The sequence below is a fragment of the Pistacia vera genome, unplaced genomic scaffold (genome assembly GCF_008641045.1).
Source record: "Pistacia vera cultivar Batoury unplaced genomic scaffold, PisVer_v2 Contig341, whole genome shotgun sequence".
NCBI lineage: Eukaryota > Viridiplantae > Streptophyta > Magnoliopsida > Sapindales > Anacardiaceae > Pistacia > Pistacia vera.
In genome coordinates this window covers 1-114559 of record NW_022196159.1, presented here as the reverse complement: position 1 = coordinate 114559, position 114559 = coordinate 1, and the positions used below count along the sequence as shown (strand labels likewise).

The 114559-nt window shown below is 37.3% G+C and overlaps 9 protein-coding genes, 1 long non-coding RNA gene and 3 pseudogenes across 10 annotated transcripts; 9 read left to right on the top strand and 4 right to left on the bottom strand.

Annotated features, from left to right (window-relative positions):
* Nucleotides 1-7449: 7449 nt before the first annotated feature.
* LOC116138462 (G-type lectin S-receptor-like serine/threonine-protein kinase At4g27290) lies at nt 7450-10875 on the top strand. The gene is made up of 7 exons (XM_031424176.1): nt 7450-8671; nt 8860-8976; nt 9220-9371; nt 9468-9678; nt 9800-10037; nt 10107-10257; nt 10345-10875. Exons 1-7 carry the CDS (start codon nt 7450-7452, stop codon nt 10648-10650), a joined length of 2397 nt encoding a protein of 798 aa, XP_031280036.1. The 3' UTR covers nt 10651-10875.
* A 4422-nt stretch (nt 10876-15297) lies between these two features.
* On the top strand, nt 15298-21342 carry LOC116138461 (G-type lectin S-receptor-like serine/threonine-protein kinase At4g27290). The gene is given in 8 exon segments (XM_031424175.1): nt 15298-15607; nt 18111-19436; nt 19908-20059; nt 20151-20361; nt 20478-20715; nt 20785-20935; nt 21025-21231; nt 21233-21342. Coding segments are annotated over 8 exon segments (2694 nt in total). The 3' UTR covers nt 21332-21342.
* A 6682-nt stretch (nt 21343-28024) lies between these two features.
* LOC116138460 (G-type lectin S-receptor-like serine/threonine-protein kinase At4g27290) lies at nt 28025-29386 on the top strand. The gene is made up of 2 exons (XM_031424174.1): nt 28025-28820; nt 29316-29386. Exons 1-2 carry the CDS (start codon nt 28025-28027, stop codon nt 29384-29386), a joined length of 867 nt encoding a protein of 288 aa, XP_031280034.1.
* Nucleotides 29387-29833: 447 nt separating this feature from the next.
* On the top strand, nt 29834-37785 carry LOC116138458 (G-type lectin S-receptor-like serine/threonine-protein kinase SD1-1). The gene is given in 10 exon segments (XM_031424172.1): nt 29834-30264; nt 30381-30591; nt 30730-30936; nt 30939-30963; nt 31033-31183; nt 31276-31572; nt 35690-35774; nt 36184-36251; nt 36478-36597; nt 37321-37785. Coding segments are annotated over 10 exon segments (1698 nt in total). The 5' UTR covers nt 29834-30195.
* Nucleotides 37786-45315: 7530 nt separating this feature from the next.
* LOC116138457 (G-type lectin S-receptor-like serine/threonine-protein kinase At4g27290) lies at nt 45316-48873 on the top strand. Its single transcript, XM_031424171.1, has 7 exons — nt 45316-46705; nt 46899-47015; nt 47204-47355; nt 47444-47654; nt 47788-48025; nt 48101-48251; nt 48347-48873. Exons 1-7 carry the CDS (start codon nt 45430-45432, stop codon nt 48650-48652), a joined length of 2451 nt encoding a protein of 816 aa, XP_031280031.1. The 5' UTR covers nt 45316-45429; the 3' UTR covers nt 48653-48873.
* Nucleotides 48874-52464: 3591 nt separating this feature from the next.
* Nucleotides 52465-54079, top strand: LOC116138456 (annotated as a pseudogene).
* A 4991-nt stretch (nt 54080-59070) lies between these two features.
* Nucleotides 59071-68814, bottom strand: LOC116138455 (annotated as a pseudogene).
* Nucleotides 68815-79338: 10524 nt separating this feature from the next.
* Nucleotides 79339-82143, bottom strand: LOC116138454 (annotated as a pseudogene).
* A 6984-nt stretch (nt 82144-89127) lies between these two features.
* LOC116138517 lies at nt 89128-90024 on the top strand. The gene is made up of 3 exons (XR_004129304.1): nt 89128-89150; nt 89245-89337; nt 89979-90024. It is a non-coding gene; the product is annotated as an uncharacterized LOC116138517 (long non-coding RNA).
* Nucleotides 90025-90725: 701 nt separating this feature from the next.
* Nucleotides 90726-94378, top strand: LOC116138516 (NAD-dependent protein deacetylase SRT1-like). The gene is made up of 9 exons (XM_031424228.1): nt 90726-90736; nt 91082-91161; nt 91346-91424; nt 91815-91868; nt 92025-92121; nt 92598-92680; nt 92965-93032; nt 93542-93644; nt 93784-94378. Exons 2-9 carry the CDS (start codon nt 91103-91105, stop codon nt 94063-94065), a joined length of 825 nt encoding a protein of 274 aa, XP_031280088.1. The 5' UTR covers nt 90726-90736; nt 91082-91102; the 3' UTR covers nt 94066-94378.
* A 4262-nt stretch (nt 94379-98640) lies between these two features.
* On the top strand, nt 98641-100470 carry LOC116138453 (nuclear transcription factor Y subunit B-3-like). The gene is made up of 2 exons (XM_031424170.1): nt 98641-98701; nt 99768-100470. The coding sequence occupies exons 1-2, from the start codon at nt 98641-98643 to the stop codon at nt 100442-100444; spliced, it is 738 nt and encodes a 245-aa protein (XP_031280030.1). The 3' UTR covers nt 100445-100470.
* A 4228-nt stretch (nt 100471-104698) lies between these two features.
* LOC116138518 (probable L-type lectin-domain containing receptor kinase S.7) lies at nt 104699-107287 on the bottom strand. Its single transcript, XM_031424229.1, has one exon. The coding sequence runs from the start codon at nt 106974-106976 to the stop codon at nt 104976-104978; it is 2001 nt and encodes a 666-aa protein (XP_031280089.1). The 5' UTR covers nt 106977-107287; the 3' UTR covers nt 104699-104975.
* A 3935-nt stretch (nt 107288-111222) lies between these two features.
* Nucleotides 111223-114308, bottom strand: LOC116138439 (the record flags this gene model as incomplete). Its single annotated transcript, XM_031424152.1, has 7 exons — nt 111223-111341; nt 111423-111514; nt 111597-111757; nt 111847-111990; nt 112079-112425; nt 112651-114007; nt 114093-114308. Coding segments are annotated over 7 exons (2355 nt in total), but the record flags the coding sequence as incomplete, so codon positions are not given.
* Between the last annotated feature and the right edge of the window lie 251 nt (nt 114309-114559).

Sequence of the window (114559 nt, the reverse complement as noted above, 5' to 3'; positions counted from 1 at the left end):
GACCAATGATTGCCCTTTTTTCTATCTTTGTAGTTCTCCTAGATTTTTAGCTTTTTGTAACTCCTTTTTTATTTCTTATACATACTTTTTTAATATATAAAAGGAACTCTTGGTCACTAACGATAACACTTTTATAATTTAAACACTTCGCAAGACAAATATGACTTATCTAACCATTGAACTTACAAAATGTTATAAAGAACAAAATTATTAACAAAAGACTTAAGATCATGACACAAGTTTTTCTTTGAGAAGAAAAAGAACAATCTTATTCATAATACTTACAAGAAGGAAAATTTTACAAGTTTAAAGAAATAATCAAAGCTGTAAGTGAGTTAAGAATTACTGATACTAGGGGCGAAGATGTTCAACATTCTAAACTAGCGACACTTCGGAACTGTTGATACTTTTAAGGTGATACATACCAGGTTGTATTATCTTTGCAATACGGTATGGATCTTCCTAGATGGGTCCCAATACACCTACACTCGGTTCCCTTGTACTAAGAAGGACTTCTTTCAGAACCAAGTCGCCAACTTGAAAGTCCCTTCTCTTGACTTTGGAGTTAAAGAATCTTTTTGCCCACTACTAGTAGGAAGTTATCCTTAACCGAGCTTTGTCGCGATATTCTTCAGCCAAGTCCAGATTCGCACGCAAGAGTGCTTCATTATCTGCCTCGTTAAAAAATTCTTTCCAAAGTGAACCATTTCTACTTCCACTGGGATCATCGTCTCACAACCATACACTAGCGAGAAGGATGTTTCTTAAGTAAAGGTTATCAAAGTTGTCCTATATGCCCATAGGACTTCTGGGAGGTCGTCAACCTAATTGCCCTTGGTTGCGCCAAGTTTGGCCATCAATGTATGCTTAATAGTCTTGTTGATAGCTTCAACCTGACCATTGGCTTGTGGTCTTGCTATTAAGGCAAACTTTTTATGAATCTCAACTCGTCGCAAAACTGCTTGAATCCCTCATTGTCGACCTGTTTCCCATATCAGAGATGAGTGTATGAGGAATCCCATAGCGGCATACTATATTTTTGAAAACAAAGTCTTTGAGCTTTTTGGTAGTGATCGCGGCCAAAGGCTCAGCTTTGACCCATTTAGTGAAATAATCCACTATGACCACTGCATACTTGACGTCCCCTTTACCGATTTGTATGGGCTCAATGAGATCAATTCCTCACATAGAGAATGGCTAGGGACTGGTCATTGTCATTAGCTAGTGGGAAAGAGCTCGTAGAACATTCGCGAACTTCTGACACTTATCATACTTCTTTACAAAGTTGAAGGTGTCCTCGTGAAGTAGGGGTCAATAATATCCCTAATGGATAATCTTATTGGCGAGATTGGATGAGGGGAGTGCTAAACCCTCGCTTGTACAGCTAATTCCTAATAAGTGTGTAAAGAGCAGCTCTTGTTCACAGGATTCTTGTCTCAGTTTTATCGTTAGGCAGAGTCCTATCTTGGAGATATTAAATAATTGGAGTCATCTAGGAAGTAGACTCGGTCGTAGTTATGGCTTGCTCAAAGGAGCTAATGCTGGGAACCTCAATGTATCGAACAAGAATGTTGTTTGGGACATCGGAGTCTAGCAATGAGGTTTTTTTAGCCAAAGCATTCGTGACAAAGTTACTCTCTTTCAAAATTTGACTGATCATATAATGCTTGAAAGGCTTAAACGCGGCCTTAGCTTTCCTCAGATAGTTAATCATATTCTCTTCTTTGACTTTCTCCCGGGATCTGATTAACAACCAGTTGGGAGTCACTATAGATGTCAATTATTTTCGACCACATTTCTCTTGTTAGTCGTAGACTAGTAAATAACACTTCATATTCGACCTGATTATTCATAGCTTTGAATATGAACCTAAGAATTCCATGGATCCGAGTCCCTTCAAGACTAAGGAGTAGAAGACCAGCTCCGGCTCTTCTTCTATTCGAAGACCCATTTACATAGAGGATCCAAGTTGGTAAGTTCTGAACAGTTTCCTAGACAACTTCGCTGGCTGTCTGTTCGGGTTCTTGATCTGGCTAATAACAGAACTCGAAAATAAAATCAGCAACAGCCTGCCCTTTGACTACTATCTTCGGTTTGTAATACAGATTGAATTGGCTTAATTTCATAGCCCATTTAAGCAACTTACCCCAAGCCTCCAGCTCTTGAAGAACTTGTCTAATGGGTAGTTAGTCAGAATATGGATGGTATTGGCATGAAAGTAAAGTTGTAACTTCCTAGAAGTAATCAGTAGGGCATAGGCTAATAGTTCCATATCTGGATATCGTGTCTCGACATCCAGCAGCCGCTTGCCCATATAATACATTGGCCACTAAACTTTGCCCTCTTCTCAGATGAGAGTTGTACTGACCGCATACTAGGAGACGGACAGGTAGATAAATAAGTTCTCCTTGGGAAGAGGCTTGGATAGAAGAGGCAACTTTCCAAGATATTCCTTTATGCTTTGGAAGGCTCACTCACATTCCGGAGTCCATTCGAACTTCTTGTTAGCCTTGAGTATATTAAAGAACGGCAAGCAATGATCTGTTGCTCTCTATATGAAACGACTGAGAGCCATTATCTTCCCATTCAAGCTCTAAACTTGCTTTTGATTTACGGGACTTGTCATATCTAAAAGAGCTCGGATATTTTCGAGGTTGATTTCAATCCCTCGATGGTTGACCATATACCCTGAGAATTCCAAAGGATACTTTGAACGAACACTTACCTTCGAAGTAGGACGAACATTTCAACAAGATGTGTTATGTGATTTGAAGCGACATGCGACTTAACCAGCATGTCATCGATATAGACTTCCATTGATTTTCCAATCTACTTGGAAAACATACAGTTAACCAAACGCTGGTAGGTTGCCCAAGCGTTCTTTAGACCAAAGGACATGACCTTATAATAGTACAGTCTTTGATCTATGATGAACGAGGTATACTCCTTATCATGCTCATACATTGGGATCTGATTTTACCTCAAATAGGTGTCCATGAAGCTCAACAATTCGTGCCCAAAGGTGGCATTGATGAGCTTATCGATCCTGGGCAAAGGGAAACTATCCTTCGGATAGGATCTGTTGAGGTTAGAGAAATCAACGCAAGTTCGCAACTTGTCTTTGGGTTTCTTCACCAAAACCAGATTGGCGACCTAACTCAAGTAATGAGCTTCCCGAATGAACCCGTTTGAGAGGAGCTTTTCCACCTCAACTTTAAGGGCAACATAGCGCTCCGAGTCCATGGCTTTTCTCTTCTGGCGAACTAGCTTGACTGCGCTGTTGATGTTAAGTACATGACATATTATTTTTGAACTGATCCCGACCATATCAGCATGAGTCTATGCAAAAACATCGATATTTTGTCTGAGCAAGCTTGTTAAATCTGTAGTAAGCTGCGGGCTAAGATTACTCCTGATTCTCAATGCTCGCGTTGACTCATTCTGTTGATAGATACGTTTGAAAGAGACTCAACCGACCCACTATGGGAATACTCCTCTTGAACTTGAGGATCTATGCAATCTTCCACTAGACTGAGTTGTGGCTCGATCTACTGATCGCCATTGCTTACTTGGGAATGCCCATCGGCATCCCTTTCCCTTTGCATGCCATCTGCACTGCCTTTACATAATAGTCGCGAGATTCGCTCTAAGACCCTTTCATTTCCCCACACCCCGTCGGAGTGGGAAACTTCATCTTCAGATGATAAATAGAGGTGATGGCCTTAAAACTTCATAGTACTACTAAAAACTCCATCATCTTGATCACTTCGTTGGTCTCATCCAAAGTGACGAGAAGTGCGATTGTTCCTTGGGGAATTAGATGATACCTCGTAAAACCATAGAGAGGAATAGAGGCAGGCTTTATATCTACCTCGTCTAACTGCATCTCCTTAAAAGCTCGCTGAAATAGATATTCACAACGCTACCATTGTCCACCAACATCTTGTGAACTTCATACCGACCTACTTCAGGCACGATGACAAGTGCATCCTCATGGGGATGATGCAGTCGCATCACATCTTTCTCTAAGAAGGTAATCTTTTCTTCTCTGTGAACCTTAACAGGCCACATATGTCATGCTCATCACACTCACGAGGTCATGGCGAGCTTTCCGAGTGTACCTTTCCTCGGCACCTCGAGAATTCCCTTCGAGATGCGGTCCTTCAAATATAATCTCACAAAGTAAAGACCCTTGCAACCATGACATTTCTTCCCCAGTTTCTCTTGATCCTTCTCCCGAATGGGTCCGCTCTTGATCCTTCTCCCGAATGGGAGTCGGACCGTTAACATACTCCTTGAAGTGCCTCTGCTTGATGAGGTCTTCAATTGCTAGCTTGAGAGTCCGACACTCATCGGTGTGGTGCCTATTATCTCGATGATAACAGCAATATTCCTTTCTGTTTCTTGCTAAAGAAGGATTGTTCATCAACGCTAGCTCACCAAGCAGGCCGACCTCTTTTGACTTGTATAGAATAGCCGATACTAACATGTTCAGAGAAGTATACTAATTCTTGTCGCTATTGCGATAAGGAACCTGGGCATAGGATTTATTAGGCTTAAACAACTGCTTTTCTCCCTTCTGCTGATCGTCATTGGCCCACTTGCAATCAGCTCTTCTACTACCCTCCCACTGGTTAGGAGCATTGGTCAAAGTATTGGGGTCATGGCAATTGAGAGCGGCCATGGAATTCTCTATTCGGAGATAATTCTCTGTAAGGTCGTGGAAATGGGTGAGGGAAATGTCATCTTTGGATTACAGCTTTTTCCACAGGTTGGTCTACGGGTGGACTTCTACAATAATAAGAGTCCGAACAGATTCTTCAGATGTGTTAGCCACCTTGTGCAACTCCCTGTGGAACCTGTCAATGTAGGACTAGAGGGATTCATTCTTTTCCTGCCATATGTTGCTTAGATATCTCAACGGCATTGAGAACTTCCTGTTCACCTGGAAGTGTCTCAAGAATAATGAGCTCATCTGCTGCCAGGAGTTAATAGATCTTGGTGGAAGTGATCTAAACCAGCTCTTGGCATGGGCAGTCAGGATCACTGCGAAACAGTGCCATTTAGCCAAGTTGGAAACTTGTTGAAGCTCCATGAGGTCGTTAAACTCATAGAGGTGGTCTTGCAGATTAGAATTCCCATCGAATTCTTGCATGTCAAGCATTCTAAACCTCAATAGGAGAAGAGCAGCTAACACTACTAGAGAAGAGGGAGACGCCTTAGCGACCTCCTCGTGCTCATTTTGTTGAGCTCTAAGCTGATCTAGAGCTCATTGTAACTCTTTAATCTGAGGCAACACGACTGTCTAGTGATATTTTTCGCAACATGGGTTCGACCCTCATGATTACGGTTGAGAAAAGACCACATATCGGACTCTTCCTCTCCTCGGTCAGAGGCTCTGACATATCTTGACACACGTTGAGTGAAGCCATGTGAAGGCAATGAAAGGTTAGAGGAGTTAACCCAACCTCCTCAGTGGTCAGAACCGACCCACAGTTGCTAGGGGTTCCCTTGCCTTGCACTCTTGTAAGGGTGGCCATGCAATATGGCGTAGGACGGTTCATGATGCAACATGTAGCCAAGTCGTAAAGCCATAGGTATTCTACATGTTTCATGGCCGGTAATCGCTGGTCCTTTGGATTCCTTCGGCCAATTATCTGCCACCTATTTTCCCTTTCCTTTTCACGTTGCAGTGTGCGTGACATGGGCTATCGCCCGTTTTCGTGCTTTAGCGTGACCTAGAGGCGTTTTTGGTGGTAGCATCGCCTTGTTAGACTCAGGTGGTACAATTTGATCAAAATGGTCTAACCTTCAGTTAAACGTTTGAAGAGTATTGTTGAACCTCTCTAAGTAATCCATCACAACTGGGTTGAGCTATGAGCTCGAAGGAATGTCCGTTGTGGTACTATACTGAATCAGGGGCACTTTGGGAGAAATGTTATCCTGTACCCTAGGGACCTCCTCGTTGCTGGGGCTAGCTTGCTTGGTTTCGAAACCACGGGCCATTTGCTAAGGAACAGACTCGATTGATCAGAGATTCCTGATGAAGAGTATATACTAAATCAGGCCCTCCTTCTAGTGCTAAATTGTTGATGCTGGATTTTGACACCAACTATTCGCACATGCAAAGTGCTAAGCGAACTTAGAAATTGCACATGAACTGGGAAATAAAACAAATAAAAGGGAGACGATTTTTAAAGTGGTTCAGATCCTCAAAGCAAATTCTACGTCCACTATCTTTTTATTTATGAAAGAATACAATCAGGTCGTATGCAGTGATCTAAGAGAACAGAAACACAGAAAGGGAGAGAGAGTGTTTTTTGTTATCAAAACTACAATCCCGAAAAATAGAGAGGAGCCCTTTATTTATAGTAAGACGTTTTTAGGTAATGATTATGGGTCTACCAGCAGGCAATGCCATGCAGTTCCTACCCTGCTTCCCATTGGCTGATTGCATGGAAGATAACCTTAAATCATGTAGGGCTTGGGCAAGTGGGTGACTCCCAATCGTTCACTCGCCAGGCCTTTACCTACCAAGCTGATGACAGCCTTACTCCTTCTATCCTTAGGCGACATGGCAGTGTCTAGATGGCACAATGCCTTCCTGAATTCTAATTGGTCCTCGCTGACGTAAGCCTACATCAGCCCTAATTTTTTAGGCATAACACATATGAACATGTTTAGGTGACATAATCAACCTGTAGAATTTTCCAGAAAGAACTGAAATCACTGATCGAACCGTACAGATTCTTTAGTCCTATGAATGCAATTTGCAATTGTTAAATGAAGCTCAAAACGGTGGTGTTTGAGGAAGTGGGAGTTTTAATCTTGGCCATTGCTTGTTAAAGAGATCAAATGGCTACCATTTGTCCAAGAAAGTCAAAGCCATAAAAGAGGCAAAAATTCTAGATTTGCATCTTTCTCCAGCTCTCTCTTTACAATCAACATAGTGCTCTGCAAGGGTTTCCAATTGAGTCCAAAGTTCTTGTAATCAGTCTTAGATTTATGTAAATCTTGGGTTGAAGTTCGAGCTTCCTTCAATGGTAGAGAATCTATGTTCTGGTTTCTTTTGTGATTAAAGGTTACAGTTAGGATTTGGGGATTGATTGTGTAAAGATTTGGAGTTGATTTGCTCTTGTAATCTATAAACTTCTAATATCTTAGTGCAGTGAGCCCCAAAAGTCCATGGAGCTTAACGTGGATGTAGCTTATTCCCAATTTTGGAATAAGTGAACCACGGTAAAATCTTCGGTGTTCTTGATTGTGTGTTCTTGCTTCTTTGGTGTGTGATTTAGATTCTTTGGAATGTGTTTGATGTTTGTTCTGGCAGATTGAGTTCTAATTTTAGCATAACAGCAATTTTATCTTATTTTGTTTTTTCTGTCAGCAAGAAGAATGGAGTACCTTCCATTCTTCACTACCCTTTGTTCTTTGATCTTGCTATTGAGCATGGAGTTGTCATCTGCAGCTGATATGATAACTCCCAGACAATTTATCAGGGATGGTGACAAATTAATTTCCTCTTCCCAAAGCTTTGAGCTAGGCTTCTTTTCTCCAGGAAACTCAAACTACAGTTATGTGGGGATCTGGTACAAGATTAGTCCTGAGATAGTTGTGTGGGTTGCAAACAGAAAAGATCCAATTCCAGATCGTCAAGGAGCTTTAACCATCAGCAACAACGGACGTCTCGTACTTATCAACCAAAAGAAGAGCATTATCTTGTCTTCAAACTCATCCAAGGAGCCTGAAAATCCAGTGGTACAACTCCTAGATTCTGGAAACCTTGTTCTCAAGGACAGTAATGACAGGAGTCCTGAAAGCTACATGTGGCAGAGTTTCGATTATCCATCAGATACATTGTTAGAAGGCATGAAGTTGGGATGGAACTTAAAAACTGGTTTTGAGCGACAATTGACCCCATGGAAAAGTGAAGATGATCCAGCCCCTGGAGAATCTACCCTCAGACTTGACATTGGTGGGGTGCCTCAATTAGTCATTGGTATGCCATCTAGGAAATCGGTTCGTAGTGGACCATGGAATGGTCTCCAGTTTGGTGGCATTCCCATGATGCACAACAAGGTCTTCAAACCAATGTTGGTACACAAAGAAGACGAGTTGTATTACGCATATGAGCCTTTTGACAATACAGTAATCACAAGATTAATGGTGGACCCAACAGGTCATATGCAGCGTCTTGAATGGAATGAAAAGTTTAGGGAATGGCGTATTGTGTACTCTTGGCCATATGACATGTGTGATAATTATGCACAGTGTGGTGCTAATGCTTACTGCAGAATTAGCAAGACACCTAATTGTATATGTTTGAAGGGGTTTGAAACCCAATCAGAAGATGAATGGGACACACCAAACACCATGAAATGTGTAAAGAAATCACCAACAGAATCAGATTGCAGAAATGGAGAAGGGTTTCAAAAGCTTGCACGAATGAAATTGCCCGATATTATGTGGTCAAACCAAAGTATGAATATTAAGGAATGTTCTGCAGAGTGCTTGAAGAACTGCTCGTGTAGGGCTTATGCAGACTTAAATGAGGGTGGAGGAAGTAGTGGCTGCTTGATGTGGTTTACTGACCTGATTGATATGAAAGAATGCTCAGAACGATTCACTTGGGGACAGGATATCTTTATACGAGTACCCGCTTCAGAACTAGGTAAGGGTGTCATTTTATTTACAGTTGAACAAGGCAATGCAAAAGAACTGCTGCATTCCTAATGGCGCGGCTTTGGTCCACCTACGTTAGGAAAAACAATCTGTTCTCTTTGTACATTTTATTAATCTGAAAAAGAATAAGTTTCAACAAATCTATTAAGTTTTTCATGTTGTCTACTCTAAAATCAGTTAATGATTCGAGTAAGAAGAAAAGAATAAAGATCATTGCATCGGTCTCGACTGCTTCTGGCATCCTTATATTGGGACTTGTGTTCTGGAAAGTTTGGAAGAAAAGAAAGAACAAAGGTAATACATTCATCTCATCTTGCTTATTTTTTGTTGGATTTCATGAAGTTCATTTGGCAATATCTTAAATTTAGTTTAAAATATAATGAAACTCAATCAGTTTCCAAAATATATTAAAACAAATCATACACCTCTGAAATTTATTAGTAACCGTTCTGAGGGGAAAACTAGAACCAGATTAATTTGTATGCTAATGAAATCTCAGTGGAGGTCACTAACATTCACTCTATTTAAAATGAACAGGTGACGAAGAGGTTCAAACTTTAATCGCCCTGCAGAGCAAGACGGAAGACACGGAAGTACCTTTATTTCCTTTAGCAACGGTAGCTACTGCAACTAACAATTTCTCTAAAGCCAACATGATTGGTGAGGGTGGATTTGGTCCTGTTTACAAGGTAAAAAGGTCATATGTTATGAAACACTCACCAGAAGTCGCCTTAAAACTCTTCATAGCAAATGATAAACTTTCTTATCTGTTTGACAATGCACAGGGAAATCTTTCAGATGGACAGGAAATTGCAGTGAAGAGGCTTTCGAAACAGTCAGGACAGGGTCTTGAAGAATTCAAGAACGAGGTCGCTATAATTGGCAAGCTTCAACACAGGAATCTTGTTGCTCTTATTGGAAGCTGCACTGAAGGAGATGAAAGGATACTGATCTATGAGTATATGCCCAATAAAAGCTTGGATTGTTTTATTTTCGGTAGCATTTCTGAACCCTATATCCATCTAATTATTAGTTACTCAAGTTTGATTTTACATTCAAAATAGAAAATTCTAGGACAAGTTTAATTTCAATTACTGAAGTTGGCAATGATGTGCAGATCGTGAAAGAAGGAAACTCTTGTCCTGGAAAAAGCGCTTTGAAATTGTTATTGGGATTGCAAGAGGACTTCTCTACCTCCACCAAGATTCTAAACTGCAAATAGTTCACAGGGATCTGAAGGCCAGTAATATCTTGTTAGACAATGACCTGAATCCTAAAATTTCAGATTTTGGGTTGGCAAGAATTTTCAAAAATGATGCAAAAGATGTGAACACAAAGAGAGTTGTTGGAACACAGTAAGTTCTACTACTGTAATTACATGTATTTTCAGTTTTAAAGTACTTATAAATGACACTTTGATGCAGTGGCTACATGTCTCCTGAGTATATCACTGATGGCACATTTTCTTTGAAATCCGATGTATTTAGCTTGGGTGTGCTTCTGTTAGAGATAATAAGTGGAAGAAGGAATAGAGGATTCCATCACCTCGATCACCATCATAACCTTATTGGACATGTAAGCAGAAAAATCATATAATGCTTCCTTTTCCACACACTATCCATTTTTGTGAATACATAAAGTACATGTGTTGAGATATTTCAGGCCTGGCTGTTGTGGAACGATGGAAGGGCCCTTGAACTAATGGATAAGTCTTTAGAAGATTCTTTCGTGGAATCTCAAGTTCGAAGATGTATTCAAGTGGGTTTATTATGTGCTCAAAAATTCCCAGAAAACAGGCCGGAAATCTCATCTGTAGTTTTCATGTTAGCAAATGAAGACGTGATTCTTCCTCGACCTAGAGAGCCAGGTTTCTTCACAGAAAGAGGTTTCAGCACAGATACATCATCAAGTAAAGATAGATCTCTTACAAGAAATGCTTTGAGTGTAACCATGGAGGAAGGCAGGTAGAATTTCATGCCCCAGTTTACGAGTTTTTTTTTTTCCATTGGGGCATGCTGTTATTATGCGGATGCTTTTTCCTTCATTGATGGCCTAAACTTTGATGTCTTTCTACAATGGTTAATGTGTTTGTAAAGTAGCCAGAAATTAACATATTCAGTAAATTGATGCTTAAGCGTAAACTAGCTTAAGAATCTATGTATTTTAATTTCTGAATAAGTGGAAGTAATTTAATGGTTGGAACATTAAATTGCAGTTTGACATACTACCTAGGTCCCTAAGGTAATTACTGATTCTTGACGAAAGATGCTATTTCTGCTCCTAGCATGAATGGTTTCACCAAACATTTGGATCACGGGAGTACTAGTTTAACCAGGCCTTTTAAAATTGCCATAATATTTTTGGTGATTATGTCGAATGACAGATTTCCAAGTAAGGCCATGAAACAGGAAAGAATACTATTCCTACAAAAAGCGACATTTCTACATGTCCTCTTCTTAATGACACGGAAATCTTCAATAGTTGCTAGCAATATTATGACTCCTTTCTCTATTTGTTCTCATGTAAAATTGTATGTCTTTAAGAAACTATTTATTAAACAATACAATTATAAATATAAATAGATTTTAAGAGTTCTACTAAGAATTGAAATATGAATTCTATTAGAAATAGAATATCCCATATACTACCTATAAATATAGGGATGATAACCAATTTAAAGTTATGAGAGAATGTGAGAACACAAGGTATTTAATGTAAGTGTTATTAAACACCATGGGGAGAGTGTCTTAGAAACTGGGATAGTTTCCACTCTAGGTATTGGGTTGAGTATGGTTAGAAACTAAGATGTTTCTGCTCTGTTTTATGTACCGAGTTTATGGTGTTGTGTATTCTTGTATATTGTGTTCATGAAACTATAGTGAATTTCTTTCATTCGTGGATGTAGACCGGTTATGTCGAACCACATAAATATTATGTCTCTTTGTGTGGTATGATTTTATTCATATGTTATTTATCTCGAATGTATGTTTTCTGTTGTACGATCTCCTAACAAGTGGTATCAAAGCTCCAAGTTGCAACCTAGGTGATGAGTTCTTTCGAGATGGTAGATGCATATAAGAGACGAATTACAACAAGTTTAAGTTGTATGTGGAGTGGTTCAAATCTTGGTAGCAAAATTTGGCATGGTTACTGTGTGATCTGGATGCTAGCATAATTTGACATGGTTACTTTGTTACTTGGATGCCGTGATATTGGACGTTATCTTCATCATGTTTATCGTTGTGATGGAAAACTCTCACGTTCATTAGTGTGATTGAAAACTTGCCAAGGTGGAGAGTCTTGAGATATTGTGGTTTGCTTTCTTATTTGTTCCCATATGAAATTGTATGTCTTTGGAAAAACTATTTAATAAAGAATATAATTGTAAATATGAATAGATTTCAGGAGTCCTATTAGGATTGAAATATAAATCATATTAAAAATAAAATATCTTATATACTACCTATAAATATAGAGGTGAGAACCAATTCAAGGTTATAAGAGAATGTGAGGACACATGATATTTGATGTAAGGGTTATTAAACACCATGCAGAGAGTGTCTTAGAAACTGAGATTGTTTCCACTATAGATACTCGGTTGAGCATGGTTAGAAACTAGGATGTTTCTGTTCTGTTTTATGTACTAAGTTTATGGTGTTGTGTACTGTTATATGTCGTATTCATAAAACTATAATAGATTTTTTCATCCATGGATGTATACGGATTATACTGAATCACGTAAATATCATGTCTCTTTTTGTGGTGTGACTTTATTCTTATATTATTAATCTCAAAGGTATATTTTCTGCTAGGCAATCTCCCAACATCATTGACTCGTCAGTGCATTAAGACTTACAGGCGTCATGTATGCTTTAATTTGGGAATTGTCAAGGTTCTAAAAATTCTCTGCCATCAAAGTTTTCTTCTCAATGAGATAAAAGTCTTTTGATTTCGATGCTGTGGAATGATGGAAGGGCCCTGGAACTAATGGGTAGGTGTTGTTGGAAATGAGATGGATAACAATTAAAATCTTAGACTATAAAAGATGAAAACTTGTGTGGTGAAGAAAGAAACAAATTTTATTCAATGAAACATATTGATACATTCTCCACAATTCATAAAACTCTAACTCCCTTTTTATACGTTTATAAAGGGATTAGATTACATAACCATCTTAATTGTTNTGTATGTTTTCTGTTGTGCGATCTCCTAACAAGTGGTATCGAAGCTCCAAGTTGCAACCTAGGTGATGAGTTCTTTCGAGATAGTAGATGCATATAAGAGACGAATTACAACAAGTTTAAGTTGTATGTGGAGTGGTTCAAATCTTGGTAGCAAAATTTGGCATGGTTATTGTGTGATCTGGATGCTAGCATAATTTGACATGGTTACTTTGTTACTTGGATGCCGTGATATTGGACGTTATCTTCATCATGTTTATCGTTGTGATGGAAAACTCTCATGTTCATTAGTGTGATTGAAAACTTGCCAAGGTGGAGAGTATTGAGATATTGTGGTTTGCTTTCTTAGTTGTTCCCATATGAAATTGTATGTCTTTGAGAAAACTATTTAATAAAGAATATAATTGTAAATAGGAATTGATTTTAGGAGTCCTATTAGGATTGAAATATAAATCATATTAAAAATAAAATATCTTATATACTACCTATAAATATAGGGGTGAGAACCAATTCAAGGTTATAAGAGAATGTGAGGACACATGATATTTGATGTAAGGGTTATTAAACACCATGCAGAGAGTGTCTTAGAAATTGAGATTGTTTCCACTATAGATACTGGGTTGAGCATGGTTAGAAACTATGATGTTTCTGCTCTGTTTTATGTACTGAGTTTATGGTGTTGTGTACTCTTATATGTCGTGTTCATAAAACTATAATATATTTTTTTCATCCATGGATGTATACGGGTTATACTGAATCACGTAAATATTATGTTTCTTTTTGTGGTGTGACTTTATTCTTATATTATTAATCTCGAATATATATTTTCTGCTACAAGATCTCCTAACATCATTGACTCGTCAGTGCATTAAGACTTACAGGCGTCATGTATGCTTTAATTTGGGAATTGTCAAGGTTCTAAAAATTCTCTGCCATCAAAGTTTTCTTCTCAATGAGATAAAAGTCTTTTGATTTAGATGCTGTGGAATGATGGAAGGGCCCTGGAACTAATGGATAGGTGTTGTTGGAAATGAGAGGGATAACAATTAAAATCTTAGACTATAAAAGATGAAAACTTGTGTGGTGAAGAAAGAAACAAATTTTATTCAATGAAACATATTGATACATTCTCCACAATTCATAAAACTCTAACTCCCTTTTTATACGTTTATAAAGGGATTAGATTACATAACCATCTTAATTGTTCATACAGCAGTAAAGAAAATTTTAAACACATAATTAAAAATAACTGCAAATTGATTCAATCTAAAACTGAAAATAACAGAATTTGAAAAGAACTAAATAACTGCAATTTACAAGTCATGCCGTGGCATCCATTTTTGTGTGCCGCGGCATTGAGCATTCTGGATTCTTTCGGTCTTCTGTTTTTGCATTTCTGCCGCGGCATACATTGTTCCCTGCCACGGCATGTCTTCTTCTACCAAAAAGGGTCATCTTCAACAGGTGTTTAGATGATTCTTTCATCGAATGTCAAGTTCAAAGATGTATTAAAGTGGGTTTATTATGTGTTCAAAAGTTCCCACAAAATAGCCTAGAAATGTCATCTGTAGTTTTCTAGTTCGCAACTGAAGAAGTTGTGCTACCTGAGCCTAGACAACCAGGTTTCTTTACAGAAAGAGGTTTCAGCTCTGATACAAGATGAAGCAAAGAAAAATCTCATAAAGAATAACGCATTGAGTATAACCATTCAGGAAGGCAGATAGAATTTCATGCTGCTGTTTAGTCATCCTTATTCAACAATGGATGTTGCTCAATATTTTCATGGTCAATGTTTGCAAACACCATGTTATCCCTGAGAAAATAGTCAGTCACATGGGTCCTGTCTAGTAAATTTTGGCTACAGCGGTTTAGAATCCTAGCCGATGGGCAATTTGAAATCGTTAATGAGCGTCTTAGCTGTACTTGTAAAGCATGATGAGAGACTAACCATGTCTCTGCAACTTGTAAGAAGAGTCCTTAGGAGGATTTCTACTATCTTTCTGTTTATACAAACTGGGAATATCTTTTCGAATCACATTTTTGTGTTAGGGAAATATTTATTGGGAAATACTAGATGTACAAAGACTCTTAACAAAGTGAAGTGACAGTTGCCACACCACCAGTTTGTAAAAAAAAAAAAAAAATTGATGTAAAACTGATGGTATGACAGTTACCACATCACTTTGTATAGAGTCTTTGTACATTTAACATTTCTCTATTGTATATTGTAGTATTTAAGTTGTTAAGTCAGTTGTTTACAGCTGCATAACTATGGTAAATGTAAACCATAATTAAAGTAAACCATAGTTAAAGTAACATCAGGATAAAAGTTGTATATGTCAAAAACTTCAAGTATATTGAATATACAGAGAAAAGTTTTCTTCCATTTCTTTGATTCTCTAAATCTAATCAGGTGCAATCACAGCAATCACAAATGTCAGAATCATCATCAAAGAGTATGAAGAGTGCAACCAGTTCGGAAAATGTATTGTCAGTAGAACAATATAGCCAATTGTTGCAATTACTGGGTAAAGAAAATATCACAGCTCTATCAGCAAATTTGGCAGGTAAACTCGCATCTTTATACTTCAGTATTGATCGTGATAATTGGATATTAGACTCAGGGGCCAATGATCATATGACTTATGACTTTCATAATCTGGAATCTCCAATTGCTGTTAATTCATCCATGAGAACACTTGTAGGTCTTCCCAATGGCACTAAAACACCAATTGAACACATAGGTTCTGTTACACTGGAAAATGATGTGTCTAAAAAAAATTTTCCATTTACCAAATTTTAAATACAACCTTTTATCAGTATCAAAATTAACTTCATCGGGTAATTATTCCATTACCTTTTAAGCTGATTTATGTCTAATTCAAGATCTTTGGAGTGGCAAGGTGAAGGGGATTGGTAAGCATATATAGCCTAGGATTATACTATCTTTTACCTTTATCAAAAATAAATTCGAAAATTTCAGACTTAGGAAGTAAAAATAAAACTGTTTGTAATTCATCTTGTGGTATTCATGATGTATCTGTTACTTCAATAAAAAAGAAACATTGTTTTTCCTCAGTCTTCTACATGTTCTATGAATAATAAAGCTGCACTTTGGCATAATAAATTAGGACATGTAGCTTATTCTATTCTGAGAATGATGCACAATGGTTTAAATGGAATGGGTACACCTCATTGTCCTATTTGTCCCTTAGCCAAACAAACTAGGATACCTTTTACACTAAGAACTACAAACACTCATCATATTTTTGAACTTTTGCATTTGGATGTTTAGAGACCATATAGAACACCAACACAGGGAAATGTTAGGTACTTTCTTACCATAGTAGATGACTATTCTATGACCACTTGGTTATTTCTCATGCAATATAAGTTTGATGTTTTTCAAAATCTTAAAAATTTCCTTTTTGGTTCCGTCACTAGAACCTAAAACACAAGTTTTGGTTCCAAGTTTTTTGGAACCGTAATCGTCGGTTCTGATTCTAGTTCCATTTCCAAATCAAAGAAACCGGCTAGTTCCCGTTCCCGTTTCTGTTCCTTAAAAAAAAGGCGGGTACCTAGAACTGTCCACTCCTAAGTCCTAATAGTAGTTAAATTGTTAAGTCAGTTGTTTACAACTATATAACTATTGTAAATGTAAACCATAGTTAAAGTAACATCAGAATCAAAGTTATATATGTTAAACTTCAAGTATAATGAATATACAGAGAAAAGTTTTCTTCCATTTCTTTGATTCTCTAAATCTATTAACATTATCTTCACAAATGGGTTATCGTTAAATGGGAACTGAGCTGCATGATTAAGAATTTGATGAAACGTGATTTTGACTCTGTTGATAGGAAGCAGGACCCAGGTGTAAAATTGATATTTCACAGATGGAAAATACTGCTTCAGAGAATTGGCTTATATTAAATTATTATATAAATGTGAATGACATGAGATTCTGTTAAAATAAAAAGAAGAATAAAATGAGAGAAGGCCAAGAGAAAGTTAAAGAAAAGCTTTTACTTAAATGAGAAAATACAATAAAAAATCTTTGTGAGAATAATGCGAATTTCATCTCAATCACATCAGCTATTTAAGGAACTGTTCCACTAAGCCACTTTCCACAAATCTCTCCGATCACTCACATCACCACTCCTAAAATCCTATCTAAATAAAAACAAAACAACCCAAGCCACTTGTTTCTATGAACAACCTCACGTGATAGCTATTTGACTTGTACGTTAAGTTCCACTAATTTTTGACACTGTAGACCTTAAATTCCAAATTATAAGTTTCCAAAAGAAGATGATTGTCATGAGTTTGCACAATTTTGAGTCATTCAAGTATTGCTCCACAAATTGTTTGTGTATATAAAAATTCCAGGGGTCACAGAGAAATGTCTCATTTCTATACGTATAATTGATACAATCCACCTTGGATTACCTGAATCGAGGACGGTTGCAGAGACCCTTAAAGCATGAATTTTATAAGACTTGCAACATTCAGAAGACTTGAGTCATTGACTTTATGGATTTAAAATTATAAGCTCTTTCTGACCCCAGTAAAGACTTAAACCCTAAAAAGCATGAATTTTATAATACTTCCAACATTCAGAAGACTTGAGTCATTGACTTTATAGCGAGTATGATTTTGGGTCCCCAGATGGGAATTGGAAGACTACCGTGTTTCAGAATCTTCACGGGATGGTGACAAATCTGATGCTGAAAATTTGCCAATAATAACTGTATTTTGTACATGGCCCCCAGACAAGTGACAATGAAAGTCTAAAATCCTTGACAAAATTGGTTTCTTATGTCCTTTAAAATCCTTTAAAATTATATAAGCTCTTTCTGACCCCAGTAAAGACTTAAACGTATAGCTGGGGATGCTTAAGGAGGCCCATAACCAACTTCTAACATTTTCCAGCAAGGACTGAATCCACTCAGTTGAATCCTACCATGTCTTGGTGCAACTCTACTTTGTTGCCATTGGTTTCTTTCATAGTTATTTACTCCTATGTGTAATAAACTTTAATTAAAAATATGATACTGAGATTTTCTGACTCTTAATAATATTCCTTTCATTTTCCTTCTAACTATTGAGTTCTCAATGAAGACTACGTGTAAGAAAAATACTTGTCCATATAGTCAACTATGGGAAAACTTATCAAAAGGGGTTGATTAAAAGGTTAAAATTTTTCAACATGGAGGCAACTGGCAATTTTGTTCTTTTTTTTGTCAGGAATAAGAATGGAGTACCTTCCGTTCTTCACCATCTTTTGCTCTTTGATCTTGTTATTGAACACAGAGTTGTCATTTGCAGCTGATATGATAACTCCAACACAAATTATCAGAGATGGGGAGACATTAATTTCCTCATCCCAAAGCTTCGAGCTAGGCTTCTTTTCTCCAGGAAACTCAAACAGCAGGTACGTGGGGATCTGGTACAAGATTAGTCCTAAAACAGTTGTGTAGGTTGCAAACAGAAAAGATCCGATTCCAGATCGTCAAGGAGCTTTAACCATTGACGACAATGGAATTCTTGTACTTATCAACCAAAATAAGAGCATTATCTTGTCTTCCAACTCATCCAGGGTGCCAGAAAATCCAGTGGTACAACTCCTAGATTCTGGAAATCTTGTTCTAAGGGACAGTCATGACATGAGTTCTGAAAGTTATATGTGGCAGAGTTTTGATTACCCATCAGACACATTGTTACCAGGCATGAAGTTGGGTTGGAACTTAAAACCTCTTTTTGAGCGACAATTGACCCCATGGAAAAGTGCAGATGATCCATACCCTGGAGACTTTACTTTCAGACTCGACATTAATGTGGTGCCTCAATTATTCATTACTGCTGCACCATCAAGAAAAGTGGTCCGCAGTGGACCATGGGATGGTCTCACCTTTGGTGGCGTTCCCATGATGCACAACAAGGTCTTCAAACCAAGGTTTGTACACACAGGAGATGAGTTGTACTATGCGTATGAGCCTTTTTACGACACAGTTATCACACAAATATTAGTGAATCCATCAGGTCAGGTGCAGCGTCGTGTATGGAATGAGAGGATTAGGGGATGGAGAATTATGTTCTCTTGGCCGTTTGACATTTGTGATAATTATGCAGAGTGTGGTGCTAGTGCTTACTGCAGAACTAGCAAGACACCTAATTGTGTCTGTTTGAAGGGGTTTGAATCAAAATCACAAGATGAATGGGACACACCTGAGACTAGGAAATGTGTAAAGAAATCGCCAACAGAATCAGATTGTCGAAATGGAGAAGGATTTCAAATGCTTAAACGAATGAAATTGCCTGATGTTAATTGGTTCAACCAAAGTATGAATATTGAGGAATGCCATGTAGAGTGCTTGAAGAACTGTTCCTGTAGGGCTTATGCAAACTTAGATGAGGTTGGAGGAAGTAGCGGCTGCTTGATGTGGTTTAGTGACTTGATTGATATGAAACAATGCTCTAACCCATTAACTGCAGGACAGGATATCTTTATACGAGTTCCGGCATCAGAACTTGGTAAGAGTGTTATTTTACTTACAGTTGAACAAGGAAAATGTAAGAGCACTGCGGCTTCCCTGATGGTTTTGGCTTTCGTCTGCCTGTGCCAAAAAACCAATTTCATTTTATTTGTATATTCTTTTTTTAGTAATTTTCTCTCTGAAATAGAATTTGTTTTTCAATGAATTGATTAAGTTTCTTCATGTTGTCTATTCTAAAATCAGCTAATGATTTCAATAAGAAGAAAAGAATAAAGATCATCTCGTCGGTCTCAACCATTTTTGGCAGCTTTACATTGGGACTTGTACTCTGGAAAGCTTGGAAGAAAACAAAGAACAAGGGTAATAAATTCATCGGATCTTGATGACTTGTTTTAGGATAAAATTTCATTTTGAGACCTCGTAACCTTGGTTAAAATATAAATAGACTCAATTAGTTTCAAAATTTCTTAAACAGAACTAAAGTAATTTTTATCTTGAGAAATCTTGGTGGAGGTAGAAATTCATGCAGTGGTTCAATGATCAACAGGTGTTGAAGAGGTTCAAACTTTAATAGGCCTGGAGAGCAGGAAGGAGGAAACAGAAGTTCCTTTATTTGATTTAGGTACGGTAGTTGCAGCAACTAACAATTTCTCTAAAGCCAACATAATTGGCGAGGGTGGATTTGGTCCTGTTTACAAGGTAGCAGAGGTTATATGTTATGAAACACTAAATAGAATCTGCCTTAAACCTCTTGCCAGCAAATAATAAACTTGCGTTTGTCAATGCTCAGGGAATTCTTCCAGAGGAACAGGAAATTGCAGTAAAAAGGCTTTCAAAAAAATCAGGACAGGGTCTGGAAGAATTCAAGAACGAGGTTGTTATAACTGGCAAGCTTCAACATAGAAATCTTGTTACGCTTATTGGAAGCTGCACTGAAGGAGATGAAAAGATACTGATCTACGAGTATATGCCAAATAAAAGTTTGGATTACTTTATTTTTGGTAGCTTATCTGGACCCTATACCCATATATTAGTTACACAAGTTTGATCTTACTGTCAAAATTGAAAATTAGACAACAGGTCTAAAACCATTACTGAAGTTGGAAATGATGTGCAGATCGTGAAAGAAGGAAACTGTTGTCCTGGAAAAAGCGCTTTGAAATTGTTATCGGTATTGCAAGAGGACTTCTCTACCTCCATCAAGATTCTAAACTGCAAATAGTTCACAGGGATCTCAAGACCAGTAATATTTTATTAGACAGTGACTTGAATCCTAAAATTTCAGATTTTGGGTTGGCAAGAATTTTCAAAAGTGATGCAAAAGAGGTGAACACAAAGAGAGTTGTCGGAACACAGTAAGTTCTACTACTGTAATCATATATATTTCTAATTTTATAGAACTTATGTTTGAGACTTTGATGCAGTGGCTACATGTCTCCTGAATATGCCACTGATGGCACATTTTCTTTGAAATCTGACGTTTTTAGCTTTGGTGTGCTTCTGTTAGAGATAATAAGTGGAAGAATGAATAGGAGATTCCGTCATATCGATCACCATCATAATCTTCTTGGACATGTAAGTAGAAAAATTCATATAATGCTTTTTTTTTTCCACACAATATCCATTTTTGTGAATACATAAAGTATGTGCTGAGATATTTTCAGGCCTGGCTGCTGTGGAATGATGGAAGGGCCCTAGAACTAATGGATAGGCATCTAGAAGGTTTCTTCATCGAATCTCAAGTTCGAAGATGTATTCAAGTGGGTTTATTATGTGCTCAAAAGTTTCCAGAAAACAGGCCAGAAATGTCCTCTGTAGTTTTCATGTTAGCAAATGAAGAGGTGGTGTTTCCTCAGCCTAGAAAGCCTGGTTTTTTTCACAGAAAGAGGTTTCAGCACAGATCCATCATCAAGTAAAGATAAGTCTCTGACAGGAAATGCTTTGAGCGTAACCATAGAGGAAGGCAGATAGAATTCATGCAGATACTTTTTCCTTCATCTTATAAACTTTATGGTCTTTCCACAATGTGTTAATTTTAAGTGTAGACTGGTCTTTTAACAATTGTAGGAATAATTTTTTGGCTTATCATGTGATAGAAGTTATGTGTATAGAGTTAAGGGTATATGTGTAAATGTAACGTAGTGAAAATATATATAGGGTGTAATATTATTTTATTATATGATTGAATAAACTACAATAGAATATTTTATCACATGGAATTAAAGCACCGGTCTTAGGGTTTTGTTTTGGTGGCCAATTGCATTGTTCACGTGACACTGTTCGCGGTTGTTACTTTTTCCGATGACTAAGTCTGTCGTGTATCCTGTTTTCTAGTCGTGGTTTCTAGTTGGTGATCAGATTCTATTACTCTGTAGTTTTCAGTTATTGTGTTTCTTTTTTCTATGTTTATTTTATGACTGTTCTGGTTGTAGTGTTGGATTTGAGTTGTGAATTTTTGTGAATTGGTGATTTGGGTTTGCTGGATATTGGTGATTGAAAGTGATTTTGTCTGTAAGCTTAGTAGAGAATTCATTGTTGGTTTGATTAAGCTATGGCAGTGGAAGGTAAACAGATGATGATTGAAATTTCAGTTCCCTCATCTGTAAAGATTACTGATAGGAAGTTACTGGGAAAACATAATTATGTTCAATGGAGACGAACTAATAGGAGATATGTTTCAAGCATTGACATGGGGGATCATTTGACAAAGGATCCACCTATGCATTCACTTCCACAAACAGAGAGTGATAAGCAACCAGAGGATAGTGATAAGAGATTAGAGACTGTTAGGAGAATTCAGAAGAAATTGCTCATGAAGAATGATAAATTGTTTAATTAGATCTAGAATAATCTAGCTTCCACAATGGATGATGTTACTAATCATTGTGATACAGTTAAAGAGTTATGGGAGTATCTAGAGTATGCTAGTAAACAGGACTTGTCTCATGTTCATAAGCTATTATTGCGGATTTATTGAGCAAATATGCCAGAGAAGACATTACTTGAATACTAAACAGAGGTGAAGCAAGCCTTTCAGGAAAAAAAAGCTATATTCCCTCTGATTGCAGATGTTGTGCAAATGAAAGAATAAAAAGAGCAAGTGATGGTGCAGTGTTTTCTGGTGGGCTGAAACCAGAATATGAGATAGTTCAGACACTAACTCCTTACAAGTTACAAACTTCCTTCTCTAACGAAGGTTTATGCTCCTTTTCTTGGGGTTAGTAAAAAGGAGGATAGAGGAGCATCTAAAGCTAGGGAGACTCTCCAGATCATGCGGCTCTTGCTAGCATGAAGTCTAATAGTGGTAGAGGGAATAAAGATGCTAGTCGGGATATCGAGTTACTCGTGGTAATGGTAATGGTAATGGTCCTCATACTTGCTTCCATTATGGTGTTGAAGGTCATGTCAAAAGGAATTGTTGAAAGTTAGATGGAAAGCCTCCAACTATGTCGAGCAACCATAAATATGCTCATGTTGTAGGTCAAAATGGTATCAGAGCTCCAAGTTGCAACCTAGGAGATGATTTCTTTCGAGATGGTGGATGCATATAAAAGACGGACTACAACAAGTTTAAGTTGTAGGTGGAGTGGTTCTCAAATCTTGGTGGCAAAATTTGACATGGTTACTGTGCGACCTGGATGGTAGCAGAATTTGACATGGACTCTGTGACCTGGATGCCGTGATGGTGGACGTTATCTTCATTATATTCATTGTTGTGATGGAAAACTCTCACGTTCATGGCTATGATGGAAAACTCGCCAAGGTAGAGATTATTGGGATCTTTAGGAAAACTATTTAATAAAGAATACAATTGTAAATAGGAATAAATTTTAGGAGTCCTATTAGGAATTGAAATATAAATCCTATTAGAAATAGAATATCTCATATACTACCTATAAATATAAGGGTGAGAACCAATTCAAGATTATGAAAGAATGTAAGAACACAGGGTATTTTATGTAAGGTTATTAAACACCATGGGGAGGGTGTCTTAGAAACTGGAATTGTTTCCACTCTAGGTACTGGATTGAGTGTAGTTAAAAACTAGGATGTTTCCGCTCTATTTTATGTACCAGGTTTATGGTAGAAAAAATAAACGAGCTATTGCTCCTTTTGATGTTATACATTCTAACATTTGGGGTCGTTGTCCTGTTTTATCTAAATCTGGTTATAAACATTTTGTTACTTTTGTGAATACATGGCTATATTTTATGAAAAATTGTTATGAATTATTCTCTATATTTTGTGTCTTTTATGCTGAGACTTTTATGTTGAGATGCAAAACCAATTTGCTTCATCTATCAAAATTTTACGGAGTGATAATGTCAAAGAATATTTTTCTGCTTCTCTCTCTTCTTTTTTGTCCAATAGGAGTATTATTCATCAGTCGTCTTGTGTGTATACACCTTAGCAAAATGGAGTTGCTGAACGAAAAAATTGTCATTTCTTAGAGGTCGCTCGTATACTTCTCTTTCATATGAAACTCTCTAAAGAGTTTTGGACAGATGCCATTTCTACAACCTGTTACTTAATTAATCATATGTCTTCATCTATTCTATCTAGCTAAATACCCTACTCCATTCTTTTTCCTTCTCAACCTTTGTTCCCTCTCGCTCCCAAAATTTTTGGGTGTACATGCTTTGTTCAAGACGTTCGCCCTCATCATTCCAAATTAGACCCTAGATCCCTCAAGTGTATATTCTTGGGTTACCCACGGTATAAAAAGGACTATTGTTGTTTTTCTCCTACTTTGGGTAAGAATATTGTCTTGGTTGATGTTTCATTTTTTTAAATTACTTTGTATGTTGACGATTCCATTCCATCTTCTTCTTTAGTCACTGATGATTTTCTTATTTATACCATTACTCACTATAGTTTTCAACATCTGCCTCATCCTCTTGTCACTTAGATATACTCTCGCCGCCCTCCACCACAGCAAGTGGCACCAGCACTAGCACCAGTATCGACATCTGAGACACTTGAGACATTGCCCCTACTGCCTGCCTCACCCTTGGATTCGGATCCTCCTCCTTCTGACCTAGATCTTCCCATTGCTCTATGTAAAGGTAAGCGCTTTTGTACTTATTCGATTTCCTCTTTTGTTTTTTATAACTCATTGGCTCTATCTTCCAAGTCATTCGTTGCCTCTTTAGATTTCGTGTCTGTTCCCTGCTCAATCTCTGAAGTAGTTGCTCATGATGGATGGCGAAGGGCTATGGAAGAAGAGATGTTAGCTCTTGAGCATAACAGTACATGGAATCTCGTTGATTTACCTGGTGACAAAAAGGTCATTGGGCATAAGTGGGTTTTCACGGTGAAGGTTAATCTTGATGGGTCTGTGGCCTAGTTGAAAGCTCGATAGGTTGTTAAAGGTTATGATCAGACATATGGTATTGATTATTCGAAGACATTTTCTCTTCTTGTTAAGATGGCCTCTGTTCAGTTACTTAATTCTCTTGCAGCTTCCTACGGTCGGCCCTCTCACCAACTTGATGTCAAGAGTGCCTTTCTTCAAGGTGATCTTCTCGAGGAGGTTTACATGGAGCAACCACCAGGGTTTGTTGCTCACGGGAAGTTTGGAAAGGTATACAAACTAAGGAAATCTTTATATGGTTTGAAACAATCTCCACATGCTTGGTTTGGAAGATTTAGTAATGTAGTGATTGAATTTGGTTCGCATAGAAGTGCTTATGATCATTTTGTCTTCTATAGGCAATCTAGTTCTAGTATTCTCTTCCTTGTTGTTTATGTTGATGTCATTGTGATCACTGGTAGTGATAGTGTTGGTATTCATAGCTTGAAAATCTTTTTGGCTTCCAAATTTCACACGAAAGACTTGGACTCTTTAAAGTATTTTGTGGGAGTTGACGTTTCTCGAAGTAGGAGAGGGATTGTTTTGTCTTAATGCAAGAATGTGTTAGATTTGTTGACTGAAACAGGTCTAACTAGAGCCAAGCCTTGTGATACTCCTATGGTTCCTAATGTAAAATTCAATACTGAAGATGGAGAGGTGTTTGATGATCTAGAGTGATACAGTCGAATAGTTGGAAAGTTGAATTATCTTATAGTAACTCGTCCAGATATTACTTTCTCAGTGAGTATGGTAAATTAGTTTATATCATCTTCTAGGACACCTCATTGGATGCGGTTTTTCATATTTTGAAATATCTGGAGGGGCTCCTGGACGTGGGATCATTTATAGTAATCATGACCACAGTAAAATAGAAGGATTTTTAGATGCAGATTGGGTAGGATCATCTATAGACAGACGTTCTATAACTAGATTTTGTGTTTTTGTTGGAGGGAATCTTATTTCTTGGAAAAGTAAGAAACAACCTGTTGTAGTTAGATCAAGTGTAGGATCTGAGTACGGAGCTATGACACAAGTAACTTGTGAGCTTATATGGACAAGATATCTCCTTGGAGAAGTTGGAATTGGTGATCCAAGGATTATGGACTTGTGGTGTGATAACCAAGCAGCCATACATATAACCAAGAATCTAGTTTTTAATGAGCGGACAAAGCATATAGAAGTCGATTGTCATTTTGTGCAAAAGAAACTTGAACATAAATTAATTTCCACTAAGCATGTTAGAATGGGAAACTAGCTGATTTCTTTACTAAATCTCTAATTGGAAAAAGGGTAACTTATATTTGTAACAAGCTGTGCATGATAGATATATATGCTCCAGCTTGAGGGAGAGTGATAGAAGTTATGTGTATGGAGTTAGGGGTAAATGTATAAATGTAAGGTAGTGAAAATGTATATAGGGCGTAATATTATTTTATTATATTATTGAACAAACTACAGTTGAATATTTTATCACATTATGTAAACTCATAGAATTCCGAATAAGGCCATGAAACAGGAAGGAATGCTTTTTCTACTAAAAGCAACAAGTCAACATGCCTTCTTTTCAATGAGATAAAAGTCTTTAGTCAGTGGTTCATCAATACATCAAGATTGGTAGGTGTTCATGTATGCTTTAATTTTGTGATTTATAGACTTCTAAAAATTCTTCTGTAATAAGCCTTTCAATATGGTCAAGATATTAATCGTTTGACAGAAATCTTCATTCTGTGAAAAATCAAATTTTGCTACAATCCCCGATTTCTATGAATTGTCAAAGATGCATATACATTTATAATATATCAGTTGGTTAAAGAAAAGAAATGACAAGTAGTCAAATAGAGTCAAAGTCAGCATGAGTTAAGAAAGAGGTAAGCCATGATGCAACAAAAGAATCTGAAAAGGCATGAGGAACTTACACATATTTAGGAAATGGAACATCACTTCATATACTAGAAAATTCTCTGCAATTACTCATGAGATCCTGCCAGTTGTCACTTTCCTGGAAAAAATATATAATATAAGAGGTAATATTCACCTACTCTGATATGACTTAATTGTTTAATCAATGATTCCAATTTCTTGGACAGGTAAATGATATTCCTTCTCTTTTCCTTGCGATTACTGAGTATTGAACAAAGCCTACCAATCATCAACGTTAGAACCAATGAAGAACTACTGATGTCAACAGGTATCTAAAGTATTGGATAATACTACGCTCACAAACCTTTCTTATTAACTTTCTTTCACAAACGAAACGTGACAGTTTGTAGTAGGTCACAACTGATCAATTGAGAATTGAAACGTCGAGTTTATGAGAGAAAGTTAATGAAAATAATTTATTGGTCTATCTTTATTGCTAAAGTATTATTTTACTAGAAAGGAGAAAGAAAAAGCAGTGGAATTGAGTAAGAAAGCTACAGAAAACCAAAACGGAAAATGCTACTTAATAGCTATAGTCTTATAGACTAGTCAACTTCTAAAACTACCCTTGAAGTAGCATTGCTAGAATCTTACCCCCAAGCAGTGAGGAAGATGCTGCTTCAAGACTGATGTTGTTTCCAAGGAGAGCCGGAGTAATTCTTTTCTCGATTTCTTATTTTAATCGTTCTTGGACTTACACGCATGTTGTTTGAACCATCCAGTTGTTTTCTCTTTAAATAAAATAATTCCTCAGGTTCCTCAGAATTTCATACTAATAAAATATACATATTGTAGAGCAGATATCATCATCAAGTTCAACCATTCACCAATAGAAGGTCAACTGTGATTAAACTTATGAAACAGTTGAAAACTCCTTGTTTAACATGCATACAGTTTGCAATTTTTCTCTCATAAACAAGAATGAGCCGCCTTCTACTCCGGATCTCCGTTTGGTCTTTGATCATTCTATCAATCGGGGAGTTGTTATTTGCAGCTGATACAATAACTGCAGGCCAATCTATTAGAGATGGTACTGAAACATTAATTTCCTCATTCCAAAGCTTTGAGCTAGGCTTCTTCTCTCCAGGCAACTCAAACAACCGGTACCTCGGAATATGGTACAAGATTAGTCCTGGAACAGTTGTATGGGTTGCAAACAGAAACAATCCAATCACTGATAAGAATGGAGTTTTAACAGTGAACAATGATGGAAACCTTGTACTTCTCAATGGAGAAAAGAGCATTATTTGGTCTTCAAATTCATCAAGTGTGCCAGAATATCCAGTGGCACAGCTCCTAGATTCTGGAAACCTTGTTCTTAGGGAAAATACTGACACGAGTTCTGGTAGTTATGCGTCGCAGAGCTTCCATTAGATACATTGTTATCAGGCATGAAGTTGAGATGGAACTTAAGAACTGGATTTGAGCGATATCTAACGTCCTGGAGAAGTGCTGATGATCCATCCCCTGGAGACTCAACTTACAGACTTGATATTACTGAGTTACCTCAATTGATTCTTCGAACAGGATCAAAAAAAGTGGCCCGCAGTGGACCATGGAATGGATACAGGTTTGGTGGCATTCCCCTGATTCAGAACTCGATATTTATACCGAGATTGGTGGATAACCAAGATGAGTTGTATTTTACGTATAACCCATTCAATACTACAGTTATCACACGTTTAGTATTGGATCGATCAGGAACCATACATCATTATGTTTGGAATGAGGGGAGAAATGAATGGTGTGTCATGTACTCTTGGCCATTTAATCTATGCGACAATTATGAAGAGTGCGGTGTTAATGGCAACTGCAGAATTAGTAAGACACCTATTTGTGGGTGTTTGAAAGGGTATGTGCCCAAATCTCAAGATGAATGGAATACACCTCAAACAACGGAGTGCATAAAGAAATTGCCATCAGATTGCCCAAGGGGAGAAGGGTTTCTGAAGCTTCCGCGAATGAAACTGCCTGACATAGATTGGTATAACGAAAGTATGAATCTCAAAGAATGTAAAACAGCATGTACCAAGAACTGTTCATGCAGGGCTTACGCGAATTCCAATCTAACTAGGGGAGGTACAGGCTGTTTGATGTGGTTCAAGGACCTGACAGATATGGAAGAGTGCTCAAAACAATACACCTGGGGACAAGATATTTTTCTTCGAGTTCCAGCATCTGAACTAGGTATGTGTGTTATTTGATGTACTACTGGCTCATTCATTTTTAAGGCTATTTGAGAATTCGTCACCCCAGCTGATTCTCTATAGCCAATAATTTGTGTTAAAGGAATCTAGGATTAGGGTTTCTGTGGCAAAATCTACAAAAATAAATAAATAAATAGAAATTAGTAATCTGAACAATTAACTAACAACAATAAAGCTAAAGCAATCTACTTGACCTGTGGCTTTAGTCCACCTTGCAGGAAAACCAAGCATGGAAATGTTGTCCTCTTTGTTTACTTCCTTTCCCTTTTGATGTCTTAGACTGAAAAAGAATTAGTATCTTCTCATTAATCAGAGTTGCAAGTGCACAATCAAGAAAGAAGATGTTTGCTTTGAAAGATCTTTATGTTCATAACATGAATAAATCCTTCTTCCAGCATTTCAACATTCTTTTGCAGATCTATGAAAAGAGAAACTTCCTTTCTTCTTCATCTTTGGCTTTTTCATCGTTTATCAGCTAAATTACCATTGGAAGCTTCTTCCACAAGTTCACCAGGATTTATCCATCATAGGGAGATGTTTGATTAATCATCTCAAAGGTTTGAGCTATGCTCCTCTCCCTTAAACTCCAACAGGCATCAGCCAAAATGGTACAATAAGATCCCTGAGAAAGTTGAGTAGGCTAAAATATAAACTACCCCATCATTGATCCACATGGAGTCCAAACATTAGCAAAGGGCACTAGCTGGTCTTGAACATGCCCAGAGAATTAGAAAATCCAGTTCAACTCTTAGACAAGTAGGAAAGCTTTTTCATATACATGATTTTAGCATCCAAAAGTTATATGTGGCTGAGCTTTGACTAGACAATTACCAGGCTTGACATTTAATGTCATGGAGAAATAATATTGATCCATTGACCGTTCCCTGGGGACTTTACTTTCAGATTTGATGTTCATGTATTATGTCGAATGTCCATATACTTGGGACAAATGAAAGTGGCTAAAGTAGAAACTATAATACAGTTTACTGTGAAGGCATTCCTGCAAAAAGAAATAAGCCTGATAAATCAACCAGATGAAAGGTAATTTTTAACAAATTTATTTTCTTTATTTCGCTGTTGTTGAGTCAGATAATGAAAAGAAAAGAAGGATAACTATCCTTGTTGTTTCGCTTGTTTCTGGATTGTTGCTCTTGGGCCTAGTACTCTTCAAACTTTGGAAGAAAACAAAGAAAAGAGGTAACAGTATTCATCCAATCTTACCAAAAACAAAGAACATAATATAATATGGCGGAGATATTATGTATTGATAGTCAGTTTTTCTTTCTGTAACCCATTGAACAAGCCATGAAAACAGTGAGGAGATTGAGGTACCTCTAGTTGAACTCTCTACTGTTATGACTGCTACAAAAAATTTCTCTGAGGAAGACTTTATTGGAGTTGGTGGCTTTGACAGCGTTTACAAGGTAAAAACTATTTATATTTTTTCCACTGTCAGCTGAAAGGTTTCTTCTCCTTTCAAGAATCTAGGGATTTTTTTTTTTTTTTTAATGTCATTAATCTTCTGTATAAATATAAGCAGGGCATTCTTTCTAATGGAGAAGAAATAGCAGTCAAAAGGTTGTCAAAGAATTCTAGGCAGGGAGGCAAAGAGTTTAGGAATGAAGCAACTTTAATTGCCAAACTTCAACACAAGAATCTTGTAGCACTTTTGGGATGCTGTAGTCAAGGAGAAGAAAGGCTTTTGATCTATGAGTACATGCCTAATAAAAGCTTGAATTATTTTATCTTCGGTTAGAGCCTCTTTGACCATTAAGCATCTAGTACGTCAGATAAATTTTGATTACTCAGGCTTAATATGATATTAAGACTTCCTGTTTTCTGAAACCATAATGTAAAAGATCTAAATATGACATTAACTTGATGTGCAGATCCGAAGAAAAGAGAATTATTGACATGGCCAAAGCAGTTTGAGATAGTTATGGGGATTGCAAGAGGACTTGTCTATCTCCATCAAGATTCTAAACTTCAAATTATTCACAGACATCTCAAAGCAAGTAATATTTTACTAGACAAATATCTAAACCCTAAAATCTCAGACTTTGGCTTGGCAAGAATCTTCAGAGATGACGATGAAGATGCAAAAACAGAGTCATGGGAACATTGTAAGTTCTATCAACTATTAACATATGTATGTTAGTGAAATGGTTTATAATTAATACTTCTTTATGCAGTGGCTATATGTCGTCTAAGTATGCAACCGATGGAACCTTTTCAGCAAAATGTGATGTTTTTAGTTTTGGTGTACTTCTGCTAGAGATAGTAAGTGGCAAAAAGAATAGAGGGTTCTCTCACCCAGCTCACCATCACAACCTCCTAGGACATGTAAGTAGAAACGTGTAAGATATATATATATATCCTCTCTCTGGCTATGACTCATTTCTGTGCGTATGGGATATGGGTTTCCAATTGTGCAGGCATGGTTGCTTTGGAATGAAACCAAGGCCGTAGAACTTATGGATTCATGTTTGGAGGATTCATGTGTTAAATTTGAAGTACTACAATGCATTCAGGTGGGTTTATTATGTGTTCAAAAGTTTCCAGAGGACACACCAGACATATCATCTGCAGCTTTCATGTTGGCAAACGAGGGAGCAACATTGCCTCAACCGAAACAGCCTGGTTTCTTCATTGAAAGAAGTGCTGCTGATACAGAACCATTATCAAGACAAGAAGAATCAAACACTGAAAATGTGGTAACCATAACTATGATGGTAGGTAGATAAATAATTCATGCTATGCCCATCATGAAAATATACTGTAGAATACTCATGTAAATCATAGACGATTACAATCTAAAAGTTGTACATATGTTTTAGGAGTTAAATTAATATCAGTTTAGTTTTTATTTAACTTTTTTATTCAAATATTTGTTATCTTAGTATAATTGTATGTAAATACTACACTAATGAGAGGAAAACTAGTTGAACAATTTCTAAATTAGAGTCTCATTTTGAAGAGTGATCAAAACATCCATACACTTCTATCATTTATCTGATATATTAATGTCTACAGAAGATAAATTATCAGTTGTTAATCCATGCAATGCTAAACCCCACCTGACATTTTCAAGGTATTTGTTTTTATATACCCCCAACATTTTTAAAGGTAATTGCTTTCATAAATTCAACATCCCAATTAAGTGGGTGATCCCCTAGCTATAGGCAAACGACTAGTTCAATGCTATAGAACTGATGCGATTTTCATAATGGCCTCATATAGAGCTTAAGAATAATTTAACCGCTTTTGAAGTCTATCTGTTTAAAATTCAGTTAAAAATGCCATTATTCTCTGAAAGAATACAAATTCAAATAAATATTGAGGTGTTCTGCTTTTAAGTTCACTTTGGCATTTAACCAAACACTTAATTAGCTATTTGATCAAACCCCTTCAGCACTTCTTTCCCAATATCTTGTTTCAATAAATTAAAACAAAACAATAAATTAGCAAGCAATATAATGCCAACAAACATGAAAAAACAAGCTAAATATATTTACATTTGCTAGAAAGTAAGTCCGCAAGATACATATATAAATAGAGTCAAAGTAAACCTGGTCAATAAAATGCCAAGCCATGCTGCAAGAGAAGATCTCGAAGCTGTTACATGGATGACATTCGAAAATGCTATAAGAAATAGTCAATAGAGGAACTGGAACATTACAACTCATTTACCAGAAAATTACCAGCAAATGCTGAGAGCCTGTCACTGTCCTGAAAATATAAAGAAACATACAGTGAATCTTCACCCATATTTTGTCTAGTGAATCAAAAGTAGAGCTGGGAATTCATAGAGTTACATCAGGATGGAAATGAATGTTAGGAATTTAATCAAATACCTTGCGAACATCATGTTTGAAAAATATGAAGTTAAGCAAACAATCAATGATATTTTTTTCATGTCATGGTTCGCCAAAAGTGACTACGAGCAGATATGCTATCAATTTCATCAAATAAAAAAGAAAACAAATTGATTCACACATTTTTACCTTCTAAAATTTGAATATACTCTACTTGCTTCCAATTGAGAAAAATTTGTAAGAAAATCCTTCAAATTTAAGAAATATAAACGACAGAAAAAAAAATTTTAACGCTGAAAGACGGACGTTAGTTTACTGTAACGGTAAGTTAGTGGGTTATGGGTATAAACGGTAGTACCGAGTTAACGGTGAATTCATGGGCATTAAATTTAACAATGATATAACAAATGCATTATATTTACCGGTAAGATAACGAGGCGTTACATTAACGGTTTATAACGGCATTAAACGTAAGGACAATCTGACTAATGACGAAAATCAGCGGTGTAGATTAAGGCGTTAAGCCGTTAACCTGAAGGTGTGTTGATTTGACGATGAATTGACTGTCCTGATTTCAATGGACGGTAAACGTAACGGCATTTGACACATATTACAACTAACGTCTTTATAACGGACATTTACAGTGATTTAACGTCCATTAAATTTAACGGGCAATTAACTGAAAGTAAATTACTAAATTATAACATGATCCAAGGATTAACGTAACTGATATTCCGATGTCTATCCACTAAAAAAACATTAGTTGAAAATGATTACTAAGTGAGCCTCATAATGTCAGATAGGAATTTAATTAAAACTCTGCCAACATCATGTTTGAAAGCAAACATTTGTTTAAAAATAAATAACAGGTATTAAGTTGGAATCTTTTCTCGAATGCTAATAGAAGTAATCATTGAAGTTTTTATCTAATCCATAGTTTTAAGGTCGTAAGCGCTCATAAGCTGACCTATCATAAATTAAAAGAAAAAAAAAAAAAAAAAGATTTTCCATGGTTCTCCTAAAATCGACTACAATCCCATCTGTAGATCTGCTATCTGTTGGGACAAATTCAGATGCCCAAGGCCCAAAAATGACTGAAGAACATTTAATTAGGTATGATGGATTTGTTTCAGAGAGGAATTAGAAAGATGGGTTTAAGTTGGTACGATTTTGATGCTGGAAGAACAAAAGTCTTAGAAGAAATTACGAAATGAAACTCAAACCATCTTAACATCTCTGTTCAAAATTGCCGGGTTGGCGTTAATTGGGAGTTAGAATGTATGACAAAGAATTTTATCAAATGTGAATCTGACTTTGAATGATTTGTCATTGTCAATGATGTTTTACACACATCCAAATTCCACCAGAAGCTGGACCCAACTGTAGACATGATATATGGAAAAAAGTTGCTCCAGAAAATTGACTCTATGGGCTTATCTTGTATGTGTATGAAACCTGGCATTTTGCAAACATGTTCAACAGGAAGATTGTCTATGACAGCAACTTCCAAACTTTGAGTTTGACTGGAAAATAGAAACTGTTATGAGTCATTCAACTTTGCTGAACAAGTTATCTGTATATATATGAAAATTCCAGGAACTGTCACAAACACAGTCCATCATGGACCCTATGATACATTAAAGCTCCCAAGATTGCGATGTAATAGCAGAATTCTGGCTTATCTGATTATTTCCAACTGAAAACCTGTTGTGTTGCAATTGGCCATGAAAATTTTACCGTAACTCAAGACAATCGTGTTGAATGCCTTTCCAAGATTTTGGGACCATGAATGGCATGGTTTACGGGGGGAAATTAAAAGAATAACGCGTCTTAGAAAGTTCAAAGGATTGTGACGAGCCTGATGCTGAAAGTCCATTAATAACAATTACAGCTGTATTGCGCACAAGTAGTTCAAAGAAGTTAAGGAAATGCTTTTGGTGTTGACATTGATTAACAAACTTGATTATTTCCTTTAAAATCCTTCAAAATCATCGGTTCTGTCCGACCATAGTAAGAGATGTAAAAAGAAAAAATGGGAATGACTTAAAAGAAGAGCTCGGAAATGGTACTGTAGACACCGTGAAGTGACTCCGAAATAAGCTCTAGAATTGTTCAAGCTAAAAATCAATCCCAAACCATTCAGTAGAATTGCTCAGATTCTTTAGTCCTATACCCTTTTTCCAAGTCAAGCATGGATTCCCTTGAATATTCTCTCATGGTCAATTAATCCAATTGGAAAGAAAGGTTAACCTATGAAACTATTCCAGTTTCTTTCAATTTCCTTGTAATTAATGAACATTATTGTTGATGCGTGATTTTTGCACCAACGAAACGCACGTGTGAAATGCTGTGCTGACTCAGAAAACACACGTGAATGTAATGGATAAAGAGATAGTAAATGCAATGAGGACAGTTTTTAAAGTGGTTCGGATGCTAAGGTATCAATTCCTACATCCACTAATGCTTATATTGATGATAAAGGTCAGGTCGCTTTTAGCTGACTGACTTTACAATAATATTACAAGGTATTGAATGCTAAGAATTCTAGGAAAGAGAGGATAATTAATCAAGTGTAAAATGTGCCAATCCCCTTCAATGAGAGATGAGCTTCCAATTTATAGTGAGATGTAATGAGGCAATGATCACTAAATCTGTAAGTTGGTGGGATTATTCATGCAAATCCTTCTTTATGTCACATTGCCCACCTTCCAGAGTGATTTGCGCGATTTAGAGCAGGGATTGAACACGTGGGAGCACCACGGCTCTTGACTAGCCTGACGTGCACCCACTATCCTGACGGGAACAGGCGGTGGTTGTCCCAATGTTTTGACTTTTGTGGGCTAAGTGGACCTGACGTTAGCCCTTATATTCTTTAGGCATAACAAAAGTACCCTAGTTTTTAAGGTTTGAGAATTGAACCTTGGAAACTATAAGTCATGCCACAACGGGATGATTTCTGGAAATTCTGGCCAGTTTGAAAGTAGGTTGGGATGGCATTTTTATGAGCGTGACCTCGCATGTTCATTGTTTGCAGAGGGCGGGCGGCCTGATCTTGTCTGACGTCACACGTTGTTCTGGTGATAGGGATGCATTTAATGAAGCAATCCCAGCGCTGACAGGTGTGTTTTTTGCGTGATGAATGACAGCCAATCACATTTAATGCGTTGCATGCTGGAACAGTGCACTTTACCAGAACATTAAATGCATTTTACGTTGGAACAACGCCCCTTATCAGAGCATTAAATGAGGATTTGAGACGCAATTAATGCTCTGAGAGAGGTATGGCCGTCGTTTGAGCTTTTCAACTAGAAGGATGAAAGTTTGACTTTATCCAATCGTTTCGTTCACCCTTCTCTACTGATGAGTGACATGTGGTCGAGATCAACGGCAGAAACCTTTGCCGCCCAAATGTCGTTTCAATTCCGGGAGGTCCAAACACCGATTCACACACTATAAAAACCTCAAATCGTTATTAGGCAATGTCACCAGAGCCTTTTTCACAGACAACAAAAGACTTTCATAAACCAGGAACCTTTGTCTTCCAAACCTGCATTTTTCCGGCATTTGAAGCAGAAACAGTCGTCATACTCCAAGAGGTAAGAACTTCTCTGCCATTGTTTCATTATTTTCATGAGTTAATGGCGTCAGTCTTTCGATAACCCATCAGAGACGAAACGTTTGCGTCGGGTTCGAGCCATGAATGGTGGCTCGAATCGGGCTGTTAGGGTTTTCTTTGACAATTGGGGAGTCTGTGTTCTCCCACGTCATCGTACGACATAGCGTACAGAGGCCAAATAACCATTTTCCTTGTCGCTTTTGCAGACTGGGAAAATGGACTCCTCAGCAGCCAGTTCCGAGCAGGGAACCAGCTCGTCCCCGCAGGGTGCTCCTAGCACCCCTCTCGAGGTTTTCTCGGTACTTACCGAGGAAGAGCTCAAGAGGGTAATAAGCCAATACGGTATCGAGGTGGACGTTTTCCACGACCTGACACATTCGTCGCGATACCCGTCAAGCGGCCTGGCCACGATCTCCGAGGAGATTATCAAGGGTGGAGGACTTATCCCCCTATACCCTTTCATCAAGCCGTTTCTAGACTACTTCGGGGTCGCGTCGATGCAGTTGACCTCGAACGCATACGTCATTGCTGTTGCAATGTACATTGCATGCTAGGAAAATGGGCTGGGCGAGCTGACCGCCTTGGAGCTCGACTGCTCGTATTTTCTGAAAAAGAGCAAGGATAAGGACTCATATTACTTGTCCAGGCGACCAACCATTGCCGACGGGATACACAGTTATCCCAGCAACGCGGGGGCCTACGAAATGAAGTTTTTCTTCTTTCGTTACGATGGTCATTGCCGCTTCCAAGAACCGAGTATGCCTCTTTCTCTTCGTTTGCATTTTTGCTTTGTTTTGGCGAACTCATTGCGTTCGAAGCGTGTCCGTTCTAACGACCTAATTTTTTCTTTTTGATAGTTAACAAGACGATCGAAATAGGGCTGCTCCACGATAAGAGAAGAATCCTGCACTTCGGCTCCCTACCAGAGGACAAGCTCGACGCGAAGAAACTTGTGACGACCGCGAATTTGTGAAAATACAGTTTCTTTAACGCAAGCGCGTCCACCGAGTAAGCTCTGCTAACTGATTCTCTTCCTAGTCATGGAATAGAATGCCTTCACTAACGTTGTCTTGTATGCAACAACCATGCCACCAAAGGAGCCAGAGCAGCCTCGGCGAAGGCCTCTTAATTTTCCTCGGTTGAAGAAAGCTAAGGCGGCCAAAACTGCTCAAACCGTCCCCTCGACTGAGGGCATGACCTCGGGCCAACCAGCACGACCTTCCGAAACTTCTCAGCAGCCGCCGGCGGAAGACGCGCCAATGCGAACCATGAAGGTCTCCCAGCCGTCGCCTACTCGCCCAAAGATGAAAACAATGGCTCAGCGAAAGAAGAGGAGGCAGATTCAGGTCAAGGAGTCAAAGACCGAATCTGAGGGCGAGCAGCTGAAGAGGTCGAAGAAGGATGTTGAAAGGAGGTCGGGCAAGGAACCGATGGTCGACGCGGCCGCTACTGAAGGCACGAAGAAGGATACCCCAGTGTTGGACTCGCTGGGGAACCTTCCAGAGTACCTGTAACCGGTGGTTTATACCTTACTGGAATGCGGACTCTCGGAATCATTCGAGTAGTTCACAAATTTCAACAATGTCGACCTAATGTCCACATCGGTCCAGCACTTAAGCAAGGTGAGCGAACTGTCCTTGGTGAGGACTATCCTTAGCTTCTTTTGATTTACTAACTCTATCTTTCTTTATTCGTAGGCCCTTCTCTACATGCGAATGTCTTTGGAGAAGGCTCAACTGGGAGCCGCAACTGGGAGCCGCAAAGGGGGAGGTTACATTGAAGGAATAGAACATAACACTCAGGCGAAGACTGGAAGCCGCCGAAACGGAGAGAAACTTATCTTCCGAATCGGCGAACAGGTTCCAGAACGAAAGGGACGCGGCTCTTCTCACAGTTGATTTCTAGAAGACGCAGCTCAAGAAGCAGTGAGAAGAGATAAAGGAGCTGCAAAGGACCATAGCCAGACTCTCCAAGCAGGCCGAGAAGGAGGACCAGGAACTGAAAGCGACCTCCCTGCAGGTCTCGCGAGCAGAGTAGGAGAGAGAGGCTTCTGAGAAGCTAAGGCAAGCTCTTGAAGTTGAACTTCAGGAAAGTCAAGGGAAAGTTGCTTCCTTGACAGAGGAGATGTAGAAACAGACTGCGGAGGTCGAGGAGAGGGCTGCCGAATGGGCGATCGAGTCTATCTATGCCCTACGACCAAGGAATCCGTGACTCGACATGTCCAACCTCCCGGAGGACTGACGCGAAACCCTTATGACAATGGCGCGGGAGGATGATGAAGCAGCGACCTCCCAAGCGGGTGGTTTGGGACATGCTTCAGACAAACCTCCAACTGACCAGCCTTAGGACGTCGAGGTCGCCTCTTTAGGAGTCAATTTAGGGTTCTCAGCCATATCTTTTTGCCTATGTACTCCTTATTAATAAAATTCACATTTTTGACTTATACAATTTCTGTTCGTTTCATTATACATGAGTACTTTCTGATTGCTTACATTCATTGAGTCAAAGATAACATATCTCACATACAAAGATTGTTACAAACGCTCGAGATAAAATTTTACAAAGAAACGACTTACAAAAATCAGAAATTAATTTACAAGGAAAGCTGGGTTTGGAATTACTGATAGTATGCCCGAAGGTGCTCAGCATTCCAAGCTCGGGATAACTTGGAACCGTTCCACCTTTTGAGATGATAAGTCCCTGGTCTGATTACTTTATCAATGCGGTACGGACCTTCCCAGTTCGACCTTAAAACTCCTGCACTTGGTTCCCTGGTTCTGAGAAGAACTTCCTTTAACACCAGATCGTCGACCTGGAAGTCTCTTCACCAGACCTTTGAATCGAAGAACTTCTACGTGCATTGCTGATAGGCTGCTATCCTTAGCGAAGCCTTGCTGCGATGTTCTTCAACAACGTCTAGGCTCACCCTTATGAATGCTTTGTTGTCGGTGTCATTGTACAAGTCTCTCCTACATGAACCAGTTCCTCCCTCAACGGGAATCATTGCTTCGCACTCATATGCCAGCGAAAAGGGTGTTTCCGAGGTGGAGGTTCTTGGAGTTGTTCTGTACACCCATAGTACTTCGGGGAAGTCGTCGGCCCAATTTCCTTTGGCTGCGTCAAGTTTGGCCATCAGATTGTGCTTGATGGTTTTGTTGACAGCTTCAACTTGACCATTTGTTTGTGGTCTTGTGACAGAGGCGAATTTCTTATGGATGCCCAGCTTGTCGCAAAACTGTTTGAATTCCTCGTTGTCGAATTGTTTTCCATTATCTGAAATGAAGGTGTGAGGAATTCCAAAGCGGCACACAATATTCTTGAAAACGAAGTCTTTGAGTTTTCTGGTCGTGATTGCGGCTAGCGGTTTGGCTTCTACCTATTTGGTGAAGTAATCTACCGCGACCACGGCATATTTGACTCCCCCTTTTCCAACTGGCATGGGGCCGATGAGATCGATCCCCCACATAGAAAAAGGTCAAGGGCTAGTCATAGTTATCAGTTCGTGGGAAGGAGCTCACGGTATATTGGCGAACTGTTGACACTTATCGCACCTCTTTACAAAGTTGTAAGCGTCATCTTGAACTCGGGGCCAATAGTACCCTTGACGAACAACCTTGTTTACAAGAGATCGAGCGGCGGTGTGATTACCGCGGATCCTTTCATGAATTTCCTTCATGATGTAGTCTGCTTCTTTGCTGGTTACACATCGGAGAAGAGGGGCACTAAATCCTCTCCTATACAGCTGGTCCCTCATGAGGGTGTACCGAGCATATCTTGTTCGCTGGACCCTTGCCTTGACCTTGTCGTATGGCAAGATCTCATCCTTGAGGTACTGGAAAATGAGAGTCATCCAGGAATCTGATTGCATCACATTCACGGCCTGTTCGGTCGGGCTGATACTTGGAGCCTTGACGAACTGAACAGGAATGTTATCTGGTGCTTCTAAATCCAACGATGAGGCTATCCTTGCCAGGGCGTCCGCCACAGAGTTACTATCTCTGGGAATCTGAGTGATTTCAAAGTGTTTGAACGGCTCAAGTGCGGCCTTAGCTTTTTTCAAATAACGGACCATGTTTTCTTTCTTAGCTTGATATTTCCCCAAAATTTGGTTGATGACCAGCATGGAGTCACTGTAGACACTGATCGCGGTTGCACCCATTTCTCTGGCCAACCGCAACCCGGCGAGCAGAGCTTCATACTCAGCCTCATTGTTGGTTGCTTTAAATTAGAACCGAAGAATGCCATGAATGTGAGCCCCTTCGGGGCTCACAAAGAAAAGACCTGCACCGGCCCTTTTCCTGTTCGATGACTCGTCAACGTAGAGGCTCCAGGTCGACAGGTTCTGAATATTTTCCTGAATGGCTTCGCTAGGCTGTTGCTCACTCGGAAGATAGGAAAATTCTGAGATGAAGTCAACAACTTCTTGCCCTTTGATAGTCAATTTTGGCTTGTACTTCAGATCGAACTGACTCAATTCCATGGCTTATTTAAGCAATTTACCTAAGGCCTCTGGCTTCTGGAGAACCTGCCTGAGTGCGTAACTGGTCATCACATGTATAGCATGGGCGTGAAAGTAAGGTCGCAGCTTTCTAGAAGCGATCAGTAGGGTATAGGCTAATCGCTCCATTTTCGGTTACCGTATCTCGGCATCCGTCAGACACTTGCTCATATAGTATACTGGACATTGTGCCTTTTCCTCTTCCTGAATTAGAGTTGCACTAACCGCGAACTGAGAGACGGACAGGTACAGGAGCAGGATTTCATGTGGAAAAGGCTTGGACAGGAGAGGTGGTTTCCCGAGGTGTTCTTTTATGCTTTGGAACGCCTGTTCGCACTCAGGTGTCCACTCGAACTTCTTGTTGGCCTTTAGGACATTGAAGAATGGTAAGCAGCGATCTGTTAGCTTCGATATGAAGCGACTAAGTGCCGCTATTCGCCCATTAAGACACATGACCTGTTTTTTGCTGGTCAGGCTCTCCATATCGAGTAGAGCTTGAATCTTCTCGGAGTTTATTTCCATCCCTCGCTGGTTAACCATGTACCCTAGGAATTTTCCTGACGATACTCCGAACGAACACTTGAGAGGATTCAGTTTCATTTTATACAGCCGGAGGATGTCAAACATCTCAGCGAGATGCGCAATGTGCTCTGAGGCGACTTGGGATTTGACCAGCATGTCATCCACATAGACCTCCATTGTCTTTTCGATCTAGTCAAAGAACATTCGGTTAACCAATTGCTGGTAGGTCACACCGGCATTCTTGAGGCCAAAAGGCATGACTTGGTAATAATACAGCCCCTGGTCTGTAATGAAGGACGTATGCTCCTCGTCTGGCCCATACATCGAAATTTAATTGTATCCCGAGTATGCGTCCATGAAACTTAGCAGCTCGTGCCCTAAGGTGGCATCCACGAGCTAGTCAATGCTTGGCAGAGGGAAGCTGTCTTTAGGGCAAGCCTTGTTGAGGTCGCTGAAGTCGACGCAGGTTCACCACTTGCCATTTGGCTTCTTTACCAGAACCAGGTTGGCAACCCAGGTTGGGTAGAGCGCCTCTCAGATGGACCCATTTTGAAATAGGTTTTCCACTTCTAATTTCAAGGCGGCATACCGCTCCGGATCCATTGCTCTTCTTTTCTGGCGAACTGGCTTTGCTTTACTGTCGATGTTTAACGCATGAAAAATGATATCCAGGCTAATCCCGACCATATCCGTGTGCGACCAGGCAAACACATCGATATTTTCTCTCAGGAAACTTATTAATTCGAACGCGAGTTGAGGGTTGAGACTGCTCCCGATTCTTAACACTCGGCTCGGCTCGGCTCTTTCAGATCGACTGATACCTCGGACAAATCCCCAACTGGGCCGCTGGAAGGGATTTCCTGAATTCGAGGATCCATATTATCCTCTGCTAGGCCAGGCTGTTGCTCGATCTAGCTAATCGCCATAGCCTGTCGGGGAGTACTTCGCGAAATGCCCTTTCCTTTATATGCCATCTACACCGCTTTTATGTAGCAGTCGCAAGATGCGCTTTGCGATCCGTTCACTTCCCTTATCCCCGTTGGGGTGGGGAACTTCATCTTGAGATGGTATATGGAAGTGACTGCCTTGAAGCTTCTCAATAGGGGTCGCCCCAGGATTCCATTGAAGGCCGATGGGCAATCCATGAACAAGAATTTAGTTACCTTAGTCACCTCGTCGTAGTCACTCAGTGTGACTGGGAGTTGGATCATTCCTTTGGGGATCAGGTGGTCCCCTATAAAGCCGTAAAGAGGGATTGAGGCGGGCTTCAGGTTGGCCTCGTCCAGGTTCATTCTTTCGAAAGCGGTCTGGAACAGAATATTCACAGTGCTTCTGTTGTCCACGAGTATTCTGCGGATGTTATGGTGCCTTATGAGGGGCGTGATCACAAAGGCGTCGTTGTGAGGATGATGCAAGCGAGCTGCCTCCTTCTCGCAGAAGGTGATCGGCTCCTCCTTTCGAGCCTTTTGTGGTCGCTGCGATGTGTTCATCACCCTGATCGGGTCGTGATGAGCTTCGCGAGCGTACCTTTCCTACGCACCTCGCGTGTTTCCCGCGAGGTGCAGTCCTCCAAAGATTATGTTGACGCTACTATACCCTCTACGATCACGACGCTTTTTCCTTTGTTCCTCTTGGCTCTTCTCTTTTGCGAGAGCGGAGTCATCAATATACTCCTTGAAGTGCCCTTTCTTGATGAGCTCTTCGATTTCTTGTTTTAGAGTTCGGCGCTCATCGGTATGATGCCCATTGTCCTGATGGAAGCGACAGTATTTTTTGTTGTTTCTAGCCGTCGCAGGAGTTTTCATGGGTTCTGACTCACCGAGCAGACTGGCCTCCTTGGATTTATCAAGAATGGCAGATACAGACACATTTAGTGGAGTATATTGAAGTCTATCGCGATCGCGACGAGGAACAAGAGCATAGAACTTTTTGTGCTCGTAGCGGGGTTTCTTCCCTTTTCGCTAATCATCAGTGTCTCCTCTACGATCAGCTCTTCTACTTTCCCCCCGACCAGACATACTGCTCGAAGCGCCGGGGTCTCAATGGCGGAGTGCCGCCAATGAATTTTCTATTCGAAGGTACTTTTTTGCAAGGTTGTAGAATCCTGTGAGGGAAACATCGTCCTCAGCTTGTAATTCTTTCCACAGGTCGGTTTGTGGGCGAACCCCGGCTATGATGAGAGTCCGAACAGACTCTTCGGGAGTATGAGCCACCTTGTTGAGTTCTCTGTGGAAACGGTCAATGTAAGACTGGAAGGATTCATCCCTTTCTTGGCTTATATTACTGAGGTAGCTCAAAGGCATCGAAAATTTCTGGTTCGCTTGGAAATGCTTTAGGAACGTCGTGCTCATCTGAGGCCACGAACTGATCGATACTGCTGGGAGTGACCTGAACCATCACTTGGCATGGGAGGTCAATGTCACTGCTAGACAGCGGCATTTTGCCAAGTCCGAGACCTGGTGAAGCTCCATCAGGTCATTAAATTCATATAGATGATCCTGCGGATCAAAATTTCCATCAAACGCCTGCATGTTGGGCATCCTGAATCCCAGTGGGAGTGGAGCAGCTAACACTTTGGGAGAGAAGGGGGACGCAGATGCGACCTGTCCCTGCTCATTTTGTTGAGCCCTTAGCCTGTCTAGAGCTCGCTACAGCTCCTCAATTTTCGACAATGGAGCCACTTGGGGGTTGCTTTCACCCATGCGAGTTCGATTCTCGCGATTACGATTGAGGAATGTCCGGAGGTCGGGTTCCTCTTCGCCTCGGCCGGCGGTTCCAGCCACTCTTGACATACGCTGACTAGAGGCATGTGATGGCGATGAAAGGTGCGGGGTATTCTTACAACCTTCGTGGTGGTAAGAACTGCCCTGCGAAGTGTGGGACCCTCTCCCACGGTGACGACCAGGATTGCTTTGCTGACGGTGATAAGAATCACCCCGTCCAGCACTTTTATAGGTGTGTACCTGCGACGTGGCATGGGACAGCTCGGGCTGCGTCTTTTCACCGAGTCTCAACGAGACTGGTATTTTGTTTGGGACGCGATCGGTGTTTGTTGGCCCTTTGGAGCCCGTGGGCTTGCTTTTTTCCACTTGCTTACCCTTTTATCTATGCGCTGCAGTGCTCGCGACACGGACTATCTCCCTTTGCCGCACTTTCGTGCGACCTGCAGGCGTTTTTTGTGATTGTACCGCCGTAGCTGACTTAGATGGTGTGCCTTGGTCCAAACGGTCCAACCTTTGGTTGACCGTCTGGAGAGTATTGTCAAACTTCTACAGGTAGCTTCTTATAGCAGGGTCAAGCTGTGAACTTGACGGGATACCTCCCACGGCATTTTGTAGGGCTGAAGGTTTTTTGGAAGAAGTATCCCCCTGAACTTGATATTTCTTAGATGAAAATGTTTGCTTTAGAAAATGACTGCATTGGATCATTATATAAATACGTATATAACCATTTTTCCAGGCTAATAATAACACTCTGTGGACCTCAAGTCCTTCACTAAAGCGAGTGTTAATATAGGGCCATGAATGGTAGCCGTTTACAGGGACGATTAACTTACAAAATTTCAACGGATTGTCACAAATTCGAAGCCAAAAGTCCTAAAATAAAAGTGTGGTACGTATATGGACAACAGACTAGCAACATAGAAGCTCCAAAACAATTTAAGGACTGAGGTAACCTTTTCGCTGGCGACACTGATTAATAAACTTGGTTATCTGATTGAAAATTCTTCAGAATTTCAATCCTATCTGACTACAGTAATTGTTGAAACTAGGAACCTAAATAACCTCTCAAATTTTCCAGCAAGAACTGAATCCCAGACTATTCATTAGACTAGACCTGTACAGAATCTATATCCTTATTACGGTTCAACTTTGGATGGCCTTATTCATTTTTCATAGCAAATTACTTCTAGTACGAAAGAAATGTTAATTTTAGAAATAATTCCAATTTATTTGATTAATAATATCTCTTTCATTTTCCTTGTAATCATTCAGTTTTTAACAAAGCCTATGAGAGGAAAAAAAAAAAAAAAAAAATCTAGTCTGGGTTGTCAGCTAGGAGAAGACTTTTATGAAAGCTCTAAAGGACATTCTTTTCCAAAATTTATGCAGGAGGCAATTTTCTCTCTGAAATAATTATGGAGATCCTTTCATTCTTCACTTTCTTATTTTCTTTGACCCTTTTATCAACCTTGGAGTTATCATTTGCAGCTGATACGATATCTTCTGGACAATCTATTCGAGATGGTGAGACATTAACTTCGTCATCCCAGAGATATGAGCTAGGCTTCTTCACACCAGGGAACTCAAACAACAGGTTCTTAGGAATATGGTACAAGATAACTCCTCAGGTAATTGTGTGGGTTGCCAACAGAAACAAACCCATTCCTGATAAAACCGGAGTTCTAACTATTTCCAGTAACGGAAGCCTTGTACTCATCGACGAAGGAAAGAGAATTCTCTGGTCCTCTAATTCATCAAGGATTCTAGCAAATCCAGAGGTACAACTCCTAGATTCTGGGAACTTTATCCTCAGGGAGAGTACTGACAGGAGTTCTGAGAACTACATGTGGCAAAGCTTTGATTATCCATCAGATACATTGTTAACAGGAATGAAGCTTGGATGGAACTTAAAAACCGGTTTTGAGCGATATCTTACATCATGGAGAAGTGTTGATGATCCATCTGCTACAGACTTTAGTTTCAGACTCGAGATTAATGACGCACCTCAATTATATATTAGCTCTTCGTCAAAAAAAGTGGCCCGCAGCGGACCATGGAATGGCGTGCAGTTTGGTGGTATTCCCATGACCCACAACAAGGTCTTCAAACTAATGGTGGTGCATAACGAAGATGAGTTGTATTACATGTATAAGCCTTTCGACGACACAGTTCTCACACGATTAATTGTGAATCAATCTTCCGGTACAATGCAACGTTTTGTTTTTAATCAGGGGAGCGGAGCATGGGAAATTCTGTACTCTTGGCCGTTTGACACATGTGACCATTTTGAGCAGTGTGGTGCTAACTCCAACTGCAGAACCAGCAGGACACCGATGTGTGAATGCTTGAAGGGGTTTGTGCCCAAATCACAAGATGACTGGGGCACACCTCAGACTACAACATGTGTAAAGAAATCACAAGAGTCAGATTGCCCCGATAGAGAAGGGTTTCTGAAGCTTGTTCGTATGAAAGTCCCTGATAATAATTGGTCCAACCAAAGTATGAATACTCAGGAATGTTGGGCGAAGTGCTTGAAGAATTGTTCTTGCATGGCTTATGCTAATTCAGATATAAGCGGAAAAGGTAGTGGTTGTTTGATGTGGTCTGGAGACCTGACTGATATAAAAGAATGTTCAGGAAGTTTCAGTTGGGGACAGGATTTATATATACGGGTTCCAGCTTCAGAACTAGGTAAGTTTTTTTCCTTTTTTATCACAACTAAATTAAATGCTAAAGTATTCCTGAAGGTTAGGTTTTGATGTACAGTTTAACAGTCTGAGAAATATATATATATTTTTTTTTCAATTTGTTTCTTGCTTTATTTTTTATTTTTAAAATCTAAAGGATTGATCAAGTTTCTTGATGTTCTCTGCTCTAAAATCAGTTAATGATTCGCATAAAAGGAAAATAATAAAGATCGTCGTGGTGGTCTCAACCATTTGTTGCTTGTTAATATTGGGCCTTTTAGTCTACAAAGCTTGGAAGAAAACGACGAGCAAAGGTAATACATTCATCACTCTTTGCAGATTTTAATTCTGATAAAGTCTGTATTAGCAGGAATATTATGAATAAAATTAAACAACCAGATCTGTCAAAGCTTTATTCAATTTTTCAGGGAGGTCTCTGTTGTTATTTGTGTTAAAAATCAATAAATAAATAAAAGTGATGTGTTTGTTCATGGTTGAGCAGGTAAGGAAGAAGTTCAAACTTTAATATGCGTGGAGAATAGGAAGGAGGACATAGAAGTACCTTTGTTTGATTTGGCTACCATTGTTGCTGCTACTAACAATTTCTCCAAAGCCAATATGATTGGTGAGGGTGGATTTGGTCCTGTATACAAGGTAACAGAAATTTTATATGTTTGTGAAACTCTCAACAGAAATTTATATGGTATCTTGAACCTCTTGCTAAATTATGAATGGTCAACAGGGAACTCTTTTGGAGGGACAAGATATTGCAGTGAAGAGACTTTCGAAAAAATCAAGACAGGGTCTGGAAGAATTCAAGAATGAAGTAGCTTTAATTGGCAAACTTCAACACAGGAATCTTGTTGCGCTGGTTGGGAGCTGCATTGAGGGAGACGAAAGGATACTGATCTACGAGTATATGCCCAATCAGAGCTTGGATTATTTTATTTTCGGTTAGCACATCTGGATCCCTTGCCCTTCTTGCTAGTTACACATATATTAGTTAAGCTTAAAGCCATTCATTATTATGCATTGTTTGAACTTACTTTCAAAATTAAAGTTACTGAAATTGGCAATCATGTTCAGATAAGGTAAGAAGGGAACTACTGTCATGGAAAAAGCGCTTTGAAATTGTTACTGGAATTGCACGGGGACTTCTCTACATCCACCAAGATTCTAAACTTCAAATCGTTCACCGAGATTTGAAGACGAGCAATATTTTGTTAGACAATAACTTGAATCCTAAAATTTCAGATTTTGGGTTGGCAAGAATTTTCAGAGGTGATGACACAGAAGTGAACACAAAGATAATCGTCGGGACATAGTAAGTTCTACTACTATAATCTATAATCATGTATATTCAAGTTGGAAGTTCTTATGCTCGTATAATTTGTTGTAGTGGCTACATGTCTCCCGAGTACGCAACAGAAGGTATATTCTCACTGAAATCAGATGTTTATAGCTTTGGAGTGCTTCTGATAGAGATAATAAGTGGAAAAAGGAATAAAGGGTTCTGTCACCTGGATCACCATCATAATCTTATCGGACATGTAAGTAGAACTGATAAGTCTGATATGCTTCTTCCTTTTTCACACACTATCCCTTTTGGTGAATAAATGAAGTATATGTGTTGTAATATTTTCAGGCCTGGTTGCTATGGAATGATGGAAGGACCCTGGAACTAATGGATAGGTGTTTAAAAGATTCTTACAACGAATCTCAAATTCAAAGATGTATTCAAGTGGGTTTATTATGCGTTCAGAAGTTCCCAGAAAACAGACCAGATATGTCGTCTGTAGTTTTTATGTTAGCAAATGAAGATGTAGCGTTGCCTCGACCAAGTGAGCCAGGTTTCTTCACAGAAAGAGGTCTCAGCACAGATACATCATCAAGTAAAGACACATCTAATACAGGAAATGCATTGAGTATAACCATTCCGGTAGGAAGATAGAATTTCATGCCGAAGTTTAATAGTAGTTTCCTGTTTGGGCATAGAGTAATTATGCAGATATGTTCTATTTGAATCATAAGCTTAAAGGACTTTATTGTCATTGAATAGTTTCTTGGAGATATTATACAAATGTTTGATGTAAAGTGGAGATTTGTTTCAGGGCAATTCTCGTAACAGTGATTGGTTATGTTATGCCTTAAAGTTAGTAAAATTATATATTTATATAGAAGGTTGAGTTGATTCTTAAAAGGAAAACTAGCCACTGACCTATGTGCTTAATTTCAGGCTGTTGCTCTTCCCTTTCTTAAGCCAGAAAGTGCATATTTTTTCAGACATGAAAGTGCTCTTTAACTATGCATGGTTAATGGATGAGCCCAAATAAAATATAAATGACTGGATAACCATTACGTAAAATTTTTCCTTCTTTAAGAAAGCTGGTCAACAATCCAAAATCACTTTTCATATTCTTATCTTTAATTGTTCCAAAGATGAGTTAAAAGGATTGATGCCGAAAGAAATGTTAGGAGTTGTATTTATACCACATCACCAAATTGGTTGGTTAGGCTCCCTCTTCTCCTTAGCTAGCTTTTGAGGGTGAGTACTCACATTTGTTTAAGACGATGATTGGTTTGGACCTCAGTATTGCACACCGAGCATGAGAGAGAGTGTTATAACTTATAAGGTTGTATTTGTTTTACATTGCCAAGTTAGTGGGTTGGGCTTCCTCTTCCCCTAAGCTAGCTTTTGAGTAGACCTGGCAAAACGGGCGAGTGGGCTGGGTTGGGGTTGGGTTAATAGGGGTACAGGTCTCACAGGTACGGGCCCAATATGGGTTGAGTTATACGTACGACTCTAAAATATTGGGCCTGTACCCTATCCTATGCGGGTACGGGTGGAGCTGCGGGTGCCCTTTTTTCTCTCTCTATTTTTCATTTCTTGCAGTTTCACCCCTAATAGTTTTCAATTATGACAGTTACACCCCAAAATTTCTGCAGTTTTAATTTATTACAAAATTCACAATGAGTTCTTTTAGTTGCCTTGAAATGATCACCCATATCCAAATTTCATCAAGCAGCCAGTTTAGGATGCGTTTGTTTTAGTATTTTTGAAAAAGTAAGAGTTTGGTTGTTATTATGAGGTAGGATTTGAAAATTAACAAAAACACCCCATTAGGTTTGTTAATTTACTAAACACCCATGTAATAAAACATTAAAAATTAACAAAAACATCCCCACCCACCGATTAAATACCGACAACCGACCACCACTGACGGAGGGTGGCCGAAGTCGTCGTATAGGTGCATGACCGACAGGATCTGGCCGGTTTGCGCCAATATGACATTTTCCAACTAGATCCACCATAGATTTGGCTGAAAGGTCAGATCTACGACTAGATATGGTCATTGACAGCCAAACCATGGATCTGGCTGGAAAAGCCAGATCTACGACTAGATCTGGCCATTGACGGCCAGATTTGGCAGCGTTTAGTCATTAACGACAGCCATATCTTGGTCAGCGTTGACGACTAGCTACAGCCAAAGATTTAGCCGTCAATCTATGGCCGTAAATCTGACCTTTTTTTACCAGCTCCATGGTGGATCTGGCCGAAAAAGTCTAAATCAGTGCACTACTGATCAGATCCAGCCGGTAGTGCTCTATTATACCAGATTCCGGCTACCTTTTGACGATGGTGGCTAGAATCTAGCAAATGTGGGTGGGTGGAGATGTTTTTGTCAATTTCTAAACATTTTTTTTTTTTTGGAGGTGTTTAGTTAAATTAACGAACTTAAGAGGTAAAAAAATAATTGAATAAAATATAATAATATTTTCAAAATAGGGAAACAAATGTGTATTTTGGAAATAATAGGAATATGGCAAAAATAGGGAAACAAACGCACTTTAAATATTTTGATATTAAATTGAAAACTCAAAAGCACTTCGCAACAGCTCCGCACTAAAAGATGGGTATGTTCATTCATATGACAGGAGATAATTTATGCTCTTAATTATAGGTAATGCTATTCGTACAAACTCTGATTGGACAGAGCAGAACAAACTTCTCAAAAGACAATTTTTCTTTCCCATAAGAAGTGTAATACTAAGATAGTCCAACTCATCTGGAAGAGATCCAATTAACAACATAGCCTTAGCATCTTTGAATGTTTCATCCAAATTTAACAAATAGCAATTAATTGTTAATGTATCAATATGGCTATAATATTCGTACTGGTCTCAACTGAAGACAAACAGTCTTTTCATCAAATAGAGCCGTTTCTCATTACTTCTCATGTATTGTTTTTTCCAGGCGTCCATAACTTTTGGCAGACGTTCTTTCATGAATGGATATTTCTGTTCTACAAAGACATGAGCGAATCATCCCACACGCTTTTACATTCAACCTCACCAGTCTTTCTATAGACATCTTTGGTTTTCCTCCTCCAGAACGATATCTAGATCTGCTGATACAAGCTATCCATACCTCACTCTGCCACAAGCCAAAATTATTTGCCATCAAATTTTTCAACATCAATTTTTGCATTTGAAACCGTTCATCTTTACTGGTGCGGATGGTGGTGCGCGGACTGATGCCTCGACGATGAATCCTCGGACAAGATGCCTTTAGCTTACTCAATTTGCTTGGTAAAAAAGTTCCCAATAACCAAGCTCCACAAATTATTTATTCAAAGCTAACCAACAAATCAACAATAGCCCTAGGTAGTAGTAAGTGCTGAAATGATTAAATACGCACCAGGAAAATTCCCAGGAAACAATGGAGGGGGACAAATGGTCCCATTAAAATCCAGTCCCTTAGACTTTTATCGTTCTTTTGACAAATTTCTAGACATGCATATAACCATACAAATAGATACTCACTGTCTAAACCTAGGCTCGATACCAATTGTTATGCAACGGAAACATAAACTCATACGTCGCTATTGAAATAATAATACAAGTAATAAAGCATAAATAATTGCCAAAATTAAATGCAAAAATAAAGAATACCAGAATTAGCAGGTTCGGTATTGAAAACTACTCCTCGGGCGTTGCAAAAGAAAACTCCACTCTCCAAAACAATTACAAATTTTGGGCAATACAAAAAATACCCAAAACAAAGGGGAAGATAACAAAACTTGCAAACTAAAGAGTCTTAAGAGAAGAACCTTACAAAAGAAAGTAATGGAATTACAACTTGGGATCGTATTGATATGGTCCTTATATATAGGCCCAAAAGTTTCCACTTTTCATTCTAACAATGTGGGACAAAAACATTTTTGGCTATTACATAAGTCCCTAAACCTTTCTCCATTATCATTTCTACCCATGTGATTTGCTAAAAGCCATTTTTCAACAGTATTCCATGACCACAACAAGGTCTTCAAACCAATGGTGGTGCATAACGAAGATGAGTTGTATTACATGTATAGCCTTTCGACGACACAGTTCTACACAGATTAATTGTGAATCAATCTTCGGTACAATGCAACGTTTTGTTTTTAATCAGGGAGCGGAGCATGGGAAATTCTGTACTCTTGGCCGTTTGACACGTGACCATTTTGAGCAGTGTGGTGCTAAATCCAACTGCAGAACCGCAGGACACCGATGTGTGAATGCTTGAAGGGGTTTGTGCCCAAATCACAAGATGACTGGGGCACACCTCAGACTACAACATGTGTAAGAAATCACAAGAGTCAGATTGCCCGATAGAGAAGGGGTTCTGAAGCTTGTTCGTATGAAAGTCCCTGATAATAATTGGTCCAACCAAAGTATGAATACCAGGAATGTTGGGCGAAGTGCTTGAAGAATTGTTCTTGCATGGCTTATGCTAATTCAGATATAAGCGGAAAAGGTAGTGGTTGTCTGATGTGGTCTGGAGACCTGACTGATATAAAAAGAAGTGTCAGGAAGTTTCAGTTGGGGACAGGATTATATATACGGGTTCCAGCTTCAGAACTAGGTAAGTTTTTTTCCTTTTTTATCACAACTAAATTAAATGCTAAAGTATTCCTGAAGGTTAGGTTTGATGTACAGTTTAACAGTCTGAGAAATCTATATATATTTTTTTTTCAATTGTTTCTTGCTTTATTTTTTATTTTTAAAATCTAAAGGATTGATCAAGTTTCTTGATGTTCTCTGCTCTAAATCAGTTATGATTCGCATAAAAGGAAAATAATAAAGATCGTCGTGGTGGTCTCAACCATTTGTTGCTGTTAATATGGGGTTTTAGTCTACCAAGCTTGGAGAAAAACGAAAAGCAAAGTAAACATTCATCACTCTTTGCAGATTTTAATTCTGATAAAGTCTGTATTAGCAGGAATATTAGAATAAAATTAAACAACCAGATCTGTCAAAGCTTTATTCAATTTTTCAGGGAGGTCTCTGTGTGTATTTGTGTTAAAAATCAATAAAAAATAAAGTGATGTGTTGGTCATGGTGAGCAGGTAAGGAAGAAGTTCAAACTTTAATATGCGTGGAGATAGGAAGGAGGACATAGAAGTACCTTGTTTGATTTGGCTACCATTGTTGCTTACTAACAATTCTCCAAAGCCAATATGATTGGTGAGGGTGGATTTGGTCTGGATAAAAGGTAACAGAAATTTATATGTTGTGAAACTCTCAACAGAAATTTATATGGTATCTTGAAACTCTTGCTAAATTATGAATGGTCAAAGGAACTCTTTTGGAGGGACAAGATATTGCAGTGAAGAGACTTTCGAAAAATCAAGACAAGGGTCTGGAAGAATTCAAGAATGAAGTAGCTTTAATTGGCAAACTTCAACACAGGAATCTTGTTGCGTGGTTGGGAGCTGCATTGAGGGAGACGAAAGGATACTGATCTACGAGTATATGCCCAATCAGAGCTTGGATTATTTTATTTTCGGTTAGCACATCTGGATCCCTTGCCCTTCTTGCTAGTAACATATATTAGTTAAGCTTAAAGCCATTCATTATTATGCTTGTTTGAACTTACTTTCAAAATTAAAGTTACTGAAATTGGCAATGATGTTCAGATAAGGTAAGAAGGGAAACTACGTCATGGAAAAAGCGCTTTGAAATTGTTACTGGAATTGCACGGGGACTTCTCTACACCACCAAGATTCTAAACTTCAAATCGTTCACGAGATTTGAAGACGAGCAATATTTTGTTAGACAATAACTTGAATCCTAAAATTCAGATTTTGGGTTGGCAAGAATTTTCAGAGGTGATGACACAGAAGTGAACACAAAGATATCGTCGGGACATAGTAGTTCTACTACTATAATCTATAATCATGTATATTCAAGGTGGAAGTTCTTATGCTCGTATAATTTGTTGTAGTGGCTACATGTCTCCCGAGTATGCAACGGAAGGTATATTCTCACTGAAATCCATGTTTATAGCTTTGGAGTGCTTCTGATAGAGATAATAAGTGTCAAATTCTTGATTTAGTTGAGCCTTTAACTTCTCAATTTCTTCTACATTCTTTGAAGCAATCAACATATCATCAACATATAAGAGTAGATAAATGAGAGTATCACCTTGTAGCCTTTGAAAATACACACAGTTGTCAAATTTGCTTCTTGTGTACTCCTGACCCATCATAAACCTATCAAATCGCTTGTACCACTGCCTCGGAGATTGTTTCAAACCATAAAGCGATCTTTTCAGTTTACAAACCCAATCTTCTCTCCTAATAATCCTAAATCCTTTTGGCTGAGTCATACAAATTTCTTCTTCCAAATCACCGTGTAGAAACGCGGTTTTCACCTAAACTAGTTCAAGATTCATCTAAGCAATCAAGGCCAACAAAATTCTAATGGAAGAATGCTTTACAACTGGAGAAAATACCTCATTGAACTCTATTCCTTCCTTTTTAGCGTAGCCTTTTACCACCAACCTTGCCTTGTATCGGATGTCTTTCAAATTCGAAAATCCTGCTTTCTTTGCATGTACCAATTTGCATCCAATTGCCTTCTTATTCTTTGGTAATTGAATTACCTCCCAAGTATCATTCTTATGGAGAGACTGCATCTCTTCTTTCATGGCTTTCTCCCACTTATAATTTTTGGAACTGCTAGCTACTTCATTATAAGTGGAAGGAATTTCACCATCTTCAATTGGGAGTGCATAGGCCACCGTATCAACAAAACTAGCAAGCTTGCAAATTTCTCGTCTTGGCCTATTAACGGCAATTGATTCTTGTTGAGGTTCTTTGGAAGAATCCTCTTCTTCATCTCCAATGAACTCCTCTATCATAGGAATCTCATTTCTAGCTGGGCTAACTGATGTTGTTTTAAACTCCACCTGTTGCTGAGTATGCTCCACCTGCTGCGGAGTACTGATAACCTTCATCTGGCTTCCTATTTTCTTTTCTAACATAGAAGACTCATCAAATGTCACATCCCTACTAAACAGTATTTTCTTCAAACTTGGACACCAAAGACGGTATCCTTTCACACTTGAGGTAATCCCCATGAATACTGCTTTCTTTGCTCTAGGATCTAACTTAGACTCTTTTACATGATAAGAAGCAATGAAACTAAAAACATTTAGAGAGTCATAATCAGAAACAGGTTTTCCAGACCATACCTCAATCGGCATCTTGCCATCAATTGCAGTTGACGGTAGATGATTAATGAGATGACACGCATATGTAACTACCTTAGCCCAAAACTCTTAGCCCAACCCAGAATTGGACAACATACATCGAACTTTCTCCAGTATAGTTCGATTCATGCGTTCTGCCACCCCATTCTGTTGTGGTGTATTTTTTACTGTAAAGTGACGTACTATACCTTCATCTTGGCAAACTTTAAAAAACGGATCACTACGATACTCCCCATCATTATCTGTATGTAGCTGCTTGATCTTTCTGCAAGTTTGAGTCTCAATCATCTTTTTCCATTTAAGGAAAACAACAAGTACATTATCTTTAGTTTTTATCACATACACCCAAACTCTTTTGGAAAAATCATCTACAAAAGTGAAAAAATAGTGCATACCTCCCAAAGATGTTGTTTTGGTAGGTCCCTACACATCAGAATGAACATAATCCAAAATAACTATAGTATTATGGATTGCGGTGCTGAATTTCACTCTTGTCTGTTTTCCCAGAACACAATGCTCACAGAAATCCAGCTTACAGGTCTTTGCACCTTTCAATAAGCCTTGATTTACCAAACTAAGTAAGGCTTTTTCACCTGCATGCCCCAAACGCATATGCCACAGTTTGAGCATTTCTGAATCTCCATCTTTTTGTACGACTGCAGCTGTCATTTCAATAACCGTACTACCATTATAGTAATACAAGTTGTTTCTCCTTGTGCCTTTCATTATCACAAGAGCGCCTAAAGAAACTTTTAGAGTTCCATCTCGCATATTCACTGTGAAACCTTTAGATTCCAAAGCTTCAAAAGAGATAAGATTCTTTTTCAACTTCGGTACATACCGAACATCTGTCAGAGTTCTAGTTAAGCCATCATGATTCTTCAACCGAATTGAACCTATCCAAGTTGTTTTACAAGCATTATCATTGCCCATATAAACAACTCCACCATCAAGTTCTTCAAAATTAAAGAACCACTTTTTGTGAGGACACATATGATAGGTACAACCTGAATCCATAATCCACTCATTTGTTCCAGAGGTGGATGGTAGGCTAACTAGACAGAAATCTGACTCATCCTCTTCACGCTCAACAACGTATGCATCAGAAGCAGCTTTGCCCTCTTTCTTTTGCAACTTCGGACAATCTTTCTTCTAATGCCCTTTCTCACGACAAAAGACACATTGATCCCTATTGAGTTTTCCCTTTGAACGAGATCTTCCTCTTCTCTCCATCTTATGACTCTGATTTTGACTCCGCCCTCTTGCTACAAGAGCTTTTGCTGACTCATTTCTATTCTCCTTCTAATCCTTCTTCCGAATTTCATGATTGGACAGAGCAGAGCAAACTTCTTCAAAGGACAATTTTTCTTTCCCATTAAGAAGTGTAATACTAAGATAGTCCAACTCATCTGGAAGAGATCCAATTAACAACATAGCCTTATGTTCATCTTTGAATGTTTCATCCAAATTTAACAAATCAGCAATTAATCTGTTAAATGTATCAATATGGCTACTGATATTTGTACCTGGTCTCAACTGAAGACGAAACAGTCTTTTCATCAAATAGAGCCGATTCTCATTACTTCTCTTCATATATTTGTTTTCCAGCGCCTTCCATAACTTATTGGCAGACGTCTCTTTCATGAATGGATATTTCTGCTCTCTACAAAGACATGAGCGAATCATCCCACACGCTTTTACATTCAACCTCACTTAGTCTTTCTTATAGACATCTTTTGGTTTTTCCTCCTCCAGAACGATATCTAGATCCTGTTGATACAAGCTATCCATTACCTCACTCTGCCACAAGCCAAAATTATTTTGGCCATCAAATTTTTCAACATCAATTTTTGCATTTGAAACCGTTATCATCTTTACTGGTGCGGATGGTGGTGTCGCGGACAATGATGCCTCAGACGATGAATCCTCGAACAATGATGCCCTTTATGCCTTACTCAATTGGCTTGGTAAATAAAGTTCCCAATAACCAAGCTCCACAAATTATTATATTCAACAGCTAACCAACAAATCAACAATAGCCCTAGGTAGTAGTAAGTGCTGAAATGATTAAATACGCACCAGGAAAATTCCCAGGAAACAATGGAGGGGTTACAAATGGTCCCACTTAAAATCCAGTCTCCTTAGACTTTTATCGTCTTTTTGACAAAATTTTTCTAGACATGCATATAACCATACAAATAGATACTCACTGTCCTAAACCTAGGCTCTGATACCAATTGTTATGCAACGAAAACATAAACTCTAACGCTAGCTATTGAATATAATAATAACAAGTAGTAAAGCATAAATAAATAGCCAAAATTAAATGCAAAAATAAAGAATACTAAGAATTAACGAGGTTCGGTATTGAAACCTTCATCCTCGGGCGTTGCAAAAGAAAACTCCACTATCTCCAAAACATTACAAACTTTTGGGCAATACAAAAAATACCTAAAACAAAGGGGAGATATAACAAAACTTGCAAACTAAAGAGTTCTTAAAGAAAGAACCTTAAACAAAAGAAGTGTAATGGAATTACAACTTGGGATCTGATTTAGGTCCTTATATATAGGCTTCAAAAGTTTTCCACTTTTCATTCCTAAGCAAGATGGGACAAAATAACTTTTTGGTCTATTACATATAAGTCCCTAAACCTTTCTCTATTATCACTTCTACCCTATGTGAATTTGCTAAATGAACCATTTTTCCAACAACATGATTCCCAAATCAGCACAAAATTGTAGATTCAATAATTTTTGTAATGTTCTTCCATCACTTTGCAAATAGAGTAGCGATAGACAATCTGAAAGGGTGAGATGAATTAGAATAATGGCTGATTGAGCAGGCAAAATTTGTTTTCATCAAGAACAAAAGTGAAAGGTAATAAAGGATATAATTACCGTTCAGGTTTTGAATGCCAATTGGTGTAAACGGCAATTCAACAAATTCTGAGACGTGTACAAGCAATGTATTTCATGATTCACTGACCATTTAGGATAGAATAAATCAACTGTCAAATTTCAGATTTTTAAATCGAGCGTTTTTGGATTCAATAATAGAAATTTTAAATATGTAAAAAAAATTCCTTGAAAAAGTTAAAGAATTGGAATAAATTAATGAATTAGTAAAGATAAGTACCATCCAATTAATTACAAATTACAAGCCATTTGCCCCTATCACGCAATTCTATATTGAAAATATAAGAAATTAGTTATGATAAACGGATAAAACAAAAGACTATTTTTGGCTCATAAACAAATAAGAAAGTAGTCAATTACAATAAGAAAGACTTATTGGTTACTTTCAAGAGAAGTAATTTATTTTTATTTGTTTTAGAAAGAGTGAAAGTGAGAGGCTTTAGGGTTCGAGAAGGGAAAATCATGGGAGAAAATGAGGTATATAAGCCAATTTATTTGTTTAGTGTTTTTCCGTTAATATATTTATGATATGATATTACGTCAGCATTTGCACTATGTATAATGTTTATTGGACCACTAATTTTCATTTTTCTTTTTCAATTGATGCTAGATTAAATTTTTAAAGATGACATTTGTAATATTTTATAATATAAACCATAAAATTATAAGACATATAATTTATGATTTTTATACTCAGTATCAACATTTTCATGTGTATTAGTAAAATGGGTAATTAAGTTGTTTAAAATCTATGTTAAACTAATGAAAACGGACTGCAAAGTTTATTTTTATTTTTATTTTAAAATCCAATTAAACTAAATTTTTAAATCCCTTCAATAGACCTTTCCTTTCCCATCAGTTAATTAACTAGAAAAAAAACTTATGGATTTAGTCGCAACTCAGAAAATAGAGCCATTATTGCATAACATATACATGTTGTCTGATATAAAGTCTAGGCCAAAATGGCACACCAGTCTCAGGGATCCATGTCTCCCCCTGAATGAACTTAGTCACAGTAAAATTTTCAGGTTCCTGGGAACTATTAAGCACATGAAAACCAGGCCATTTCACTCTATCTTTATTAAGAGCACCATCGCGTGTATTTAAATGCTCTGCATAATAACAAGTGCTAAGTTCAAGTTTTCTCTCATTCCATTCTCTCCAACCTTCTGGATCAATAATTCCATCAATGTCTGTCTTCGTTATCGCTGTCCTGGAATATTCTTTCCCTGGCCTCCCTAAGTAACTCTTGAACAAATGTTTGACAGGTTCCAATTCAGGAGATGGCCTAATGGCGGTCCTTGTGCTGTTATCGTATTTGGTTGGCCATCCTGTGGTCTTCTTACAAAGATGTCGCAGTTCTGGAATTGTCTTCCGGTCTTCACATAGAGTGTATCTTGGTAACCCATAAAACTGCAACGATAAAAAACTGATCGTTCTGAGCCCACTCGTAGACCCACTGCTTGTTCTTTATAGGGACCAGCCGTATTCATAAATGTCATATCTCTTGCCCAAAACCCCTCTGCCCATGAAAACGACCCAATTACTAAAATCGAACTACTTCTTACCAAATGTGGCCGACTTTGAGGTCTCAGTACCATCTGCGTGATTTTCGCTGCCATTAACAATGGTCCTATTGATGCCATCACCAACAAACGTCATGTTCTTCAAGCTAGATTCGATCTCCAATCTTTCATTATACTTTCCGGATTTTACGTAGATTATTACTCTTGAGGGTCGCTTACCCTTTTTGCGAAGCGCATCCAATGCTTCATTGATTGTTTTGTATGTACCAGAGCCATCCCGTGCCACAACATAGTCTGCCTCGGAAGTCGGAAATTGGACTCCACGAATTTAAATTTCCACCATGTTGTTCCTTGGCATTTGCTTTACCCGTTAGTCCAAAAAGTCATCAAGTCAATAAGAAATTAAATCTTTTGCTGTATAGTGTATTAGTTAATTCCATCAGTAAGAATCTATTATCAACTATGATCATAAAAGAGTTGTTCTTTTTTTTAGTGATTTGACCCTTTTCATTTTATCTCAGGTCTATAACACATAAATATATTTACATAATGAAAAAGGAAATTAGATCTTTTTACCGGCCTTTTTACTGCTCTTACGCACAGAACCCCGAGCCCAATCCTCACTTGTGGGACTGCGGATTGGGCCATCTCTAGTTGTTGTTGAGCGCAAGAGGTGGTAGGCTGGTAGCCATGTCTACAAAGAGGATAAAGGCAACAACACAAGTAGACATTTTGCTGTGAAGAGTAATATGTCATGCATCAACTTAACTGTCTTACTTGTAAGTGTTTATTTTCATTTATGGAACTAAATTAAGTAGCAAACACAATAACATGGACCGTCACAGCCAAGTTTCTGCTTTAATTTGGACGAGATCAGCTGTCATTAATAGAATGGTTAGTAGCATTTTAGTGTTTTGTTGATCAAAAATAAATCTTTGGCTTTCGTGTTGTGTTAGTGGATTATGAGTTTGTGTATGGGGTGGAGGGTCAATTACGTTTATGATACCGATATGAAGACGAAGTAATGACACTTGATCTCGTCCATGGATGAATAAAAATTATGTCGAATCACATAAAATATCGTGTGTCTTCAGTAGCGGATCCATAAATTTTTGTTAGGGTGGACCAAAATTAAAACTAATTACCCATGAGTATTTTTGTCCATTAATATTTTTGTTAGGATAGGCCAAAATCTAGAAATTATATATATTATTATTTTTTAAAATAAAATTGAGGGTGGGTCAAAAGTAGGCTGAATCCGCCCCTGTGTGTCTTTATGTTGTTATGTGTTATTCTTTATTTTATACTTTTTTTACTCCTTCGATTTTCAATAGTCCTGTTGCTGGCAACCTGTTGATTGATTAATATGCTTTGATATGAATGTCTGTTTTTGCAGAATAATTTTTAATTTTTGTATTGAAACATAATTCATCTGCATGACTATATTTGCTTATTTTGCAGTGTTTTCCCTTGCAAATCTAATGAATTTGAAAGATTGTTGTAGCTTAAGAAATAATCAACCAAGTTTTAAGCTTCAGAGATAAATGTGTTTGGTAATCAACTTTTACAACTATTAGTTTGAAACTAATTATAAATAATCAGATTTATAAAAGGAATTTAAAAACTCCATTTTGTAGCTTTTAAAATAGATTAATTATAAAAAGAAACATTTAATTCATTGAATAAATAACTTCATATTTTAATTATAATTTAAAATGAAAAACTGAAATGGTAATGGTAGCTGGACCACCGTCGGTCAATGCCAAAAAGAGGTGGCACTTTGGCGACACCAACGGTCCCATTGGGAACGGTAGAAGAAGATCGAGAAAATTTAACTGCCCGGCCATCCCAAGTTTCAATTTAAGAAAATGGCCTTGAAAATGTTTTTCTTTTTTTTTTTAATTAGAGAAGATGACGTGGCATAGTTAAGATTAATTAAACACGTAAAATGGGTTAAAATGAAAAGATTAAAACATATGTGGGCCGAATCATAAATAATGAAAGTTTTTAAAATTTGAAATTTCTCAAAACAAGCCCCACCTATTCACCTTGCTTAATCAAAATTCATTAGGGCAAAAAGCGATTTCTTGAACCAAAGGGAGACTGCGATTTTTCCGATCGAACATGCAAATTTGCACCCTAAAATCAATTTCTTGAACCCTAAACCGAATACAGTCGCGATTTTCGATCGATTTCTTGAACCCTAAAATCGATTTCCTTAACCCTAAACGGAATCTGTGCGATTTCCGGTGATACAGTCCACATTTCCGATCAAAACTGCAAACTTTGACACCAAATTCAATCCAAAACCATGGCTGACACTCACAATGAGGAGGAAAACCCAATGCCACTTCGAATCCTAGATTCTGGTGGCACAAGTAGTTCAATGGCTGCTCTAGTGGATCATCCGATCAGTGAAGGTGGTCCACACGCAGAGGAGACGCCGACGACACAAGAACAGAGGGAAGAATCGACAAACGGTTCTAAAGACGAGGAGTCAGGCGAGAATTCAGGCCAGAGGAGTCGTCCGAGGATTTAAGCGACGAGAAGGAGGCCGACGAAGAAAGGGTACGTTGTTTTGGGAATATTGCTTGTACTGTCGCTTAAGCGATCATTTGTATCGCTTAAGCGATTAATCTGTTTTACTCATGATGGCACTCATGATCGCTTAAACGATCCTTTGTATCGATTAAGCATTGATTCAGTTTACTCTTGGTCGCTTAAGCGATCTGAAATCGCTTAAGCGATCTTGTCGAGGCAGAATCACAGATATAAGATCGCTTAAGCGATCTTTTGTATCGCTTAAGAGATTCTTTTAGTTTACTCTTGGTCGCTTAAGCGATTTTAGATCCCTTAAGCGATCTTGCACGAGGTAGAGTCAAGATCTCTTAAGCGATCCGAAATCGCTTAATCGACTACAGTGGTAATTTTTTGTTGCTGATATTTTGTTTATTAGTTGTTTTGGTTTATTTTTGTTGCTGACATTTTGTTTATATCGATTGTGCAGATTGTACGGACTGTAAACTGTAGAGACTACAAGTTAGAGCTTGTAAGTGAGAAGGTACCTTACTTCCTTGCAAGGGTGATAGTGAGGTCGAGTTGGGATGTTTTTGACAGAATAAGGGACATTTTAGATGGAATGAGGCATGGTGCAAGATTTTCGTTGCACTTGTTTCGGTCAGTTTTTAAGAATCAAAACAAATTGGAAAAAGGCATTTTGGGGGTAGGGAGTGAATTACATGTTGCTGCACTCAGTAAAATGCAATAAAAAAAAATAAAAGAAATGTGGTTCGTGGTGGACGGAAAGCCACTACGGTTTGGGATGATGGAGTGTGCCTTGGTGACGGGCTTAGGATGTGGGGAAGTGCCAGATAAGGCAAAGGCAGATGCAATAAGGACGAGTTCGGGAGCCATAAGGTTTCGTAAGAAGGTTTTGCAGGGGGCAAAGTCTATTACAGGACACGTTTTAGAAGAGAGGCTAGAAACAGTTCAGTTTAATGATGGAGAGAAGATAAAAATGTGCTTGCTATTGTTTTTACATTCTATCTTATTGGCTGGTGACTCAACAAAAGCTGTTGAGAATGATTGGTTGTTATTTGCAAGCGACTTGGAGTTCTTTAATTCTTATCCGTGGGGATGGATATCATTTGAGCGAACTATCAACAACCTAAAAAAACCAGACATGGCATTAAAGCAGGCCCAATGGGCTGGGAAGGATAAACCAAACATGTATAATTTGTTTGGCTTCCCATTGGCAATGCAGGTAAATATTAATAACTTTCTGTTATATTTTTTTATAATATATGTGTTTGAATTATGATATGAACTGTTTTTTTACAATGTAGGCTTGGATGTATGAGGCCATCCTTATCTTTGCTCAGGCTGGGGGGAGGAGCAACAGTTTGGATGTGCAACAACAATTTCCTAGGATGTTGCGGTGGCATGTCGAGAGGTGCACCCATTAGGACTACGACCAAATAGACATTAAGATTGAAGCGGCTAGGGTAAGATTAAAGGATTAAGCTTTTGAATATGCAGTTGCTTTAAAATGTCGCTTCAATCTGATTGATTTTGTTTCTTATTGTAGGGAGTCGTTCGTCCCTTTCTCACCGCTACTGGGGATGAAGCGGAAGAGGACTAGGTCACATCTTTCAAAGCACTGGAAGATGAAAGGGATGAATGGATAGACCGCCTGATGCGGGACCTAAAAGGGGTCACGCATGTGATGGCAGTTATAGGGCCACTGCTTGACAACGTAGTTGATGCCGAGGATTATGAAGCTCCAATGGACGGGAGGCCCGAGGATGAGAAGGAGAAGAGGAAGGAAGAGGTTCGTATGCCTCAGCAAACCGGTACAACAAGTACCACTTTGCTGAGACATCAGCATCGGGAGAATAGGTGGTTGACCTCATAAACGGCCTGTTTGAGAGTTTTACAATAGCTGTTTGTGATAGGTTTGACAAGATGGAAGAGTGCATAAAAAGGGTGGAGGAGAAAGTGGATAAGCTGGTAGAGAAAGTTGGTACAGTGGAGGAGGAAGTTGGTACAATGAAGGAGGAAGTTGGTGGAGAATTAAAGGCGGTTGAAGTGCAAACTAGGCTGAAAAGAGAGAGCCGAAAGAGCAAGTTTGTGAAATCGCCTTATCTTGGTAGTGACATAGGTAAAGAAGAAGAAAATTAAGAAACAAATGGAGGAAAAACCAGAAATGGAGGAGGTTAAGGAGTTGGTAGAGGAGGTAGGGCGGTGATAATGAAGGAGGGCAAGGTGGGAAGCGAAGGAAGTGGGGATGTAAAAATGGAGGAAGGGGGAGGAAGTGGGCAAGCGAAAATGGACTCAAATGTAGATTTGTATAGGCCAATAGAGGAAAAGAAAAAACTCTTCTATGCCTATTACAATGGATCAGGAAGTAATGCCCATATAAAGTGTAAGATAGGGGATTATCCCCGGGAATGGTTTGAGAAGTTGTTAACGATGGGCACGTGGCTTGAGGACTCGGTGAGTTATTTTCGCTTAATTTTCCTTATTTTTGCCTATGTTTTCCATACTTATCTTGTTGTTTTTATTTGATGCAGCACATCGATGAGATATTGGCACTGATGAGGCTACGACAGACTACTGATGGTGATCTATTTTATCCCGACTATGCCATCACCGATGTGGCATTTGACCAAACGCTTGTTTTGGCATATCGCACTTTAATTAAAAATGCTGTTGCTAGTGGTGTAGCAAAAGGACTGAAGTGAAAAAGATTGGCCCCACTACAGTTGGACTACATCCCTAATGATTTTCATTTTGATGATAGAATTATGCAGTATATACGGGGGGATCAGCCAAAATATGGCCACGGTTGGGCCTTTGTTAAAAGAGTGTACTGCATCATCCTCGTCAAACAGATGCACTGGATAGCAGTCATCGCGCATCTAGAGGAGGGGTTGCTGAAGATCCTTGACTGCAACCCAACTATTTGTCGAGACAAGTAGTTAGAGGTCGAGTTAGACCCACTGTCCAGGTTGTTCCCGCGGCTGTTGCGTGACAGCGGGATGTTTGGGCACTTGGGTGATCAAGTACTAACCGGAAAGTGGCCAATTAAGCGCTCTACCAGCCCAATAAATGAGTCAAGGTAAATTTTGTATAAAACTAACTTACATAATACAATTGTTCTATAAGTTTATTCTAATGCTAATGTCTTTTTCCTATTGTAATGCTGAATGTGGGGCATATGCCCTGAAATTTATTGAGTTCGACATGACCAACACCCCGATGGATGACTTGAATGACGAAACAATGAGAGACTATCGAGAGGGCTGGGCTGTCGACTGCTTCCATGGGCAGATGGATCCGTTTTGAGTGAGCAGAACCCAATCAAAATGTATGAAAGTTGGACTTTGAATTTTGTAGTTTATGTGATGTTGATGTGATACTTGGGTTGTGGTGTTGATGCTGCAGGTGTTATGCTTATATGGAGCTTTACCAAAAGACACGGACTGAGTGAACTTCTCATCTACCCGCTCTGTAACTTTTTTACCTGTTTTTATTTATTTACAAAACTTGACGTGTCTGCAGGTGTGTGTCGGATAATTTTGCAGGTTCCTGGCAAACAATGAGAGGAAACTTCTCAAAGGCTAGTTGGCAAAAGGAGGCATCTGCAATAAAGGCTGCTGGGAAGGCATGGTACCAAACAATGATCTCAGAGAGGTTGCTAGCAAACAGAATTCAAAAACTTCTCAAAGGCTGGTTGGCAGGAGGAGGCATCTGCAATAAAGAGATTGTGCAAAGGTGTTAGTGACATTAAACTCTTTAGCATCAAAAAGTAAATTAAAGGTAGTGTATAGGAAATTCTTGTGCTATGGCTCTTCTTGCGGCAACCAAAAGCCTTGTGCCTGCAGAATCATTGTAAAGAATTAGATCTGACATTTGGGAGATATTTTTTCTTTATTGGTTAGCTTGATCATGAAATTTTTAACATAATTTTGCATTTGAAACCGTTATCATCTTTACTGGTGCGGATGGTGGTGTCGCGGACAATGATGCCTCAGACGATGAATCCTCGAACAATGATGCCCTTATGCCTTACTCAATTGGCTTGGTAAATAAAGTTCCCATAACAAGCTCCACAATATTATATTCAACAGCTAACCAACAAATCAACAATAGCCTAGGTAGTAGTAAGTGAATGAATGATAAATACGCACCAGGAAAATTCCAGGAAACAATGGAGGGTTACAAATGGTCCCACTTAAAATCCAGTCTCCTTAGACTTTTATCGTCTTTTTGACAAAATTTTTCTAGACATGCATATAACCATACAAATAGATACTCACTGTCCTAAACCTAGGCTCTGATACCAATTGTTATGCAACGGAAACATAAACTCTAACGCTAGCTATTGATATAATAATACACGTAGTAAAGCATAAATAAATAGCCAAATTAAATGCAAAAATAAAGAATACTAAGAATAACGAGGTTCGGTATTGAAACCTTCATCCTCGGGCGTTGCAAAAGAAAACTCCACTATCTCCAAAACATACAAACTTTTGGGCAATACAAAAAATACCTAAACAAAGGGGAGATATAACAAAACTTGCAAACTAAAGAGTTCTTAAAGAAAGAACCTTAAACAAAAGAGTGTAAGGAATTACAACTTGGGATCTGATTTAGGTCCTTTATATAGGCTTCAAAGTTTTCCACTTTTCATTCCTAAGCAGATGGGACAAAATAACTTTTGGTCTATTACATATAAGTCCCTAAACCTTTCTCTATATCACTTCTACCCTAGTGAATTTGCTAAATGAACCATTTTTCCACAACATGATTCCAAATCAGCACAAAATTGTAGATTCAAAATTTTTGTAATGTTCTTCCATCACTTTGAAATAGAGTAGCGATAGACAATCGAAAGGGTGAGATGAATTAGAATAATGGCTGATTGAGCAGGCAAAATTTGTTTTCATCAAGAACAAAGTGAAGGTAATAAAGGATATAATACCGTTCAGGTTTTGAATGCCAATTGGTGTAAACGGCAATTCAACAAATTCTGAGACGTGTACAAGCAATGTATTTCATGATTCACTGACCATTTAGGATAGAATAAATCAACTGTCAAATTTCAGATTTTTAAATCGAGCGTTTTTGGATTCAATAATAGAAATTTTAAATATGTAAAAAAATTCCTTGAAAAAGTTAAAGAATTGGAATAAATTAATGAATTAGTAAAGATAAGCCATCCAAATTACAAATTACAAGCCATTTGCCCCTATCACGCAATCATATTGAAAATATAGAAATTAGTTATGATAAACGGATAAAACAAAAGACTATTTTTGGCTCATAAACAAATAAGAAAGTAGTCATTACAATAAGAAAGACTTATTGGTTACTTTCAAGAGAAGTAATTATTTTTATTTGTTTTAGAAAGAGTGAAAGTGAGAGGCTTTAGGGTTCGAGAAGGGAAAATCATGGGAGAAAATGAGGTATAAGCCAATTTATTTGTTTAGTGTTTTTCCGTTATATATTTATGATATGATATCGTCAGCATTTGCATATGTATAATGTTTATTGGACCACTAATTTTCATTTTTCTTTTTCAATTGATGCTAGATTAAATTTTTAAAGATGACATTTGTAATATTTTATATATAAACCATAAAATTATAAGACATATAATTTATGATTTTTATACTCAGTATCAACATTTTCATGTGTATTAGTAAAATGGGTAATTAAGTGTTTAAAATCTATGTTAAACTAATGAAACGGACTGCAAAGTTTATTTTTATTTTTATTTTAAAATCCAATTAAACTAAATTTTTAAATCCCTTCATAGACCTTTCCTTTCCCATCAGTAATTAACTAGAAAAAAAACTTATGGATTTAGTCGCAACTCAGAAAATAGAGCCATATTGCATAACATATACATGTTGTCTGATATAAAGTCTAGGCCAAATGGACACCAGTCTCAGGGATCCATGTCTCCCCCTGAATGAACTTAGTCACAGTAAAATTTTAGGTTCCTGGGAACTATTAAGCACATGAAAACCAGGCCATTTCACTCTATCTTTATTAAGAGCACCATCGCGTGTATTAAATGCTCTGCATAATAACAAGTGCTAAGTTCAAGTTTTCTCTCATTCCATTCTCTCCAACCTTCTGGATCAATAATTCCATCAATGTCTGTCTTGTATCGCTGTCCTGGATATTCTTTCCCTGGCCTCCCTAAGTAACTCTTGAACAAATGTTTGACAGGTTCATTCAAAGGAGATGGCCTAATGGCGGTCCTTGTGCTGTTATCGTATTTGGTTGGCCATCCTGTGGTCTTCTTACAAATCTGTCGCAGTTCTGGAATTGTCTTCGGTCTTCACAAGAGTGTATCTGGTAACCCACAAACTGTAACGATAAAAAACTGATCGTCTGAGCCCACTCGTAGACCCACTGCTTGTTCTTTATAGGGACCAGCCGTATTCATAAATGTCATATCTCTTGCCCCAAGCCCCTCTGCCCATGAAAACGACCCAATTACTAAAATCGAACTATTCTTACCAAATGTGGCCGACTTTGAGGTCTCAGTACCATGCGTGTGATTTTCGCTGCCATTAACAATGGTCCTACTGATGCCATCACCAACAAACGTCATGTTCTTCAAGCTAGATTCGATCTCCAATCTTTCATTATACTTTCCGGGTTTTACGTAGATATTACTCTTGAGGGTCGCTTACCCTTTTTGCGAAGCGCATCCAATGCTTCATTGATTGTTTTGTATGTACCAGAGCCATCCCGTGCCACACTAGTCTGCTCGGAAGTCGGAAATTGGACTCCACGAATTTAAATTTCCACCATGTTGTTCCTTGGCATTTGCTTTACCCGTTAGTCAAAAGTCATCAAGTCAATAAGAAATTAAATTTTGCTGTATAGTGTATTAGTAATTCCATCAGTAAGAATCTATTATCAACTATGATCATAAAAGAGTTGTTCTTTTTTTTAGTGATTTGACCCTTTTCATTTTATCTCAGGTTTATAACACATAAATATATTTACATAATGAAAAAGGAAATTAGATCTTTTACGGCCTTTTTACTGCTCTTACGCACAGAACCCGAGCCCAATCCTCACTTGTGGGACTGCGGATTGGGCCATCTCTAGTTGTTGTTGAGCGCAAGAGGTGGTAGGCTGGTAGCCATGTCTACAAAGGGATAAAGGCAACAACACAAGTAGACATTTTGCTGTGAAGAGTAATATGTCATGCATCAACTTAACTGTCTTACTTGTAAGTGTTTATTTTCATTTATGGAACTAAATTAAGTAGCAACACAATAACATGGACCGTCACAGCCAAGTTTCTGCTTTAATTTGGACGATCAGCTGTCATTAATAGAATGGTTAGTAGCATTTTAGTGTTTTGTTGATCAAAAATAATCTTTGGCTTTCGTGTTGTGTTAGTGGATTATGAGTTTGTGTAGGGTGGGAGGGTCAATACGTTTATGATACCGATATGAGACGAAGTAATGACACTTGATCTCGTCCATGGATGAATAAAAATTATGTCGAATCACATAAAAATCGTGTGTCTTCAGTAGCGGATCATAAATTTTGTTAGGGTGGACCAAAATAAAACTAATTACCCATGAGTATTTTTGTCCATTAATATTTTGTTAGGATAGGCCAAAATCTAGAATATATATATTATTATTTTAAATAAAAATTGAGGGTGGGTCAAAAGTAGGCTGAATCCGCCCCTGTGTGTCTTATGTTGTTATGTGTTATTCTTTATTTTATACTTTTTTTACTCCTTCGATTTTCAATAGTCCTGTTGCTGGCAACCTGTTGATTGATTAATATGCTTTGATATGAATGTCTGTTTTTGCAGAATAATTTTAATTTTTGTATTGAAACATAATTCATCTGCATGACTATATTTGCTTATTTTGCAGTGTTTTCCCTTGCAAATCTAATGAATTTGAAGATTGTTGTAGCTTAAGAAATAATCAACCAAGTTTTAAGCTTCAGAATAAATGTGTTTGGTAATCAACTTTTACAACTATAGTTTGAAACTAATTATAAATAATCAGATTTATAAAAGGAATTTAAAAACTCCATTTTGTAGCTTTAAAATAGATTAATTATAAAAGAAACATTTAATTCATTGAATAATAACTTCATATTTAATTATAATTTTAATGAAAAACTGAAATGGTAATGGTAGCTGGACCACCGTCGGTCAATGCCAAAAAGAGGTGGCACTTTGGCGACACCAACGGTCCCATTGGGAACGGTAGAGAAGATCGAGAAAATTTAACTGCCCGGCCATCCCAAGTTTCAATTTAAGAAAATGGCCTTGAAAATGTTTTCTTTTTTTTTTAATTAGAGAAGATGACGTGGCATAGTTAAGATTAATTAAACACGTAAAATGGGTTAAATGAAAAGATTAAAACATAGTGGGCCGAATCATAAATAATGAAGTTTTTAAAATTTGAAATTTCTCAAAACAAGCCCCACCTATTCACCTTGCTTAATCAAAATTCATTAGGGCAAAAGCGATTTCTTGAACCAAAGGGAGCTGCGATTTTTCCGATCGAACATGCAAATTTGCACCCTAAAATCAATTTCTTGAACCCTAAACCGAATACAGTCGCGATTTTCGATCGATTTCTTGAACCCTAAAATCGATTTCCTTAACCCTAAACGGAACTTGCGATTTCGGTGATACAGTCCACATTTCCGATCAAAACTGCAAACTTTGACACCAAATTCAATCCAAAACCATGGCTGACACTCACAATGAGGAGGAGGAAAACCAATGCCACTTCGAATCCTAGATTCTGGTGGCACAAGTAGTTCAATGGCTGCTCTAGTGGATCATCCGATCAGTGAAGGTGGTCCACACGCAGAGGAGACGCCGACGAACAAGAACAGAGGGAAGAATCGACAAACGTTCTAAGACGAGGAGTCAGGCGAGAATTCAGGCCAGAGGAGTCGTCCGAGGATTTAAGCGACGAGAAGGAGGCCGACGAAGAAAGGGTACGTTGTTTTGGGAATATGCTTGTACTGTCGCTTAAGCGATCATTGTATCGCTTAAGCGATTAATCTGTTTTACTCATGATGGCACTCATGATCGCTTAACGATCCTTTGTATCGATTAAGCATTGATTCAGTTTACTCTTGGTCGCTTAAGCGATCTGAAATCGCTTAAGCGATCTTGTCGAGGCAGATCACAGATATAAGATCGCTTAAGCGATTTTGTATCGCTTAAGAGATTCTTTTAGTTTACTCTTGGTCGCTTAAGCGATTTTAGATCCCTTAAGCGATCTTGCACGAGGTAGAGTCAAGATCTCTTAAGCGATCCGAAATCGCTTAATCGACTACAGTGGTATTTTTTGTTGCTGATATTTTGTTTATTAGTTGTTTTGGTTATTTTTGTTGCTGACATTTTGTTTATATCGATTGTGCAGATTGTACGGATGTAAACTGTAGAGACTACAAGTTAGAGCTTGTAAGTGAGAAGGTACCTTACTTCCTTGCAAGGGTGATAGTGAGGTCGAGTTGGGATGTTTTTGACAGAATAAGGGACATTTAGATGGAATGAGGCATGGTGCAAGATTTTCGTTGCACTTGTTTCGGTCAGTTTTTAAGAATCAAAACAAATTGGAAAAAGGCATTTTGGGGGTAGGGAGTGAATTACATGTGCTGCATCAGTAAAATGCAATAAAAAAAATAAAAGAAATGTGGTTCGTGGTGGACGGAAAGCCACTACGGTTTGGGATGATGGAGTGTGCCTTGGTGACGGCTTGGATGTGGGGAAGTGCCAGATAAGGCAAAGGCAGATGCAATAAGGACAGTTCGGGAGCCATAGGTTTCGAAGAAGGTTTTGCAGGGGCAAAGTCTATTACAGGACACGTTTTAGAAGAGAGGCTAGAAACAGTTCAGTTTAATGATGGAGAGAAGATAAAAAGTGCTTGCTATTGTTTTTACATTCTATCTTATTGGCTGGTGACTCAACAAAAGCTGTTGAGAATGATTGGTTGTATTTGCAAGCGACTTGGAGTTCTTTAATTCTTATCCGTGGGGATGGATATCATTGAGCGAACTATCAACAACCTAAAAAAACCAGACATGGCATTAAAGCAGGCAATGGGCTGGGAAGGATAAACCAAACAGTATAATTTGTTTGGCTTCCCATTGGCAATGCAGGTAAATATTAATAACTTTCTGTTATATTTTTTTATAATTATGTGTTTGAATTATGATATGAACTGTTTTTTTACAATGTAGGCTTGGATGTATGAGGCATCTATCTTTGCTCAGGCTGGGGGGAGGAGCAACAGTTTGGATGTGCAACAACAATTTCCTGGATGTTGCGGGTGGCAAGCCATCATGATTCTTCAACCGAATTGAACCTATCCCAGTTGTTTTACAAGCATCATCATTGCCCATATAAACAACTCCACCATCAAGTTCTTCAAAATTAAAGAACCACTCCTTGTGGGGACACATATGATAGGTACAACCTGAATCCATAATCCATTCATTTGTTGTAGAGGTGGATGGTAGGCTAACTAGACATAAAGCTGACTCATCCTCTTCACGCTCAACAACGTATGCATCAAAAGCAGCTTTGCCCTCTTTCTTTTGCAACTTCAGATAATCTTTCTTCCAATGCCCTTTCTCACGACAAAAGGCACATTGATCCCTATTGAGTTTTCCCTTAGAACGAGATCTTCCTCTTCTCTCCTTCTTACGACTCTGATTTTGACTCCGCCTTCTTGTAACAAGAGCTTCTGCTGACTCATCTCTATTCTCCTTCTGATCCTTCTTCCGAATTTCATGATTGGACAGAGCAGAACAAACTTCTTCAAAGGATAATTTTTCTTTCCCATGAAGAAGTGTAATACTAAGATAGTCCAACTCATCTGGAAGAGATCCAATTAACAACATAGCCTTATGCTCATCTTTGAATGTTTCATCCAAATTTAACAAATCACCAATTAATCTGTTAAATGTATTAATATGGCTACTGATATTCGTACCTGGTCTCAACTGAAGACGAAACAATCTTTTCATCAAATAGAGCCGATTCTCATTACTTCTCTTCATGTATTTGTTTTCCAGCGCCTTCCATAACTTATTGGCAGAAGTCTCTTTCATGAATAGATATTTTTGTTCTCTACAAAGACATGAGCGAATCATCCCACACGCTTTTACATTCAACCTCACCCAGTCTTTCTCATAGACATCTTCTGGTTTTTCCTCCTCCAGAACGATATCTAGATCCTGCTGATACAAGCTATCCATTACCTCACTCTGCCACCACTCATTGCTACTTTTTATTTTTATCTATTTAGCCCTAATTATATTATAGTTAAATAACGTAAATACTTGATGCGCTTGAAGCCTAAGAGACGCATTGGGTCCAAACAATTACGATTCAGCCAATGTGAAATGTCGGGCCTAGTACACACCATCGAATACATCAAGCTACCAACCGCATTTGAATACGGACTTTTGACATATACTCTCGTTCTTCATGCGTTACTTGGAATAAAGACGCACTAAGCTTTATATGAGGGCAAGTGGAGAACGTCTACAGGGTTTGTACTTTCAGTTATGCCAAAACGTTGTAAACATTCTTTAGATACTGCTTTTGTGTCAGACAAACCTTGTGCCATTTCCTCTATCTCTAATTATCTCCATACCGAGAATCTCTTAATTCCCCTAAATCCTTCATCTTCAATTCTGATTAGTTTGAGCTTTTAATTCTCAATTTCTCTAGTTCTTTGAAGCAATCAAATATCATCACATATAAGAGTAGATAAATGAGAGTACACCTTGTAGCCTTTGAAAATACACACAGTTGTCAAATTTGCTTCTTGTGTACTCCTGACCCCAGTTCATTACCCTATCAAATGCTTGTACCACTGCTTCGGAGATTGTTTTCAACCATAAAGGATCTTTTCAGTTTACAAAACCCATCTTCCTTCCCAATAATCCAATCCTTCTGGCTAAGGTCATATATAGATTTCCTCTTCCAATCACCGTGTAGAAAACGCGGTTTTCACATCAAGTTGAAAGTTCAAGATTCATCTGACAACCAGGCCAATAAAATCTAATGGAAGAAGCTTAACAACTGGAGAAAATACCTCATTGAAATCTATTCCTTCCTTCTGAGCGTAGCCTTTCGCCACCAACCTTGCCTTGTAGCGGATGTCTTTCAAATTCGAAAATCCTTCTTCTTTGCATATACCCATTGCATCCAATTGCCTTCTTATTCTTGGTATGAACAACCTCCCAAGTTTATCTTAGGAGAGATTGCATCTCTTCTTTCATGGCTTTCTTTCCACTTTACCATTTTCGGAACTGCTAGCTATTTCATTATAATGGAAGAACTTCACCATCTCAATTGGAGTGCAAGGCCACCGATCAGCACAAACGAGCAGGCTTGCGAAATTCTCGTCTTGGCCTATAATACACAATGGATTCTGTTGACGTTCGTGGGAAGAATCGTCTTCATCTACAAAACCTTTATGTAAGGAGTCTCATTTCCAGCTAGGACTAACTGATGTTGGTTCAAACTCACACGCCTGCTGCCTGATGTCTCCAGCCTGTGTCGGAGTACTTGAAAACTTCATTGCTTCTCTGTTGTTCTGCTCCAACCATAGAAGAACTCATCAAAGTCACATCCCTACTAAACAGTATTTTCTTTGAACTCCGGACACCAAAGACGGTATCCTTTCACACCTGAGGTAATCCCCATTAGAATACTTGCTTTCTTGCTCTAGGATAACTTAGACTCTTTTACATGATAATAAGCAGTTGGAACCAAAAACATGAAAGAGTCATAATCAGAAAACACGGTTTCCAGAGCATACCTCAATCGACGTCTGCTTCAATTGCAGTTGATGGCTAGACGATTAATGAGATGCACGCATATATAACTGGCCTCAGCCAAAAACTGCCCAACCCAGAATTGGACAACATACACCGAAATTCTCCAGTATAGTCGATTCATGTGTTCTGCACCCCATTTGCTGGTGGTTGTATCTCACTGTAACGTGACATATATTCCTTCCTCTTGGCAAAAGTTTCAAAAACGGCGATCACTACGATACTCCCCACCATATCTGTAGTAGCTGCTGATCTTTCTGCCAGTCAAGTCTCAATTATTTTTCCATTTAAGGAAAACACCAAGGACGATTAGTTTTTACACCATACACCCAAACTCTTTGGCAAATCATCTACAAAACGTGACAAAATAGTGGCATACTCCAAAGATTGTTGTTTTGGTGGTCCCCAACATCAGAATGAACAATAATCCAAAATACTCTTTTAGTTTATGGATTGCTGGGCGGTACCGAATTTCACTCTTGTCATTTTCCCAGAACACAATGCTTCACAAAAATCCAGCTTCAGGTCTTTTGCAACTTTCAATAAGCCTTGATTCACCAAACTAAGTAGGCTTTTCACCTGCATGCCCCAACGCATATGCCAGCCGTGAGCATTTCTGAATCTGCAGCCTTCTGCACGACTGCAGTGTTAGTTGCAATAACATGTACTACCATATCAGTAATCCCAGTTATTCTCCGACGTGCCTTTCATCTCACGAAAGCTACTGAGAAAAAATTTATGAATTTTTGTTTCCATCCGCATATTAACGTAAAGCCTTTAGATTCCAAGGTCCCAAAGAGATGAGAGTCACTTTTTCAATAGGTACATAACGAAAATCTGCAGATTTTCTAATGGAGCGGGAAGAAGAGAAAAAGATGGATTTGAATCCCCATATATTTGTTCAACATTTTGCCAATTGAGCCCTTCTAGGCACTGTCAAGTAATTATTTCCACAGTTTCCATATTCATTCTCCCCCAACAGAGCATTATCGTTCAATATTTCTGAATACCATAAGATGATGATAAATGGTTTTGTCTGCTACTTGGACAGACAATGACGAAGCCATATTCCATTCATTGACTGCTTCTATTAGAACTTAGATTTTATTAACTTATCTTTTCGATCGGTTTGTTTTTTGTAGTAAGCTATGTCTAAGTTGGATCCATTGAGATGGTGTCTGCATAACATCCACACCACATTAGACATAAATAAAAACTTTGAACATTCATTACAACATTATGTATTTCTAGTTATGACGGTTTATTGTAGCTAAAAAGATGAATTTGCGTAGCTAAATGGTTTAGCTAAAAAATGCAATATTTTGTAGCTTATTAGTAGCTAACAGTTTGTATTTTTTTGCTATGGATGAAATTAATATGTAAATAAAAACTTAAATATGTTTGTCATAACAATAATAATCTTGCTCGGGAATTCTTCCAAAGGTTTTAATCGTTTGCTGCTCCTTGTTTTTTATTTCCTCATGTTTATGGTAAATTAAAAGCTTTGAAAAAAAAAAAAAAAAAAAAACCTAAAAGAGGGCACAATATGAAAATTGAGGGATTAAAACTAAATAGCACTTTTATCCTATATGAATTTTAATTAAAACAACAACAATGGACTTGACCTAATTAAATAATAATAAGGTCCATCGGCTTAAGCTAATTAAATAACAATAATAAGGTTTATCATGACTAAGGTTAAACAATTATCTTATTAATTAATCTTATAATTAGTAATGTATATAAATTATTTATTAAATTATTCAAATTTAAAAGACAAATTACATAAATTATGATGAAGAAAATTAAATTCTACATATTTAAGATAAATATTTTGAATTATAAATGATGAATAAGATAAAGATAAATAGTCTTTATATAGTGGAGTTGTTACATAAGCTAATTAACCATAATCTTATGTGATTCACTAAGTTCAATTTTTATAAGTAAGCTTATATTCTTATTATAAATAATACGAAAAAATATTGTGAATTAAATCACGAACAGTTTGAATTAATTACAATTTATACTTTGTATGGGCTTGAAGCCTACGTAGACACATTCGGGGTCCCACTCTTATGAAAATGAAAATCGGTGTGACGAAAGAGATAAAGAATGAAAGAACATACGACCACGCCCTTATAAGTTTCTTGTTAGCTGTTCCTAACCATATCCTTTTTATATTTTTACTTCAAGTTTTACTTAACGGCATCGTTTCTATTATTGTTTTTTTTCTTTTTTCCGATGGCCTCAATCTTGTTAAAAATGGATGGTGTTTAGATCATATTAGATTAAAATAGTTATAAATCAATTAAGGAAAGTTTATTATTAAAATAGTATTTCTCTAAATTAAAATTCAATTCAATTTTAATATTTCAAATCAAATTTAAAAATTTTATTGAATGGATGGTACATCCCACATGAATTTTCTTTTTCCCAAACTTTATTGCTTTTCCTATTAAAGTCACAAAAATATAAAATTTTGATCATATTATTAAAGATAATAATTAAAATATTAGCAAAACCCTTTCCACCAAGGGAAGATATGATATGATATGATGAAAGCCTTTCCAACACGTGGTAGCTCAAACACTAACATGAACTTTTTTCCTTGTAGTTTTAATATCTTTCCTCTGTTTTAAAAACTGGACCGGACCAGCCGAACCAGGACCCGACAACTTCTTCGGTCTGGTTCAGGTCTTAGGAGGGTTTTTGCAATATTTCAAAATTATAAAGGTTAATTGTAATTTTATAGGGGTGTTTTGGAGATATATCAAAAGTTTAGGGATTAGTTGGTAATTTTTCGGGGTATTTTTGAAATAAATAATAAATTTAGGGACTAATTTAAACTTTTAAAGGGGAATTTTTGTAATATATTAAAATTTAAGGGATTAATATGTAATTTTTTAAATATAAAATTGTCACGGACATCATTGGTCCAACCGGCTGGACCGGTTGACCCATAACCTGGGTAGCAAAACAGGTTATCCTCCGATTCCGGTTTTAAAACAATGTATCTTTCACCAAAAATAGACAGCAATTTGACTAGGTTCAATTTTAGGTGGCTTGACTTGAAGCAACGGTCTAGCGACCAAGTTAAATGGACCTCCTCCTCCACATTGGGCTCCAACTCTCATGCTCACTTGAATCCGATTATATTTGTCTGAGTAATACTAGTCTTACAAAGAGGCATACAAAGAGACAAATCCAGTCCTTAAAATTCATGATTGCCTCTCTCTCTCTCTCTCTCTCTCTCTCTCGCTTTTTCCTTTCTTTTAAGGGTTAAATTTGTCTCTTTGTATGCCTCTTTGTAAGGCTAGTATTACTCTATTTGTCTTGGTTGTCCACTCAACACCTCCTTGCTACTTTAATTTTTATCTATTTAGCCCTACATTATATTATATGTTTAAATAACGTAAATACTTTGCATGGGCTTGAAGCCTAAGCAGACGCAGTCAGGTCCAAACCAAATTACGCATTCGGCTTCAGCTCATTGAAGAGTTCTTTTAAGTTAGCTATTGGTTGAAGGTTACAATTTACTATTGACCTTAGCGGCGTGATTAACACTATGTTTGACTATAACTATTTAATTCATAAGTAATAACAATATAATTACTCATGGGATAAATTAGAATATCTACAACGCATACTATAAGGATTGTAGCAAATTAATTTTCACATTCTTTATTTGCTACAAATTCAAATGATTTATAACTATTACACACATATTAGCTATATATTTAAACTAGTAGCTAGTAATGATACTATAATATTGATATTATCATGAAAATAAAATTTGTATAGCTAAATACCTTAATTAGCTACAAATTTCAATGTTTTATAGCTAATGCACAAATAATAACTATATAATTAAACTCGTAGCTAATAATGATATTATATGCCATGTAAATAAAATGTTTATAGCTAAATACATTAATTAGCTATAATGTTTTACTATAGCTAATACATTGTATCTAAATGACTAGTTATTGTTACGATTTTAATAAGTTAAAGCAAAAGATGAATATTAGCTTCGAACGAGCTACAATGTTTTACTATAGCTACTACATTGTAGCTAAATGACTAGTTATTGTTACGATTTTAATAAGTTAAGGCAAAAGATGAATATTAGCTTCGAGCGAGAAAGTCTTATCACTAAAATTATTTCAATTAGCTATATATATTGACTTTTGTAGCTGTAAGTATGTATTTGCTACAATTTTCATTTCTGTAGCTAATTTTCGTAGCTATATATGTCTATAATGTTGTAGTGATTCTCTTGTGAAATAAAGAAATTAGAAGGATCAATTAAATTGAAAAAAATATAGAGTTACATATAAATCAGACAACAATATCAACCCCGGATTATTATTTTTTTTCCGAACAATCATCAACATTTGACTGGTCCAAATCCAAGCTGTTAAAATAAAGATAACCCAGGTCGTCACTAAAGATCGAGGTTGTTGATTGAGGAGAAAATCCAGCGTAGCCATTGTCTATCTTTGCTAAGCATAAGTCATTCATGTACTTGAGAAGCTCAGTCTTCTGAACGAAAGGTTGAGCTGCATATTCCTCAAATGGCATCCACTGTGGAGGAGAGGGTGAACATGTGAAAAAAAACAACATTATCACGAAGGTAAGCTCTGATCTAAAATTCACTAAAACTTTCATCGGTTAAGAGAATCAGATGCCATTAACAGTTAATGGTCAAAGTCTCAAACTATGAATGGTAGCCTTCATGTCCATAACAAAAATTTATGATTCTGTCAGCTTGAATCCTGCACATCATTCAAAGATGATTGATTCTCATATCATCAGAAAGAAGTACCTGGGCAGCCTCAATCTCTAGTTCTTGTTTTGGATGTCGAAGGATGAAGGACGCAACATGCACAAGAAGAATAAATTTGATTTCTCAAAGAATGACTTGTGTGATTGCCTGCAAGTGAAAAACTATAATCATGTGACAAACCCTGTGATCAAATTTTGGGCTATGGAAATGAAGTTGTTCTTGAAGATGGCAACGATTTGTTTTAAGTTATGTTTATAATTTCAAAATGGTAAAATAAATATGCCTTTTAAAGCATTCTGCACATCATTCAGTACAGCAAAATTTACCTGAATGCTAAGATCTCCATAAACTCGTGTCAATTGAATAGTCAAAAGTAGCACTATTAAGGCCATCACCATGGACTTATAAAATACAAGTACGAACAACACATTTATATGCACTCATCACTTACTCCTGGCTTCTTTTACTTCTCTTATGGCGCCTTGAAGATATCCTCGCCCTACATGTTGAAATTTTACTTATCCTCACAAACGTGTGTAATTGGTTTCAGAAAAATGAAGAAACTGCTGGTGTTAGTCACAACCTCATCAACACTCCAGTAGGAATTTTCCACAAACTATTACTTGGAAACTGCCACTCTTTTCCTGACTACAAGCAACTTCCACCCAAGAAAATTCCATATAGAGACAGCACCAAAGAACAACAATGTGTGCAGTCTGAACACAAACTGATACCATTGCATGTGGTTGAGAACATGATACTTTTAAATACTTTGTTGAGTTTCACGAACGGATCAAAAAGAGTAGACTAATTTGTGGAAGAAAATTGAATAATAACAGAAGTGATCTAGTTCTAGAAATTCAAATTGCTAGATCAGGTTGAAAATTCTGGTTAAGTTGCTTTCCATTTGAGGATCATAAATATCCTCTGAAACAAGTTTTGCATAGTAAGATGACAGTAGTAAGACATTTCATCAACATTTATATCTGCATCATGGATCTAAACTAACTTAGAATAATAAGGTGGCTTATATTTGATCAATCCCTGGGAATACGAAAATAATAAAAGATATCCTGACCAAGCCGTTGTAAATCAGCATGGAGCTATTCCCTAAACATACAAGACATTTTAGAACTTAATCAGATTCAACAATGTTCATAGATTTGGTTTGGTCACTTAAAATGTGCAGAATAAGCAAACCCAACGCTTGGGTCTAATGCCTCAGTCAAAAGATTAAAAAAAATAAAAATTAGAATAAGAGTAAAATGAATCAGCAAGCGAAGTTAACAACTGTAAAGGGGAGTACCTCTTTCTATCATTCAAGACAAAAGCACCAAACACCTACTTGATGCGTGGCATTTGCAGGTATAGTGTTGCAGTTTTGGGAATCCAGTAAACAAGCATGAGATAGTTTGGCTCAGCATGGTGATACAAAATCCCTATAACAACTTATCCAAAGAAAAGTCAGCAGTCAAGGAAACAGAACCAATTGAATTCATTGGAAGCTCACAACAGAAGCCAGTCAACAAACTAGAGTTGATCCCTTTTCAAATGAAACTAAATTCTGTTATAAATATGACTCTACGAGCTGAGACAAGAGAATGTTAAAGATTGGAGAAGCATCTTTCCTTTGACCGTGAACAAATTACTTATTGCTTCCAGGCCTCAAGTATTTAGTTAGCTTGTGCCCTTCCTTATATACACAAGGTTTATTCAACAAAATATGCCCAATTTTGTGAAACATTTTTGATCAGTATTCATTCGTCTAATCGGCTTTACAGGGCATACATATGAGGAGAAAAAGTAGGTGGATAACTGGATTTTCTCTATTACTCCGTCACCCCAAGGGTGATCAGGCAAGGAGAGTAAATTACCTTGACTGCAGTTTCAACAAGATTTACCAGTCCAATAGGCATTTTAATCCAGACTCCTTTTTTACCCTGCAAAGAAAAAATCATCATGATATTTTTCAAAAGCAGCCGCAGACTTAATGTAGAAATATGGAGCCCAATAAATGTAATTTTAGTTCACATAAAAATCACGTTATCCACCTAAACAAATTAGCAATAATCATTTACAGGATGAATTATTAAATGGTCTTTTCTATTAACATGTCAAAAGGGCAAGCAATTGACCAAAATTTCCACTAGCTGTTGTGGAAAATCTTGAACCCAAAATGAAAACAAAACATTGATCCAACAAGGCACATTCATGTAAAGCAAGTTCTATAAAATAAAACACCTGATGTTCCACTGCAACAATGAATCTCTCAGCACAGTAACAAACATCGGGGGCCATTGGCTCCTTCATCTCCCAATCACTCCTCCATGCTCATCATGATCCTTTAAGTAGCTTGATATGTTCAACTCCATTCTCAAACACTATATCCACATGCATCACTGAACTTGCCAAAAATGACATGGATACAATTAAATCCGGCGTTGGGGCCAGCAAGTGCACAAAAGAACATTGCCTAACAAAACTACGCCTAGAACAACAAAAAATACGCACAAAACAGAAAATTATTTGGTTCCTCAATTGCTAGCCTACTTACGACTCTCATTCTCACAATCATAAGAAAAGAGATAAGCATATAGAGGAATACAAAAATGGCCACAATAGAGCGCATATACAGCATACACACATACACATACATACATACATGACTATTAAGTGAACATATATATACATATATATATACTTTCACGTCGAACACATATACATAAATACATTGATACATATATACATAACCACATACATATATGCATACATACATACATACTTTAGGGTCGAACACATAACACAAACATACATGATACAACAAAAACGGTACAAATATATGTATAACAAAGAATACATACATATATGCATACATACATACAAACGTATACGCATTAATTGATGCGTGATGAAATACTACATACAAATAACAATTACATTTATAAAATGATTTTCAACAAAATGAAGCTCGTGAGTTCAAAATTATGCAGAGAACTAGTTACACGACATACTATACAAACACTCCAGCTCAAGCCCAAAATTCACAAAGAAAAAAAAAAAGGTCTGATAGCAATTAATTCACTGTCAACAAGCAATTAAGCTTAGATTACAGAGTAAAAGCACTGAATCAAGCACTGAGAATAATATAATTAAACGATATAACAACTAATCAGCAAAAAAAAAAATTAATAAATTAAGCTAATGAAAGTCGAAATGAGCGGCTGAAGCGCACCGTTTCAGTGTTTCTGTTGGCGGTGTTTATTATGTTAGTTTAAATTTTGCGGGAGGTTGAAGACGAAATGGCTGCTATTTATAGAATTGAAAAGTGTGATCAGTGCTTCGCTGACGCTCTTCCACTCACTGGATCAGCCAATGGTATTAGTTGGACGTCAGATCGGACCCGCGTGAAAAAGCAGCCGTTTAGTTTTGTAACGTGGCGGGGATTGAGGGACGGAAATTGTATGCACAGAATCGTAATGGATTTTGGGTCCCATGGTATAATTGCGATGAGGCCTAATTAAATTAAGTGGATATAGTACGGATTGGTGAATGGTGACTTGGTCTACATATCTTTTTGCATTGTTTTAAAACCCGCCCGGCCGGTTTAACCGATTAAACTAGGACCCAGAAGCTTCAATAAGCCGGGTTTATGTTTTTTCTATTCACTAAAATCCTAAGATTTGGGAGGATGATCGATGAACAATTGCCGGCTAGGATGTTAGAACTTTTGAAAAGAAATTGCTGGTGAATGCAGTGGTAGTGGCAGCGTTGATTTTCGGTGAGTAAATCGATCAGAAATCGAATAAAACTGGCAGCAGCAACAACCGGCTTTTGCCAGCAATTGGCAAGACTAAGGGGGGGTGGGGTGTGGTGGGTTTTGGTCGAGAGGAAGAGGGGAGTAATTTCTGGGTGATGGGGAGGGTTGTCGACGCCGACGTCGATGAGATCTGGCGTGGAATGCGACGCCGACTTTAGTGAGATTTGGCCAAAATCAAATATATTTATGCCAGATCTTGGGTATATTTTAAGGGAATGTGCTCAAAGGATGATTGCGGTTGAATCTGGGGTGTCACCGCTGCCAACCAGTCGCCGGCCGATTTGTATTTGGGGTATGTTTGCTAAATTTCAAACCTATATGGATGTACTTGTAATTTTTAAGGGTGCATTTGCTAAATTTTAAAAGTTTTTGTCAACCGGATTGACTGGCGGTCAATCCAGTTAAACAGGTCACCTTGGGACCCGGTAACTTTGCCGGGTTTCACCCTAGGTTGGGTTTTAAAACATTGTCTTTTGGGGGGCTGAAATTGTAATAAAGAAAAAAGATCCAATTGAGGGATAATCTCAAGAAGCACCTCTAAGGTTGTTGAAACTCTAGAGTATAGACAAGTTTCAATCTTACATCACAACCCACCCTCTTTTCAAATGAATAATTCTAAAGGAGCTCTCTTGAAGTTCGAAGAAACACCAACTAAACTCAAATCTATCATAAAATAGTCACCTCCTTTTTGAGTACTTCTCCTCCAACGTTCTTATAAATGTTTGAAAGGACGGTATCAAAGAAAAGGTGTAGTTTTTCTTGTTTAGTGGTGTTGCTGAAACTGACGATGACAAAGTGTTTGAAGCGGGCTGATTGATAGTAGAACCTAATGACAATGATGACTAACATGAACTAACTATAAGATTCACGAGAGAATATTGACTTTTTTTTTTTAAATCCCATTAATATCATATTTCAAACCTAAAAACTAAATTAATCATATTTTTTTTTTTTTTTAAAATAGGGTGTCTAAACCAACTTACACATACTTCGATTAATCCCTGTAGGTGACTTACAACATCCATCACCTTGATCATTTGGTAAATCTTGAGAGCTAAAGAGATTTGAGCCTTAGGACCTTACGCGTTAACCACACCTATTAGCACTCGTCCTACCAATTAATACGATAATATTGCCATGCTAGTATCAAAGGATGATTCCGTTATCGATGTCACCTCGAAAACTACACCATGTAAAATAGAAAGAGTGCAAGTAGTTATATACTTATATGTCACATAAGTTTGGCTAGGAAAGAAGTACAAAATGCTTTTCCTAATGGTCATGCCCCCTTTGAAATGCCTAATCTAATTGACCCCCCATTATGAAATCCACTTTAAAGAAAGAAATAGTACAACCCCCCCATGCACCCTTTATTTCAAAATATGGTCACCATATTACTAATGATGAAGCTAACTTGATTTGAATTTTGTGAACATCTAAAACTCAAAGTCAAATTGCCACTTATATATTTTGGCACTTACATCAATCTTGCCTTATTTTTCTCCCTTCAATTCTAGTCATAAATAATGAGCTTATGGTGGTATAGTATATTATTTGTATAGTATATTATTGGTTCTCAAGATATTTTGTCACTATTTGGGTGTAGCTTTTAGGTTAGTTACACAAGTGATTTAATTTGTTTATGTATAAATATTATTATAATATATATTTAATTTGTTTTAGGTGATTTTAGTATATGTATATATAAAAAGAGTTGTTTACCTCAAGATTACTAAGAAAAATACATAATGTTGTGCTGCGATTTGCTACGTAAGATTTGTGATGAAGTCTACGTAGAAGTTTACATGAAACTCGTGATTTCGATGTTGGATCAATGGATGAATAAGAAATCAAACAATAACACAAGAAAAAAAAAAAAATTTGAGTGGTTCGTATGTTAGGTGCAAATTCTATGTCTATTGTTCTCATATTGCTTTTTGTGTTTTCTCTGCGCACAAGTACGGCTTACAAAGTATGAATCAAAACTAGACTCCTAATTTAGTAAAAAGTAAGCTTATACATTGTTACAACGACAAACTTGTAAATAAAGTTAACTTAAAAAGAATTACACGTGGTGTGAATCCATGCTTCAATGATTTACTACACAACTCATAATTTTCAATATATTGATATGATCAATTTTTCATTTGTTGTTTTAACGTGTGGTCTTACATACAAGTTAAAACAACTCATATAAAAATGGAGTTTTCTCTCTAACATAGTTCTTTCTTGATTTGAGCAGTATTTTATGACATAAAACTTTTTTTATTTAAGCAAAAGCCCGGAGAGGATTCTGATCCCGATAAAAACACTCATTTCTTTAAATCTCGAAAAATACTACGCTCACAACCTTTTCTCACAAACTTTCTCTTACAATTCTAACGTAATAGCTCGTCATTGGTTAACTCGCAAAGAGAAAAATGAGACTCATACAAGCAGGTGGGACCAATTATACAAGTTAACAAATGAAGAGCTGAAAAATAAGGATAAAAAAAAAAAATTTATGAGAAGATGTTGTTGGTGTAACATTACTCTTAAAACTCAACCCTTTCAAAACTACCCATCAATCTTATTTATTTGAGCAATAACTATACATAAGAGAAAGGATCAAAAGCAATAAATAAGGATCATAAATGGCTTCCTAGGCTCATATGCAAAGAATTAATGACAAATAAATACCAAGTAAATTCCCATTTAAAAAACAATAAATACCAAGTAAATTCCCATTTAAAAACAATATGTGTGTTTGTTTTATTATTTTGAGTAATATTTAAAAAATATTATTGTTAGGTTGAATTGGGTTATTATCACGAGGTCAGATTTGAAAATTAACAAAAACATCCTTACCCACTCACAGTTGCCAGATTCCAGCCACCACCACCGGGCTAGAATGTTGTTTCATTGCTCATGACCGGCCAGATCTGGCCGATCGTGCGTCGCTATGGTCTTTTTGGTGGATTTGGCCAAAAAAGGCTAGATCTATAGTTAGATTTGGTTGTTGATGACCAAAGATATGGTTATTGTTGACGATTAACGACGGCTATACATTAGCTGTCATTGACGATCAGATGTGGCCATGGATTTGGCCTTTTCTAGCCAGATCCACAGTGAATCTGGCCGGAAAAAGCCAGATTGGCGCACTACTAGACAGATCTAGCTGGTAGTGCGCCATTACGCTAGATTCAAGCCACCTTCCGGCGGTGGTTGCCGGAATCTGACAAATGTGGGTGGGTGAGGATGTTTTTATCAATTTATAAAACTTTTTTGTTGGAGTGTTTAATTAAATTAACAAATCTATGGGGATTTAAAATAGTTGAATAATATAGGATATGATTTTGAGAATAGAGAAACAAACATGCATTTTATTCATAATAGGGATAGAGTATTTTAAAAATAGTCAAACAAATGCACAATTGTATATATATATATCAAAATCTTCCAATTATGGACATTCTTGAAACTTTGGTTAGGTATCTTGCTTGGCCCCTCCAAAATTTGACCCTTATTTTACAATTATAGGAGCATGCCCAATTACACTTCTATCTCTTTGACAACATGAGGAAGTGCCTCATGGGCATTATTGTCACAAGTAAACTTTATATAATTAGAAAAAATAAAAAAAATATCTGCAAAGAAAATATGACACAAGTTATAAGCCATTGGATCAAAGCACTTTTAATGGCTGAGATTTAATATAATTTGCATAATTAATGCACCATATTTAGATGCAATCTCAACCATTCAAATACATCAATCTAACAACTCAAAAATTCTATGAAAACTTATGTAAAAAAAATGGGGCTCTTGAACTTTCCCCTTTATATATAAATTTTTGTCTTACTCATTTATTTTTGTATTTAATATGATTGGTGGTCGACGAATTGAATATCTATGTGATATGCATATATTGACTCGTGAGTCATGACCCACCCTTGGATAACTTAAGTGGTAAGACGAACGCTCGTGGTTAAGACACACAGTTTTAGGTTCGAATTTCTTTAACTCCCAAGATTTAAGCGGTATATATATTGACTAGCGTTATCGATATAACCAATGTTCTAAACCATGTTTACCAAAAAAAAAAAAAAAAATACAAATTAAAAAGGGGTATAAAGTAATTTCCCAAAATAGTAAAAAAGGAAAATTCCTTGTATGCAAGGTGAAGCTTAGTGGGTATTTTTGCTTTGGGGTCTCCTTAAAAGGAGCAAATGACTTCTAATGCAAGTGCTTTTAAGCAGTAGGAAAGAAAAGAAGAAGAAGAAGAACAAAGAAAAAATATATAAGGAAAAAAAGTTCCTTTCACTCTCTCTCTATCTCTCTTTTATCAACTTTGTATAGAGAGACTCAACAACACTCTACAAGTACAATACAAACAGCCATGTCTTTGGGCTACGCGGAGAAGCTCTCTTTTATAGAAGATGTGGGCAACGTTGGCATGACTGAATTCTTTGACTCACCTCAACTTCTTCAAGAAAAAGTTAGCTTTCTCACTCTTTTTCCCATTTGGGTTCTTGTTTCTGTTCCCCTTTTTTAATGTAGTTTTGTTTAGTTTCATGATTTTTTGTTGTGCTTGGAATGGTGCCGTTAATGTTACTTAGGTTTTAAAGGTTGGAAGTTTGGTTGAAGTATTGCTGCAATATGGGGTTTGAGAGTTTGCTTATTTGTGTATTGAGTTGTTTGTGGAGATCTGGCATCTGGGTATTGGCGTTTGTGATGATTAGAAGTGAGTTTGTGGGGTTGGAAATTTATGGCTTTTTTGTGTTGTTGTGGTGGTGGTTGTGGTGTGTTGATTGGAGTAATGTTGATTAATTGCAGGGAAGTTAGTGGAAATGTGTATTTGGGGAAATGTATTGACTTGAGAAATAAGTTGTGGTTGAAGAATTATATTGGACAGAATTGAATCATGCTTTGAGGGAAGCGTTGATTTGAGTATTGTTGATCAACTTTATGGAAGTTAATGGAAATGTGTATGTGGGGAGATGTATTGACTGAGACATAAGTTGTAGTCGAAGACTAATCATGGACTGAATTGAGTTATGCCTTGAGTCTTTGATTGTGAAAGAAATGCATTATAGGTTTGCTTGAGATTTTGCCTAATGTGGATCAAAAAGTGTTCTGTGCAGAGATGAGACTAGTGCATTGAATGGTTATGCTGTTTATATGTCTGCTATAGGTAATTACCTAAGGTAGAGCGGTTTTGTCTCCAGTTTTAGGTTCAGCTGGTTAGGTAATATGCAGTGAAGTATAATGAAAATAATTTAGTTACCCCCCACACAAAAAAGAAAAAAAAGAAAAAAAAAACAAAAAAAAAGTTAGGACGACACTATGCTTTCATAATTAGCTGTTTTCACTCAACATGCTTGTGGTTCTTCTCCAAGGTTTTTGATTCTCTGTAAATGAATGATATGTCATGCTTGCTTGTTATGTTAACCTCAGTGGTTTCATGTTGTGATGGCAGATTGAAAAGCTTGCCAAATTAATACAAAAGGTTTGAACACAATAACCTGCTTATGGTGGTGGTTATGGATGTTTATCTGCGATCATCACAATCAGCCTCTTTAAGTTTTTTGTTGTATTTGCAGAGTAAGCATCTAGTAGTGTTTACAGGTGCAGGAATATCTACTTCTTGCGGTATACCTGATTTTCGAGGTCCCAAGGGAATATGGACGCTACAGGTGAAAATTGTGAATTTTATTGCTCACATGAATTGAATGAAGCTCTTTTTGAGAGGAATATATATGTTTTATAATGATTTTCTCTTCAGTATTTTATAGAAATAATGGGATAGGCGTATGTGACAATTGTTGATGGGTCTGTTCAGTCGAGATCTATATAGGTGCACTTTTAGTTATTCCAGTTACAGATGGCTACTTCTGTATATATCTATGTTTTTGTCAAACCTATAAGTTGATGATGACATGTTATCATCCACTTGATTACAAACATCTGAATGGCAACCATTTTGAAAATCAGTGTGTTATGGATTTGAGCATTGTGCGGTTACGATGTTGAATGATGAAATTATCTGAAGTTTTATCTATTTCCTGCTTGTTCACTTTGTATGGCTCTTAGATTAATACATCTTTCATATATCTTATAAAGAAAAAAGAAGAAAAGTAATATGATAAAGTAGAAGAACTGAATATGATATAGTAAACAATAAGTTCTTTTTCAAGAAGCTTATGAAATTATATTGTAAATCATTCTCAATCACCAACAAGCTGTCTGCAAGTTAGTGTTGCTTGCATGGCTGTGCAGATGATCATTCTATGTTAACTTCTTTTGACATTTGTGTTCTTCTGATTTTCAAATATAGCGTGAAGGCAAACCCTTGCCTGAAGCATCCCTACCATTTCATCGCGAATGCGAGCATGACTCATATGGCTTTGGTTGAGTTAGAGAAGGCAGGCATTTTAAAGTTGTTTAGTCAGGTAGATCTTTGTTATTCCTTTCTTTAGGCTTATGCTGCATATTTTCTGCAGATAGCAGGACATCAAGTTTGATGATGGAGTCATTTATAACCTGCTGCCGATCATGTTAGTGTTTAGGTTTTCCATTGAGTTGGGAACGTGGTTGGGATGACATCAATCATCATTTATTGTACCACAGCCAATGACTCATTAATTCTTCAGACATGTAACATCTCAGCTTGGTTTTCTGATTCAGTATGTTATATTGCTTCAAATGTTAGAATATAGATGGTCTCCATCTTCGCTCTGGAATACCTAGAGAGAAACTTGCAGAATTGCATGGGGACTCCTTCATGGAGGCTTGTCCATCATGGGAAAGAGTAAGACATGATCTTTATTTGAAGCACATGTTCTAAATATATATGTAACCTTTCCTTACAAAAAATATTTTAAGTCCTTTTGTTGGTCAGTTTATATTCTGCTTTTGAAAAGCAATGACTTGTTTCAAGACTGCTGTTTCATTATTTGAAATTTGAAATATAATTATTAACTTTGAAGGTATTTTCGTGACTTTGAGGTGGAAACAATTGGATTAAAAGAACATCACGACGTTGCCTGAAAAAAATTGTGGAGGAAAACTTAAGGTACAGTTCTTGACTGGGAGGTAATTTGGTTGTCTTTTCTGAGACTGAAGGAATATATGTTCCTAGATGTGTTATCATTTAATCTGGTCATTTCTTCTGGTATCTATTGGTGAACTTCTTTCAATGAAGCATAGTAAATCAATCTTTTCCTTCATAGTTCTTTCTTATAAGCAAATTAAAACATAGTCAAATTGTGGAGCATTCGTTCAAATATTAAATTTTAATAGACATGAAGGGCTTAATAACGTAGCTTTCAATGTTAGCAAAATTCTTGGGACAAATTACTGATTTATGGTCCTGTTTTAGATCTTTAAAATCTTTCAATATTAAAATAATATATTTTGAAGAGGTCTCTCTCTGTGCAGGATGCGCTGCCTCCCAAGGAGATGAATCCAGCAGAAAGGCACTGTAGAAATGCTGATGTCGTACTATGTCTGGGAACTAGGTAGTAAAGATTCCCTGATTAATAGGTCTATGATTAGTTTGTTTAACTAGTCTTTATGTTGTGGTACCTGAATTAATATATGTGTAGCATATTAAAGACAAATGCAGATTTCTTTCGTATACTTACTTTGTATGTTGTTTGTTGCATGTTCTGCTCTATGGTCATAATGTGATTACTTATGCAGTTTGCAGATAACTCCTGCATGCAATCTGCCACTTAAATGTCTTCGTGGTGGGGGAAAGATTGTGATTGTGAATCTTCAGGTACTTGCTTTTTTTCTTAATTGCACATTTCCATTAACAGCTTTTGAAGCATTTTCTACTTATCAGATATGGAAAAGAAATATTTTGTTATCTAAATATGATCTCCCAATTATGCTATTATGCTTCGATGAGCCTCACATAAGAATTTAAGGGGGTACTCAATGAAGCCAGATATTGGACAAAAATAAATTTGCCCTTTGACTATGAGAATCCTCTCCCATAAATACCTTTAAGAGACTTATTTTACCACAATCGGGATTTATGTTTTTTTTGCATACTGAATAAACATATAAAAATCTGTTATATTATGAATATTGGAATGTTGCTTTTCTGGTGTTATAATATTTAAATAATATTCTGGTTATCTTTGATTTTGTGCTCAATTTACAGAAAACACCAAAGGACAAGAAAGCAAGTTTGGTGATCCACGGGTTTGTAGATAAGGTACTGTGGTTTGAACTTTGAAGTTCTTAGTGCCAAGAGATCTTAATTTCTCTATCTCCCTTCTTATTCGCCTTCATCCTCTCATGATTTATACTTTCACTACAGCTGAGCTTCTTCAAAATCCACTATATGCTTTATTAATTTGAACAAGAACAGGTTATTGCAGGAGTCATGGACTTGCTGAATTTGCGTATCCCTCCATATATCAGGATTGATCTTTTCCAGATCACTGTAACTCAATCCTTGAGTGCAGGTATGCTTTGCTAGGCTTGTGCTTGATATATCAACCATTCAGTCCAAGACACACCGTGTAACACGTATACATGAGTGTTATACATATGAGGCCATCCACTAGACATAATGCCTTTCTTGGAGTGTAAATGGGACCTTTGGTTCTCTATTAGATTTGCCAATAAAGCCTACCCTTTGGATTCACCAGCTTAAATGAGTCTCGTACCACATCCTGTGTAAACAATGTAGTGTAATCTGTAGCTCAAAATTTTGGATGTCTATAATTTAAGTATGAAAATGCGTCCTCAGCCATGTTTGAATGTGAGAACTTTTCAAGACCTTGAAAGAAGAACCTTTGCAAGCATCTCACCTTACTCAAATGAACTGGGCCAAGATTGGTGGCAATCTGAAACATATACCATAAAATTTATTTGTAATGTCTAGCAATTTTGGTTTCGTCTATTGCTTTCTCACATGGTTCATTCACTTGCATCACAGATAAAAAATTTGTTAACTGGACCATCCGAGTAGGAAGTGTGCATGGACAAAATGCGCCACTGTCATTCATCAAATCTGTGGAGGTAAATTCACTTTCAGACTACATTCTGATCATTTTCCTCCAAAATCAATGTATGAAGTCCTTTGATATGCGTCAAGGACTTTTTAATTTTACCAAAATTTATTCTGCGGTGGGCTTTAGTAATCAAGCAATAACTGGCTCTAAATGCTGATTTTACTAGTAACTGTCTACACTGGGTCACTTTATATTTTTTGTCTTGCTGCCTGTTTTAAGTGAGGCATTGCAATTGCCAATTCATTTTTTTTAAGCCTATTCTTCCAACTTTCTGCTTTATCTGCATCACAGGTTTCCTTCTCCGACAAGATAAAGTACAAACTAGCCAGTCTAGATAAGCAGCCGTTTCAGCTGAAGAGGTAACTTTAATCCTATTGGATGATACATGTAATGGGGATCGAAAATATGTCAATTAAAATTTTGTGTAGGACTGCAATACGGAAATTTTTTTCCACCATACTCAAATCCCAGCTAGGGAATATTATTTAGGTTACACAAGTGATGGGAATCAGACAAAGGTTAACTCAATGTTTAGCTTCTGTGAGAGTTAAACCATGGAAGTGTTCCCCATTCCACTTTATCATACATACAAAAATCTTATTGCTTTTAGCTTCTGTAACAAGTCTCCTTTCAAAATTGTGTTGTCCCAGTTCAAATTGAATTTTACCAAGCTGGTTAGAGTGTATGGAGAAGATGTAGTTGATTTCATCTGAGCGCATAATACTTTATTTACCTGGGAATCGTGAGCTTATCGATTTGAATTACTACTTTCTTAGCTTTGCTTTCCTAGTAAGGTCCAGTGGTTCGCATGTCATGGCATACATTTTATTCCAACTTACTTATCCTCTTGTTCTTTAATGTATATCAGGAGAACCATTACTACTGAAGTATTTGACATCATGTTGAAACTCAATTTTAGTGATGGTTGTGGTTGTCAGTGCACCCAAATCACTATCCCTTTTGATTTTAAGGTGAGAAGAGCGATTACTCTCAATTCATCAATTTTTTTAATTTATCCATTTAATCGTCGTCTATTATTCATCGTTATGTTAATCTTGATGGTAAAATTCAGCACAGCACTTGGAATAACAGGTTTTATCACTTGTGCAGGTTTCAGCGAAGAGTTTTGAACCTGACAAGGAGGAGATATTCCAAAAGCTAAGCGAGGCTGCAGTGGAAGAATTTCGGTGTGGGCAGAATTCACTCATTGAGAGGAAGGTTTTTTCATCCCCCAAAAGCGAGGCCACTGTCTATGCCATTGTAACCAACATCAAAGGTTTCGAATCTCATCCTCTGAGTAACAGCGATCTCAAATGGCAAAAGGGAAGTGTGAATGGTATTGAAACATCTCGGAAACGATCAAACAGTCGTAAGCGTAAATCACGACCATAGACAACAAAGGCTAGCGATTCGAGTTTTGTATATACGTTACTCTTCGTTAGAATGATTATAACTCACAGGTCACAACATATTTTGCTGAGTGAATTTTGTTAGATGTTACACTCAGTCTCCCCAGCTATGGAAAGGATACAGCCAGCTACTTGTTTCAACAGATTATGAATACATTTAGTTCTTCATAGCAGGCATTTCTCTATGTATAGTTTTAGTGATGACTAGGATCATTTCCTGATTGGAGCTCTTTTAAGTTTTTAAGGATCTCGTGACATATGCGTTTAAATTTACTTATGGTTGAATTAATTTTTTTTATTTTTGGGAACAATTGTCAGTCAAGCCCGTCTAATCTCCAGGGTTACGAAACATCTTACAAGTCCAATGGATCAAAGTAATTGCATTGTTTTAAAACTCAAACAGGAGGACAACCTGTTTTGGTGTCCGAGTCACGGGTCAACTGGTCTAATCGATTGGATCGATGAAATCTATGACAATTTTATTTTGAAAAAATTATATATTTATCTCTTAAATTTTAATATATTACAGAAATTTCCCTAAAAAGTTTAAAGTCGTCCTAAAGTTTTTATTTATTTCAAAAATACCCTTAAAAACTCAATTAATCCTTAAATTTTTGACATTTTTCCATAATACCCCTATAAAATTACAATTAACCCTTATAATTTTAAGAAATTACAAAAACCCCCTAAGACCTGAACCAGACTAGAAAAGCTGTCGGGTTCCGATCTAACCGACCGGTTCGATTCGGTTTTTAAAACAGAGAGTAATTGCACAAATGTAGTAGGTGTTTTTCTTGCAACTCGAACAAAAAGCCCTTAGATATAGCTTCTAGAAACCATAGATGTAAAATCTACTCTTTTGGAAACCTCATATGTAAAATCTTCTCTCATTTAATGAATGGATTGTAAGGAATCCATCTAAATAAGGTAAAACAATTACACCTACAAATTTAATTCTCTTTCCAAAAAGTCCACCTTCTCTTGTTCACATTTGAGTAATGCTTTACACATCAGAATTCGGGTAACGTTACTTCTTACATGTACCTTTGAATTACCGGCTACAAATTGTATCACTCCATTAATATTGTGTATTCGTGTTGATATTGTTAATATGATTCATTAAATCAACCATATTTGGATTGACTAAAATTTTATTATATTCCTACCCGACGTAACCTTGAGTCAAATACATTCTTTAACTGAAAAACATAAGGGCTATATATATATATATAAGTTAATAAAATAATCCTTTGAAGTTTAATTAAATAATAAAGTTTGTTTCCGTTACGCCTAAAAAATCAGGGTTGACGTAGACTTACGTCAATGAGAACCAATCAGAGTTCAGTAAGTTATTGTGCCGTCCAATAGCTGTCACCTCATCCAATGACAGAAAGAGTAAGATTGTCATCAGCTTGGCAGGTAAAAGTCTGGCAACTGAGTGGTTGGGACTTGGGAGTCACCCACTTGCCCAAGCCCTACGCGATTTAAGGATATCTTTCGTGCAACCGGCCAATGGAAAGTGGGGTAGGAACTGTACGGCACTTGCCCACTGGCAGACCCATAATCATTACCTAAAAACGTCTTACTATAAATAAAGAGTTCCCCTATCATTTTTCGGAATTCTAATTCTAATAATATAAACACTCTCTCTCTCCCTCTCTGTATTTCTGTTCTCTTTGATCGCTATATGTGACTTGATTATACTCTTTCATAAATAAAAAGACATTGGACGTAAGATTCGTTTTGAGCATTTAAACCACTTTAAAAATCGTCTCCCTTTTTATTTGTTTCATTTTTCAGTTCACGTGTAATTTTTAAGCGCTAATAGTTGATGTCAAAATCGAGTATCAACAGTTTCATAAACAACATGAGTCTCTTTGTTATTAAGTTTTTTGTGTTAAAATAAACAGTAAAAAGACAATTATGTAAATATTTATAAACTCAAAATATTGTAAGGTCTAACAACTCATTAGCAGTTCACTAATAATAGGGCATTTTTGTTATTTTAGAAACCTCGAAGAAAGTTTGTTATTCCATTGTACCTTTGGGGGTTGATGTTTTAATTTTTTTTTTTTTTTTAATCATAGTATATTCACTATATTGTACCGACAATGACAGAGCTCATTAATNGATATAGCTTCTAGAAACCATAGATGTAAAATCTAAGCTTCTGGAAACCTCATATGTAAAATCTTCTCTCATTTAATGAATGGATTGTAAGGAATCCATCTAAATAAGGTAAAACAATTACACCTACAAATTTAATTCTCTTTCCAAAAAGTCCACCTTCTCTTGTTCACATTTGAGTAATGCTTTACACATCAGAATTCGGGTAACGTTACTTCTTACATGTACCTTCGAATTACTGCCTACAAATTGTATCACTCGATTAATATTGTGTATTCGTGTTGATATTGTTAATATGATTCATTAAATCAACCATATTTGGATTGACTAAAATTTTGTTATATTTCTACCCGGCGTAACCTTGAGTCAAATACATTGTTTAACTGAAAAACATAAGGGTTATATATATATATATATATATATATATATATAATAATCCTTTGAAGTTAAATAATAAAAGTTTGTTTTTGGTATGCCTAAAAAATCAAGGCTTACGTCAGCAAGAACCAATCAGAGTTCAGGAAGGCATTGTGCTGTCTAACCACTGCCATGTTGTCCAAGGATAGAAGGAGTAAGACTGTCATCAGCTTGGCAGGTAAAGATCTGGCAACTGAGTGGCTGGGAGTCACCCACTTGTCCAAGCCCTGCGCGATTTAAGGATATCTTCTGTGCAACCAGCCAATGGGAAGCTGGGTAGGAACTATACGGCACCTGCCTGCTGGCAGACCCATAATCATTACCTAAAAACCTCTTACTATAAATAAAGAGCTCCCTTCTCATTTTTTAGAATTCTAATTCTGATAATATAAACACTCTCTCTCTCCCTCTCTGTATTTCTGTTCTCTTTGATTGCTACATGCGACCTGATTATACTCCTTTATAAATAAAAAGACAGTGAATATAAAATTTGTTTTGAGTATCCGAACTACTTTAAAAATCGTTTCCCTTTTTATTTGTTTCATTTTCCAGTTCACGTGTAATTTTTAAGTCTGCTTAGTACTTTGCACGTGCAAATAGTTTGTGTCAAAATCGAATATCAACAATTTCATAAACAACATAAGTCTCTTTGTTATTAAGTTTTTTTGTGTTAAAATAAACAGTAAAAAGACAATTATGTAAATATTTATAAACTCAAAATATTGTAAGGTCTAACAACTCATTAGCAGTTCACTAATAATAGGATATTTTTGTTATTTTAGAAACCTCGAAGGAAGTTTTGTTATTCCATCGTACCTTTGGGGGTTGATTGATTTTTTTTTTTTTTTTTTTTTTTTAATCATAGTACATTCACTATATTCAGTATATTGTACCGACAATGACAGAGCTCATTGATAGTTGGGTTGAATTGAAATTACACAAAAATTTCTCTTCACACCCTGGTGTTTATAAAATTATCAATGGGATGATAACTATGGCACTTTTAATCAACGTTCCCACGAACATCTTAAAAAATTATCGATTACATGCCACTTGTACCCGTTATGTATATTTTAATTATAAACAGTTTAATTAGGTATAAAATATATCTTGACAGTTATGTTTGACACGCGTCAATCATAATAAATCTTAGTAAATGAATCATGATCATATGAATTAGAACAAAACATAAGATTCGGTTTTGTCACTTCATTTAATGAACTATGAAAAAACATAATTTCTCACGATAAAATCACACCGATCCAATTTAGATAATGATAAATATCATTTTTTCGTCAAGAAACATATACGAGAAACTCGTGATACATAAGTTCTTCAATTATTCTTATATCTTTCAATTACTACAATTAAATAAAATATATATTTATTTAAACATTTTAAAGATTGAATTCATAAGAGCACCCTCACATATACATATATATATATATATATTTTTTTTTTTTTTAATTATGAAAACACAATAAATAATTTTTACCAAATAAACCCATAAAAATGCTCATAAATGAATTACAATAATGTATTCACAAAGTGACCCTATATTTAACCAAAGTTAATATATTCTTTGTCCCAACTCTCCATCTTTAGGAATCATTTAATTAGTCACTAATGCTTTAAATTGTAACTCTTTAAAACAAATCTGTTTATTTGATGTACAAACAAAGTATTATTCAAACTTGCTCGAGAAAAACCCTGATTTGACATTAGTGATTTATCACTAACAAGTCTCTAAAAATTAACTCGACCAATTGATAGGGTTATCTATTTAAATCATATATGGTAATTTTTTCTAGTATTATTTAGACTTCTTCGAGAAAATCCCTTATTTGGCATCTGAGAACACTTAGAAATCTTTATAAATTAACTCAGCCAATTGTGAATAGTGCACTTTTCAAGAGACGAAAGCCATAGAGAGGGTTAGCCTTAGCTTCTCTACATACAAATATCATAAACAAATTCAATTAGAAGAGAGATTAGTAGTTCAAAAATCAAATCCATGGAAGGTCAAGATGATGGATTCAATAGCTATCCCAACAAGCTTGCAAGAACAAGCTCTGGTATAAACTTCTTTCTCTTTTGCTTTTAATATGCTATGTTATTTAATTGATTTTTTGTCTTCATTTTTTTTTTTCATATGATTTTCATAAGATTTTATATATAAATTTCAAAATCAAGTATATTTCGACTAAGTTGTAATGAAAAAATACCATGATATTTTGGATGTCTTATTGAGTCTCATCTTGTTTTATTGAGCTTTTTCATTGTAACGGTTGGTGGGTTTCTTCTTTTTCTCTTATTCCTTTGATCATATATTATATTTATTTGATCTCTCTTATTTCGATATCTCGTGAGATATAATAATAAAGAATATTATTATATATCTTAAATATCTAAAAATCTTGTTTTAGATGATAATTAAATTATTTTTTCTTTGCCTTCATTAACTTGGTTTTCAAATAAAAAATAATATACAAAATCTCACATGTTTATTTTCAAAATACAATATTTAATCCCTTATTTTAAATTTTTCATTTCCAAAAAAAATTTTCCCTCAAGACTTTCTTGTGATAATAAATTTTCTATCTAAACAAACACAATTTATTTATTATTTATTATATTTTAAAAATTCGCAACACTTTCGACTTTGAGCCCAATAAAAGACCAAAGAATATCAACAGTGGTAGTGGTGGGGCCCACACCCTTGTGCTTGGCATGCCCTCCTGGCTGCCACGTTTGCCATGCAGAGTATGACGTGGCACTTCGATATTTCCTATGACAAAAGCTGAAAAAAGATGCTTCTAAAGTTTGTAACCGTCGTGGGTTTGGGTCCACCCAGATGTTTTCATTTGACACGTGGCGCCTGATCACGTGTTTATCTGTATGATAATCACATGGTGATGATGCAACTATCATGTGATGACCAAATCAACAAAAAGTCAAAAATATAAAATGAGCTCATGACGTGGCAGTGGATTCCACGTCATCCATCCAATGAGTTCAGCCGATTTGGCAAGCTCAGACCTCATGCAAAATTAATTTAAATTATTTAATTCTTATTATTTTATTGCTATATAAGGGCCTATACATTTACTACATTTTCTCACACATCTTCTTTGATTTCAGCCTTGCCCGTTCATCTGAGGGATGACTCCGCCGCCGAGGCCGCCACCCCCGCCTCCGCCACCGTAAATACCACCATCAACGATGATAACATCCGCAACGCTAAGAACAACGACAATAACCCTAGTGAACGACAAGAAGTCCCCGAACCACCGCCATGCATTACCCGCGATCACGACCGGTACTTGCCGCTAACCAACGTGACGCGCATCATGCGCCGAATACTCCCTCGCAATGCCAAGATATCCGACGATGCCAAGGAGGTCGTCCAAGAATGCGTCACGGAATACATTAGCTTCATTACCGGTGAAGCTAATGATCGTTGCCACCGTGAGCAGCGTAAGACCGTGACGCCCGAGGACCTTATCTGGGCCATGGGAAAGCTGGGCTTTGACAACTACGTTGAGCCTCTCACTCTCAACCTGAACCGCTATCGAGAGAGTGAGAGCCGGCGTACATCAATGCCCACACAGCCCACTCCAAGGCCCGACCTTCTGGATCATGGGCCGGTAGGGATGCCCGGGCCGTATGGGCCTGTTTATAACATGGGCTCCCAACAAGGCTTCTATGATCCCTCGACTGGGCTATACTTGAGGGACGACTCAGGTTCCGGTTCCGGTTCAAGTGTAAGTGGATCCTCCTTCCAGGCTGATTTAGATCCTTTTGCTCAATTCAAATGATATTGTAAATTGAAACTATTAATAGAAAAATTGGGATTATTGCCATATCGGTGTTCTTATTAAAGATTGAATTAGATAAATGGATGCATCCACCCACACAATCACTCACTCTTGAACTCACAGTTTTGTTTAACGGTCGATCGGATAAACCTTTCAGTGGTTGCCCTTATTAACAATAAAAAACGGGTAAACCCTCAGCTACCCTTATTAACAATCGAGGGGAATCGAACTCAAGATCTTTTAAACAATACACCCAGAGTCTCTATTACCCCATCTGACCACTCGGTATAATTTTGAGCTCACATTTTGGTTGATAGTTTTGTGCCTGCTCATGACCTCTTTATATACAAAGAGTGATACTATGGGTACTAACGGATGGGTACTAATCTGTGTACTAACTAAAACATAGTACCCGTATTATGTGTATAGTACCCGTACTATGCTTTAGTTAGTAGACAGATTAGTACCTATCCGTTAGTACCCAAAGTATTATTCATATACAAAATTGGGCTTGCATATACAAGAATAAAAAAACCAGTGTTGAAATGAAGTGAATGATGCATGGTTGTCACTTGTCAGTTTGGCAGCTTATAAATTTTCGTTGGACCAAGGGGTAATCCTCAAAATAATATGGTCAACAAAACCCTAATAACATATATGGTCAACAAAACCCTAATAAATATTAATAAATGTATGAGAGTAGCTTTTCCTGCATGGTGACATAATGCCAATGGTCTGGCAATGGAAAACACCTCACATTATAAGACCATCAACATCATAATGCATGCACGCAACGTGTCGCAATCACGAAGCATGCATCACGAGCACATAACACAAGTCCATGCATGCATCATGATGTGATCATCAATTGGCTTTCAGTTATATGACAGTTTCAACATCAGGCATGCAGGCCATGTGTTACAATGAAGAAGCATGCATGATGGTTGATGAGTCATATTGATGTGATCATCAATTGGGTTGCCGAATAAAGAAGGAAAGATGGTTAATGGGGTTTCACTGTCACCATACCTGGCAGAGTAATTGCAGAAATGCTTATATAGCTAAAACCTCTGATAAATTTGACAATTATACAATTCATTAAGCCATTACCATTTCTGGAAAAAGTTTCCATTTCTGCAGAAAACTGCCAGTTCTTGATGATGATGACGACTTGGACTTCCTACGTCTCTCTTTTATATAAAGAACAAATTCATTTCATTACTCAAATGAAGTTCTTAGCCGATACGTTTCTCTGATTTTTTGTTTATTTTTTTATTTTCTGTCATTTCATTNTCGAGAGAGTGAGAGCCGGCGTACATCAATGCCCACACAGCCCACTCCAAGGCGCGACCTTCTGGATCATGGGCCGGTAGGGATGCCTGGGCCGTATGGGCCTGTTTATAACATGGGCTCCCAACAAGGCTTCTATGATCCCTCGACTGGGCTATACTTGAGGGATGACTTAGGTTCCGGTTCCGGTTCAGGTGCAGGTGGATCCTCCTTCCAGGCTGATTTTGATCCGTTTGCTCAATTCAAATGATATTGTAAATTGAAACTATTAATAGAAAAATTGGAATTATTGCCATATTGGCGTTCTTATTAAAGATTGAATTAGATAAATGGATGCATCCACCCACACAATCACTCACTCTTGAACTCACAGTTTTGTTTAACGGTCGATCGGATAAACCTTTCAGTGGTTGCCCTTATTAACAATAAAAAACGGGTAAACCCTCAGCTACCCTTATTAACAATCGAGGGGAATCGAACTCAAGATCTTTTAAACAATACACCCAGAGTCTCTATTACCCCATCTGACCACTCGGTATAATTTTGAGCTCACATTTTGGTTGATAGTTTTGTGCCTGCTCATGACCTCTTTATATACAAAGAGTGATACTATGGGTACTAACGGATGGGTACTAATCTGTGTACTAACTAAAACATAGTACCCGTATTATGTGTATAGTACCCGTACTATGCTTTAGTTAGTAGACAGATTAGTACCTATCCGTTAGTACCCAAAGTATTATTCATATACAAAATTGGGCTTGCATATACAAGAATAAAAAAACCAGTGTTGAAATGAAGTGAATGATGCATGGTTGTCACTTGTCAGTTTGGCAGCTTATAAATTTTCGTTGGACCAAGGGGTAATCCTCAAAATAATATGGTCAACAAAACCCTAATAACATATATGGTCAACAAAACCCTAATAAATATTAATAAATGTATGAGAGTAGCTTTTCCTGCATGGTGATATAATGCCAATGGTCTGGCAATGGAAAACACCTCACATTATAAGACCATCAACATCATCATGCCTGCACGCAACGTGTCGCAATCAGGAAGCATGCATCACGAGCACATAACACAAGTCCATGCATGCATCATGATGTGATCATCAATTGGCTTTCAGTTATATGACAGTTTCAACATCAGGCATGCAGGCCATGTGTTACAATGAAGAAGCATGCATGATGGTTGATGAGTCATAGTGATGTGATCATCAATTGGGTTGCCAAATAAAGAAGGAAAGATGGTTAATGGGGTTTCACTGTCACCATACCTGGCAGAGTAATTGCAGAAATGCTAATATAGCTAAAACCTCTGATAAATTTGACAATTATACAATTCATTAAGCCATTACCATTTCTGGAAAAAGTTTCCATTTCTGCAGAAAACTGCCAGTTCTTGATGATGATGACGACTTGGACTTCCCACGTCACTCTTCTATATAAAGAACCAAATTCATTTCATTACTCAAATGAAGTTCTTAGCCGATACGTTTCTCTCATTTTTTGTTTATTTTTTTATTTTCTGTCATTTCGTTGGAGAAGAACATGATCAGGTACTGTGTATTATTCAAATGAATTTCTTGATAAGATCAAACTGTTGTTTTAAGAAGGCATGCGCATTGCTATATTTTAATATATATATATAGTTTTTTCTGGATCTGCTCTGTACTGACCAGGGTTCTTCCTCCATTGAAAATGGCGTCGGTATACGGTGTCTCTACCATTGCAATTGTCTGTCTCATGACAGGGGTTACCATATATAACTGGGAAGAAGAAGCTAAGGCTGGCCAGCCCTTAATGGTGGATGAGAATGAGATGGTAAGAAGATGTTGACAGAAGAGAGAGAGCACAACCCGCCATTGGCTAAAGAAAGTCTTTGCTCTTGTTGGGAGTGTGCTTTCTCTTCTTCTGTCATCATCATGTCCATCTTCTACATACACTCTTCTTCTATCAAACATAATATCAAGTCAAAGTAAGTTTTTCTTGAACCTGAAAACTAATAATCATTGGATTTTATATTATTTGTTTTTGGCATAAGCATTTTATGATTCAAAAGCTTTTACAAAAATATATGACTGGGAGAAAGAGATTAATGTAGAGATCATGAAAGAGGGTGTTGTTGAAATCTCTTTTTCACTAAAATGAGTTCCTATTTCTATCTTTGTATTATTGTTTTGGATTAAACAATGAAAATGTAGCCATCAATTCATAGACAGAAGTGAGAAAATGAAGCACCACAAGTATCAATAACTTGGCTTTGGGCTTGGCATTACAGGTAATATGTTCAGAGAATATAGATGTTGACTCTCTGAACATTATATTTTGTATCCAGTTTTAGCCACTGAAATTAATGGTCCCAATACCCTTTTACAGATAATTTCAGTATGGCTTTGCTCTGATCCTTGCAGCACACAGAGAGCTTATGTGTTCAGGAGTGTCTGTTTCAAGAAGAATAATTACCATATATAAAAAGCACTAGGGAGAATGTTCTGCCATTTTTTTTTTTTTTTTTTTGGTTTCTGTTTTTGGGGTTGTTTAGTCATGTGGAAAGATGAAGCTCAAATGGTTAGTCAATATAGTGATCTAAAAATTTTCAATGGAAAGAAGGCTCTATTTTTTATGACATATTATGATTCAATCTTTACAATTGCCTATAGAATTGTTAATGATGATTACTGAGGATATTTGTCCTTACTGTCCTTCCCACCTTAAAGAGAAGGAAAAAGAAAATGCAAAACATTCAAGTACTGAAAAACCTAAACAATTAAGTCTAAGTTTAAGTGCATTAAAGAGGAAATTTTCTGCTTATCCTAGAACTGTCTAAATTTAAGCATATTGAAGAGGAAGATTTCTACTTATCCTAGTACTGTATGACCAAAAGTACAGAAAGCACAGAAGCTAGCATAGAGAGCTTACAATGGTGTTCATGAATGTCTAGGTTAGAAGCCATGACCAATTTCAAAAACAATTTGCCAGATCTTCAATTGCTGTTATGAATATAGAGATAGAGATAGTACAGAGGGAAACTTGTTAGTTGGTTGTATGAGCTATGGCTGAGACCACATAGTTCAATAGAATAGCTTTGAACTCAGGCCACTGAACTCCTACAGTCTCTAATTGCTGAATCACAAACTAACCAGAATACAATGAAGGGAATACAAAATGAAAGAATCAAACAATCAAATTAAAAATTTTGCATAACTAAAGAATGGATGTTACGTCAGTCAATTTTATTAATCTGACCAGCGGTCGTCTTCATCCGAAACAATGTCCTCTAGTTTCAGTGACATGTCCCTGGAAAATGTGAGACTTGGCTTCATCTTAGGCACCATTACTGGTGCTGCCTCATTGTTCAAGATCTGAAGAACTCTTCTCATTGAAGGCCTCTCTGCACTATCTGGGTTCGCACAACTTAACCCCAGAAGTAACAGCTTCTTCATTTCTTCCTCATTAAACTCCCCATTCAATCTTTTGTCAGCTGCTTCAATGATCCTTCCCTCCGCATGCAATCCCCATACCCAGTCAACCAAATTCACCATTTTGTTACTATCTCCTTCCCTCTCTATTGGCCTTCTTCCACAAGCCACTTCAAGTACAACCACACCATAGCTGAAAACATCAGTCATATCAGTTGCTTTCCCATACTGAAGATACTCTGGCGCAAGGTATCCCATAGTTCCTGCTGTCAGCGTCGAAACTGGACTTTTATCATGATCCATCAGCCTTGCCAATCCGAAATCACCAAGCCTTGCATTGAAGTTTCCATCCAGCATAACATTGCTGGCCTTTATGTCTCTATGAATGACTTGCTGCTCACACTCTTGATGCAAGTAATTGAGAGCAGAAGCCAGTCCAACCACAATGTTAATCCTATTATACCAGCTCAATAACACTCCATGGTCAGGTTCTTGGTATAGAACCTTATCAAGGCTACCATTTGACATGAACTCATAAACAAGCAACAATTCACCCTTCTCAGAGCACCAACCAAGGAGCTGAACCAAATTCTTGTGCCTCAAGCAAGCTATAATGGATAATTCAGCAAGGAATTCAGTTTTACCTTCATGGGAATGCTTTGATCTTTTCACTGCAGCAATGGAACCTGTAGAGGCAAAGTAGGCCTTGTAAACATTCCCAAAAGAGCCGCGGCCTAAGATTCTACTCGAGTGAAACCCCCTTGTTGCTGAATGTAAGTCTTTGTAATTAAACTCTTTTGGTCCTGGCACAAGCTCTGCTTTTAGGCACATTCCTGGTCTCATACCCCTCCATTTCTTGACAGTAATGTAACCAAAAACTGCAAGAGCTACACAAAAGAAGGCTGGACCGGCAATTCCAAGACCTAAACCGACCTTATTGTGATGTTTACTTGTAGAATTTGATATAGGCAAATTAGGAACTGTATTCACTGAATTATCAGACACATTGTGAGGATGTGATCGCGGTCTCACCGGCTGGAACCCAAAAGTCTTGAAACTCCAATTCTGAATCAAGTGAAGCTCAGTACTCCCCTCAGTTGAAGCAGAGAACCCTACATACATAACCTCCTTTAGGTACTCAGAGAGGTCAATATCCACCCTTAACACCGGCTTTTCAGGCTTCGAAATCGAATAACTCATGAAAACTTGCAAGACCCTCAAATCATTCTTGTAATCAATCCAAACTGTGGTCAAATTGCCACTCTTTAAATCAATCCCTTGCAGGATTGGATCAGCAGTCTTGATTGAGTTAAGACTATTAATATCCAAACCAACATGGTTCTCATTTGGATCATTAAAATGAGCATCAAGCCTGGTATCAAACTCAATAGCCACAAATTTATTCTCAGTCAATTGTGAAGAATTCACAAGGCCAAGATACCCTCCAGGGCTGCCAAGAATCTGATCATCAGGAGAAATAAAAAAGGCTAAACCATCACCATAAGAACCCGGGTTCACATTATTGATAGAAAAAGTGAACTTCGTGTTAAAAGAAGCTGAACTGTTGGTTTCTTGATCAAAAAATGTAACTGGGTTGTTGTACACAAGAGTGCCAGAGCTTGAAGAAGGCACACCAAGCTCTCTTGTGAGGCCAATTACGCCGTTGCGAAGATAGGCGTCGCCGAGGAGCGTGAGGTTTCGGAGAGTCAAAGAAGGGAAATTGAAGCTGACATTGATAGCCAAGACAAGATTAAAGCTTAAGAAGTTGAGGAAGAAGAACAGTAACATGAAGAAATCAAGAAACTTTCTTGGAGGCATTGACTTTGTGGGGAACTTTAGTTACTTGTTTCTCAATCAAGTTGAAATTTTGGTGAGTGGAGATGATGAAGAAGATGCAAAATCACAAGGGTTTAGATTTTTTCCTTGAAGAGAGAGGTGTTTGGATAGTAGGAAAAAGGGCTTTCAAAGTTAGTGAGGTGTTTTAGTTGCCTCTTTTTCATGAAAGTTGAGAGTTTGATGAGAGGAGGTGATGAAGAAGAAGCAAAAAACACAAGGGTTTAGATCGTTTTCTTGGAGAGAGAGGTGTTTGGGTGGTGGGAAAACGGAAATGGGGTTTAAACGGTTGATAATAATGGGCGCGTGGGAGTGGGGAATTGAAGAAGAGAGAATTAACTAAAAAGACTTGTAACGGTTATCAAATACCAAGAAAACAAAAATATATGAGATAAAACGACGGCGTTTAAGTGGTGGAAGCATGTGGGTTTTTGTTTTTGTTAGGCGGACTTGGTCAGAGATCAGATGTGGTGGGTCACATGGAGAACTTTCTAAGGACACAAATTCAAAAATGACCGTTTTAGTGTCTTGTGTCTGGGCGTTTTTCCCCTTTTAATTATGTTACAATAAAACCCACATTCACACTCACCCACTAACAAATAACTACCCTAAATAATTAGAAAAAAAAATCTTAAATGTGTCATATATTACAAATCATTTGTTATATTATAATCAAGCCGATATTATCAAATTAATTATTATATTCGTGTAACATTACCTTAAATTACAGTACATCTTATCTATATAAGGTGACGTTTATTTTTTTTGTCAAGAAAATTGAATGTATATTTTATCTGAATACGTTTAAATATACTGGTCTCATTGATGAGTTTATTTTTTAAATTTTAATGTCTAATTATAATATTGAATTGTTTGTTTTTATATAATATAAATATCTTTAAACCAATGTTTTGAAACATATATTTATTAAGTATTATATAATTTTCCGTCAGGCTTTCGCTCATTGCAAAAATTTCCTCACTATTGTCCCCTATACAAGTATGAGCTGTGTTTTAGTTTTAGTCATTGTATTAAAACCCGGATCGGAGGTAACCCGTTTTGCTGCCCAGGTCACGGGTCAACCAGTTGGACCGATGACGTCAACAATAATTTTATTTTTAAAAAATTATATGTTAATCTCTTAAATTTTAATATATTACAAAAATTCCCTTAAAAAAGTTTAATAAGTCCCTAAATTTTTTATTTATTTAAAAAATACCCCAACAAATTACTACGTAATCCCTAAACTTTTGATATATCTCTAAAACACCCCTATAAAATTACAAAGTAACCCTTATAATTTTAAAATAGTATAAAAACCCCTTAAGACCTGAACCAGACTGGAGAAGCTATCGGGTCCCGGTCAGACTGATCCTGTTTTTAAAACAGAGATTTTAGTGTGACTGATCATCCTCTCGGACCAACTACTAATCATCACCTTGATAAACTATTAACTCATCAACTAGCTAATCAGACACAAATTCTTCCTTTCCTTCGATTCTAACATTCTTATACATAAATAATGAGTTGAGTTCTTATAGGCATTTTGAGCCCTTCTTTCGGCTACTCCACTTTATAAAATAAAATATACACAAGAATGATTAAGCCCTTCAATCTTCAAGGTATAAAGCTTCTCACTTTTCAAGAGTTCTCTTGAAGCGATGGATAATTAGAATCTTGTAAAAATCGATGCAAATGTAAGAATCATTTGAACAATCTTTTGTTACTTTCTAGTATTATATTATAAAACATTTTTCAATTTCAAATCTTAAAATAATGAACTAGCACGGCATATAGCCATATAGTATACCCCATTTGGTGGCGTTTCAGGTGGCACTAAATTTCACGGCCTATACTTTATTATCGTCCTTTTTTTTTTCATAAAAAAAGATGGCTAATAAAGAAGGGTGATGATGATTTTATGAGTCTTAAAGGCTTTGTTTGAATTGTTTTATACAGATTTGGAATCTAAACGGCAAAAGTTGGTCTGAAAACTTTGGATAAAGGGTCATTGAGATTTTGAGTGGAGAAAGCAATAATGTAATTGAATTCAATATAAAGAGGGAAAAAAAAAAAAAAAAACGCATGTTAGTGTTGGTCTGGTCGGTCCAAATTGAATAATTCATAGAGCCGTTATAACGATTAAATAATAATTTTACGTTTAGATCTCAGTCTGGCCAGCCTCGTTTTATCACAAGATAATGTGTTTAAACTTTTACTTAAACCTACCCAAGGTTTGGCGAAACTTTCAAAAAGTTTGAAAACAATAAATAAGTACCTTCTGTCATGTTCTGTTAGTGATTTCCGTTTGTTAATAATGAAAAGACTAGAATACCCTTTGAGAAGTATTAGTCTATTTTTTTAATTATTTTTAGACCCCTTAAGTTTATTAATTCATCAAATACGCCACAAAAAAAGTTTAAAATTTAACAAAAACACCCCCATCCACCTATACTTGCCAGATTTCGACAGTCGCCACCGAAAATGGCCTGTAATTCATCGATCTGTCACAACTGTCTACACCGCCACCGAAAATGGCCGGTAATTACTGATCTGGCCTTTTCAGGCCAGATGGAGTGTTACGGTCGTGGACGGCCAGATCTTACAGTAGATCTGGCCAGAAAATGCCATATCAAAGCCCTACGCACCAGATCCAACCGGTCTGTGGTGTAATGCAATTTTTCGGCTAGATTCTGGCGGTGGTGGCCGGAATCTGGCACTGCGAGTGATGGGGTTATTTTTGTCATTTTACAAAATTTTTATATATTGGGGTATTTAGTTAAATTAGCAAACCTAAGGGGTTTTTTAGAAATTTTTAAAAAACTAAAATATCGAACTTTCAAGGGCATTCTAGTCTTTTCACCATTAATAAACGAAAATCACTATCATCACATGACAGAAGGTACCTATTTGTTGTTTTCAATCGTCGTTTTGCCAAACCTTGGGTATGTGTAAGTCGTTTCCCCTAAACTTTATCGGTAAACTATATTCCACGCTGTTCATATGTGAATTACATTGTCACCCAAATTTCAAAATCAAAAACTAATAAAATCACTCATTTGCTTATCAAATTTGAGGTATAATTTTAATAATTAGGGATGATGTTATTGATATATAAAATGAACGGGTGAAATTATCGTTATACGTAAGTATTAAATTCGATATAAGAAACCCGAAAGAGGTATTCAAAACATTCTATTTTTTTAATCCTTGGAATTTCCTAGTTTCATATAATTTCAAAAACAATAATATTATACTTACAAAACTTTCTATACAAAATTTGATTACGAAAAAAGAATGAAACGAAAAATCAAACTCATTATACTTACTATTTCATTCATTTTTTATCACATTACTCCTTCAAAACACTCATCTTTTAGCTCTTTATATTGTTCAGGAAAAATCAGATTGTTTGAGAGAGCTGAGGTGAGTAAAACAGTGCTCATCAATCATCATGAAATTGATCAACAGCATTGCCAAAGATCACAGGAGTGTTTTCGTATTTGGCAGAGTCGATGAACGTATTCACGAAGGAAATGACCTTTACATTGAAATGAAAGAATCTATTGTAATTAATGAACAAAATATGGCAGAATAATAAATGGCTCTAGTCTGTCATAGTTAGGGCAGCCAAACCAACTCTCATGCGAACTCCCGACGGTTCAGACGGTTCATTCATCTCATCGTAGAGTTTTTTCAAAGTCTCTTGTTGTATTTCTTATCAAAAGATGCTTATTTAGCTTACCTTCGTTAACCCAAACGCATATTCAAATATTTGTCCTACATTCATGTTACAAATAAAGCATACAATGTAAGTGTGATACGATGTTCATTGGTAAAAATAAATAAATAAATAGATAACCCACTTTGTTTGAGCAAATTAAATTTTATAATGCTTTGGCTAGGAAGATATGAGCCATAGTTAGAAACTAGATACAATCAAAAGGTTCATGAGAGTTCATGAACTTGTTGAATTGTGTTAGATTCACGACATCTGAATTCAGACGTTATAGAGAATTATGTACATTTCTAAGTTCCCCCAAATATTCTCTGCTGATTTGCTTAATAAAAAAACGTACCTGGTCCTCAACTCTTCACAGTAAGTCGCCACAAAATCTGTCGCATAAAAAGATGACAAAAACAGTCAGTTGCTTCCAGTCTTAAAACAACAAAATGTAAGTGTTTTCTCACCAATTTTCTCACCCAAATGGACAGTAAATGGGAAACTGTACCTTTTATTGAGTCAACTGAACGCAGATTATGCATATTGGGAATCGAATGTGATCTAAGATCTAATATAATTTACATGTCCTTATCTTGGATGTGGCTGTTTTTTACGGGGCTGGAGTACTGCAAAAAGAAAATGTGATTTTGATTATTTAGCCGACCAGTAATGAAGTCCATAGCGATAGAGGGATCTATGAGCAGTACCTTCAATTACTCTGCAAAAACTTTGTCGGGGGAAAATCGTTTCTGGGTTTAGTTTTTGCTGGGAAGCAATGGCCTCCGCCACTCGATTTTTACTGCAGAAAGCAAGTGTAGATGTGAAAGGCCTCTCGACAAGTACACTCCTAAGAGCAGACATGATAAATTTCAGTAACATACCTGGCCCATGAAGGAATGAATTTAGTATTAGGTATGTCATCTTCGTCTTCATCTTCATCATCGGAACCTTTATATGGGGAAATGTCGTAAGATTCTTCCTGGTATTGGTTGGTACCAAGGTTGTGATCTTCTGCTGCTTTCTGTACTACATTGCTCATTACCTAGAAAAAGATTTGAAGCCTTAGCTGTGTGCATGATGCACTATGAATAATAATCCTTTTAAAACCAAGCATTCTAATAAATCTTTTACCTCTGTATTATCACCGTAACCAGTCGAAATCTTACAAACTTCAGGGACAATGCTAGCTTTCTCAGGCTTTCCCATTTCTTTTTCCTTTCTGTTATCCTTTCCTGTTTCATCCTTAGAAACCTTCATCTCATTTGCTCGCTCATCCTGTGATGGATGCCCAAAGTTAATCCTATCCCTAAAACAGCAAGCATGAAAAAAGATTTAAGTTTGGTTAGAATTTAAGTGATCTTACAATGGACCGGCCTTTCACTTCATTCTCTTTCTTCATGCGTAGCTTTTCCTCGTTTTCTCGCTGCTGCTTAAAAGATTCAACAAGACGCTTTCTTTTGCGCTCCTTCTCCTTTCTTTCTTCTTCTTCTCTCTGTCTCTTTCTGGCAGCCATTTCAGCTTCTTTCTTCTTTCGTTCCTCTTCTTTCTTTTTCTTCTGAGCTTCCACTTGCTTCAGATTTTCTTGCTCCAGTCTTGCTCGTACAGATTTCATGGCTTCCTTCTTCATCTTACGTTCATTCTCTTTCTCTTGTGCAAGACGCTTTGCGGCCTCAGCAGCCTCTAGGGCCTTCACTTTAACATCCCTCTTTCCTGGAAGGAAACACCGGAATGCTCAGGAGACATACACAGTCATTCAATCAAACAACCAATAACAATCGAAGTTCGGAAATGGTCAAGGCTGTAAACATAGTTAACCAGCCAACATCAAGAAATACTGTATAGGGAATACAAAATCATATTATCTGAAACTGGAATCAGTAATCTCGTAGATAAACTTAAATATGTAATAATATCTGTAGAAGTATAAGAAATTACCTGTGATAATTGCGGCTGCTTGTTTTCGTTGAACAAGCGGAATAAAGGAAGTGAGATTGGATACAATATTATTATGCTTAGTTTCCTTTTCTGCTAAACTTGGGCCTCCTTTTCTCAAACTGGGTTTTCCAGATACTTTTGGCTTACTGAACCTATTACGAACCGATTCTCTTAACCTGTAGGTACCCTTTTCTCCGGGTGCTATACTAGCGCTCACTTTCATCTTCTTTGTAAGTTGTTTCTTGCTGCTGTTATGGTGTTCAAGCTTCTGGTTGACCCTATTGCAAGTCCCAGTGAAGCTGTAATCTGTTTTTACAGATTCTATACTATCTCTAGCAGCAAATATCTCACCTCTAGAAACAGATGCTGGAAGGTTTGGATCTTCGGTGATGTCAGCAAGCGGTTCTCGTTTGACTGGGGAAATCACTTCTGAAGTTATGCCTTCTTGAAATGCATCAGCAACCTCATGTGTGTTCTCATTTTCTTCAATAATGCAGGGAAGCTCTGCATTTAAGCTACCTCGCTTCTCTGAACTTCCAGAGCTTGATGAAGTTCTATCCCATAGTTTCCCAACTGGAGATGTAAAAGGTTTCCTGATATCCCAGGCAGATTGAACACTAGAAAATGGTAAGCAATCAGAGTAGGATCTTCCTTCCAAAGCATTATTGACATCCACATCGAAGCTGCTGGACTTAAATTGCTTGCCTATATCATCAATCGTAAAAAAGTTGCTCCTCAGGTCACACTCTAGCAGCCCATTTGGAACTGACTGATATAAATTTGGCGCTCTCTGTAATTTATAAGTGGTAGAAAAATGGGATAGTGGAGTATGCATGGACGCAGATTTGCAAAGCCGCTCAAGTAAACTAGCACGTTCTATTGTAGATTTTGTTAGGTTCAATTCGTCGAAGTTAATGCTCTCTTCCGTGCATGATTGTTCATTATCTGTTTGCACAATGAAACCCTCAAACTCAGGAATGGCTTGGTCAGCATAGGTCAACTCCATGGATTTTCTACTTTTAAATTCAGCTGAACAGTATAGAAATTCACCATTTTCTTCCAGATGAGATTTCCTTTCCTGCTTGCCTCTTTCAGTACAGGTCAAGTTTTCAATATTTCCCGGTTCAAATTTAACATCAAGATGTGGTAAGACTTTATTCTCTTCCAGGGTGCACTGTTTACTTGAATCAGGAACACTAATTGGAACTGATACTCCTGCTTCCACATTTGAACACCCTTCAGAATCTCCAGTACCTTGATCGGCCAAACTTGAGATAAAGGGCACTTCTGATTCTTCTATTGCAAAGGTGAAAGGGGTGTGTGCACTTCTTTTCCTCTCTTCCAAGCAAAGCTCACCCTGTCAACCACAAAAATAATCATATATTCTTCATCAGAAGAGCTCAAACTCCAATAGAAACTAACAAGCATAATCTGTGAAAAACCTGCAGCAAGACTTTATTCTCTCCCATAGTGCACTGTTTACTTGAATTTAAGACACTGCTTGGATCTGTCTCTCCTGCTTCAACATTTGAACATCCTTTAGGATCTCCAGTAGCCTGATCGGCCAAACATGAGATAAAGGGCATTTCTGACTCTTCCTGTACAGAAGGGAAAGGGGTGCGTACATTTCTGTTTTTCTCATCCAAGCAAGGCTCACGCTGTACACCATAAAATTAAAACAGATATTCTTCATCAAAAGAGCTCAAACACCAATAGAAACAGACTAGTTCAGATTTTCAAACTATCTGACTGTTAGAATAAGATAAAAATACGTTATCAACAATCCATAGACAATCAACCAGCATTTAGCCCCCTCGATAATTGATTAACTAAGGTTTGTGTAAAAATGCAACCAAAACTCGACAATACAAGAAATAAACAACATAGTGATTGGATGAGAAGAACAGAA

Coding starts and splice junctions, on each gene's coding strand:
- LOC116138462 (XM_031424176.1), top strand. CDS start 7,450: ATGGAGTTGTCATCTGCAGCTGATATGATAACTCCCAGACAATTTATC. Junction 8,672..8,859: donor AGTACCCGCTTCAGAACTAG/GTAAGGGTGTCA, acceptor CTCTAAAATCAG/TTAATGATTCGAGTAAGAAG. Junction 10,038..10,106: donor AAGAGAGTTGTTGGAACACA/GTAAGTTCTACT, acceptor ACTTTGATGCAG/TGGCTACATGTCTCCTGAGT.
- LOC116138460 (XM_031424174.1), top strand. CDS start 28,025: ATGAAGTTGAGATGGAACTTAAGAACTGGATTTGAGCGATATCTAACG. Junction 28,821..29,315: donor AGTTCCAGCATCTGAACTAG/GTATGTGTGTTA, acceptor ATCGTTTATCAG/CTAAATTACCATTGGAAGCT.
- LOC116138457 (XM_031424171.1), top strand. CDS start 45,430: ATGGAGATCCTTTCATTCTTCACTTTCTTATTTTCTTTGACCCTTTTA. Junction 47,016..47,203: donor GAAGAAAACGACGAGCAAAG/GTAATACATTCA, acceptor ATGGTTGAGCAG/GTAAGGAAGAAGTTCAAACT. Junction 47,655..47,787: donor CTTGGATTATTTTATTTTCG/GTTAGCACATCT, acceptor AATCATGTTCAG/ATAAGGTAAGAAGGGAACTA.
- LOC116138516 (XM_031424228.1), top strand. CDS start 91,103: ATGAATCCAGCAGAAAGGCACTGTAGAAATGCTGATGTCGTACTATGT. Junction 92,122..92,597: donor AACTCAATCCTTGAGTGCAG/GTATGCTTTGCT, acceptor CTTGCATCACAG/ATAAAAAATTTGTTAACTGG. Junction 93,645..93,783: donor CTATCCCTTTTGATTTTAAG/GTGAGAAGAGCG, acceptor TCACTTGTGCAG/GTTTCAGCGAAGAGTTTTGA.
- LOC116138453 (XM_031424170.1), top strand. CDS start 98,641: ATGGAAGGTCAAGATGATGGATTCAATAGCTATCCCAACAAGCTTGCA. Junction 98,702..99,767: donor GCTTGCAAGAACAAGCTCTG/GTATAAACTTCT, acceptor CTTTGATTTCAG/CCTTGCCCGTTCATCTGAGG.
- LOC116138518 (XM_031424229.1), bottom strand. CDS start 106,976: ATGCCTCCAAGAAAGTTTCTTGATTTCTTCATGTTACTGTTCTTCTTC.